The 144,179-nt window shown below is 32.4% G+C and overlaps 1 protein-coding gene and 1 long non-coding RNA gene across 23 annotated transcripts; both read right to left on the reverse strand.

The window, feature by feature from the left end:
• Positions 1-16,823: 16,823 nt before the first annotated feature.
• LOC143258709 (uncharacterized) lies at positions 16,824-56,657 on the reverse strand. Of its 6 annotated transcripts, none has more exons than XM_076518182.1 (5): positions 55,968-56,657; positions 42,230-42,453; positions 37,672-37,846; positions 36,924-37,100; positions 16,824-31,430 (listed from the first exon to the last, which is right to left on the reverse strand). In XM_076518182.1, exon 5 carries the CDS (start codon positions 22,233-22,235, stop codon positions 21,264-21,266), a length of 972 nt encoding a protein of 323 aa, XP_076374297.1. In that variant the 5' UTR covers positions 22,236-31,430; positions 36,924-37,100; positions 37,672-37,846; positions 42,230-42,453; positions 55,968-56,657; the 3' UTR covers positions 16,824-21,263. The 6 variants fall into 6 exon arrangements, with proteins under 6 accessions (XP_076374297.1, XP_076374296.1, XP_076374299.1 ...); XM_076518181.1 differs by having other exon boundaries at positions 36,418-37,100; XM_076518184.1 differs by lacking the exon at positions 36,924-37,100 and having other exon boundaries at positions 37,790-37,846.
• Positions 56,658-81,195: 24,538 nt separating this feature from the next.
• On the reverse strand, positions 81,196-117,711 carry LOC143258710 (uncharacterized). Of its 17 annotated transcripts, none has more exons than XR_013032530.1 (6): positions 117,280-117,711; positions 115,161-116,037; positions 106,953-107,028; positions 103,708-103,890; positions 96,283-96,512; positions 88,935-94,651 (listed from the first exon to the last, which is right to left on the reverse strand). It is a non-coding gene; the product is annotated as an uncharacterized LOC143258710 (long non-coding RNA). The 17 variants fall into 17 exon arrangements; XR_013032529.1 differs by lacking the exon at positions 117,280-117,711 and adding an exon at positions 116,994-117,190; XR_013032521.1 differs by lacking the exons at positions 115,161-116,037; positions 117,280-117,711 and adding an exon at positions 107,450-115,145 and having other exon boundaries at positions 88,935-92,065; positions 92,553-94,651.
• Positions 117,712-144,179: the final 26,468 nt, after the last annotated feature.

Raw genomic sequence — 144,179 nt, forward strand, 5'->3', positions numbered from 1 at the left:
TTGGCAGTAACCCCTGTCTGCTTTACATACATTAGTTCATGAGTGCATGGTCAGAGATTAACATATTTATGAATCAAAAGACCACAAGATATACCTATGACCACTCACACAAAACAACCCATCTCAACAGTGGATGAAATATAACATTGTAATGTATTTTGAAAAATAAAGAACATGTTGATGATGTCAATCAAACAACACCTAGTACTATCTGGAATTTTACATCAGGTCTGCAGTAGCAAAAACATTCATGTCACAGTTATCTAGCACAGTATATGACCTCAGGTCATACAGTGCAGATTTAAGATTATGTATACCTCGTCGGGCAACAAGTGCCACAGAACAGGATTTAAGTATGTGATGAAGACCCCTGCAAAAACAGGTACATCACTAATGATGACTCCCAAGGGAAGTTGGAAATGTGCAACCAGGGACATGGTAAGGTGATAGATCTGATGGAAAGAAAACATGAAAAAGGTCAAAATCATCAGAAGAAAAATGCCAAGTAAATTCAACCAGGAAGGGCAATGAGAAAAATGACAGAGGTAAGGATTTCATGGAAAATCAGAAACCAAGGAAGGGAGTAGTATGTGTCGTATACCACTGGAGGTCCCCAACTAGGCAAAATAGATGGGCAGGATCAGAGCATCTGTAAAGGTGGGAAATGGAGGGGAAGGAAAGTACCCTCTTTAGCAGCTGAAGTCATGGGCATAAAAAAATAATCTGGAAAGAGGAGAATATAAGAACTAATAAAATAAAAAATATGGCAAACATCAATTGTGAACAAATCAGAACAGCAGCATTCACATTCCATCTGGAGAAGGAACTTCAAAGAAAGGTAATATAATGGCCACTGAAACAGAAGTTCCAGTAAAGGATGAGTAAGAGCATGGAGGACAACACAGGTCCTAATTAGAAAGGAAAGCAGGGCAGGGAGAACAGGAAAAGTGAAAAAACAACAACAAATGAACATAGATAAGGCTAGCAACTGGAAAACACAAGCAAAGTTAGTAAAATGAAAAGTGGCAGATAGTACTGCTTTGAATCCCACAACAGAAGAAACTGAAAAGCTCCATTGAAAAAAACCAAGGCAAAAACAATGATATGTGAGGAACCATATGATGGGAAGGATAATAATCTCTTAGAACAATAAAAAAATGGTATGTATGTGTACCATGTATGTTGGTAAACTTTTACAGAAGAAAGATGAACAGGACAGGAAACAAAGGAAGCTACACAGAAAAGTCCAGCCCTTCAGGTAAGGGACCAAACAAAGTTACACACAAAGATGGAATGCAAGTACAGATGAATGATTCATGCCAGAGTGTCAGAGATAAAGAAAGAGAAAGAGAGGTGATACCAAAAACTGGTGGAGCATTGGAAACATGTGAGCCAAGCAATATGCAGTGGTATTAAGTATGGCACGAACAAATTACAGTAGACAAATAGGAGAATATGCTTATAAGTACCAACCTGACAAATCTCAGTTGTGAGCACTGACTGTTCCTGTCAAAGGATGTGAAACATGAGAACAAAATCAAAGAATTGGTGTATTGAGATGAGTGGTAAAAGTATCCAAATCTTGGACACCACACATGAAGAATCTTGTTATGACAGGATAACTGATCTGTGGCCAGATTCAGGGTGGCTTCTAAATTATGACATGCAAACAAAATGATGTGATGGCAGTGTGCCCAACACAGAAGATCCAATGTTGAAAACAGAGGTCTATCAACTAAGTGCCCTTTGCCAAGTGATGTACAAGACTCCTGTAAAAAAATCATTATGGACCAGCATCAACCACTCCAAAGAGCAAGCAGGGAGTAAAAGAAGAATGATGAACAGCAAGAATTTTCAAGGAAATTCCATCACCCCAACTGGAAAGACAAGCATCCATAAAAGTTAACATTCTGGACAAGGAGGAGAAACATCAACAGTTGTATTGTTCCAATCCAACCACCAGTTGAAGATGGTCTGTAAGGAAGGGTCATCTAAGGAATCCTGAATATGTCTCTATTGGTCTATCAAAACCCACTGATGATAACATACGAGAGCATGACCAATAGGAATGAGACACTTCAAGAAAAGTCCACGTCCCCAAAAGAGAGAGAACCTCTCACACAGTAGGAGGAAGAAAGGAACAGATGCTGCATATGAGACATTCCACAGCTCATAACTGAAGTGGAACAGATAGAACTCGATGAAGGAGGGAGTTGAAAAATACCCTGAGATGAACCACAAAATTGTGTGGGTGTGAGGAAAGACTGCTCCGCTTTGACATGTCACTAGAGAAGAAATTGAGGATGTGTGACTGAATCATCTTATGAAGAGGGAAGAAGCAGACAAATGTCCTTATAACAATGTATATGATATCCCTTAAATGAATCAGTCAGGTAAAAAATGGGATCTCAAGAAGGAGAAAAGGAAATAGGATTGTGAGACAATGAAGGTGATGAAAGAAAGAAAAGGACCAGACATACTGAAATGACTTTCAGAACTCATGGAATGTATGCCAAGAATCTCTAAACATTTACAGATTGAAGGAGTCTGGTCCCCACCAGCATTGACCCAAAAAGAATGATCAGAGGAAGACAAATAAGAGAAAGTAATAATCAGTGACAACAATAAATCCCACTTGTGGAGAAAAATATACATGTAAAAATGGCTGGTTTGTGTTGAGAAAATGACATTCCAGTTAATACCACATTTATTCAAAAACCAGGTCTATACTATGTAGAAACTACACTGACAAACACCACACAAACATTATTTATAAAATACAATGTGATAACTGCCACGACTTCTATATTGGAGAAACAAGTAGAAAAGTGGAATCCAGATTCAAAGAACACAAAAAGTCACCTTCACACGTTTTTGAACACTGCAAGTCAAATAAACACAACATAACCATAGAAAACACTCAAATACTAAATAAAGAAACATAAATGCAAAATTAAAGCCTTACTTATACAACAACTCAAGCCAAAAATAAACCACTTCAAAGGAACACCTTTATACCTATATTAATAAATATATTCACACATATAAGCATGCCCTCTACATTCCTACACTGTTACACAACCCACTTCAAACTTGTGGTCAGCTATCGGTCAGTTACCTCTTTCTTTCTTTGTGAACCTGATGATGACTGAAGAAGGTCGAAATGTTGTTCGCTCCTCTACATAAAAAATTTTCTCAACCCCAACCAGCCGATTTTACATAAATAAGGGAAAGAGTAATCAAAGTATTAAGGTCTGATCTCCAGCAAGGGAAGTTGAAATGATGATAATAAAAAACATGATCGTCCACAGTATGTGGAGTATGAGGCATACTAAATGCAAATACTCTCCAAAAAGGCTTACAGAAGCCCCAGTATCTGAAGAGTAAATCATGAAATAACGACTAGACCCTGAGAAGGGCAGGATAGAACATAAGAAATTGGAGATAAGGACAGAACATAATATACCTGAATAATCAAATTCACTAAAGGTGAAATAGTTCTAGACAAGTCTCTATAATAAGACTTTCAATTAAGAAGTGATTAGCAGCTGCAAGGTACTACTTGTGATATTGTGGTTCTATTCTTATAAGAACCAAACAGTGGTAAAGGGAACATTAGTTATTGTCATTAAAATGTCAAAAGTGGATAGTAAAGCTGTTTGAGAAAAATAAAAGTAGATTATGAAGAAATTTTTGTTTCATTAATACACAAGTATAGGCCATCAAAAATCCAAATAAAAAACTTGGCTGTTTTGAGCTCATCTGAATAAGAAACCTGGTATAGAAGAGGCTAAGCTGAACTTCTGAACAATAGGATTATACTTGATCTCACACATTAAACTTTTCTGGTTATATCACTTATTCAACTATCTTTCTGCATTAATATTTATCTGGCTGTTCATGTGACTCTGTTATGGAGGGAGAAAACTTTTCTGAGATCATTCTTTATAGTAATATATGAGTATGACGAACAGCAATAAGTTTCAAGGAGAGGAAACTTGGAAAGACCATCACCTCTATATTTCCTGAATTTTGACACCCCCCATAAGCAGAAAGACAAGCATCCATAAAAGGTGACATTCTGGACAAAGTGGAGGAACACTGACACTAGTATTATTTCAATCCAACCACCAGTTGAAGTCAGTCTGTAAAGAAGGGGGAAGGGTAAGAAAAATATCAAATGAATATTACAAAGACAAACAGCTGCTGGTCTTGCTGATGAGGAGTCAATGGATAAAGATTAATTACTAAATGATTTGTGAGAAATTGAGACTCAATGATGTGACAAATTTGTTAGCAGTGGAGTCTTCAGAGATAATTTAATTCTAGTTCCTGAAAGACTTGTCAACAATATCTGTTACTCTCATAAGCCATTCCTACTCATAAGCACATCCAGAAACAACAATCTTGATGCTAAAGACACTCATCAAGTTAGAGACATTAGAGGCCAAAGAACATAAGAAAGGATTAATGAAGTGTCTTACCAAAAGACTTTCTGCTGTATTTACTCTGAATAGGGCCATTTTATCCCAAAGCTGAAGAAAACCTTCTCAGAACTAAACACCATTTGTACATATAAGTACAGGCAACTATAACATCAACCACACAGTCTTTAGTGACAAAACTGTTAACAAAGGCTGATGTCAGCATTTGGATTGTAAAATCACGAAGACTACCCTACCATCATAAAAACAATATTGGTTGAAACTGCAACAACCTAAAGAATTGGAGCTTCAACAATGGCACCAAGAACAATCCCTCAACAACATTCAATTCACCAGTTACCTATCCTAAATGTTAGACAGACCCTCTAAAAACATGAAGAGGCCCAGAAGATGAAGTATAGAGACCTGTTATAAACAACCAAAGTTGTAGAAAAAGGTTAAAAATTCATGTCTGAGATTACACAAACCCAAACACTCTTATAAATGTCAAGAAAACCATACAGTAAACCACTGTCATCAGACATAAGTTGACCACTGCCCTGAAGGTTTTACTGTTGGGACTTCAGTACAGTAGAATGATTCACCCACAGATTTGTATCCTGTAATCTTCTTTATTTCATTAAATTCAATACATGGTAACTTAATAGTTATCCTTTGTTATCTACAAATAAAAGTGAATACATACAAGCCATCTAAATGTAATAATCATAACTCGCCAGGAAGACTAACAGGTAAGTACAAAAACCACTGTCAGTCACCTGAAGCTGGCCTTTCCAGTTTTGGTTCAGTTATTTGACGTTATGGCCGTTTTAAAAAGGAAAGTAACAAAGAGGTTTTAAAAGATGTGTAGCAAAATTATAATAATAACTCGCCAAGATGACTAACTGGAAGTTCAAATGGATAATTCAAACAGCAGAGTCAGTCACCTGAAGTCGGCCTTTCCAGTTTCTAATTCCAAATCAAACTAGATGAACCCTGATTTTTAAAAGGGAGCCACATTAAAAAGGTGTAATGGATAAATTAAAAAACTAAAAACATTGCCAAGGTGGACAATGTCACCATCACCAATAACACTGTCTAATGTTATGAACAAACCTTGGGACAGAACATGTTTAAAATGGTGCTGTTGTTGATAGTCATAACAACAACAAGAAAGTAAAATGAGGCTTACAGTGATCTGAGTGTTACATAAACTACACATTGGTGCATCAGTTTCAGATAAAAGAAAACAATGAGTTAAAAAACTGTGACAAATGCATAGTCTAGTTAGAACAACTTCCTCTCTCCAATCCTTACAAAAACAAGACGGCCAAAGTCCAATGTAGGGTTTTATTTGGAAAAGCTTGTTTTCTCATTGCTCACTCCAAGTCAACTGCCATCTGGCACAGAGCCGAGCCTTATACAGGACCATAGTCCATATATGGGACAGGCACAGTGGTGATAGTGCCAGAGCAGATAGACTTAGCTGCAGTGTCGACGAGCTTGTTCCCATGAATACCAACATGGCTCGGTATCCAGAAAAACTGGATAGAAGTAGAGGATAAAGAGAAATGGGCCAGTCACTTTTTATTATATAGGGGAGCACAGGGTGTGAACCAACGTGAAGCGATTCCAGAGCCAGTAGAGAACCAAGTGAGTCAGTAAAAATAGTGCAATTTGAGTACTGTTTAGCTTGTATGTGGATCCAGGACAAGAGAAATGGCATACAGTTCAACAGTGAACACAGAAGCTGTAGAGGGAATTCTGCACACAACCACCAAAGCACAACAAACCATGGCAGAGTCCACATAGTCACTTTATTTCAAACCATCTGTATAAATAAGAATGGAAAGATGGTTTGAAAGATGTTCAGCAAATAGCAGACAGTATTTCCAATCAGGAGTGTGTACTTTTCTCAGATGACTTAAAGAAAGGTCACATTTGGGGGCTGTAATAAGCCATGGTGGGATGGGCTGACCAGTAAATTCTGCAAAGTTATCCAAGGACAGACCCAATTCATCCAATTGCACCTGGATATGAAAGCCAAAAGGAGCAATGGCAGACCATCTATTCTGAAAAAGTATGGCCCACCGAGGAAGGAAAACACAACCCCAGGTGGGATGCTTTGGTAAGGAATGAAGTTTCGAAGCATATAATAAAGATAGTTGCAAATGGTGGAGGTGCAAAGAAGGTTCATGAGACTCTATGTATAACCCCTGAACTGAGGAAGTGTGGAAAGCCTCAGTGCAGAGCTGAAGTCCTTGATGATGAATAGGGTCTAGCATCTTTAAGGCCGATGGTTTGGCAGAGTCATAGACCAGTGATCCATAGTTGAGTTTCGATCGAATAAGAGCACGATATATCTTTAGCACAGAATATTGATCTGCTCCCCAAGCGGTGGAAAAGAGGACACGAAAGATATTCAGTGCTCTTTACCCATAATTGCTTGATGTGTGATATAAAGGTCAGCTTATAGTCAAAGATAAGAACTTTATCTCAGGGACCACAGACAGCACAACTTCACCGACATGGAGTTCAGGATCAGAGTGAATACATTGTTGGCAGAAAAGTGCATGCAAATGGTTTTGGAGAAGTTAAAGCCGTTTGCTGTGGTCCACTTCAGTAAATGATTGAGGACAGTCTGTAGCAGCTGCTCAATATACCTCATGTTCGATGAATGACATGAGATGTGAAAATTGACATGGAGCCTGTTTGCAACAGTGAGAGGGAGTTGTTCAGTGATGGCATTAATTTTTATACTGAAAAGTGTGACACTGAGAACACAGCCCTGAGGGACTCTAAGTTCCTGTAGAAAAGAATGGGAAAGTGTCAAACCCACATAAACTTGGAATCTCCTATCCATTAAAAGTTTTTTAATAAAAATGGGCAAATGGCCACATAACCCATATATATGGAGGTCTCTCAAAATGCCATACCTCCATGTTGTATCATAAGCCTTCTCAATATCAAAGAATATTGATACAAGATCCTGTCATTCAAGAAAGGCTTCTCTGATTGTTGATGTTTCAAGTCGAAATAGGTGGTCCATGGTGGAGCACTGTCATCGGAACCTACAATGGGAGATTAAAAACAATCAGAAGAATAGCAAGATAAGCAGAAAATAGATGGCACAGCCCGATGAAGGGCCAGTTTGAGTTCCACCAGTGTAAAGGGACGATTATAGTCATAGAGATAATCAGCTTGAAAGGAAGGAGGTGATTGCTCTGTCTGAGTCTTGATGACTAAGAAGGTGGTGGAAGAAACAGAAATGCTAGATACCCGGCAAAAGCTTTCACCTGGAGTATCAGCAATGCTCCGGGTATGAACTACTTCCTGGCCATCAGAGAGAAAGATCGAGAGGAGGACAGAATTATATTGCCCACTGACCTTTTGAATCTTGTCCCATATGACTTTGGAACTGGTAGTAGAAGATATGATGGTTGTGAACTTAATTCAAGATTCCTTCTGTCTTTGACGTCTTATACACCGAACATGTGCATGGGCCCACTGGAAAGCAATGCAGTTCGAGAAAGTGGGATGCCTATGAAAAGTATTCCAGGCACATTTTTGAGCTTTCCGAGCCATGTGACAGGCAGGATTCCACCACGGACAAGGATATAATGGAAAATGTGTCGAGGTTTTAGGAATACATTGAACAGCTGCTTGTATAATACACTCAGTTACTGCTGCCATGCAGTCGTCTACTGATGGCTTACAGATGATGGCAGGATCAAGTTCTGCAAGAGCAGTGAAAGAGAGCACGCAGGTCAGGTGGCATCAGCCACGGCCAGTCTCTCTCAAGATTATAGGAAAATGATCACTGCCTCTTGGATTTTTTTGTCAACCGTACATGAAAAATGGGATATTGAACGGGAGCAAATTGAGAGATCAATAGCAGTAAAGGACTGACTAAGTGCATGGAAATAAGTAGAAGAACCTGTATTGAAAAGAGAAAGGTTATGATAAGAGAGCATCCACTCTACAAAGTGACCCCTCCTATCAATATCAGCACTTCCCCAGAGGGGTTGCTATTCATTAAAGTCTTCGAGGATGAAAAAGGGAGAAGGCAACTGTTCAATGAGAGCATCAAGGTCTGATTGATCATATGTCTCTCCAAGCAACAGGTAGAGAGAACAAACAGTGGTGATATGATTGGTGGAGGGTAATCACATGATCAGTAAATCTTCTGAAACAGTACAATGAAGTACAAAAGAGTGGTGTACTATCAAAAGAAAAATCTTGGAAATACTTATAAAGGACAGTCCATGACTGAGATAACTTTGATGAGAAAAGCAGAATGTCTTGGAAGTTCTTGAATTTAACTGCTTCTCTAACATTGCTATAAATAGATTAAAAGAATTCTGTTAGCTATTTGAAGCTAAACAACATGATTTTAAACAATGAAACAGAAAATAAATATCTACTTACAGATGCAGAAACAAATGAACAATGAATAAAATCTTGTAAAGAAAAGCTGTTTTTTATATTGGTCACAAATAATCTAATACCAATGACAGGGAGAGTAACTGACATTTTTGAAAGAAATATTCATTTGGGAAGCCATTTCATGCAAGTTTTACTTTCTTTCTATATCTCAGTAAAGCTGGAAGACTGGCAGACCTAAATTTATACTCTGATATCAATATCTGTAGTATGCATTTAACTTTGTTTTAATACTCTTAAAATCATATGAGAACAGAATGGAAATCTAAAACAGGCAGTTCATAGGCATAACAAGTGAAAAAGAGAAGTAAAGATTGAATATTTATTTACATATTTCCTTTAGAAATTAAGAAATTACAACTTCAACAATATAAAAATTAAAATTATAAACTATACTTTGAGGCCAAGCTTACTGTTTATTTGTTTTTAAATTTTGAGCAAAGCTACACAAGGGCTATCTGCACTATCCATCTCTAATTTAGCAGTATAAGACTAGAGAAAAAGCAGCTAGTTATCATCATCCATTGCCAACTATTGGGCTACTCTTTTATCAATGAATAGTGGAATTGACACTCACATTATAATACCCCCACAGCTGAAAGGACGAGCATGTTTGGCGTGACACGGAGTAAAACCCACAACCTTCAGATTACAAGTCAAGTGCCTTAACCACTTGGCCATGCCAGACCCATGCTTACTGACATACACTGAATAATAAAGTTGATTAATTAAATTTTGAATGTAACTGTAAAATGCTATGATATATGTGCATTAACAAAAATTATTTTTCACTTTAATATTGTAATTGATCTCTTCCTTGAACTCAGTCAAAATCTCAAATTTTAGATTTCCATCTACATTACATTCTGTGATGTTCCTCTTGTTATTTTAGTTAGTAGCCTTATCTGAATGGGAAACAGTTTTTCTGGAAGTGACACAAGACCATAAAAATAATCAAGTAGAATGCTTGTTACAAAACAAAAAAAGGGCAATAAAACTTATTCAACTTGTACATAAAATCTTCTCCATGATTTTGAATTGTACAACACTTAGTCATCACCAAATTATGGGCTCAAGTCAAAACATCTAACAAAACACTTTTATAGAATAAATTGTTTTGACTATCTATTAAAGGTTTTATAAATAACTAAAATCAATTCATATTACACACAGACACAAACATATATATATGTATATACACACATACACATCCAAAATCATGCACTAAAGAAGTCATATAAATGAAAAAGTACACATACATTGTAAAGTATAATATTTTTAGTTAATGTGAGTATTTTATTTAGTTCTTCATTTGAAGCTTATAGATGTTTTTTTATGTAACTTTGAGGTAACATAATAAGGTATTGAGGGTGCATCAAAAAATAAATGTCTTTTTTGAGTTAGAAAACATGAAATGTCAGATGGAGAAGTAAGACAGTCAGTCACAGCATAACCTTCACAGGTTCTTGTTCTAAACACTAATATAACATTTTATGAGCTGCTGACAGTGATAGAACATATAAGTAAAACTGGAAAACACAAAAATCTGTATCAAAGTACAAAGCAAAGGATAGCAATAATGAAAAACAAGAAATATGGTCTGCATACAAGTTTTCAAGTAATTGTTCAACCTAGAGCCTCAGCCCCTGATAAACGATGACTTGAAATGCTCATTTAGCCAAACCTGTTGAAACAAATTTTTCAAGAGTACAAAATGGTAATGTGATGAGAGTTCTATGTTATATATTATCTAGTGTGAGAGAGAATAAATGATGCATTACAAAGTTTTTTAAATCCATAGGTGTATCAAGGTGCTGTTTGAAGGAAGAATGATGTACTGAGTGAAGAAACAGTAGAAGTACAGGGTTGGGAATGGTAGATGGCTAATACTGTACACCAAGATAAAATTATTAACTTAGTGACTTGAATAATATCAGTATTTGAAGAAAACAGATCAGTTATTATAAAAAACTGGAACATTTGAGAAATTATGTTTCCTTTAAATTAATTTATCAACACTAAAAAACACTGTACATACATAATGGTTTCTGTGAAATAATACACATTTCTCTTGACCCATGATAATTAATGTCTAAAGAAATTTTATAACTTGCAACTTTCATAAACTAGAAAAATCTCCATCTTTTCCTCAACTGGTGGAAAGACAGATATTAATATCTTTTGGAAATCTATTTTCTTCAAGTGTGGTTCCAGTACAGAAATTATATATAAAATTATTCTCAACATGTATTATTCTAAATCAACTGATTTTTTAAAATAATAAATCATTTAAACTTCTCCAAACATATGGTTAGCTACAGGAAATGTCCAGCTGCTAAGTTGATTATTTTTCTTTGTACTTAAAACTGGTTCAAGCAAAACTTTGATTTTAAAATTCTACATTGTTTTCACAATACAGAAATTAAAAAAAACAATGTGTAAGATTAATTGTTACACCTTCAGTGTATAGCTTAAGAAATAATATAAAAAGTAGTTACCATAATTCAAGGTACAAAATCTAAAATATTTATATATAACATCAATTATCTTATTTCACAAAACAGGTTCTAAGGAACAATAATAGTTAATTACTTTTTCAAGTCCAAAATCTAAGTAACACTATAATAATTAAAGTTGTGTAAAAATTTATTATGGTTCATTTTTTGCAATTTTTCAATCCCACATAGAAAATGCCAAGACATATGATTTGTTGTTTCATTCTCTCATCCGATGAACAGGACAAAATCTGCGTTGGTGTCGAAAGAGACTAGATTTGAATTTAAAAGTTGCATGGCAAACATTACACTTTAATTTCTGTCCATGAATCTGCAAGTGCTGTTTCAAGTTCTGCTTGGCTTTAAAAGATTTGCCACAGAAGGGACAAATTGACTGAGTCAAAATATTGCCTTTTCCTACTGAGAATGTTAATCCTCTTCTAATCTCTTGCTGGTGCATGAAGACAACTGGTGGAAACAATCCATGTCCTAAAACATGAGTATGTCAATTATACATATCAAAATCAACCAGCAAGTACCTCATATTTATACTGATATTAGCATATTAAATTTAACGGGTGTGAAATAAGCTATAAATTAATATAAGAAAATTACACATACATTTATTTAGAACAATCACATAAACTAATAAAAACTTATGCTGTATAACTACTTAACTACTTCAATACAAATTTTTGTGGAAAAATAAACAAAATTTTTATAGCTAATGTAATTTTTCTTACATATTAAATAGACTCAAAATAACTAGTCAGACTAAACAAATTAAACTCACTTTTTACAAGATCTTAGTGAGCTACAAATGAAATTATTACTGTTTTATACTTTTATAAAAATAAATGTAATTATAATTTAGTTGCATATACTTTTATACTAAAACTTTTTTGAACCTAAAAATGGTTTTCCTCGGTGTAAAGGCTCAATGAAGATGTTAGTGCACAAAAATCAATAGTTTTTAGTATCAAACGAGAACCAAATTAAATGAAGTTACAAACAATTAAATCAAGAAATAATGGAAGATACTTAATACTTTATTTAAGCATTAATTTATACATGGAAAATTCAAGGAAAAATATAAACGTATATCCTAATTGACAATTTTAAATCAGTTTTAAAAAAAAATTATGTGGCAAAACACAAACATAAAAATAAACAACCCCAAAACAAGATAATAAATTCTTAAGTATATATTAAAAAAACTGTACAATGACTTGTTGTTTCCTGAAATAAAACACATGTGCAGATGTTATAAAGTAACACAAATTGATGCAAAGTTTCATAGGAAAATTACATAAATTTCTAAAACTTCAGTGAAATTCAAATATAAATTGTTCTAATTTTCAATTCACTTGATAACTGAAAGCAAACATTTTTCAACAGTAGAATGTTTACTGAGAAAATATTTTTATCTGGATTCTAGGCATGCTCAATGAGATAATATTTTTGACTTGCTCATTATTTCATTCTACCATAATGTTTTATATCTAAACTAAAGATTAATAAAGAAGAAAGTAAATAATTAAAAAAAATAAGAGTAAAATATTTTTTTGCTATCACATTTCATCTATATTACCATTCATACTGATCACTTAACTATGATATAATATTTTAAACCATAATTATGATGTTGTTCACATGACCAGTGTTGTTACTTGAACTTGAAAATAACATTCTTCAAAGTATGGTATGGGTAAAACTTAAGTTGTCTCTTCAGTGTACAAAGCTTACTAACATTTATTTTAGGTACTCTTTTCTCAACAAGTATGATATTTACAAATTATTTTTACATGATAGTAAAGGTTTCTTTTATACACAAATGTGCTGTGGCAATAAGGACATTCATGAACAATATCATTGTGGCATTACTTGTGCTGCATTAAAAATTTCTTGCTTTTGAAGATTTTAGGGCACATATCACAACAGAAAACATTCCTCTGATTTGATTTTGTTGGCTCAGTTGATAAGGGTAAAATCCATTCTCCTAATAGCTCTAGTCAAAATATTAAAACAATCAGCAAAGTCACAAGTCAATAAAAATATAATATCTTCTAGCCTGAATCAAAATATTAAACCTTTAATACATACTTAGGTCTAATATAAAAAAAACAGAAACTTTTCAATAATGCTATAATCGTCATGAGTTTTTTGACAAGTAGTGCCCCTAAAAAACTAACATGTTTACTAATAAGCCATCTGTTATTCTTTTAAAGCAAACATACCATTTCTTAGATTAAGACATTAATCATAAAATTGGATGTAATTGTAATTTTATTAAACATTTGTATACTACATGAAAATGATATTGGTAGAATAGTTCTTAATTCAAACAAGTAATGTATTAACTTTTATTTACTCTTATGTAGACAAAATATTTATGCATAATCTGTTCTTATTTCATAAAATTAAAGGTACTGTGTCTATTACAACTTGCTTCTTGTTCTACATGAACAAATGTATTGTTTTATTTATACATTAATCTTTAACTTGTACAAATAACTGCACATGGTTTTACTCCTAGTTTTACAGTAGTCATTGTATTATGTAAGTATGTACACTTATTCTGATTCTTATTTTACTTATCTAATACTAGTGATGTTTGTAGATCAATGTCTCTCATTTATTCATTTTATTAAATAGGGAAAAGTAACTCCTGCAGAGACAAAACAATGAATAACAAAATTTGCAACACTTTAAACAAGAGAAGAACAAACCAACCAGAACATTCATGAATTATCTTAGTCCAATTTTAGCAACTTCTAAGTGGAACCTTCAAACATGTGTACTGCTTATACTTACCCATTAAAATAACTTTTCCTATCCTTAGTAAGGCAATAAAATATTTCTGCCATATTGAATACAACTACACAATGAATAAACTACTTCAATTATTTTTGCTTAACATTAATAACAGAAAGAATTTTTTTTTAAATTCACAGTAGTTTAATTTGATGAAGCAAATAAGGAGATATGAACAAGATGATAGCAAGCCTTCCATAAAAAATTGGAGGATATTGAACCTACATGGTACCTTACCATTCCCAGCAGGAACATTATTCCTTTCTTCATTAAAACTACTATGTCAGACAACACTGGTGAAGAAAAAAATAAATTTATGATAATTTGGAAATTAAAATGGCATATTTTAATTTGAACTCAAATCACATCTTTTTTTAATTTGATAATTTACTATAATTCTCTTCATTTCATCTCATTTTTATTATGAAACCATATTACAACATTCACATCCTGTCTGAAGATGTCTCAGAAAATTATGTTTGTACTTTAATTTCATGCTGCAGTGAGGACTGATGTTCATCTGCTTATGTTGTTACAAGTAGCACTTTGTGTTGAACAACTTGCCACAGATGAGACAAGGGTAAGTGAGATGATCTTCAAAAGTTTATCTTGTTAAGGCAGTTGAAAACACTTCTGAAGGTAAGTTCTGCCAAGTTCCTAAACCTGGAGATAAAACAGTAAAGATAATTAAGTTCCATAATTATTCTGAGTCCAAAATTCCAGTTGTTTTTAAACATATTACAATTATTCATTGTATAAATTTCCCACTTTTAACACTAGTGTTCATAAAGATTTTATGAAAACACATACAATTGTGTACATCACTATGTGTAACAGTCTTTTTTGTGGAATAAAACAAAGTCATGTATATCTAAAAGAATGAAGTCATTCATCAATTAGTACATAAAGTTTGATGTGACTGTGGTAAACAACTTATGCCACCCTCAACAAATGTGATAAAGATATTACTTTACTCCTGGTTTAGGCTATTATAGATTTCATTTCAGAATTATGTAAAAACAGATATCTTCTGTCTACCACAGGTCACTGCTAAGAAATCCTTTTAACCAACACTAGCACTGATTAGCTAGATTGAAGCCATGGCTACAAAACAATTGAAATATTATTTGTGTGAAGTATATAAAAATCAATGCTATGGCATGAAAATCTTTAGCACACAAAACAAAAAGCTTGTTATTTATTGAAGCAAAAGTACAACCCAAAATGCTAGTTTATAGACTCTGAAACTTTAAATCTATAACTAACTAATTAAGTGTAATGTGGAAAGAAACATTTGTGATGAAACTCGACTTCCATCATACCTGTCATGCTTAATAAACTTTAAGGTCACAGATTTCACACAACATGAGCTTCAATACTTCTCAGAATTTTAGCTGCCATAGATCTAATCTCACTAATTCTGATATTAAACTAAGGCCTCCTGGTTAGCAAATTCTGACAGAAAACAGGCATGAAATGTTATTTGTATACACTTCTAATTTAAAATGTACTTTACTGGGCTGACTATAAGGTGACCTCAAATATAATGCAAACCCCATATTCAGAAACCATGAGAAAGAAAAGAAGTGTCATAATATCCTTTTAAAGGTTCACCAAATCAATACTTTAACTGAACAGCCTGATATTATTTAGACCGACTGAGCATCCTTAGTTTGAAATTTTATGTATTTTTCTTGAGTAACACACAAATACTGTTTCAGATAAACTAATCTAAAGTGTTATTTTCACTTATTTCTATCTAAATTTGAATATTTGCTTGATGTTTCTACCAATAAAAACATCTTAAAATAAATAAGTTTCAAATTTAAACTGCTTCTGAAAAACTCTTCTATAACCTGACCATTTCTATAGTAATGTTCTAGTGACTAAAAACTTTCTTAAATTAAGAGTAATTAGCATAAAGTGGCTCACAAGAGTTTCTACATACCCTTATCTGTTTGTTGATACACAATTAAGATTACATTTCTTCAAAGAAACAAATAGTGAACTAAATAATGATTTATTTGAAGTAGTTCATAAGACTGTTCTAAGTTTTCTAATTTTTTTTAGGTCCATGATACTGTTAATATAAAACAGTTTTCTGTCTAAGATTCTTTAGTATAAACATTGACAAGGTTTATGAAGACCTCACAGAAGCAAAAGAATGAACTTATATGCACTTAACATACAATCTCCTTATTAAATTGGACAAACACTCCTTCCATGAAACAAATACAGCTAAGGCTTTGAAAATTAATCAAATCACTAATTATGCTGAGATTCTAATACAGGTATATATTTAAAAATTTGATGGATTAATACTTAAGCTATATATAATTCTACAATAAGTATAACTGTGGTTATAGTGTATTGGCTGATGTAGTAGTTTTCTTATAGATCAGAGTAAAAATTTTAGGTTCAACATTATTAATTAGCTTCCTAGGATCAATATGAAGCTGTTTAAGTCCTTCTCTTTCAGTGTTAGATCCTTAGGAAATTGTAGTTGCTTACAAACAGAGCATCTTTTTTGCATGAAAGTAAACCTCAGCATAAAACTTCATATATTATATATGTACAAATATAATTCAAACATTCCTCACAAAATTGATATCTAAATTACAATTAATGAGCTAACACCAGGAGAGAGTAAAAAAAGAACTTCAATTTATTGTCAAATCTTAAGTTGACTTTTATCCTGTGAATCAAGTACAAAAACAAATAAAGAAATAAGAGTTTGCATTAAACAACTGTGATTCAGAATAACAACTTATATAAAAATCAATAAAGTTTCACAAAAAACCCATTAGAACAAACTCAAACATTAATGGATGGATGGAACATAAATATTATGGTCAAACTATCACAACAGCTAAATGAAACTAAGACTTGTTTTCTGTGAATAATATATTTTATTGATACTCACATATGACCTGTTTATATTAAAATAAGCCGCATGTGTTTGTGTGTTTTCTTATAGCAAAGCCACATCAAGCTATCTGCTGAGCCCACCGAGGGGAATCGAACCTCTGATTTTGTGCTGTAAATCCGTAGACATACCTCTGTACTGCCAGTGAGGCTTATTATTAAAATAAGCTTCTTTTCTAAGTTTTTTACATACCTTCATTATTACCTACACATTCTAAAGTTTATTTCTTACAATTTCACATCTTTACTTCAATCTTTGTTCAAATGTTGTCTAAGTTTGTACTTTAAAAGAAAGGTACTTTTTGCAGATGAGTGGACAAATGTTGCCACAAGTAGTGTCTTCCCTTGAACATTTTACCACAAATGGTACATGGATATTTAAGAGGGCTACAGAATGAGTGTCTCATAAAATTAGTCAGGAATCGTTTTGATGGAACATGTAAATACTGAGAAAGTCCTAAGACAAAATAAAGGTCTTATAATCAAATTTTTCAAAATAAACTAATCAGTACCAAGTCCTTGTTAACAGTGGAACCATGTAAATTTTAATAATGTATGCATTTAAACCACAAAAGACCAAGACCCCACTAAGAGTGGAACAATATAAATGTTAGCAATATATACATTTAGCTCTTAAAAAGAGAGACTTAATTGCAATTTTCTTTTTATCACAACATTTTAATAATTTGTTAATATATAATAAAACTATTTGTCCTTTCAGTGCATCATAGGTCTAATAACACAATTTTGTAGTAAGTTTCTTGCTAATAAAATGCAAGCACAGAAGCTGTTTGGTTGATTATTCAGAGTACTAGAATGAGGAATAATTTTATGTCTATATCTTCTTTGTACAAAAATAGCTTACTCTTTCAATATGCATACTGCTAGTCATCATAAATGGTGTATATACACATATGACAGTAATGTGGATACTAATCACATACTATTAACAACAATATTTAACATTATTAGAAGTCTAAGTCAAGGAAATAAGTTTAATCCATACAATTTAATATTAAAATGACTACCATTGATAATTCTTAACTATTGATATTTTTATTAAAATAACACTTTTTGGATTGACAGAACACATAAGGATTTAAATAATAACTTAGTCATCACCAAAGATATGTGAAAATAAACCATTTCATAACAATCACGTAAGTTGATTAATTGATTGATTGATTTAGTGTTTTATGGCACAAAGCAGCGAGGCTATCTGCGCCAGACATTCGGTAAAAATGTAAAAAAAAATAAATAAATGTAGTAATAGACATAAATGGAAATGAAGGTAAAACAAAAAAGTATAAAACCAATGTTGACACCTAGTCTACAATGTTGAGATAGAAGGCAGAGTATAAGAAGTTGTAAGGTATTTACTCTAGCAAAAAGGTAATGATCATAACCCGCCAGGAAGACTAACAGGTAAGTTCAAGAACCACCGTCAGTCACCTGAAGTTGGTCTTTCCAGTCCTGGTTCTGGGTTATGTGTCATAGCAACCAGTATCAAAATGTAAAAGAATAAAAGTTTTAAAAGATACATAGCAAAATTGTAATAATGAGTAGCCAAATGTCCAGTAAAAAGATAAAAGTCAAGTAAATGGAGTAAAATTTGTAAAAGTAATTGAAGAAAAAAGCAAAACGGCAATTAAAACAGAAAATGGCGTAAAAACCAATGTTGACATCCAGTCAACAAAGTTGTAAAGAACTACCTGTAGCAGAATGGTAATGATCATAACCCGCCAGGAAGACTAACAGGTAAGTATAAAAACCACCGTCAGTCACCTGAAGTTGGTCTTTCCAGTCCTGGTTCCGGGTTATGAGTCAATATGGCCAGTACTAAAAAGTTTAGTAGTAAAAGTGTGAAATGATATGCAGCAAAAGTATAATAACAACTCGCCAGGACGACTAACGAGTAGTTCAAACGGATAATTCAAACAGTGGGGTTAGTCACCTGAAGTTGGCCTTTCCAGTCCTGGTGTCAAGTTATTTAATGTTCTGGCCATTGTCCAATGTCAAATTGAAGGAGAGAGATTAAAACTGTAAAAAAGGAACCACAATTAAAAAGGTGTAATGAATAAATATGCAACACTTAAATGAGATTAAAAAGATTAATGGCCATTAAAAAATTAAAAACATTATCAAGGTGGACAGTGTCACTATCACCAATAACACTGTCCAATGTTACAGATAGACCCTGGGAAAAAATATGTTTAAAATATTGCCGTTGTTGAGAATTGTAACGATGGCAAGAAAGTAAAACGTGGCTGATAGTGATTTGAGTGTTACACAAACTACACATTGGTGCATCAGTTCCAGATAAAAGAAAATGATGAGTTAAAAAACTGTGACCAATGCGTAGCCTAGTGAGAACAACTTCCTCCTTCCGAACTTTACGGAAGCTAGATGGCCAGAGTCCAATTTTGGGTTTGATTTGAAAAAGTTTGTTGTCACATTGCTCACTCCAAATGGACTGCCAGCTGGCACGGAGCCGAGCCTTTAAGACAACACCATAGTCCATGTACGGAATAGGCATAGGAGTGATGGTGCTGAAGCAGACATATTTAGCTGCCATGTCTGCAAGCTCGTTCCCGCGAATACCAACATGGCCTGGTATCCAGAAAAACTGGATTGAAGTAGCTGCTAATGAGAAATGGGCCAGTCGGTTTCGAATATCAGCGAAAATAGGATGTGAGCTAACGTGTAGCGATTCCAAAGCAAGTATAGAAATAAATGAATCAGTATAAATAGTGCAGTTGGAGTACTGCTCAGCTGCAATATGATCCAGGGCAAGAGATATGGCATACAGTTCAGCAGTGAACACAGAAGCTGTAGAAGGGATTCTGCGTGCAACTACTGACCCATAGCAAACCATAGCAGAGCCCACTGAATTACCTGATTTGGAACCATCTGTATAAATGGGAACTGAATGATTGTTTGAAAGATATTCATTGAATAAAAGATGGAACTTTCAATCTGGAGTATCTGCCTTTTTTAGGTGACTGAAAGAAAGGTCACAGTTGGGGGCTGTAATAAGCCATGGTGGGATGGGCCAACTTGTGGAATCTGCAATGTTATCCAAGGACAGACCCAATTCATTCAATTGCACCCGGATGCGAAGGCCAAACGGAGCAATGACAGATTGTCTGTTCTGAAAAAGTACTGCCCACCGAGGAAGGAAAACACATTTCCAGGTGGGATGCTTTGGTAAGGAATGAAGTTTCAAAGTATATTGTAAAGATAATTGCAAACGGCGAAGGTGTAGAGAAGGTTCATGAGATTCAATGTATATACTTTGAACTGGAGAGGTACGGAAAGACCCAGTGCAGAGTCGAAGTCCTTGGTGATGAATGGGGTCCAGCATCTTTAAGGCCGAGGGTCTGGCAGAGCCATAGACCATTGTTCCATAATCGAGTTTCGATCTAATAAGAGCACAATATACCTTTAACATCGAACATCGATCTGCTCCCCAACTGGTAGAAGAGAAAACACGGAGGATGTTCAGTGCTCTCGTGCATTTGACCCAAAGCTGCTTTATGTGTGGTATAAAGGTCAGTTTACGATCAAAGATAAGCCCCAAGAACTTGGTCTCCGGGACCACTGGCAGCAAAACTTCACCAATATGAAGTTCAGGATCAGGGTGAATACCCCATCAATGGCAAAAGTGCATGCATACAGTTTTGGAGAGAGAGAAATTAAAGCCGTTCGCCAGAGTCCACTTCCGTACACAATTGAGGGCGGTTTGTAGTTGCTGCTCAATATATCTCATGTTTGACGACTGACATGAGATGTGAAAGTCTTCGACATACAGCCCATTCGCAACAGTGAGAGGGAGTTGTTCAGTGATGGCATTTATCTTTATACTGAAGAGTGTAACACTCAATACACAGCCCTGAGGGACTCCAAGTTCCTGTACAAAAGAACGGGAAAGTGTCGAACCCACACGAACTTGGAATCTCCTGTCCATTAAAAATTTTTTAATAAACATGGGTAGATGGCCACGTAACCCATATGTATGGAGGCCTCGCAAAACGCCATACCTCCATGTTGTGTCGTAAGCCTTCTCTATGTCAAGGAATATTGATATAAGATGTTAGCGGTTGAGAAAGGCTTCTCTGATAGATGTTTCAAGAAGAATTAGGTGGTCTGTGGTGGAGTGCTGTCATCGGAACCCACACTGGGTGGGCGAGAGGAGGTTGTTTGATTCAAGGAACCAAACAAGACGAGCATTAACCATCCTTTCTAATGTCTTACAGAGACAGCTCGTCAAAGCAATTGGACAGTAGTTTGAAGGAATCTTGGGATCTTTCCCTGACTTAGAGAAAGGTAAAATAATAGCCTGGCGCCAGGCATCAGGAAAAACATTCTCCTGCCAGATCTGGTTGAAAACAATCAGAAGGACATCAAGAGAAGCAGGAGATAGATGGTGCAGCATGTCATAATGATTATCATCAGGTCCAACAGACGTACTGGCAGACCGATGAAGGGCCATTTTTAGTTCCACTAGGGTAAAGGGACAATTATAGTCAAAGAAACAGTCAGTTCTAAAGGAAAGAGGTGATCGCTCTGCCCGAGTCTTGATGGCCAGGAAGGTGGAGGAACAAGCAGAAGTGCTAGATACCCGGCAAAAGCTTTCACCTAGAGTGTTAGCGATGTTCCGAACATCAGTCACCTCCTGACCATTAGAGAGTAAGATCGAGAGGGGGACAGAATTGTAGTGCCCATTAACCTTTCGAATCCTGTCCCATATGATCTTGGAACTGGTGGTAGAAGGTATGCTGGTTGTGAACTTAATCCAAGATTCCTTCTGGCTTTGACGTCTTACCCACCTAGCATGTGCACGGACCCGTTGGAAAGCAACCGGGTTTGAAAGTGTGGGATATCTACGAAAAGTATCCCAGGCCCGCTTTTGAGCCTTCCGTGCTAAGTGGCAAGCAGGATTCCACCACGGACGAGGATATCGTGGAAAACGTGTCGAGGTTTTAGGAATACACTGAGCAGCTGCATGTGTAATACAGTCAGTTACTGCTGCTACATAGTCGTCTATTGATGGCTGATTTACGATGGCAGGATCACGTTCTGCGAGAGCAGTGAAAGTGGACCAGTCCACCGGGGCACGTGGGTAGGGTGGCATTGACCACGGCCAGTCTCTCTCAAAAGGATCGGAAAACGATCACCGCCTAGTGGATTACTGTCAACCCTCCATGAAAAATGGGAGAATAATGAAGGGGAGCAAACTGAGAGATCAATAGCAGTAAAGGATTGACTAGGTGCATGAAAGTAAGTGGAAGAACCAGTATTGAAAAGAGAATAATAGCACTTCCCCAGAGGGGATGATGTCCATTAAAATCCCCTAGGATTAGAAATGGAGATGGCAATTGCTCAACGAGAGCATCAAGATCTGATGGGTACAGAGAACAAACAGTGATGGTATGACCCAAGGAAACACGGATGGCTACAGCCTCCAAGGGTGTGTTGAGTGACAAAGACAGGGTGGGCACGTGTTGATCAACCAACAGTGCCACCCCTCCAAGTACTCGACCATCACACAACCTGTCATTTCTGTACAGAGAAAACTGCCGAATGGAGACAGTATCAGCAGTTTTGAGAAATGTTTCTTGTAAAGAAAGACAAACAGGATGGTAGGAAGCAATCAGCGTTTTGATATCATCCAGATTAGAACGTAAACCTTGACAGTAACATTGTATCAAGGTGGCCATTTTTAAGAACGGGTAGGTGAAGTGGCTGGAGAACCCTTCGGTTTGCGACCACGTCTTTTTTATTTACTGTCAAGATGTCTTTGAGTGGCTGAATCTCTGACATTGGAAACATCGAAGAGGGTTTGGTATGTATGGCCGAACCCTGCAAATGAGATAACCTGCCTTGATGGTGGCAAGTGCACGTGGTGAAGTATATATTAAAATGAGGGTATATGTTGGCAGTGTAACTCCATCTTTGCGAGTGGAGATGCGCCTCACTGCAGAAACTCCTTGAGTGGAGAGACCAGCGAGAATCTCTGACTCGGGAACGTTCTTCAAATCCCTTTCAACAATAACTACTCGTGAAGAATTCAAGGTAGCATGGGGTGTAACCTCAATAGGTATATCCCCAATTGCCTTTGAATTCAAGAGGAGTTCACTGTGTTGGGATGTGGATGTTTCAACCAATATGTCACCAGATCGAAGTTTCTTTACTGACTTTGGAGAGCCAGCAAGTCCCTCTAGTCTCTTTTGAATAAAAAAAGGAGACATTTGCCCTAAAGGTTTTTCGGAAAGAGAATGTAATATAAGAAAATGAGGTACGTGTGTTAATGATGTTGAAGATTGCTGTTCTGAGTATTCAAGACGTGGTCGCTTACCCATTGACTGTTTTTTTACAATTTTATTTAAATTTTTTGGAGGATCCATAGGAAAAAGAAAAAATTTTGGTACCCAATGACCCCACCCATCATGGAGCCCTACAAGGGGACGCACTACAAAGTCATGCAAGGACAATGCAGCAACGCCAGGGTTTCGTGAGCACTATACCCAAACACCAGCATCAGGCACAATGTCCACAACACCCGTTGAGAACTTCCAACACTGGTACTTGGTTGACTCTAGCCCAAGTGGACCAGCTGATTGACCCAAGGGGGCCACCCAAAGGCCGCCCGTCTACAGGAATTCGAGGCCAAAGTGGTGTGTTAGGGTTGGAGCCCTGAACCACCAGGATCCTCTCCTCCCCTTCACGGGTTGCCACGCACGGCAACCACGTGGGTGGATGTTTAGATCCCAGAGAAGGTAACCAGATAGAACAGAACCTTCCCTGGGAGGTCCCCTCACCACGTACAGGAATCCACACCGAGGGGTTCACGTAAGTAATCTAAAAAAATACAAAATTTGGTAGAATAAAAATGTACATTGAATTTGATTCACAATACTGAGAAGATTGACACTATCCTTTACATGACAGAAAGACTATGAAAAATCAATTTTAAGTTACAAATACAATTAAACAAATCATGAAAAATGATGATTTGGTGGGTTTTTTATTTAAAAAAATGTGACACTGTAAAAACTAAAGTGTGAGTGATTGTTGTTCACAAAACAAATAATGTTATGTCCTGTCAACAATAAAAAACTGCTAGTTTGTACAACAGTTGGAAAACATTATTATTTATAACACTAAGCATTACAGTAATGTACAGTTCTCCACATATTTGATAAATAAACATGGCTACTTTATATTAAAAGTATGTTAGTTTGATTTCTGGATTTAAGAAAAACTTCACAACAACCACCTGGGCAAGCCATTCCTAATTTTAACATGAAGAAAAAGAGCAGTGGTTTACAACTGCTGACTTGACAAGATAGTTGAAACAAAAATGTGTCATATAACATACCTACTAAAGTATATTGGTTCAGAATGTGATTTAAAAGTGTTTTAAAAGTTAATATTGTATGGAATGGCCACTGAAACTCTAAATTAGTGCTTAATTGAAAAAAGTTTAAGTGGTAAAACTAACCAATGCCACCCACCTCCAACACAAGCTACTCTTAAACAATTAAAATGAAATGCAATATTTTTTTACAGTTCACTTTCCACTATAATGATATCAAAACACATTCTTTTAAATTCAACAATAAATACATGATCAAATAAAATATACTGTGCAATGAGACCTCAAACACAGAATAACTTTTATGAGATAATTCAGAAATTACAGATATGGTAATTTTAAAATGCATTACATGTTCTTAAAATATGAAAGAAATTATATTTATATGCTCATGAAATGTATATAACTTTACACGTTAATAATTTATGGATCAGAAATCAATGTTATACTTGATTGAAAATTTGAGTCAATTATGAATTACTTTAATTTGAAATTAGCAAACTGTAAGTCAAGTAACAGCAACATTGTAAGTCAATTAGCATTGTGATAGTCCCTTAAATTTGCTCTTTACTACTTCATGTAACCTGTGTATCAGACAATTAGGTTTTGGTAAACTGAAATTTTAGAGTACCCACTTCTTTAGAATTTTAAAGAAGGCCCTTGAATCTGTACATTTTATTACAACCTTATACTTTGTACTGAATGCATACAGGTATTAGGATACATGTACTTCAACCTGACTGTTCTGCTTTGAAAGCTTTTTAACAACCAGGTTTATCTACAATGTTTTAAATATTGAATCACAAAAGGAAAATAATTCTGCATACACCACATAATAGTTTAACTGAATTCATAGAATCAAAGTGTTATGTTGATAATCCAAAAGTAATCTATACTGACAAGAAGAAGAAAAAAAAATTTTCAAAGTGTAAATTCTTCGTATCCTGTTATGTGCTACTAATTAAGCCATAATTTTTTTACATGTTTTTCAAACATAATGACCACTCAAAAACGCTGATCATATTTAAGTAAAGATGGTAAGTAGAAACTCTGCATATGTGACCTTATAATAAAACATTTGTATCAAAGTTCAGAATTTTATTTGTATACACAAAATATTATTACTGTCTTGATAAGTTTATTGATGATACTAACAAAAAAGTAATGACTGGTCAAAGACAGTTCTGTGCAAACAGTTTTTTAAATACAGTTAACACTCCTACGAAAAGTGGGGCCTAATAGGCCCCAGAGCAACTTGAAAGGTTATTAATATTAGGCTAATAATTTTGTATTTAAATGAAATTGCTATTTAAATCCATTAATGAATGGATTAACGAGATTCCCACTGTCCCTATCTACTATCTAGTGAAACCACAGCCAGGGGAACGGGCTTGGAGAAATCAGGACTAGAAACGTCTTTTCGTAGGAGTGTTAAATTATATAAGACATTTATCTATTTAATTAATCAATCATTTAATTTTAGACCTAAAAAAATGATTTTCTGTGACAGACATTTATGTACTTGCAAATTGTAATTAATGTTTTGGTCAACAAATTATTTGTTTGAGATAATGTCATTTTTTTTTCAACTCTAAAATTGTGAATTTTGGCAAACAGGAATGTGAATCACTGTCTTCAGTAGTAAAGTAAATTACATCTTGTGGTTCATGTTTATTTGCTATCAGTATTCACAATTTTAGTGATGAGAGAAACCCTGTATTACAATTTGTACTCACTGAGTAAATTTAACTTACTTAGAATAATTTACTGACAACTCAAAGTTACTTCTGATATTGCATCCAATCATTATGATATGTGAACTTTTAATAATTTTCTTTTGTTTAATAATTCAGTAGTATGAACATAATTGCACTCATTTTGGCAGTGTGAATATTTTAGAAATTTCTTTTGGATTAAAAACTAAAACCATTAATATTAGTAAAAATGAACTAATAGCACAGACCCCAATAATTGAACTTTTACAATACAAAAGCTATGATGTCCTTGACAAACAATAAAAAAGGGGGCAACAGTAGTAATGTGCAAATTTAATAGGAAAATACGGAAAATAATTTTTTTTAAATAAATCTGTAAACTGTACAATTGAAGTAAGTTATAAAACAATTAATTATGTTATTTAAAGCTTAGAGATTACTAAATGGAAAACTTCAGGATATTGATGGTTAAAAGTGTGCTTGTTGCAACTTTTTAAGTCACATTCAAAATTTAATTAAACTATTTTATCATCAATATATCTTCAATGAACTTAGCCTCAACATCTAGTTAGTAAACTAAATCTTAATACATTTCAATTTCTTCATTTTAAAATGAAATATTTAAATAAATTCTCAGTCTTTACTTCTATGTATCACACATGTTCACTCAGAAGTGCTCACTTAAACATTTTTTCCACCTCTAAATTTAAATACAAATTACTAACTTAAATAACAAATAGTGCTAAGACATAATACAGCCCTAATCATCTAGTTATAGAAATATAAACCAGGTGGTCAAACATACAAGCCACACCCTCCTATCACATACAATATTTAAAAAAATGTTAGTAACTGTCTTTGACATTTGCTGTTACATTACTTATAGCCAACAAAAAGATATTTCAATTTAATGAATTACTTTATGCTTTGAGAGTTATTACTTTCTGTTCAAAGTTGTGTATTTGAAATAAATAAAACTTCAGTAAAGAACTAATATCAATTCTTGCAAAAATCAGGATGAACTTCAAGTATTCAACTGCTAAAGAAGCACAAGGACCATTATGTGTTATGTTTCTTGTTTTTAATGTATAAATATTTATTGTTATAAAAGTAACTAAAATGTAAATATTATAATTTTATTAAAGTTAGATAAAAACATGAATAAAAATTTAAATAAAAACTTTCTCAGCAAAGAATGCATGAATGCTGCACGTTACTCAATTCAATATTTTGTTTTATTAAAACTTGAGTTGTTTGCCTGCCAAGTGTTTACAGCATTGTTATGCACATTTAATAATAAGATGTATCAAATATAAATAAAACAACTAAACAGAAATAGTCTGAGACTATTTAGGATAAGTAATTTTCTAATACAATCTGCAATCAGATCTAGCAAGTATAAAACAGTAATTTAGGCTTATTTCTTTTTTTTTTTGCAGTGGTTAAAAGGCTTGTAATATGGTTTTTGATTGTTTATTATTAAGTGCAAAGCTACACAATGGACCATCTGTGTTGTGCCAACCACGGTTTCTATCCTTCAGGTTTACTGCTTAGACACTAGAGTCTGGTAAAACAGACAGAAACCATACAATGTCAGGATAGAGAAAATAACAAATAAAATACAGTCTTAGTAAAAAAACTTATGATATTCATTTAAGAAGTTTTACAAGTTCTGTAAATGAAATCAGAAAACTATAAGATGAAAAAAGCATTTTTCATCTTAACATCAAAGTCACAGCAAAATGTTTAGTAAAAATACTTAATTAAAAAATCTGGATTTATATGTAAAAAAAACAAAAAACTTGTAATGTTTATTAAAAGCATGTTAAGTATCGTAAAGATATACTTATTGTATTTTTTAATGGTTACATGATACGAAAAGGCCAGTCAAAATGACTGAGCCCTTGTATACAGTATTACCACAAGTTTCTGCACTTCACATCGAAGCTCCAATATAGAAAGTCTTTAGTAATGTTGTTACAGTATCTATCAACAGGCTCAGGGAAAATAAACTTTGGTTATCACAGAATACAAAAAGATGACATGACTTTAACAGTGTTAATGGTTCTGCCTAAACATCTTAATTAATAAGTTGTCAAAAATTGAAGAGAGAACCACATTCCAATAACATACTTTGCTATCATTCAACTAATTAGAAAAGCTAAAAATTTTTCCAAGTTTATTTCTTTATAAAATCAATTCATTTTATCATATCAGAGAGGAACCTCTGCTTCCAATATATAAATGGTATTTTTATCAGATGGCTACACATAAAAACAAGCTAAAAGATATTTCAGTACACTAATTTATATCCAACTTTTTTATTCAGTTTATTTGAAAAGATAAACATGGGTGGAAAGCTTATTTATTCTCTTCAGACTTAATAAGCAATGAACACATAAGTACATCAATTGTAGTTGTCCAGATTTCATATAAAGTCCTCCTTGTTTCACAAAATTTGGAGCAGTAAGAATGTAAAATATATACATGTATAAAATATCAAGGACTACAAAAACAACAACAGAAGAAAATATGTGTTTTGGAAAAAACAGTGAAGCCAAATGAATACATCTGATATGCACCAAAACTTAAAAAAGAAATTTATACTCTACCATCAAAGAGACAGTACAGTCAAGCCCATCACCAACTGCAAAATATATCATATAAAAGTTATATGTCTAACAGTTTAAATATTGTCACCTCTCTGTCAGTAGTTGTATTATGAAGTCAATAATTTCCACTGAGCGTGATGGTTAGTGTGAGTGTCATAAAAAGCTTTAGGATGAAATAATTCTCATAATTCTTCTTTTGATTAAAATACTGCATGATCATAGTTAACAATAAGTTACCTCATCTGTCAGTCACAAATGAAATAAAATCTTATTTGACACAGTATCAAATATCACAATCCGCACATTAATATATTCTACATCTTAACCTGATTGGAATATTTCATTAAAATATTATTCTTATTAACTGTTTGATTTAAATTTACACAAGGACAAACTATACTAACCATCTACAGTTTTGAATTGACAGACTAAAATAAAGGTTATAAGTAAACAGTAACAAGTAACAACTACTGGGCTGTAAATCATGGACTTTCAGGTTGTCTGACATGCTTACCACTAAAACAGAATAAGGTTCAACTGAAAAGAGCACATAGTTAAAAACATAAATAACCAAGGTAAACATAAAAAAAATTAAATCAGTTCATTAGTAACTCGAAATATTTGTTGCTGTAACTGTTCTTCCTTTTCCAGAGATTGGAGAATCATCTACACAAATTTTATTTGTTTTTAGTTTAAAATGTTTTAATTTTTATTCATAATCAGTAAAAAGAATTTCTTCTATGTTTAACTTCATTTTGATGTAACCAGTATATAGAGTGATCAAATGGACATGAAAATACATGTAGCAGTGGAAAAGGAATGAATATAAAGCTTTGTCATTCAGAAAGTTGTAATACATGGTATGGATAAAAATTACAAAAACGACCTACACATCAGAGAAGAAACACATAAAACAACTGTCGTTTTTACTTGAGAGAATATTAAAATGTTACAATAGTAAGATTTCTAATAAATAAAAAAACAGAAAACAGTTGGTTTTGAAATTTACTTTCAACATTTATCAAAATCATTTTGAAAAACCATCAAATTCATATAAAATATCCTATGATATTTTAAATTTCATATTCTTTAGAAAAGTAATTTTTTTCTAAAATGAGTATACTTACACCTGAGGCATCTCAGACAAACATCTTCTGGAAATGAAGTAGAAATGCTGACAAAGATCTTTCACTGCTTTAAAAATCTCCGAGTAAACTTACATGGAGATACATTTTACTGGTTTCTTTCATCTAACATTAATAAGAAGACCTAATGGAATTTTTAATCTTTTGCACAGAAACAAGTTCTGATTTCACACAGTTGTCATTTTTAATCATATCAAAATAATACTGCAACTCTCAAAAAGAGTCATGATTTTATCTTTTCTTTTTGTTTCTTTTTTGTAATAACTTTAACATAAAAATAACAGCTGCAAGTACTTTTAAGTTACACTATGTAGAATTAATGTGTCATCAAAAATTGCATGAGAATAATGAAAGAAACTTTATACTTAACAATCCATGGTTCAATGACTAGAACCTACATGCATAGTAATGATACACGATATACCTATCTTGATGTTAACAGCAAAAAGAGAAGACAAATTCTACTATTACATTTAGGATATTCAACTGTACTTTTAAAACACATACGAGGTACTTTAACAGCTACCATTAACACTCCTACGAAAACACGTTTCTAGTCCTGATTTCTCCAAGCCCGTTCCCCTGGCTGTGGTTTCGCTAGATAGTAGATAGGGACAGTGGGAATCTCATTAGTCCATTCATTAATGGATTTAAATAGCAATTTCATTTAAATACAAAATTATTAGCCTAATATTAATAACCTTTCAAGTTGCTCTGGGGCCTATTAGGCCCCACTTTTTGTAGGAGTGTTAACCCTTCTATTATGTTCAGAATTTAGGTACGTCTGTTATATTTCATGCCATATTGAACCAATGCAATTTCAAACAAATTGAAATAGCCCTGAATTAAAAAAATATTTTTCGTTGAATAGTTTTTCACTCCTATATTGAATTAATTTAAGCTGTCATTATAATAAACTCAAAACAAGTTCAAAAATAATTTTACAATAAAATACCTATTAAATTAATTTGTCACAAAAAGTTGAAATCAACTCTGTTTTCAAGAAAATAACCTTACTCACATTACCACATACTTCATTTTTTTATATCTTTCTTATGTTCAACAAAAATAATTGTAATCAGAATATACACAAACGAAAATATTTGTAACAGTGATAAATTTGGATGAATAAAAAAAACAAACCAAGATATCATTAGTGAATCAACTTTCCACAAAAATGTAAACACATGTCTACATATACAATGTCATAGGCAATTTTTTATTCAAGTTAACAAAGAACACTTAACAGTATACAATAAAACATTCATAGCCCTAATTTTTTCAAACCTAAAGGGCAAACTGTACGTAAGTGAACTGACAAATTGTGTTTCCATTTAAAAGTAGAAAAGCACTGTGGACATTGGAAAGTCTCTTGGGAATGGCATTTGATGTGTTGATTAAGATACTTTTTAGTCCTGAACGACTTTGAGCAAAAACTGCATGGGAATTCAATATGAAGACTTCTTGTGTTTGGGGAATCTGTAAAACAGTAAAACTATTTAAGATATCAAAAATTACTTTAAAAACTGCTGAAAAACATATTAAAGTGAAGGCCTCATTGTAGATCAAGTGACAAGTTATTCAATTATCAACTTATAATAAATATGACAAAATTAACTCCACTAAAGCCATTTGGTCCACAAGGTTATAACATAAATGTGTCAGTTCACATTATACACAACTATTTTTACTCAGACTTGATGCATTTCTAGTTTTTAATAAATACCAGGTATTACTACAAATAATTCATTTAAATTGATATAACAAGAAATTCAGTTCAACATTTCACTTTCAGAAAGTGAGATTTCAACATTTAGTAAGTTGAGTTTTGAATTCCACACAAGAGCCATCTGCACTAGCTACCTCTAATTTGGCAGTAGTAGACTAGAGAAAAGGCAGTTAGTCAACACCATCAACTGAAGAGTGGGAGTGATTGCACATTATAATGTCCCTACAGTTGAAAAGACAAACACGTGGAATGAGAGAGATTCTAACTTACAACCCTCATATCGTGAATCAAGAAATTTAACCACCATGCCATGTGAGGCCTTAATCTAGTAGGGCCTTTCATTATAACAGTACAAAAAGTAGTTACTTGGTTAGTTGTATTACACTATATAACAAAATTTTTACTTTTTCTTGTTCCTGGGCAGAAAGTGTTATTTCCCAACTGCTTATGCCTAAAGTAAATGGAAAAAGACCTATTTTTCTCTTCAAACTTTGCTTTTGTGACCTACATAATGAAATTTTCATATTTACCCATTTTCCAGAACATTCCAAGAAGATTCAATGCTGAGTAGCTGATAGAACATTTTCTCGAACTTATAAGAATTTTAAAGAACTTTCTAAAATGTTGTAGAAGAGGAAGTAGTTGTTGAAGATCCAGATTACAATTTCAGAGGTGCAGCTGGTGAAAGAAACCCATACTACCCCAACCAAAGAGACCTAAATGACTTCATCAGAAACCTTGGTCTAACAAAGTTGAATGCCAAGCTTTTGACACCTAGGCTCAAGTAGTGGGATTTGTTAGATAAAAGTGTGCAAGTTGCAAATCAGAGAAAGCATCACCGACATTTTTCAAGCTTCTTCACTTGTCAAGATGGACTCTGCTTCTGCCACAATGTATCCATTGCAACTGGAATTGCCTGTAACCCGAATGAGTGGCGTCTCTTCACTGATAGCTCATCCAGAAGCCTCAAAGGTGTGCTGCTCCATAATGGGAATAAGTATCCTTCTCTTCCTCTGACTCATTTGCTGCACCTCAAAGAGGAATACAACAGTGTCAAGACCTTGCTAGAAACCTTGAAGTATGATGAGTATGGCTGGGATGTTATCAGAGACTTCAAAATGATGGCATTCCTGATGGGTCTCCAAGGAGGCTTTACCAGGTTTCCCTGTTATCTTTGCCTTTGGGACAGCAGGGAAACTGCAGCTCACTACAACAGGAAGCATTGACCACAACAGACGTAGTTCTCTGTGGGGAAGCAGTGTCAAGTGTGAGCCACTAGTGGACCTCCAGAATGTGTTGATCCTACCCTTGCACATAAAACTGGATCTTATAAAACAATCTGTCACAGCTCTTGATAAGGAGTCTGCAGCCTTCAAGTACCTTTGAGACTTCTTCCCTAAGCTGTCTGAGGCAAAGGTCAAAGCTGGTATCTTCACTGGACAAATAAAGACGATCCTGGAATGGACAGGAAGGATAAAAAGCTTGAGGGAGTTTTGTCACAGTGGTTCGGGGCTTCTTGGGCAATCAGAAGGCCGAAAATTATGTAGAAATGGTTGAGGCTCTGGAGAAGAACTACAGCAAAATGGGTTGCAGGATCTCCCTGAAAGTCCATATCCTTGACACTCATCTTAATAAATTCAAGAACATTGGGACATATTCAGAAGAACAAGGTGAGTGCTTCCACCAAGATACACTGGACTTTGAATGCCGCTACCAAGGAGTGTATAATGCAAACATGACGGGAGACTGTATTTGGGGGCTGATATGTGAAAGTGATTTACATTACAGTTACAAATCTCGAAAAATTTCTCACTTTCAAACATTTTGGTATAACTTTAGTATAAATAAATGTAAATCTTGATTCATATGTTGTTTTATTCAGACCTTATGTAAATGAAAATGTGCACATTTGCCCATTTTTACATAGGAAATAGGTTAATTTCTGAATTTCATTATCCAGGTCACAAATGCAAAGTTTGAAGGGAACAATATCCATTTTCTGTACTTTTACAACATAAGCAATTAAGAAATAATATATACTACCCAGGAACAAAATTTGTTACATAGTGTTATTCATACATGATTAATGAGTTCCAAACCTTAATCTCCTACACTTAAAAAGTTATACCTTGAGCAACTACTAAATATATGTACATACAGCATAAGATCCTATTCCCAAAGATTTGTTTTATCACATCTTTTCCCTGAAGCTGTCAGTTTAAAGGAGAGTGTATACATTCTACACGTCTATTCTACTACTTTCTGATTTTTGACAGAACAGACTAATAAATAAACAGAAACTTACAACTTTTCAACAAAATCACCATTATAATTATTGAAAAAAAATAATTTTCCTATTTTTACTTACACTAAAAATATAGGAAAAAGTTTTTTCTTCAACTAAGATGATTTTGAAATACAGTCACACTTATATATAACATATTTTTTCATATTATTATTACTTGACCTTGTGTTATATTACATCTACGTAAAATGCAATTCTAAAAGTGAACATGTAAAATCCTACAAAATAACAAAAACTCACTTAAGGTGTTTTATCAATACATATATGGCACATTGCAGGATTACTAGTACAACTATATTTCTTAAAAAGCACCAGTTTTTAGCCACAATTTTGGCTGTAAACTAATTATAAACATTATTTTGTAATAATAACTAAAAATAAAGTACTGTGGACCTGATTATTTTCTAATAGTAATCCTTATGCTCTTAAACCACAATATTTTATTGGTTGGCATGCATGCACTGAAAGTACATATTAACCTTCCACAAGACGTAGAATATCATTAAGTTAGTAACTTGTAGGTCTTACTTTATAAACCTAATCAATTTCAGTTTAGAATCTTTAACTTCTCTACAATTCAAGACAAAAATTTATTGCAAAGTTGTGTTTTTGAGAAAACTTTGATACAAAACCATGGTGCAAATTTATGAGCTATACATGCAGTGATAAGTAATAAAATATTCCCTTTAATTCCTTGTGTCAAACTATCTAAAATTATTGGATAAAAATATGTTACTCACTTCATGTTATTTAAAAATATAAACCAATAAGATAATCCATACAAAAAGCAACAGTATCCAAAAAATTAAAACAATGCAAAAATATCAACAATCTTACTTTTATTAAAAGTCAAAAAATGTCACATCAAAAATGAGAAGTTTGGTTCAAAATGTTTTTATATATGGTATCATGTCCTTTTGCTTTTTTGTTTAAACTGTGATTACAATTAAAAGTAAATATTGTTATAGAGAAATTGCAACAGTTTCACAAAATCATAGAGAATTAAAAAGAATTAACTTCTGTTATGGAAGATGTTGTTGATACTCAAAAAATTAATTAGCAACACAGAAGAACATATAATTACTAATTAGCAATCAAAGTCAAATCAAGCATTCTCAATGTTTCCAAATATGTATGCATTGTTTTTACCAAAACCTAATTTCACAACATTTATCATAAAATATTAGCCTCATTAATTGATGTGACTGTTGCTAACATTGGTGGCCATATCTAAAATCACCAAGGACGGTATTATGGTACTACGCAACAATGACTGTAACAAATATTAATGACAAAATTTTAACAAATAAAATTTATTATGTAAATAAAATATATATATATAGTCAATACTGTAAAAATGCTAAAATGTTATTTTAGTTTAATCAGAGTAGTGTGAACTGCAAAAGAAACCAACATTTTTATTCAAGATTTGAACTTTAGGTGTATTCATGATTAAACTAAATATGTAGTTTTAGAATATCAGTGGTATTAGTTAAATCTTAATAATTTAGATACATATTTCATTGTTGCTACTTTAAAAATACTTTTCTACTGATGTGTACTTAAACTAATTTATATCATACACTGAGTATTTACTGAAGCAAACGGTTGAGTGCACCTGTATGTAATTCCTGCTTCTGATACAATGTGAATTGTTTTTTGTTTTATGGTAAGAAATGAATACATGAATTCAAATGAGAAATATCTCACAAACAATATTAGTACAATGTAATGATAAAAATAATCATTCTAAATGGTTTGTGTTTGAAATAATAAGGTTAATGCAAAGACACATGTACACAAGTTTAATAAAGTTCCCAATACTCTTTCTCCACAACACTTTTAAACATGTTTCATGGTTCTTTATGAACTAATAATCAGAAACCTGTGTGTGTTACAAGTCAAAGTTCTATTTTTTGTCAACAGAAAATTTTCTTTTCAACTTTTGTGAACATAAACTCTTGTTATAGTTTTTTTCCCCCAAAAAATAATGGTTAAGCTGTTATTTTTGCACTTAGAACATGATCTGGGACTAATTGTAAAACAGTAAATCATTAAATCAAATACATTTTACAACTCTTCATATTTTTTTTCTAAATAATAGATCATAAATATGTCAAAGTATTAAGAACTCATTAATTTATACAGTAATAGTGTACCTTCTATTTGTCTGAAATTTTCCTTCTTATCATTAAAAAATATTAAAATTATAACATTAATTAGACTTAGTAGACTTGAGGACTTAACACAGACAACAACTTGAACATCAGCAGCCTGTAAAACAACCACCCTCAACAAATTGTACAAGCAATATGATGGCATCATGACTTTACTGACAACAACACCTCAACCAACACTGTCTGAGCTTTATAAGACACTACATAAATACCTACAATGACTCAAAGAAGGAGTCAGTATAAAAGTTAATATACCATCTCCTTTTCTTTTAACAGACAGATGCATTCCAGTTAAAGTTCTCACACCCACTTGTCTACTCTGCCTAAAGCTCCAGGAAAAGAACATTAATATCACTTTTTTTTAATTGTATAAAACACTAAATAAGTGAAACATTGAGATTTATATACACATAACATAGACTAAAAACATTATAAATAAATGATCATTGCAACCCAGCTATCCAACCATCCCTAAATGTTAATATTTAGTACATTCTAGAATTAGAGGTTTAACCTACTGTTACAAAATGAAAGTAAATTATCACATTAACATATTCTATCCTGAGGAACATTTCAGCCAGGAACACAACTTAGTCTTTTAGTCCTTGTAAGACTCTCATTAAATGAAAAATTTAAAGATAGTTATACTTTATGACTTTGTGCAAAAAAACATTTCATTTATAAGCAAAATTATTTTGGCATCACTTAAAGAAAAGTTTTATGTGTACATTTCTTAAAAAATGACTCTATCTCGAGCATACATTTCGATTCAAGTGGTAAGTTAAGTCTTTTTTTCCATCAAAATGTTGTTGAACAATGTGGACACTGAAAATTGTTTTCAGTATGAATTTTCATGTGCTGATTTAAATGTTTTCTTGCTTTGAAAATCTTTCCACATATTTTACACTAGGTCTCTTTCCACCATGCACCTAGATGCCCTGAAATAATATAAAAAATGTAGATACATAATATTTTATGTCTTATAGATTAATCCAGAAGCTTACATTTATGAGTATCATTACTAGTAAATCTTTAGGATACACACTACAATCATAAAAACGAGATATGTATTTTTAAATTATATAATCCAAGTTCTTTACTCCAATTTGCAACTAACATATTGGATACAGTTTCAATACATAAAATATACAGATAAAGTGTAAAGGTAAAGTTAGAAAGAAAAGTGCAAGTCTGGTAGAAAACCTGAAATTAATTGTATTTATCATTCATTTTTATAAATTGTATGTATTCTAAAAAAACAAACAAACAAAAACACACAGCCAGGGTGTTTGAGTTTCTGTACAGCAGTGACAATTCCATTTTTAGAGAAATCCATCAAAATAAATGTAAAAAAATAGTTCCTTGCAAATGATTCAGTAATTAATGCTTTACTAAAAGCATACCAACATACATGCTGTTGAGAATCTTGAATATATGAATGAGATTGTACACATATGCCAAAACTAACAACAAACAAACTGTAAATGATATCTGTAATTTTTTTTCCACCTAAACATTGTTAAACACTTTGGACACTGGAATGTCTTGACTTGATGGCTCTGCTTATGTTGAGCAAGATTCTTTCGAGCTTTGAAAGTTTTTCCACAGATACCACAGCAATGATTACCTTCAAAGCCTTGTCTGTTGTAACTATTTCCAGATAGCACAGAAGTACAATACATCACTGTAAAGGAAATTATCATTAATTATTTCTTTTGTCATTAGTTTGGTTTAAAAAATTATTTAAATTTTTAAAAATGTGAAAATATTAAAGACTAAAAATTACTTTTTCAGATAATACCGTACCATGTAATAGTGTAACTGAGTCCAATAAATCAAAATCTTTCTGTAAGTTATCACATTAACAGTGTACACAATAATCAAATAAATGATAATTGACTTAAGAGCAGAAATTACACCTTCTAAGTATGATTTTTGGTAAAAGAAAACCAGCCATGAAAAGGAAGTAGACCAAAATAATAGAACAAATAAATATTTATGAAGTCAACTGTGGACAATAAGTGATTAAAACAGATGTATAGCTACCATTGGTGGTATTTTTATAATAATGAGTTCAGATTAATTTGGCACTCTTTCTTAAAACAACTACTTAAAAGAGAGCCATAACATGATCCACAAGAAGTTCCTAATCTGATGTACCATATTTATCAAACATTCTTTACCATGCTATTTTAAAATCTCCAACTAACAAATTGTATTGACTGATAAAATAAAATTGGATACAGCTGATCATGTATAGCAGGTACAGCAAAGATCATACTTCCTCTTCTTACAATTGAAGAATTATATAATAACACATATTTATCACTTATAACACCTTGCTGAACACACTTTTAAAAGTGATATTTTTCTTTCCAAGTAATTAAACAATCACAATTTTATCTGTTCAGAATTACAAGAATACTGTATAATACCTATATGACACATTTATATACAATGTAATATAACAGACACTTTTACAAATACATATAAACAATATTTTTATATTAATTCTAGCCTTTACGATAAACATGAGTTAATAAAAGATAAAAATAAAGCAGAAAAACATTTGAATACAGTCTATCTGTATAATAAAAGGTCCATTAAACTAAAATTATTAAAAATCACAAGAACAATGTATCTTTATGTCTTGTCCCATAAATCAAATATGTATATTCTGACTCTAAGTGTAATGGCACTTCAAATGTTGTTTCAGTGAAGTCTTTCCTGTAGAAGTAGTTTGATACATCATACATATATAAATATCATCATTTTCCTCTGATAACAGTATCCTTGTTGAATTTCTAATGAATGGATTAAAACATTGTATCCTCTTTGTACACATATCTTTTGTTGAAATGATGAAGTATACACAAGGTTAGTGCTAATAAACCGTGTACCACTTAATGCAATATAACTGTGTGTGAATCTGAGCATTTTCTAAGAAAGTGAAGCAAATACATATAACCTTTTCTAATGTGTATTATTGTAAAGTAAAAAATGAGTTAATAAACCAAAATGATAGGTGTCACAACAATTTTTACACAAGACTAAACTAAAAAAACAAACAAAAATCAAAAGCATACAGGAAATATAGAATTTAAAATTGATACCTAGCATCTGAATACTAAAAAAATATTTGTCAATGAAACTATAATATAAGAATTGAAGTCACAAAACATAAAATCTATAAAAACCCTTCTTTCCATCATATATCCCAAAAACAGAGACATAACTTACATTTCTAAAGCACAAGAATGCCAATGGTAAAATTAATGTGATAATTATGTCAAGATTATATTTAACTGGTAGATTATTTCCATCTTTACTGTTAATATGTCTTCAAATTTTGAGGAAAAGATAAACTGGGGAGTAGTTTTATTGTAGATATACCATATATGCTTGAATATAATGCATTTAACCTGAAAGGTTGAAGAAAATTTGATTTTTTACACATCAGTTGTACACAAAGTTGTAGAATAATTTTTAAATACAATCAAACACTACTGATTTATTAAACATATTAGAAATATTTGATGTACAAATTCCAATTAAAATATATTAAATATAAAAGTCAAATATAAAATACAAGTCAAAAATATGAACGAAAAGCGACTGTTATGAAAGAAAAGTAAGATAAAAATATACCAAAATTATCTAAAGATATCTAATTAAAGTAAAATCAGCCATTAAAGCAATGAAACAAAAATTCATTTAATGCTTAACTTGTGTGCAAACCACTGAATTGGAACAAACTAATATATAAAAGTGTAAGTGTAAACATTTGAATTATTATAGTAGTGATTATTACTTTTACTCATTAAAAGAAAAACAACAAAACTGGAAATAACTGAAAACTGAAGGAAAAAAAGCAACAAAAATACTGAATATAAAATTAGTCTACATGTTGAAACAGAAGTAAGAAACTCATCACATTTACCACAAAAATGATACAAACAAGTTACCGTATTTTCTGGTTAATAAGCCAAATCGCCGAATAAGTCGAGGCCAATTTTCAGCTCTGAAAATGAGGGTTTTTGCTTATTACCGCCCAATAAGCCGAAGCCATTTTTAAGAAGTGACAAGTTTCTTCAAAATGATTTCTTAGTCTCGTTTCAGCGTCAGCATGCAAGTTGTGTGTGATCATTGGCGTTCTTTAGTAAAGCAGAACGTGTCGTACTGAGACAGAGATGGAATCAATATGTCATTCGTTATTGGCTCCACTCACTGTAATTAGGTAACCAATGAAATTCCAGAAACAACGTTTCACTGTAGTCTTAACGTGCTTTGCTGATGGGACAAAATTACCGCCTATGGTAATTTTCAAAAGAAAAACATTTCCTAAGAAGAAGAAATTTCCGAAAGGAGTGATAGGCCAATAAGCCGACCCCCCAAAAATCAGGTCCAAAATTTAGGGCCAGAAATTCGGCTTATTAGGCAGAAAATACGGTAATTTAATTTGCAAGAATTAAACAGCAATTTTGTATAAGTTGCTAAAGCATAATAAAATTATTTCATCAGCAATTTGAATTATAATTTTTTGTTAATTTCAAAATTTCAAATAAATGAAACTGAATCTGTGATAAATTTACAAAATATATTCAATAAACATATCATATGTATAAAACAACTAGCTATTAAAGACCTAAACAATTCTCAGTTGCTGTTGTTGAACACAAGTCTTTCACAGACATTTACAAATGAAACCATGTAGTCAGATAATAGGTTGACAGTTGGAGAAAAAACAAATTACATAAAATATATAACCTTTAAAGCTGAAAATGTGTATTCAATAGCATAACATGTAATATTTACGACATACCAGGAAGTTTTTTATCTGTAATCTGTAACTTTTTTCCTCATTTATTCACATACCATGGGCAGATGAGCTTAAGCCAAACAAAAGCTGAAACTTTGGACTATCTTTTTTTATACAATCATAAATTAAGTTTGGTAAATTTTTAAGTTTTATTATAACAAATTTTAAAATTGTAGTATGAAAATAAATAAAAACAAAATAGAAACTTTATGTGGAAGAAATGAATTATAATTTTTATCCAATTAACGGCAAATAATTAAATATATAAAGACACCTACAAACAATATCATAACATGCCATATTTCTGAAAAGCTTTAAGCATAATATTCTTTCAATTGTATAATGTTTTGTAATACAAGTTAAAAGGTGTACAATATTTCATGAAATAGTAAATGATAGGCACTTAAATAATACAAAAATTCTCTTATTCACAATTTTTAAAACTTAAATCTTATCACAAAAACTACACAACTAGACAAGGAGCTCAAATACATTGCTCAGAATGAAGAATGGAACTGAATTAGTGCAATTCATATAAAACTAGTATGAATAGGATCAGCATTTAGATTAACTTGGAGAATTAATTTATTCTGGACAATTAAAGTGAAAATAAAAGTAGTATACACAGAGTCATGTTTCAGGACACTGACTGATTTTATCACACCTTGATACAACATATTGACTATAAAGTAACTTTTCTGATAATATCACTGAAGAATTTATTACTGATTTATTACTTTTTAAGCAGGTTTTAAAAAAGAAATATAACAAATTACTATTTGCAACATACTTTTCTTCAGATACTTGCACAAAGCTTGACAAGGGTTATCTGTACTAGCTGTCCTGATTTTTAAAAGATTAGACTAGAGCAAAGGAAGTTAGTCAAAAAGACCCACAACCAGCTCTTAGGTTACTCTAATTAAATAATAGGATTTGAACATCACTTCCATAACATATCCATGTCCCACAAGTACAGTGCACAACAAAGCACAAATCATGTACCTTCATATTCACAGTCTGGAATATTAAACACTAGGCCACATCTTGCCTTCTAGCAACAGTGCCTAAGTTTTTTAAACGTTATGTTTTTACTGTACCATTATATTTTACTTTTTAGTTTATAAGCATTTCTTTACTATATATATAAGTCCACTACATGCTATCATATTACTCACATATTTACAGTAATTTTGCACAATATTTACCAAAATACAAAGCACAGTATAATTATACAAATCTTTCACATACAGTATCCTGCCATGTTCTTTTGAAATGACGAGCACGGTGAAGCTTAAGATGGTCTTTTCTAAAGAAAGACTTTCCACATATGTCACAAACATATCCAGCTTGGTGAGGAAAATGTCGTTCCATGTGTCGTTTTAAAGAGTCTCCCCTGGAAAATGTTCTTTGACATACTGTACAAGTGTGTGTCTGGCTAATTTTCTTATATTTAGCAATTCTTGGTAATATTTCTATGAAAAGATAACATTCATTTATCAGAATACATATCAACATTACTTTAAAAAATTATAAACATTAATAAATCAATCTTGAATTAGCTTAGATACTATTTCACCCAAAAAAGTATTAAAAATCCACAAATATTTATAAAGCAAGTAAAACTTTGTGAATTGAACAACATTACATAAATCTTCACCTTACAATATCTTTACCAAGGTTCAAAATACATAAGAGTTAATTTGTATATAAATACACTGTTCCTTCTAATAATTCTGAAAAAGTAAAAAGTTTCTTTAAAGTTTCTAAAACACTGAATGTTCTGTTATTAGGTCCAATGATGACCTTCAGGAAAATATGTGGTACAAGGTCAGGATTTATTTTTGCTTTAACAAATATGAATAACTTGTAAAAAATTTTGTAAAATAAAATAAAAAATAGGGTTTTATTTTTAACTTTCACTCAACAGAAGAAAATATTGTAAAAAAATAAATTTTTTGAGAAATGTCTGTAAATGACAGTGACATTGTTTTGATGTATTAATAAATAAGAATTAATCTGTCCACAGTAATTTATTTTCTTTTTGTAGCACAAGTGTTTAAATTATTTTTTATACAAATATTTGGCATGTAATAAAGTGCCAAAATTTATTAAAACTCACTCTTCAACAGAAATGGAAATGTTAAATTTTAGGGCACAAAATTTATTACTCCAATTGTTAATGTGTCCACATACTTTACATGCACACAAACATCAAAGAAATAGTGTATTATAAATCTACCCTCTATGATCTTTTGTGTAAGTTCTTAAGATTTTTTAAAGATCTAGTATGAAGACTTGTGCTGACTCACACTACACGTCTAAAAATGAAAAGAAAATATTAGCTAAACATAAAATAAATTTCAAAATGAACACAAATAAATTTTGTATAAAACAAATCTTGGAATATATAATTCATTTAAACAAATATCATGGAAAATTATATTTTGAGGAGTCAAAAGACAAATTAACTTCAATATATTATAACAAGTGACTAGTTGTTTTTGTTGTTAAATTTCTATTACTACAGTATTGCATTTTTGAAACCACCATTAATAAGATCTAAATAATAGATATTTTGGTCCTACTGTCTTTATTAAATAATACTACTAAGATCCTTTTAATTTTAAACTTAACACTATTCTAGTGTAAGTCCACCACATATATGAATCTAATGATAACTAGCTAATACTTTGTGATGTTGAGAAAACCCACTTGTAGAGAAAAATATATATGTAAAAACAGCTCCTTTGGGTTGAGAAAATATTTTACATAGAGGAGCGAACAACGTTTTGACCTTCTTCCAAGATCAAAATGCTGCTCGCTCCTCTACGTAAAATATTTTCTCAACCCAAACGAGCCGTTTTTACATGTATATTTTACCCAATACTTTAATCATACTATCTTAAAATATTTATCTGAGTATAATTTTCACTAACCAACATTTTGGCTAATTTCCTTTATAAAAGACATTACTTTTTGTACTTAAGCTAATAAACCAAATTTTAGCTTGCTATCTTCACTTGGAACTACTTTTTAACCTTCAACAAATCTTTTTACCTGTAATACTAAATGAAAATCTGTAGGATATTATTAGACAGTTTTAGGAGACTTAACAAAAGAAAAATGTAAACATAAAATCAAAATATATTACTCTTTTAATAAGGATTTATGTTTATAATTTCACTGAAAAGTAAAATCAAACTACTAAAAGTTTTATTCCTCATCAATATATACAAAAAACATGGATACATTATTGGAATAAAACACTTGGAATATCTGAAACAGCCATTTTTATCCAACAGCAGATCAAATGCACACTTTTTCATAAATATATAAACTATTCACAATTTTGCAAACTTTATGCATCACTTTTGATCCTCTAATCTCTCTTAACTATATTAAATGGTTCTCTAATCTTCTGTATTCAGACTTATATACTATTCTCATCTTCTATATGTTTTGTATTATGGTTCTATCACAATGTGCTACATTTAGAATTATAGCAGTTTCTTTACAGTATTCCTGATGTTTTCAGCCTACCTTTACTCAATTTTAAACTTGTAATCCATACAAATGCATGACCTTCCATACTATATTCAAATCAAAAGAAAATATTCATTGTCATATACTATGAAAAGCTTGGACAACATTCTTATTTCCTGTAAACATCTATAATATGTATGTTCTGTGTTACAAATGTACTAATAATTCTGTAAATCTTCCATGCTACAGCTACCTGTGCAACTAGCAGTTTTGTAAGTTCTCTGTACTCTACTCCTGGTACCATAAATATTATATATTACACAGCTATACAAGACATTCTATAAAAGTGTGCTAAATTGAATGTTTCAGAAACAATCCTTCTTGTACTTACATTGCTTAAATCTGTATTGCTGTATGCTCTGTTCTTTAATAAGCTTGTGCTACATATATGTTCTAGGATTGTAAACCTTTAAGTCACATAATTCCACTAACTTTTTATTATGTATTCAGTTCTAAACACCCATTTTTATTTAGTAATAACAAGTTACTGTGTATTTAAGAGATCTGTAATTTTATTAATCTTCATTCTGATTATGTAAGTTCACTGGATTGGTTTTAAGTTCAGTACAGCTTTTGTTCCACATTCAGAGATCTACAAAAATGAACTATTTTACGTTCCATCAACTTTTAGCATGTTAAGAGCACAATAACAACTTGAAACCATTCGTTAAAATATAACAGCACAAATATGTGGATCTTTCACTAATCACACATACTCTTTAAAAAGTAAACCTGTCCAACAATCAGAATAAATCCTTTCAGAAAGTTAGCTCATACTTAAATTTCAACATATCTACTTTCTTTGCTATTTAAAATTTTTTTAATAGATTACTATACTCAAATAGTACTTTAAATACATATCCAAATGTATGTGAAAAAAGATTAAAAGCAAACTTAAAGGAAAGCAGAACAACCTAAATATGAATAAAGTACATAGAATCCTGAACACAAATATATGATGATACAATCTTTTAAAAATACATTTTATGAAATTTTATTGCAGAATATAAATATACATGTATAAGTCATCTTCACATTCAAGCTGCATACCTTGAAGTAATGAGCAAACTAAAATAATCATAAAATTTTACTAATATACATCAGTTGCAACTGTTTATTTATCAAGTGCTTGTTTGTGTACAGTGAGCAAATGAAATAGTAATGCATCTCTGTAATTATATTTCTTGTGGCAGAAACTACAAGAATGAAACTTTGCTTGTTCAGTCCATAAATCTTTACACTGACTGCTACTAGTGCCTAATGGCATACTGTCTAGAATTGATCTTGCAATGTGTATGTCACCTTGAGACTTTCTCGTATTCATAAGTAGCAGAAATCGTTGTAGAGCACTAGTTGCCCAAAGTTCTGAAAATAACAACAATGCTTTAGGTAAAAACAAGTACAAAATGTTAAACTAATTGGAAACACCACATTTTACACAGTTGTTTGTTTTATCAGAAATGCACCTGTAAATCAAAGGATAAAATTCAACTTTTTCCCAAGGAATAAAAGTAAAATTATATTAAATCTTTTATGCTATTTTTCAATTTACACTTGAAAAGTTTCAGAATATAATTAATAGTAGTAAAAGCAACACTAAAGTACCCACCACACTTTACTGAGCTTTGACATGCATGTTCAGCAGAATATAAATGCTTCTAAAAAAAATAAAGGTGTTGAAAATCCTAGCTGTAAATAAATAAAGTTAAAACTTTTTCTTTTGAACACTATTGTTTGTTCACGACCTGTTCCAACAACAATACAAAACAAAGTATTTTCAGTTTAAATCAAAAGCACAATCAACAATTCTTAGTGTGAAAAAGATATGTTTATTAAAAACAACTGGTACAATTTATATTCACAGTGTATCTACAAAAACAAATGTAAATACTATGTCAAGTTTTCTAACAGAACCACAAAACAAGATATAAAATACATGCTTTGCATAATATATCATGGTACAAAACAAAATTAACAGCTGCAACTATTATACAATTATACTATTCCTATTATACAAGGTTCATAAATTTTGCATTGAAAATTATTATGTGTGTTACATCATAAAACATATCAACATACATTTGTCTGACCCAGTATTAAATCTCAGGATGGATTATCGCCCTCAAAAATGTTACATGTAACACAAATTGTGAAAGACAAATTAGCCATTCAAGATCAGTACAGTTTCCAAGACAAAAGTATTAACAAAATACTAATGATTAATAATTCTCATGAAAATATATGAGCTTTAAAATTGCTAAGAACTTCAGATGACAAAAATGTAAGTAACTTTATAAAAGTTTTAACATATAAAAGCCAGTCAAATATACTTTAATTTCATCAAACACATATGTACATATATATATATATGTTAAAGTGTTTAAAAAATATGTTTGCTGCTGTATCTTTACATACAATTACTAAATGTTCTCCTTGGTTTCTGTGAAAGGCTTTTTATAGAATTAAACAGGTGCTATGAGCATTTTAAATGCCCAAGAAAAGACTAAGTATGACAGATCATTCCAAAATTTATTTAAATTAATCAAAGTATATTTTTAAAAAAATCTTAAATGTCTGATATATTCCAAAGGTTGTTGTTGTTTTTTAAATTTGTGGAAAGCTACTCAAAAGCTATCTGTGCTAGTTGTCCCTAATTTAGCAGTGTAAGACTAGAGGGAAGGCAGTTAGTCATCACCACCCAACCACTAACTATTGGACTACTCTTTTACCAAAGAATAGCAGGATTAATCATCACATTATAATGCCCCAATGGCTGAAAGGGTGAGCATGTTTGGTGCAACAGGGATTCAAACCCATAACCCTCACATTATGAGTCCAACACCTTAACCCACCTGGCCATGCCAGGCCATATTCCAAAGGAAATTCAGCTGTTGCTTATTTGCAACATAAGGAAAAAATACAAAATATGCAAGAGATTTACAAACTTTAGAACACGAAATTTATATAACATTATTAATATCTGTCAATACTGTAAAACACAACAGAAATAGTTAATTACACATATAAAACACAAATAAACAATCCAACAGAAATTAATCTAAGTAGAAAATGAACTATGATTAAGGTAGATTTTTTTCTGAATATTTAAAAAAACTTCAGTATCTAAATGTTACTTCAAACCATTCTGATTTTTATGAGAAAGGATTGGTAATCTTTCACTAAATAAATCTTTCTTATGTTTGAGGTAAGGAGTATTACATATAGTGAAAAGAGCTAATAAATCATGTTGATGCATTAAAACATTTATGAAATAACCAAAAAAACTTTAACCACATTTTGATGCAATTTTCAAAAACACAATGGTATTTATGTAGAGACCTAAACAAAACCAGAAGCAGGTGCTATCACAATGACTTAAGAAGTAACAACAAAGTAGAGAGAAAAATATGTTAGAATTAAAGCATCTCCATGTTTTAATCTTACAACAAAGAATGATATTTCAGGCTTTCAGAAATCTCTGTTTCTACTCTAAAAATAAATATGTTGTTCTCATATAACATTACTACCATATCTTGCAAAATATAAAAATAACTTGTCTCATGGGCAAACTAATACTTTGTGCACATTTCTAAAAATGTAGATTTCCCAAAAGTTCCTGTAATCAAAACACATAACCAAGAGTGTTGGGTACAAAGAACAAACAAAAAAAAACAAAGCCATCCTTTTAAAGGGCATTACAGAGTTTTGAATCATACATCATATAAATTATTTCAATAAAAAATGCACAGTCCTCAGAGCCATTTGTTCACCTAGTTGTAGTATTTTCAAGACACTAAAAGAGACTCCTTTCCACACCAGCAGGAGGATGTATATACAATGGAGACTTTCAAGCCCACAGATGAAAGGTGTATATTTTTATCTGTTGTACAAGAATCTTCTTCATTAAAATAGTAGCTGTTTCAAAGTCAAGCAAGCAATGCCTTTAAAATAGTTCCAAAGACAAGTAAGTGGTATAAATAATGCAATCCCAAAGTCTAATAAGAAGTATATCTAACATAGTTCCAAAGTCAATTAAGTGGCACATCTAATAGAGACAAAGACAGAGTTTGGAACAAGACAGCTTATGTACAAAAACAAAATATTTGTAGCAAGTAGTAAACATGGAAAAAAGGACATAAAACACATAAGATGACAATAAAACCTTTATAAGAAACATTATCAAGAGCAACAGACAGAGATATGTCCTTTTGAGAACAAGCAAGAAATCTCTAGACTGTTTATAAATAATTATGTAATGAAAACAGTCAAAAAAATAAAAAATACTACATACAATCTATCGAAAGTATCAAAGAAAAAACTCAACTAAAACTTTTAAAATAAAATATAAAAATCCAACACAGATATTAATGTGGTTCAATTGCATCTCGTATGTAAATCATGCTATAATTCTCCACCAATAGGAGTGCAACACACCCTCTTCACACATGTAACTCCTCAAATTATACTTCAAATAATACCTATTAGAAATATATTTTCAGTATAAGAATACTACAATTTGTGATAAGTTAACTTACCTTCTCTTACAGACATAGCTAGAATTCCACAATGAATAGGTGTATGGACCAGTGCAAACGAAGGAAAGAAGCACTTTTTGAAATAATTCAAAGAGCACCTGAAAAGTGGAGATCCTAGCAGTAGAGGATCCTACATGGGAGACTGTGCCATATCTGTATCTGGAATACATGGGAAGGAAATGAGAAGAACAGATTTGAAAGAGTAAGAACAATACTTGGATAGGGATCTGAACCACATGCTATTAGAATCTCAACCCCTAAAAAGACAGTAATGTGTGTCTGAGTAGAAGGATGCTCCCCAAGGTGTAGAGTGGTTAAGGCGCTACGGACTGTGCACAACAAGTCAACTGCATCCAAAACTCTGTCATCACGAAACAACATCCATGTGGGCATTATAGTAAGAAATATACTATTGACAAGTCAACTACAATCCAAAACCTAGCCACCAGGAATCAACATCCATGTGGAAGTAGAGGAAAAAAGATCATACAGTCCTCACCTCAAGTTCAGCAGACCAGAAGGAGCTGTCATGCCCACTGAACTACGAATATAGTACATGTAAGCAAAATGATGGTAAATTACCAATCCAAGAATTGAACATTTGGACAACTGGAATAATTAAAATATCCCCATACTGTGCAACATCAAAGCATGTATGGGACATAGAAGGCAATCAGGATACAACTGGGAATAAAGGTGAGAGATGGAAGAAAATGAAAACCTCATCAAGATTTCATGGTTCATGAAAGAGACTGCATTGGTATCAGACTCAAGGGAATAAATGCTTCCACAGAAGCCACATCTTCCTGATTTGGTAGAATTTCACTAGCAGTAAGATAGTTAACAGTAACAACATAGGTAACTGAAAATTCCATCAAAAGCAGTCAAAAATTAAAAATATGGGCCAAGTGAAGTTGGGTGCTGAAAAAACAATCTCAAGAGACAAGAATGTCAGGCAGGTAATGGGAGAGACTTCTCTAACTGGAAAGTTCAACTATATGAGCTGCATGAGTACAAAGTAGATGAATATGTTGTGACAACTCCAGTACAGAATGGGCTAAGAGATGCCAATCAACCAAGTTGTGGTATAGCACCACCCTCCATCACGCTGAGATCAGGTAAAACTGACCACCTGACAAAAGACTGATTGATCTGTAACAAGGTCAAAGAGTCAGGCACAAAACTGATACCCAACCTCGTAGTGAACAAACTTAAGGGAGCATTTTGAGGGATAAAAATTAGGAACGTTGGTAAAAAATTTGGAAATGGCTATCTTGAGCATCCTCTCCTTGAGAATTGACTGACCAAAGTGTGATAAACAACAATATAGTAAAATGAGAAAGAACCAAGAATGAACTGAGGTAGGACAGATTGATTGCAAATCTCCAGTCATTAGCAAGCAAGAATACACAACTAATGGAGAAACCCTTAGAGGTAGAACAAGCAAAGGACAGGAAGGTATCAGAATGAAACATGGATAAAGAATGTCATGGTTCAGAATGAGACAAACAAACAATAAAACATATATGTAAAAACGGCTGGTCTGGATTGAGAAAATTTTTATGTAGAGGAGCAAACAACGTTTTGACCTTCTTCGACCTGATGATGACTTTTTACTGAAACCAGCCTTTTCCACTTCTTCTTTATCTCTGTATTTTAACTTCTTTTTTTTTAAAGGATTTGTCTATTTTTTATTGGGAAATGAGAAATTTACAATGAATTAACCAATGAATGGATAATCAACCAATGCATCTATAGTGTGCAATGCAATTTTAGGGGAAGAGTCAAAGTGTGCATATTACAACTCCATATAGAGTTACAAACAAAACTTAATTAAGTTACTTTATCAATGTATGTCAATAAACTTAGCTTTGAACATAATTTACAGTACAAATTTAATAATATAAAAAAAATTTAATTTCTTAATTTAAAAGGAAACATTGAAAACAAATTGTGCAATATTCATTTTAGTGTGCCCTGTACATGTTGCTCCTATCACCTGTACAATAGCCTTCTGAGTCTAATATAATACATATGCTTGTTGTTTAAAGTTTGCCAGACATGATGTAATTTTTACAACATTCAACCTTATTAATTTAATAAGATATAAAGTAGAAAGTCCACTTCTCTTGCTAATTCCTCTTATTATGATCACTTTTTAGCAAATGTCAATAATCCTCTCTGATGTTTGCTTCTGGGTTATTTGTAACAAGTACAAAAAGTACATTATAACTTCCTGAATTCCTCATAAAGGTATATCTTATTTTGACATTATATGAGCTAACTGTGGATCAAATTCCTTCTCACTGTAATAAACAGGCTAGTGAAAGAAAATGTTTCAAAAAGGAAGTAAAAAATAGACTGCCTATGAGTTTTAATATTACATTTATTTAGTGTACACATTTGCTTAAAACATTATACCTACAAAGATTAGAATCTTTGACACAATGTTGTTTGAATTGATAAGCAACCACACATCAAGACCACTACTTTGAAAATGTCTTCCAAATTCAAGGCATGTGTAATGTTTTTCTGGGAGTATTCAGATGGAAAGCACAAAATATCTTTCAAATGATGACCCAACCAACATTAAATTACAATTATGCACAGTTCATCTATAGCAAGCACTTGTGAGGTATATGGGTTGTTTAAAGCATCATGAATAATGTGGTTTTTATTTTTGAATTGCATTACTTAAAAACATACTAGGCTTTTTTTTCTCAATGTAAGCTATTTAATATTATGGTTTTAAAAAGATAAGCAAAATATAGGCTCAAATACTGATAGAACTGAGACCATGTTCCTAAATACTGGTATAGGACAGGCACCATTAGCACATATAACTTGCAGCCAATGATCACTAATATTTGGCATCTACATACAACAATATAATTCACAAATGACTGTATATTGCTGCATATGTTGCATCTCTAGTCTAGGCTATTTAAAATTAAAATATCAGTATCACAGCAGTCAAAAGAGTCATAGGAAATTAGCTGTGACCTTGTCTGTATTTACAAATAACAATCGTATGTGTGGCTACAGTCGTGACAAATTTTAACAGAATCTGAGTGCAAAAATATTTATTCTTTCTAAGAATAAAAAAACAGGAGTGAGATCAAAACAGAAGACATGATGACAGACTTAATGGAAGATCCAACAAACTCTCACAAACCTACTTTATAGGATAGTGCAATACATATAGACACATGTGAGAGTATTCAATCAAGACTTGTGGATTGATTAGGAAATCCTACAGCAGTGGTACAGAGAGATAAATAACATTCCTGAACTTTGTAAAAGATATATCTATCAATTTTTTCTTTTCAATTTCACCAACTCTTCCTTACTAAGCTACAAAAAAAACTAATGTTGTTATTACCAGTATACACGTGCATATCCTCACTTACAATATTACTAAATAATTTCAATCCTCTCCATAAAATTTTAGAACCCCAAGTAAATGGAAATGCCCAGTAATTTTAAACATTGGTAAGTACATGTAATCAATTTACTGACTTGTCGATTATCAACATAATAATCTGTGAAATAACAAAATGCAAAGTGCTAAACTACAACACAAATAATATTAATCTACAGTGATCTCATCAAATTCTTAACATCTTTCTATAAGACAACCACCCAACCAGCAATTGGTTCATTAATTAAATTACTTCTAGCCCTAACAGTTGTAATTCTCTAAAAAAGTCTTTTATGTATTAACTTAAAGCTTTCTGAAAAATCCAATTAAACTGAATTCACTATATTACCTGTGTCAAGATTAAATGTAACATTTTCAAAAATATTTGCCAAATTCATAAAATATGATTTTTCCTTTCAATATCCATGCTGACTTTCTGTGAAAATAAAAAAAACATACCTATATATTCATGTTGAATTTGTTTAATTAACTCCTTCTCAATGGATCACAGATCAAAAGCCATGCCATGTTTGTTGACTTGAATGCAAAAGTTTACTGAATTACTATTTTAGGAATTTATGTCAATAACTTTACAGTCGAATTGTAAATTATAATTCAAAAATATTACATATGAGTTAATTTCTTAATTAAAAAGTTAATATTAAAAGAATATACCTAAATACTGATTTGAGTGAGTCACTTGATACGTTGGATGCAACACTGTTTAAAATAAGATGTTTGTGATGTCAAAATACTAAATATATAGATTTGTACAAATTAAGAACTCAAATTTTAACAACATAAAGCTAGAATACAAAATAAAAACCTTGTACCTTTTTATTTTGCTGAGATATGGCTTATGTACAGAGCCAAACATTGGTCCCATTCACTTCTTTCAATTTTTATGTTAGAAACTCACAAGATGAATACTTAAATTATTAGTGACAAATTGAATGATACTGCCAATGCATGCTGTAATACTTTCACATTGACTTCATGTAACAGTAGTACCCTATTAGTTTTAGATATAATTAATGTATATAAATGTGCAGGGTGACCTGTAAGTCCCTACCCATCCATATATCTTATGTATCCAGTGTATCTGTGTGCTGTCCCTCATTCTTGCTGAATAATATTATGTGACGCCATGTCCTGTGAGACATTTTCAAGTGTAAATGGGCTTACATCAGCCATATTTCTCTGAAAAAAAAAAGAAACAAATTTATAGTACATGCGTAATTGTATATAACATAATAACATATGGATGGGTAGGGACTTAAGGGCCACCCTGTACATGCATTGATGGTTTGTGATTCTGTGCTGGGGATAGGAAACAAATAAATTGTTGTTTTTGTTACTGTGATAAACTCTGATAAATACTCACTTTGAAACTGGTAAAGATAATCAATATTCACTTTTAAAACAAGTGTATATGATTGTTATGTGTAATCAAGTCTGTGTAATCATCCTTCAATGACTTAAGCCTAACAATCATCTTCAAAGAAGCAGGAACAACTCATTAACATAAACAAGGTGCCTCATTATCTGGTTAAAGTCACTTTTGTTTTGATTCTAATCTAAATAAGCATGAGGTGGCCAGACTAATCAGACACAATTTAACAAGTCATATGCTTGACAGTTCATCCACAAACATTCAATTCAATTGGATAGCATGCTCTCATTTCATTGACAGTTGTATGACTAAGGTCTCTGTCCAGACATGAAACCACACAACATATATGAGTTCAACTACAGTTTACATGGACCATACCAATTTCTAATGTATACTATGTACATATATCAAACACCTGCCTCAAAATATAAATGTTTGATATCAGCTATTACCTTAATCTAAGTAAAAGCATTACAACACTAAAATTAATGCCCTTTTAAACTCTTTTTACATACATGAACCAAAATTTCCATTTGTGATTATATCCATGTGATTCGAATTTTGCCTATAAACTTGAATGTTCCTGTATGAAGTACTTGGGGTTCTAGATAATCAATAATCTTGAGTAATATATATCTTATAAAATAAAATACACTTAAACTTCACAAGAGAAAGACAGAAAATTTTACAGATAAATATCTCTTTAACAGTCATAAAATAGTTTTAACTGGCAATAACTTCCAAGTTGAAGGAGAATTCCACACTTGTGCTAACAGAGAAAGAAAATTTACCATAACTCTTATTTTGCAATGTAATATTTCTAGAAAATTATTTACAAACTCATATTTGAAGACTTAACCTTATCAAATACAGTTTTAGGTTTTCTCACTGAAGATTTCTTCTGAAAATATAATTTTGAACATTAATGTTTGCTCCATCAACTGGCATCAATCATCAGAGTTTATTCTCTAAAAACAAACTGGCCATTAGCAATATCTCATTTGTTTTCTGTGATATATGTTGAGTAATCTGCAATTTTAGAGTTTATATTTCAATGTCATAATCAAAATCTTAATTCTGATTAACTTTCACATGCTTAACTGGATTGTAAAATAAATTTCTTTAATTCTAAATCTTTTTTTGAAATGTTACTTATCTAAATGTAACTTGTAAGAGACTTTAATATGATTTATAAGATAATTTATGTAATTTACTAAGCATTTTATATAAGTTTGCTTGATTATTTAAAATTTTTCCACATACTTTTTCACTTTTATTTTCATATAAGAAAAAACTTTGAAAGAATTGTTGTGTTAGTTACAATGGTAACTATGTTGCATTATACAAAAATTACACTTAACATCTATTGCATTCTGCAGATAGCTATAGAAACAATGTTTGTTAACACTATGCATGCAGGTATCAGTATTAAAAAAGTATATGTTGATTAAATCAGTCAGTTCCATTGACACTGGCTGTAGAGGCCAAAGCATGAAAACAAGTATATACGATGTTTAATTTTCTGTTGAAATAAAATCTTACCAATGAGAAAAAGAAATGATGAATCTTATCTCCTTATAAACATAAGTGAAGAAGGCTTATTTGAATTTCTACCATTTTTACTCATACATGTGCCAACATGGAACTTTAAATGACAACATAATGCTGCAATATGCATGATTTTTGCACTAGTATTGAATACAACAGATAATATTCATTTCTAAAATATAACTGTCAGAAATTTTTTTTGAAAAAGAGTATTTATGACTTAGAAAATTCTGCCATAATATGAACAACTTCTATTGTATTTTTTAAACAAGTTATTACAATTTAACAAAGCATCTGTATGTGTGAAATTCTAATGTCTCAATTCTGCTGGAGTTCTTCTACTAGTACTGTATCATCAATAACAGTTTATTACTATAGTATATTTCAGCTTGGCAATAGATTACTAATCATACTACGACAGTTCTATAATGGTAAACAACGTACAAAGTACTGTTAAATTGTAAAATATAACAAATTACCATCAGAGTCACAGTTTATTGTGTTAGTATCTTAAGAATCACATGAGTAGTTCATGGTAAAACTTACCTACTTAAGCACTTCGTACGTAAATTCACTTGTTCAGATTTTCATCAGCAAAGACATTAATTTTTATTTCGTTATATTTTACATTTCCACGAGTTCAAGAATTTATAACATCAATTTCGCTACGGAAGATGCACCTATGATAACACGTTGAACTATAAAAGTTGAAACAACGTTTCAAATTTCAGTTTTAAAAGTAAAAACAAAATATATTGCAAGTTGAAACCAATTTCAAAAATCGTGTCAGAACGAGCAACGGGTTGCAAAATGTTGAAAATAATATATGCAAACTTTAAATATTTAAAACTTGTAGTTGTACTGCTATTGAAAACATAACTCTAAATCTCTAATATGCTATTTGTCTTTCTCCAGATAAAATACATGATGAAACAATCACCATTTTTCTTTAAACACTAAGACATTCAGTGATAGTTCAGCAACAGAAAGGATGCTTGGCAATAGCATATGTGTAGAGATGGCTAAAGCGAACAATGGGAAATTTATATTTCAATGAATTTACGAAATGTAAAGTATTCAGTTGAATAGCCTAATTTCACAAGAATAAATTTAAAAAAAGATCTTTGAAACATATTTCCGAATTAAGTACCAAATATTCTCCTCCATTAACTTAAAAAGATAAATTAAATTACAAATATATTATTGTAATCGCCACCCAGTGGCTCAGCGGTATGTCTGCGGACTTACAACGCTAAAAACCGGGTTTCGATACCCGTGGTGAGCAGAGCACAGATAACCCATTGTGTAGCTTTGTGCTTAATTTAAAAACAAAAAACAACAACATTATTGTAATATGCGAGAATATCATTCTGTCGAAAATTGCAAGTTGCATTTTTAACGTTGTAATTCTTTGCCTAAACTGTCCTCATTTTTCTTTGAGTGCTCAGTGAACCAATGACAGTTCAAAAAGGGAAAAGAATTTTGGCCGCAGTAACTGTGTGGAGATGGCTAAAACTAACAGTGGAGAAATATATTACATATTTCAATAAATTGACAAAATATTAAGTATTTGATTGAGTAGATGCCTGATATGGCCAAGCGTGTTAAGCCGTGCGACTCGTAATCTGAGGGTCGCGGGTTCGCATCCCCATCGCGCCAAATATGCTTGCCCTTTCAGCCGTGGGGGCGTTATAATGTTATGGTCAACCCCACTATTCGTTGGTAAAAGAGTAGCCCAAGCGTTGGCGGTGGGTGGTGATGACTAGCTGCCTTCCCTCTAGTCTTACACTGCTGAATTAGGGACGGCTAGCACAGATAGCCCTCGAGTAGCCTTGTGCAAAATTCAAAAACAAACAAACAATCGATTGAGTAGTTCAAGTGCACAAGAATAAATATATAAAGATCTGCGAAACATATTTCCGAATTAAGTACCAAATATTCTCCTCCATTAACTTAAAAAGATAAATTAAATTATAAATATATTATATGTAATATGCGAGAATATCATTCTGTCGAAAATTGCAAGCTGCATTTTTAATATTGTAATTTTTTGCCTAAACTGTCCTCATTTTCCTTTGAGTGCTCAGTGAATCAATGATAGTTCAGAAACAAAAAAGATTCTGGGCCACAATAACTGTGTGGAGATGGCTAAAACTAACAGTGGATAAATATATTAAATATTTCAATAAATTGACAAAATATTAAGTATTCTATTGAGTAGTTCAAGTGCACAAGAATAAATATATAAAGTTCTTCGAAAATGTATCTCAGGACGGCTGGTAGGGGTATTAACGCTTTTATCAAAATACAGCAGCGAACAACATTTCGACCTTCTTAGTCGTCTTCGAGTTTAATTTAAGTATATTTCTCGTCATCAGGAAAGATCTTCGAAACATATTTTCGAATTAAGCATTAAATATTCTCCTCGATCAACTTAAAAGATGAATCAAATTGCAAATATTTTATGTATGATATGCAGGCATATAATTCTGTCGTAACTTGTAACTTACATTTTCAACGTTGTAATTTATTAACGAGAGGGCCTAGAAAGTACTTAGGATGTGACGCCAACTATTTTGTCGTATATTCGAACTAAGGTGATAAAGACGACAGGAAAGGTTGTTAAGTTAGTTAAGGTGTGAGTTGAGAGGTAATCGAGAATATGGTAGGTAGTATTATGTCAAAATAGGAAAAGAACCAGTCATTGTGTTAGCTGTTTCATTACTTTATACAAATAAGTTTGTTTTATGTTAGGTGATATCATTTGTAAGATACCTTGCAGCAACCTACAACAGTGTAAAAGTGTTCAGATTTGTACAAATGTTGAAGGTGTATATAAGGTGATTAGTTATTGTTATGTGTACCAGATGTTATATTATTTTTACCAGGTAATTTTAAAGAGCCTGCTAACAAAAGAAATACACTTCTACAATATGGTTTCCACCAACTTTCATCAATGTATGATTTTTCTTTAATTTTTGTTAGTCTGTTTCTATGAAGTTTGGCAGAAAAATCACCAAGTTGTTTTGCTCTAGTTGTCTTTGTGTATTTAGTGTCAAAATGTTGCTTCAGTTTCATGACATGCATGGGAACACATTTTTTGACAGCAATGTTCTTCACTGGCTGAGAAAACTAGAAATAGATGTTTGGAATTTCTCAGTAATACTGATCTCTATGCTAGTATAAGATGTAGCTGTTAATAGCTGATGAGTCAACCAAGAAATTTACAAACTGATTGAACATTTTAGTACGTGAAACAATAATGATGGAGAAGTGTTGAATAAAACAAACACAATATTTATTATGATACAAAAAAGAAATAAAGTTTACATGTTTGTGCAAATAAGACCACACTTGGTTATCTATAAAACTGGTGTTTAGTCCCACGGCTTTCAATTCCTCAGGATTTATCTGTGCAGAACTAAAACACAGTTATCTCAAATAGTCTTTACTTCAAGATCTCCCAGTATAACTGAACTAAGAAAGTGCAGTTGAATTCAGCAGGAACTCAGTTTATTTGTCCAACTAACAGTTTTACCTCATGAACTTTGTTCTCCCATAATATTTGTTCACTGGAATAAAAATCATACATTTGCCAGCAAAGAAAATTAAAGTTGTTGACCCATTCAACACAGATGCACTACACTACTACCTCAGACAGAATAGATATTACCTACACAGAACAAAGAAACAATGCAAGTAGAACATGGAAACTTCAGTGGTTTCCTGGACAGCATGTTTTTGATATAACTACAGAGGAACTAATTAAGCATAGAAGCTAAAAATTTCTGTAGAACTAAAGCAGATAGAAAAAAAATGTGATTTGCCTGTATGTATTACAATATTCCTCTTTTTATCTATTTCAGGCTTGCCCTCAAGCTGAAAATTCAAATTTAAAAGAATTACATTTAATATCATGTCATGACAAGGGATCATTTAACTTCTGTTCATTTCTGAGAGTACTACATACCCCATGGATGACACAACCCTTTAACAAAGAAGTACAACACATTCTCAGTAAGCAAAATGCTTGAACAATTATTTAATGATAACACACATGATATATAATTGAAGATTTTTCTTTCAAAGGTCAGTATATTAATGTTACAATATAAACATGGCAAAAACACCATTTACAAATGGTAGATTATATTCAATAACATGGAAATAGTGAGAATCAATTTGTTATTAAGTGGTAAATGAAGAGTATATTTTTATCCCTGCAACTGACATTACTTAGTAAATAAAGCTTCAAGCTAAAATTGAAATAGATTTCCTTCTACAAGTTTGACACGTTTAACTTTCTTGGAAACATGGATGATCTACTGCCATTAATTATGAAACTGGTGCTGGAGAACATGGCCTCAGCTGGAACAGAATATACACTCCATGACAAAATTCACCTAGCAACAACTGTAAATGGTGAACTGTTATATTCTTCCAATACAGCAAGTTGTTTTGGAGAAAGATTTATAATAAGAGTGCTTGAAGTGGGGGTGTGCTTGTACATAATATAGTGATAATGCTGTTAATTGTTTGGAATTATTAATCAAAATGCACAAGAAATGATGGTATGCATACTTCCACCTTACTTTCCACTTCAAGCACTGAGCATAAGTCAAGTAAGGCTGTATTTTAAAAGTGAAGATCCCTGGATAGTTCCTGCAAACTTAAAGTTAGCTTTATTTTCTGATTAATGTATATAGCAGAGAGAGAAATATCTCTCTTTCATACAGTGTGTATATTTCTTTTTTTTTTTTTTCGACTGCTAATAATTTTCTTTTCTTAGAATACCACACTGGAAGCTATCATAGCTGCTACATGGGGCTGTAGTGCATGCGATTCTGCAATTGTCAGTTATCATGTTTGTTTTCTCTTTTAAGAAACTGGTAGCACAGCCCTTTGTACTACCAGGTTATCCCATAAGTAATGTCCAAATATTTAATACAGAAGGTACATCATCATTTCTGTCTTTGCAAGAAGCTTAAATGACTAAAATATGTAGTAGGACGCATATAAAAATGTTCACACAGCTAAAAGAAACTAACCCAACTCCACTTTTTCAGATCATTAATCAAATAAACCATTATGAAGACGGATGTGTCTGAGGAGCACATTAGGCATATAATGCTTTATGAGTTTGAAAAAGGCAATAGTGCAGCAGAAACTACATGAAACATTCAAGGTGTTTATGGTCACTCAATGAAAGAAAATGTTGAAGGTGGTTTCAGAAGTTCAGGTGATTACAGCGTGATGTGCCACGTTCAGGTCGCCCTGTTGAGTTTAATGATAACTTGGTGCTGGCTGCACTTAATGAAGATTGTGCTGTAACAGTTGAAGAACTAGCACAGAAGCTTAATTCAGTCCATTCAAAAATTCACCGTCATTTGCAACAGCTTGGAAAGGTGTCAAAACTTGGAAAATAGGTCCCCCAAGATTTGACAGAAGCCAACCTTTGAGCCGGAATGGACATTTGCACTCTCGTGAATGTAACTCACCTTTTTTGGACAGGTTAATGACTGGAGATAAAAAATGGATATATTATAAAAATGTTACATGGTGCAGAGAATGACTCAGTACAGCCCAAAATGGACCTTCACCCTAGGAAAGTCTTGTTAAGTGTTTGGTGGGATATTGTTGGTGTGATTCACTTTGAGTTGCTGCCACGCAATGTAACGATTACATCAGACTTTTATTGTCAACAGTTAGAACACTTGAATGTTGCACTGAAAGAAAAGAGGCCTGTTTTGATCAATCATAAAGGTATTGTGTTACACTAGGATAGTGCACGACCCTCTACAGCAAGGATCACATCTGCAAAGACTGGAAAAACTTCCACATCCTCCTTATTCTCCAGACCTTGCCCCACCTGATTATTAGCTATTTCGAAGCTTCTAGAACTATCTTGATGGAAAAAAGCTTGGAATGCATAAAGATGTTAAAACTACCCTCTCTACATTCTTTTCCTCCAAACCCCAAAAACTTTATAAAAAGTGTCATTCAGAAGCTTGTGAATTCTTGGCAGGAAGTAATTAATAATAATGGAACAAAGTTATTGATTAAATAACATTGAAAGTGTTTGAAATCCTTTCTCTTTTTCTGAACCTGAAATCGGGCATTACTTAAGGAATGACCTGATACATCAGAAAGTGAAGCTATTTGCACTTAATCATTAAAAAAATCAGTTGTCAAGCTTATGAAGAATATTTTGTTTCAGAGCTTTAATGCTCTGATCATTATTTGTATACACGTCAAGTGTTTTAATGCTTGATCTTATGAATGCAATGTATGAAAATGTTGCAGCTTCATTGCTTATAAGATCACTACAGTGTTGAAAATGTTTTAGAAATTTGCATATTTGTGTCATTCATTCCAGTTCAAGAGTATAGATGCATATATTACCAGACTCAGTTCGTTTCATGACACTGTTTTCCTCTTTTTTTGAGAGGTGGTATACCTTGTGGCATTGCATAAACAGTTTCAGCAAGTAGGTATTTCCTACTGCAAACAGCATCGTTTTGCGATCTGTGGTATGTCTGTTTAGTGGGGTTCAGATTTTGCTCAACATACTCTTCCACCTCTAAAGGAAAATCAGCATCAAGATTCAGAGCTTCGTATACATTTTCAACTTTATCCAGGTATTTAGTCATTAGGTTCTCCTCTTCTCTCTCTATTGCATATTTTGAAAGTTGAACAAACACTACACTGTCGTTTCAATTCTAAACTTCTTCCTGCAACAAATGTTCCTTATAATGAAGAGCTTGAACACTTTCCTTGTACCTTTTCACAAGTCCCTTCAGGTCAGATACTTTGGACAAACCATCAGTTACAAGTGACAACTCAAATGTATATGCGTTTCAGTTGTTCACAACAACTTCATCATTAGTGGCACAAAATTGCTTGCCCTCAGTGTTGGTGAACAATACTTCTAATTCACAAATGATCAACTATACCTTCAGTCTTGGGGGGATGATTTTACTGACAGTGCAACAACATGAGTGTACTAATCACGATTAATATAACAAACACTGAAATTTAAATAATGTGTACCTGTATATTTGTCACTCCATCATACGTCAATATTTTACTTGTTCCAGTTCATGAATGACAGCCAATTTTATCTTCTGATATACTTTGTGTAGTGTGTTATACCAAAGGACACATTCTGAAGGAGTGTGTGCATTTTTCGTATAGCAAAGCCACATCAGGCTATCTGCTGAGTCCACCGAGAGGAATCGAACCCCTGATTTTAGCATTGTACTCCGAAGACTTGCCGCTGTCCCAGCAAGGGTCCGTTCTGAAGGAAGCTGCAAGGTTTAAAAATTATTTGCAAAGAAGTAACTTGATCCTGATATTTCTCTTTTTGTCCTGAAGAGGTTGTGAACAGCAAACCAAATCAAGAAATCTTTAAACAACTTCTCTGTGGTTTAACTTGAAACATATCTAGGCCTTGGTTTACTGATCAGTTATGAGTTGCTGAGAAAAATAACAGAAAAAAGTAAAATAATCCTAAATGAAAACTACAGTTATATACATTTAGGTATTAGTTACGTTACTGTTTGTTTAGGTAGGCTGCATGTAGCAGCAATAACTTGGGGGTCACACTGAAATGTGAATTGCAGATTTGTTCGTTTTTATGTGCTTGTTTACAAATGTGTGTAACTATATGTATAAATATGATATTCCTTACTCAAAAAAGTGCATTATCACGTGATGAGTTATCACAGGTTATTTAGAATAAAAACTTAAAAGTGAAAGAACATTAAAAACAGTGTTTGCACTGATACTATTAAAATAAGATTCGAGCATTCAAACACATAATTATCATTTGTCGACTAACATCTTTATTATCGGTGGTTCATTGTTTTTATGCACTCCTGATGTTCAACCACGGTTATTTTCTTTTATATATGTGGCATATATGTTACAATTGCCGTGATATATGCCAATATTTGCCTGAGGAGATTGACCTACACATACTACAGAATGAACGAAATCTTGGCAGGGATTTAGTTTAGAGAGAGAAAAGCTTGAGGAATTACCTCCCCAGCAGGGGTGTTCAGGAACGTTGTAGTTCTTCTTCGTCCCCGCTCGTGGAAGATTATTTATCTGTAGGTGAGAGTTTTCTTGTATTTTAATTTGGTTTAATGAGGCAATGAAGTGAGGTGGGGCAGTATGAGAATGTTGGGTGAGAATGCTAAGCGAGACAAAGGCGGCAAAAAACAAGTTGACAAGTCCGGAGCCCGCCTACAGAAAAGAAGTAAGCTGCAGGCCAACCAACCCCGCGATAAACAGGGAAACGTCCTGTGATCACGGCCACGGAGTGGCTTGGATCTATAAATCTAAGTGCCTCAGAATTTGTTGTGGGGAAAACGGGAGTGCCCCGAGAAAACCCACTTTCACAGGACAGGCACCGAATATTCTACCTGTCCTGACAACGAGCGAAACCTTGGCAGGGGTCATACTACAGCTCGACCTAATATATTTATATTAAATATATGCTAACTAAAGTTACCAAAAACTGTACAGAACTCTTAATATTAGGTATAAATCTAGATTAAGAGATTAAGCATACCACTAGTAAATATGCAAATAAAAACAACAGACATTAGACCTATATCTACTTGCACTAAACTGAGGCATGTTTGAAATGATCATTACGTTATTCACATTTTTCAAATGGTCATTCATGGCAGTTGTCATAGCAAATACCGTTGAATATCACTTGTGTAAAATGATATATTGCTGTGACTATCATCTTCATTGCACTGCTTACCCATTTAGAAGCATGGATCACAGTAAAGGTTGTATTCAAAGACAAATAATGAGTATTCATGCACACGTAACTGTAATTACTTGTGATATTAATAGGTCTCATCAGCACAAATCTAGTTGCAATATGCGCTTTTACTGACACATTGCTCATGTATTCAGATAGTAAAGTTGTCCGAAATCGCCCTAACACTGCTTTGTAAATGTTGCTGAAACCAGACGTTAGGCTTGTCTAACCAATTAAGTTTATTACACTGACTTTCTAGTAGTTTAATTAACAGTGAGTTCTTTTGCATACTAACTCGTGTTCTCTTGAAAGCGCAATATGTGATTTTTTTAGTTTTAAATCTGCATGATAAGCCTCGTACTTTCGGCAAAAACTGTGATGTTCTCTTTCTATTGTTTGACAATAAGCAGGCCAAGTACGAATCAGGTGATCCATTGGCAGTGCAAATTGTCATAACAGATGGTGTGGATTTTAAACATGTCAGTACTAGTGTTTCATGATTATTTATATTATTTTGTGCCATCAGTTTCATCGAATAATAATGCACTTTAATACTTTGTAATACATATCTATTCACTGAATTGTAACAAAAACAATTTGTTTTTGTTAGCTGTCCCTAGACAAAGATTTTTCTTGTTGATTTCCACTCAGTTCGACTTTCATAAATTTTGGATAAAGGTTCCAAATTAACAAGTCTATTCACTCGTATGCATAACAAAGTAAAACTGCACAAAAAATGCAAGAAATAAATAAAATGCAGAGCTATCCTGCCAATTTTAAAAGTGGGCATTTCAACAAAATTAATCACAAAGCAAAAGATAAAAAAGGCTACCTTTAACAACGATAACGCCTGCCATCCCTAAAAGGGGGGGGGGAGAACCAAACAAAATGCTAAATATCTGAAACATAAAACGTGTTACACTTTAAAACAACCCGGCATGGCCAGGATGGTTAAGGCACTCGACTCTTAATCCCCGTCACACCAAACATGCTCGCCCTTTCCGCCGTGGGGGCGTTATAATGTCACAGTCAATCCAACTATTTGTTGGTAAAAGAGTAGCCCAAGAATCGGCGGTGGGTGGTGATGACTAACTGCATTCCCTCTTGTCTTACACTCCTAAATTAGGGAAGACTAGTGCTGATAGCCCTCGTGTAGTTTTGCGCGAAATTCAAAACCAAACCATTTTAAAACTAAAATAAATATTTATTATGTAAAAAAAATGAAATAAAAAGTAGGACTTTACATAGCAAAATAAATCCTTAAACTTTAAATTACCTCATTATTTTAAGGTCAAAATGCAAAGAAAATTATCTTAAAATAACAAACAAAAACTAACCACTTCCTGCACACTCTCATTCCAGTGTGAGAGGAGGAAATGACGCATTCCATGTATTATTTTTAAAATAAAACAGAAAACAAAACACATTGTATATACTGTTGTTACGTTTTTCTTTTCTGGGTCGGTTCGTATAAATTATATCATGAAAATAATACAAATTTAGTCCGTGAGGAGATAAATAAATTCATTTCTGGAAACTTAAACGTTTGTGCACTGTTGTTAATCGTTGTAGGCCTATGACTTGTTTGTTTGTTTTTGGAATTTCGCACAAAGCTACTCGAGGGCTATCTGTGCTAGCCGTCCCTAATTTAGCAGTGTAAGACTAGAGGGAAGGCAGCTAGTCATCACCACCCACCGCCAACTCTTTTACCAACGAATAGTGGGATTGACCGTCACTTTATACGCCCCCACGGCTGGGAGGGCGAGCATGTTTAGCAGGCGCGAAACCGCGACCCTCGGATTACGAGTCGCACGCCTTACGCGCTTGACCATGCCAGGCCTAGGCCTATGACAGAAATAAGATTGAATAATTTAATTTAATTTCACGAATTAACCGCGATAACTAACACATTGACTTGTCCATTAACGACATAGAAACATACTGATTTAACTCTTCCTCGGATAAAATCATGTATGTCATCAAGAGCATTCCTTAATATTCTATGCATAGTTGGTGTCAAAATGCACAAGCCATAACCATTCTTTTACCATACATTGCTGATTTAGCATCAGTTCGTGGCAGGGGAGAATAAATACCACGAATAACATCCAGAAATACTAGAAAGAAACTGCAAAGATAAATTTTGGAGATCCTAAAAGTTATAAAAATGTAACATGCGAACTATACTACGAACAAAAGTATTTTTGTTCTTGACATGAACATTACCTAGCACTCCGACTTGTCAGAACACGAGTCAAATTTTGTTATAAATTCAGACATATTTTGAGTATAAATATCTTTGAGTTTTTTTAGCAAATTCACGCAAAACTACGAGGGCGATCTTTGTTAGCTGTCCCTAATTTAGTAGTTAGACTAGAGGGAATGCAGCTGGTCATCACCAGCCGCTGCCAACTCTTGGGCCACTCCTTTACCAAAAAATAGTGAAATTGACCATTACATTATAATGCCATAACGACTGAAATGGCGAGCATATTTGGTGGAATGGGGATTCGAATCTGTGATCCTCAGAAAATCTTTGGAACTCATCGGTTTTTTTGTATAGCAGACTCAAATGTTATTAAAACTTTGCCAATTTCATGTATATTTTTGTAGCAAATTGAATCCAATAAGGGGACAGTCCCCTGAACAAAGTCTCAACCTTTGTGAGACTCTCCTGAACTCTGTGGAAGAGAGAACAAAAGATTCAGTGGTACTTTTAATTCTTTTCCAAACAACAATAGTGATTGATAGTTTATTGCAGTTAGTTTCATATACTGCTGTATGATAAATCATAAGTAAGATTGAAATATCTTGGTTATGCATCTCTGGTGTTTATCTACATACATTTCTATTTGATTTAAGAGTGTGCAATTAAAGCTCTCTGTATCATCAGAAATTGAATGGCTGTTAATCTTTTTTTTCTAAATACCAAGAATCTGACATATTTGTGCAACAAGTCTTATTTAAAGTTCTGTCCCTGATCAAAGTGAAATTTCATGAACATGCTAAATATTGAAACAAATTAGTCAACTAGTTTCTTTGCAAGAGATTTTGCTTCTTGATTAGCAGTAGTATATTCTTCTAGCTATTTTATGAAATAGTTAATCACAACCATGACGTATTTATTTCCAGTTATTCTGCATCAGAGAACAAACACACCAAGAATAACTCTCTCCAGTGGTGCCTCAACATAAAACTGCTGTATTTGAGCATTCAGTTTTGTAAATGAACCTTAAGAACTATAGCACAGTTTATATGTTCAACATCTTTTTTCTACAGTTCTCTTCATCCAGTCAAAGCATTTCATTACTCATTCTACTGTCTTCTTAACACTCATTCACTCGGCTGTTCAAAGGTTGTGATGATTATGAAGATTAATACAGAGTGGGGCATTACCAACTTTAATCATTGTTTCTGCCCACTGGCATCTCCCCATTTCTGACATAAAAAATCTTCTTTTAAACACAGTGAATCCAACTTTGTCTAATATCTCATTATTTTAAGGATGTTTGCCATAAAGATCTTCATGTACTATTACTGAGCCACTAAATAATTGGTTTCAAACTAATAGCTTTTACCAGAACAGGTTCCAGTTGAATGTTGGACTGCATCAGTCTCTCGTCATTACTGAATGGTGTCACATTTTGGACTACACTTTGATGTACCTTAGATTTGTCAACTTTTCTATACTGTACTTCTCTCTTCTCAAGATGTGAACACTTTTATAAACACATGGTTTTTGTGATGATGCATCAACATTTCAATGGTTCTGTCTCTGGTATTGTATGATGTTAAGATGTACTCCTTCAGGTTTTTGAACCATCTTGCCATTTGGTCTTCTTAATTATGAAATTTCACCAGCTGTATGATCTGTCTGGAATATAAAGATTTGTCCTTATAAATGCTGATAGAAGTGACTCAGGACTCACACACCTAGTAGCTCTTTATGAATTGTACAATACCTTCCTTCCACAGCATTCATTGGCATATTATAGTAGGCAAACATGTTTTTTTTTTATGTTTTACTTGTATCAAACTCCCTCACTGCAAAATTACTGACTTCTGCATCTAACATTAATGAATATTCCCATATGTGAACACTGGAACAATTCAATCCCTTCTTTAGTTGTATGAATGTTTGATCATAATCAGTGCAATAAAACTTATTTGGCTTCTCATATAATTTATGTATGGGATGGACCATGTCAGAGAAAGTTTCCACAACCTGATGTTATAGAGCATAGTCCAAGAAATTCTCTAACTTCATGTAGTTTCATTATTGTTTGTCAGTTCTAAACAGAGAACTTTTCTTAGCTCTTCATAAGCATTATCAATGGCTTTTCCATGTCCAGTCATGTTGTCAAAGTAGATGAATATGACATTCAAAGTTAGTCCAAACAGAGTACACTTCATTAGTTGCTGCAAGCAGGAACATTAAATGCTTCAAATGGTAAAATAACAAGTTGTCACAACTCATTCCCTTTAGTAAAGGGTGTACTCTCTTTAATGCTGTGTCAAGTTTCACTTGTAATATTTATTCTTAAAATCTAATGCTGAAAGCCATTTTTACCCCAATAGAGCAATCAAGGTAGAGTCAGTTCTTTGCAATGAGTAAACACCTTTCATCCTAGTTTTATTCACGTTCCAGTAATGCATACAGAACCTTGTGGATCAACCATTTTATTTGTAAGTACAATAGGTGATGCTCAAGTACTATCTCTTTGAAAGCTTCAATCTGTCTGGTAAGTGGAAGTCGTCTGTGAACTGATGTTTTGGGGCTGCATTTCCAGTATCAGTTTCGTGAGATATGTTAGCCTAAATCTTGAAGTTCACTGGAGAATACACCTTTATATTCTGTATGCAAGTGATGCAACCTCTGGTACTTGACAACTGTAAGACATCCATAGCTCTAGTCACACAACTCTTGTAAGTGAGGTAATAAGCTCACCTCATGTAAGAGTTTGGCATCAGACTTCTTGTATGTATTTTCCTTCAAAGGTGAATAATTCTGATGTTCTTTGATATGGAATTACTGCTTATTTAGCCTCACATCTTTCAATGTACTATAAATATTAGACTTAAATTTTGTGTTGTGTTGATGGACTTAATAATAATATCATGATTTTTTTTTTTATCTATAAAAATTATTTCAATCATTAATCTGTAAAGTTTTACTGAACTGTTAGTTTTATTTTATACCAATCATTAAATGTAAATTTATTTTTAACAAGTCACGGTATAAATATTTTACCCCTTGGTGGTATAATGATTGTTTTTGTTGTCATGGGAAGTATAATCCTTTTTATTGTAATTGCCAGGTTTATTGAGAAAGCGTAGGGCTTTCTTAATCAAAGATTGTGAGGTAGTCTAACTTCACATCTATATCTCCGCATGAACTCAGTTGCCGATATGCACTCTTCCTCAATGTCAATTACCCATACAATATGAGGTGTAGAGAAACCACCTACAGTGAAGGCAACTTCTAACTTTTCACTTGTTGGTTGCACCACTCCTCATACCAAAGGTAATTTTTAACCTTTCAATGCCAACTCAGGTTGAACTGTTAAACTTCCTATCAATATACTCTTACACATGTAGCCAAGTTTCTTTAAAAGGTGAACTTCTTATTTCATTTGAGGCATATTGGGTGTTTTCAGTGAAACTTTGCTCCACAAGCCCAGTTATTTCCTCTTTCCCAATATATTGTTAGTCTTGTATGGTCCCTTTGATCTGGTTAAGTTCAAAAGTGATATTTAAGGTATTATCTCAATGTCTTAATAGCTGCCAATGATTTTCTTTCATTTTCAGCTGTAATGGCCAGGTTTCCCATTTATATAGTAATTTCCTTTTTCTAGTACTATTTTCAAGTTACTAAGCTATTGCCACTTTTACCTTACAGTCCTCTTGAACAGATTAGCATGGAAAGTCTTGGTCTTTCATCTTATAATCCATTTTGTTGACCACTTACAAGAGTATATTGTTTGTACAATTCTTAAGTAGCTATCTCACCTGTATCAGTATGCAAGTGTTTACTTCTGGATGTGTTGCAATGGATCTAACCTCAGCATTATTACTAGCACTAACTACTTCGACTGTGTTTAATATGTCAAAGACAATCCAGCATGTAACTGTCAAATCAAAAGTCAACAACTGCTTCTAGTGTTTCAAAGGCTCTCTTCTCTTCAGATTCTGTCTCCATCAGGATCTGCCAATAACCTTAACTATAGCTGATCTTGGAAAACAATTAGGTCTGTCTAGTTTAACCATGATAACCAATTAATTTCCCACAGGTTTGGAGCCAAATTCTGTCATGAGTTTCAGCTCTGAAAATCTATGTAGAAGCAGTTTGAGCCATTTTTCCTCTTCATGATTACCACTAATTAACAGCAGGCTCGATTCAAAGGCTGAATGGTTCCAGATTCTACTTTTATCTGAACTTCTTGTTTGAATGGGTCTCTTATCACTAAGGCCATCTGGTATGGCTTCACCTTTAATGAATCCTTGGTTGTGGTCTTGTGTTGCACAAGATCTTTCTTGTATGGTCTATCTATGAAGATATCTGCATACTGGCAGAGTAGTTTTTGTAGTTATTTCTTCTGCAGGCAAGTCAATTCTTCACTAATGTTGACATCCTTGTACATCTTGTCCCCATCTAGTGGTCTACTAGGTATTTATCTTCTGTAATAAAGTTACTGTATTCTAGTTCTGCATGTGTGACAGCCACACCTACAATGTTCATCTGTTCCTCAATAGCTGCATCAATTATGTCTTCCTCCTCCTCAAAGTACATCTTCAATAGATTTGCATGAAAGTCTTGGTCTTTCCATCTACTTTTGCCTTATAATCCATTCTGTTGACCACTTCATGTAGTTTCCATTGCAGGGTGAATTTTTTGTTGTATGTGAGCAGCAAAACCAAGACCGTTTGATCATGCCCTCTTGTCATTGAAGTACTTCTGACTGCCTTGGGCTGCATACAAAATTTATTATGTGAGATAACAGATCTCCTCCAGTTAGTTTCTAAAGCATAATATATATTGGTATGTGTCCCTCACTTCTGACTCTTCTTCTGTTCACAGTTCATTTATTATTTGTATTGTCCTTGTACTGTTTTTCTGTACAGTAACTCAGGGTGAAAATCCTGTACTTCTCAGTTAGCAACTAATATTTCCTGCAGGGGCCTGTTTTAGTCATGTCTCTCTCCTGATACATGTTTAAGCATAATATTTAAGACTGTTGTAGGAGATATAGATGCTGTCTAGTGATGAGTCTGCACATCTCTTGCCCCAGCTCTCTGATGTTCCTCTTTTAATCAAGATTTCTTTTGGAAAGCATACTCTAAAGAACGTTTTCAGGAGGGCTTCTGTTACTACCTTTAGCAATCTTGGGGCTTCTGGGTAATATGTTGCATAGTCTACTACCATAAGAAAAAAACCAGTTGTTCTTGCTAGATACAGGTGCTGATGGTAGTCACGCCCACAGCTACTTTTGCCGAACAGCTCTTCTATGAGAGACATTTCACTCAGTAGGACATTCCGTTTAGGTATTGTCCTTTGGTAGGTGTCATATGGCTTGCAGAATCTGGTAACATTGTCTGTTTGCCATTTTCTTTACTCCTAGGTGTTATTCAACAATCAACTTGTAAGCCAACTTCATTGCTTGAGCCCACTATACTACTGGTACTATTATCTGTTTAACTTCCCCAGTAGAACTGCCTCGATAAATCCAGTGCAGCTCTCCTTCTGGTCCTCTATGTTGTAAGTCCCTGTTTCTGTAATTAAGGGTCTTTCTTTTTTCTTACAAGACTTGCAAAGACTTGTATCTTGTTTGTTCTTCTTCTATTGAGCTCTTTTGTTGACTGCAGATGGCTTATCAGTTTCCTATCTGTCTCATTTCTCCAAACTTCTACTGCCTAGTATATTGCAAATTACCAAGTGATAGGCATTCCTTCACATACATGGCCTCAAGATCTCCCACACAGTATGGAGTATCTATCTCTATTCTTCCCATATGAAACTTTCTCATTATCCCATAAATCAGCACACACACAGAGGTACCTTGCCTTTAAGAAACTAGACTGGTTCTCACTGCTGTATCCAGTGATTCATGATCCCTTTCACCATATTGTCCCAAACATAGCCTTCACCTACTAACATGTTGTCATTTCTTGCACCTCTTGATGTTTTTCCATACCCCAGTCATCAATGGCACTGTTGATCCTTTTTGCTAACTTAAGTTGACCACATATGATGTGTTTCCTTTTTGTCATGAATCCAACAAGTTATCTCCATTATGTTTCTTCTGAGAGTTGCATCAGTTGTGACATTCAATATTTTATTGTTTCTTCAATTGCTTGCTGGTGACAGGTTTGCATTTCTTTGTAATGTGACCCATTTATAACAAGCATATCTTCTGCCATTTGTCTATTGAAATCTTGTTACCTTTGGTGGCATCTTACTTCTGAAAAGATTTCTCCTTTTGGTGGTTATTTTTGGGTTTGCCATTTATACTTCTTCAATGGGCTTCAATATACTGTTCTGCCAGTTGACCAACTTGTCCACATCTTTTGGTGTATTATCTTTCAGGAACAGAGACATGTGAAAGGAGCATGTGATTGTAAACTGTTCACATTTCTATAGATCTGCAAGTCCCTCATAACTATCTTTTTACTTTGTCATATCATCCCTCCTTGTTAAGTATCTGTGTAGATGTGCCACAATGTGAAATGCAGTTTCTCCAGTATCAGGTAAGTTCATAGTATTTCAGCAATGATACTTGTATCTTGTCATAGTCATGACATCTTCTGATGCCATGCCAGCATAAAGTAGTAGGCCTTTTCCAATCAGACATACTTAAACAGAAACAGTAGCATATACTTAACAATGTGTCATGGATAAACTGCAGTCTGCAGTGCAGGTGGATAAGATGTCGTGACAAATAGCAATTTTGATGCTCAGGAATAGAGGCCTAACATTTCTTTGAATGTAGGGTCCTTGGATGAACAAAATACCTTACATTCCTAATGTCTACGATGTCTCAGCCACTATTAGAAAAGAGTTATTTCTTAGTCTCAAGTTTCTGCTGGTAAGATTAACTATCTTTTCCTTGATATTTGAGGGTGCAGCTAAATAACACTTAACTACCTTCTAGCAGGTTAATGGTTGAAATATTTGGACTCAAAGAGATACAGTATGACATCTGATGTTAACTGGAGATTGTCTAGTGCTTAACTTGAGCAATTTAATTGACTATAACTCAGTTGTGGCTGAACTGTGCTAACATTGTGACCTAACAGAGAACTGGGTTATCCTCTGGACTGAGTTTGAAGCTTAAAAAAAATCCCTCATAGAGAACATACCTACTTATGCAAATGAATTGTGCCACTACATGAGAAGTCATCTCTCTTTATGGTGCATGTATGTTGCATGCACATCTTTGCATACATGTTCATTGATGAAACTGCCAAGCAAAATGATACATCACCCAAGTACCCTGACACAGCTATAATGGATACTAGTGAATGGGCATAACTCTCAGAGCCTACCATGATGGTTGTGCTGCAGAAAATACCACTGATGTCTCTTACCCAGATATTGCTTTCCTTTGAAAATGGGCTAGTAATTAACCTTTGAATAAAATGCCCAGATGTCAGTTTTGAATATCTGCTTGCTGATGTAGAAGGATTGTTGGCAAACCATGGCTCTTGTACATATGCTCTTGTAAAGGTGGAATCACTGTTGCTTCAACTGGAGTATTCTTAGCTCAATGGCTTTCTTTCTTTCAGGAAATAATTTCTGTTGTACTATGTTTCATAATGTTAAAATAGTTCTTCATTCAAATAACTTCAAATTGAACTAAACTTAGTAAGGATGCATGATTTACCTTGTGACCTTTGTTCTGTCATAGCACTGGTCACCAGTTACACTTGGAGAATGTTAATCCAGCCATCATTAGCTATAGACCTAATCCTTTCAACCTGGATGTTATGTTATTGCAATATTCTCTCTGGTAGAATAAACAATTAAACAAGGTAATCTCCCTCACTTTCTGGACCAAGTTTTTAAGCTGAAACTGCATACCAACCAACTACACAAAAAGTTTCAAAATTTCTATATAGCTAAAGATACAAAACATGGTTGCATTTCATACATCCTGTACAGAGTTGCATGTAGAGTCAAATCTGTCATGCACAAAACAGTTACAGAACTGTATTGCTAAGTTACAAGGACATCAAGTAGAAAAAAGTGTCAGAAAAAGTTCCTAACCTACATGTTAAACTTTTTAAGGATTATGTCAGGCTATGAGGAACAAAGAATTATTTAAACTAGGCCTCTCATTTCACAAATGAAATGTTTCATGATGATAATTGGGACTATAATGCATTAGACGACACACACAATGGAGAGGGAATGAAGCAACACTAACTTCATGAGGAAAACTGGCTGAAAATACAGTCATCATTAAAATTTAAATATTATTCTTTGGTAACACTGCAAATATTTTGCTTTGAAAAAGGTTCATGTGTCTGATATAGCAGCCATAGAAGATGCCCAGCATTTTTTTAGGAAAATGTTACTTGGAGGGTTTTAAAAACCTCTAATGGGACATGTACCTGAGCACCAAAAGATGTTTTACTGCTGAAAACAATTTATGACAGAAAGAATTATGGTTAAATGCTTATTGCGAGCCAGAAAAAGAGTATTAGACCTGAATCACATTTACATGGCGTTCTTTCATTATCGATGCATTGAATTTCATGAGTGTCAGATATGCATTGATGGTATTGTGTATTTAATGCACAAATGCAACTGTAACACCTAGAATGCACTGAATATGGCCTGTGACAACAATTCTATTTGTAATTAAGCTGAACCCAACATTATGTGCTACTCAAGTTTCATAAAGTTAACATTTTCCTAAACTGAAAATGAATTTCTGATACCTACCTACCTCCCTCTCAGAAAAATCTTTCTCAATTAGTAATGATCTCTATTGGCACAATTTTTTAAACTCACCACTAGCCTTGTAACTCCCGCTTCTTTCTCCATATCTACCCATAAATGGTTATGTTGCAATCCTCTAAAAGCAGGAGTGTGACACTACCCCTACTATAACTAGCACCCTCTCTAATAATGCACCTGTTAATCACTTCTAGATTAGTCAGGGAGCACAGGTTGCAAATGTGATTGGAGGTATACAATGAAAATACATTTTCAGTTCCAAAAAAATGTTAACTTGTGTAACAATATATTACCTTCAGAGAAAAATCACAAGGTGTCATAAGGAATTAAAAATAACACCCTAGTAGAAGACTGCACCACTTCTAAGACAGGTGTATCCATCTCCATTTACTAAACACAATCAACACCTTATTTCCAGAAAACATCATCCAATAGATGGAAGTAAGTTAGTTGGTTGGTTGGTTGATTTAGTGTTTTATGGTACAAAGCATCTAGGCTATCTGTGCCAAACTTCCAGTAAAAAGTTAAAAGTAAATTTAGTAAAATTCATAAAAGGAAATTAAGGTTAAACAAAACAAAGTTTTAAAAAAAACACATAAATAGCATAAAACCAATGTTTACATCTAGTCTACAACGTCAAGAGAAAAATTACAGTAATTCAAGTTGTAAACGATTTTCTGTAGCGTAACTGTAATTATCATAACTCGCCAGGAAGACTAACAGGTAAATACAAAAACCGTCAGTCACCTGAAGATGGCCTTTCCAGTCTGGTTCCGAGTTATTTGATGTTATGGCCATTTTCAAAAAGGAAAGTAATAAAAAGGTTTTAAAAGATATGTAGCAAAATTATAATAATAACTCACCAGGATGACTAACGAGTAGTTCAAACAGTAGTGTCAGTCACCTGAAGTTGGCCTTTCCAGTCCTGGTTTCGAGTTATTTAATGTTACGGCCAGTTTCTAATTCCAAATTGAACTAGATAAACTGTGATTTTTAAAAGGGAGCCACATTAAAAAGGTGTAATATATATATTAAAAAACTTAATGGCATTAAAAAGATTGGTGGCCTTTAAAAAACTAAAAACATTTCCAAGGTGGACAGTGTCACCATCACCAATAACACTGTCTAATGTTATGGACAAACCCTGGAACAAAACATGTTTAAAATGGTGCTGTCGTTGAGAGTTGTAATGATGACAAGAAATTAAAATGTGGCTTATGATCTGAGTGTTACACAAACTACACACTGGTGCATCAGTTCCAGGTAAAAGAAAATGATGAGTTAAAAAACTGTGACCAATGTGTAGACTAGTTAGAACAACTTCCTCTTTCTGATCCTTACAGAAGCAAGACGGCGAAACTCCAATATAGGGTTTCATTTAGAAAAGCTTGTTTTCGCGTTGCTCATTCCAAGTCAACTGCCAGCTGGCACAGAGCCAAGCCTTGAATACAGGACCATAGTATGGAACAAGCACAGTAGTGAAAATGCCAGAGCAAACAGACTTAGCTACAGTGTCAGCAAGCTTGTTCCCATAAATACCAACATGGCCCGGTATCTAGAAAAACTGGATAGAAGTAGATGTTAAAGAGAAATGGGCCAGTCAGTTTTGAATATTAACAAGAACAGGGTGTGAGTCAACATAAGCAATTCCAGGGCCAGTAGAAAAACAAGTGCATCAGTAAAAATAGTGTAGTTTGAGTACTGCTCAGCTTCTATGTGATCCAAGGCAAGAGAAATGGCATACAGTTCAGCAGTGAACACAGAAGCTGGAAAAGGGATTTTGCACACAACCAACAAACCATGACAGAGCCCACACAGTCACCTGATTTCAAACCATCTGTATAAATAGGAACAAAAGGATGGTTTGTAAGATATTCAGCAAATAGCAGACAGTATTTCCAATCAAGAGTGTCTACTTTTCTCAGATGACTTAAAGATAGGTCACACTTGGGGACTGTAAGAATCCATGGTGGGATGGGCTGACCAGTGGATACAGCAATGTTATCCAAGGACAGACCCAATTCATCCAACTGAAAAAGTATAGCCCACCAAGGAAGGAAAACACAACCCCAGGTAGGATGCTTTGGTAAACAACGAAGTTTTGAGGCATATTGTAAAGACAATTGCAAACAGCAGAGGTGCAAAGAAGGTTCCGTAGCTGCCGCTCAATATAGCTCATGTTCAATGACTGACATAAGATGTAAAAGTCATTGACATAGAGCCCGTTTGCAACAGTGAGGGGGAATTGTTCAATGGTGGCATTAATTTTTATACTGAAAAGTGTGACACTCAGAACAAGCCCTGAGGAACTCCAAGTTCATGTAAAAAAGAATGGGAAAGTGTCGAACTCAAACGAACTTGGAATCTCCTGTCCATTAAAAAATTTTAATCAAAACAGGCAAATAACCACGTAACCCATATATATGGAGGACTTGCAAAATGCCATACCTCCATGTTGTGTCATAAGCCTTCTCAATGTCATAGAATACTGATACAAGATCTTGTCGTTTGAGGAAGGCTTTTCTGATTGATGCTTCAAGTCAATTCAGGTGGTCCATGTTGGAGTGCCGTTGTTGGAACCCACACTGGGTGGGCAGGAGGAGGTTGTTTGATTCAAGGAACCAAACAAAATGAGCATTAACCATCCTCTCTAAGGTCTTACAGAGACAGCTCATCAAAGCAATTGGACAGTAGTTTGAAGGAATCTTGGGATCCTTCCAAGGCTTAGAGAAAGGTAAGACAATAGCCTGGTGCCAGGCATAAAAAAAAACATTCTCTTGCCAGATCCAGTTAAAAACAATCAGAAGAATAGCAAGAGAAGCAGGAGGTAGATGGCACAGCATGTCACATGACCTATATCATAGGTCCAACCAATGTACTGCCAGACCAATGAAGGGCCAGTTTGAGTTCCACCAGTGTAGTCATAGAGACAATCAGCTCAAAAGGAAAAAGGTGACTGCTCTGCCTGAGTCTTGATGGCTAGAAAGGTGGAATAAGAAGCAGAAGTTCTAGATACCTGGCAAAAGCTTTCACCTAGGGTATCAGCAATGCTCCAGATATCAGCTACTTCCTGGCCATCAGAGAGGGGACAGAATTACATTGCCCACTGACCTTTTGAATCTTGTCCCATATGATTTTGGAACTGGTGGTAGAAGATATGCCAGTTGTGAACTTAATCCAAGATTCCTTCTGGCTTTGATGTCTTACCCACGTAGCATGTGCACGGGCCCGCTGGAAAGCGATGAGGTTCGAGAGTGTGGGCTATCTACAGAAAGTATCCCAGGCCCATTTTTGAGACTTCTCTGCCATGTGGCAGGCAGGATTCCATCATGGACGAGGATTTAGTGGAAAATGTGTCGAGGTTTTAGGAATACATTGAACAGCTGCTTGTATATTACAGTCAGTTACTGCTGCCACACAGTCATCTATTGATGGCAGGATCAAGTTCTGCAAAAGCAGTGAAAGAGGGCCAGTTTGCCTGATGCAGCTTCCACCGTGACATGAGGGTTGGGTAGCATTGACCACAGCCAGTCTCTCTCAAATTACAGGAGAATGATATTGCCTCTTGGGTAATTGTCAACCCTCCAATAAAAAATGGGAGAATAGTAAAGGGGAGCAAACTGAGAGACCAATAGCAGTAAAGGACTGACTAGGTGCATGAAAATGAGTAGAAGAACCAGTACTGAAAAGTGAAAGGTTGTAATCAGAGAGCATATACACTACAGAGTAACCCCTCCTATCAATATCAGCACTTTCCTAGAGGGGATGATGTCCAGGACGAAAAAGGGAGACAGCAACTGTTAAAAGACAGCATCAAAGTCTGATTGATCATAGGTCTTTCCAGGCAACAGGTAGTGAGAACAAATAGTTATGGTATAACCCAAGGAAACTTGGATGGCTACAGCCTCCAAGGGCGTGTCAAGTGGCAAAGACAGGGTGGGTACATGCTGATCAACCAACAGTGCCACCCCTCCGAGCACTCATCCATCACACAGCCTGTCATTTCTGGACAAAGAAAACTGCTGAAAGGGACTGTATTGGCAGGTTTCAGCAATGTTTTCTGTAAGGAAAGACATACAGGATGATAGGAAGCAATCAGTGTTTTGATGTCATCCAGATTAGAACGAAAACCTCGACAGTTCCATTTTATCAGGGTGGCCATTTTTATTTATGTGTAGGCGAATTGGGTGGAGAACCCTTCTGTTTATGACCACGTCTTTTTTCCTTATTCAATGGAGGTCTATTGACCTCCATGGATCTTGCCCTGGGTCAATTGGGCAGGTCTTTGCTGTTGGAAGGGGATTCCAGTGACTGAGGACATGAACGAATGATTGTTTTGCATCTTGGAGTGGGAAAAGAAGATGTATCCGAGGAAATGCTTGTACCCGGAACCAAAGGATGTGCATCTTGGGGTTTGGTGGAATGTATGTAAGGGACAGAGATGGGTGTTGAAGTTGATTCATCAACTTTTTTAACCATGGAGATCAAAAGACTTTTCATTTGTTTAGTGAACAATTCTTTTGGAGGCACAGAGAGATCTGTCTGCACTCCCACTATAGTTGTGGAATGAAGTGCAGCTGCATACGTATGAGATGAGGTGGACAGTCAATAAAAAGAGGAGGAGGCCCAGGTAAATGTTTTGATGTGACATGCGACTCACAAGCATATTCAGATGGGGAAAAAGGTTGTCCAAATTCTCATCCTTCCTGTTAAAACACCAGGTGCTGGTATGACAGAATACACTTCAGGTAGTTGGGAATGTTGCATCAAATTAGAAAATTGTCCATGGATGAGGGTAGTCATGTCACTGGTCTATAACTATGAAGCTGACCTTTAACACGTGGTTGGTAAATCTGTAGGTGCAGTAACAACAGTGGTAATTGTAACTACCCTGAAACTGTAAGCATGTACTTATAAAGTATAAACTCTAACAGTATCAAGAAAAAAAACATACATTAAATAACAATATAACGAAAATTGTGTGCAAAAACAAACACATCTAAACAATAAGACTGCCAATCAAAAATTGATTAACAGGTGTGTTATCAGAGATGAATCTAGTTATAAGAGGGGTAGTGTTGTACTTTTTTTGATGAAGGGTTGTTGCATGATCAGTTGTATGTAGTTATAAAGTTATTGGCAAGCAAAAAATTTACACTAACAGAGGGTTTTTTGTTTGTTTGAAATTGAGCACAAAGCTATACAGTGGGTTGTGCTCTGCTCACTATGGGTATCAAAAACTAGTGAGTCCACAGACTTAGAGCTAGGCCATTTGGGGGGGGGGCAATAGATGGCAGTACTTACTGGAAAAGCCTTTTGTAAAAGGAGGTAAGATATCGTATTGCAAAAAAAAAAAAAAAAAAAAATAAATAGAACTTTATATAAGTAGATGTTTTCACCTTATTCATACACTTCTACTGAGGTCACAAATGAGCTGCCAAAATCATAATGAACAATTCTAAGGCAAGATTACTAAATCAATGCATCAACAAGTGAACAAGAAAAATGCTCTTCTTTGCTGCTGGAACATGCTCTGAAGAGTTGTGATTACATTTCATGCAATTTGGTAAAGGGAAGGCTTCTACTCTGAAATACCTTATGCAGCATGATGATATTGGACTAGAACATTTTTAGTAAAGCCAATCTTTTACAAACTAAGTTACTGGATAATGGCTTGTGCTTCTCTGCCTACTTTTATAGTTCCAATAAATAACAGCACAAGGAATGAGCTTGGACACAAATTGCACACTACAGAAAATAGATTCTTATTCAGAACCACCATTAGAACATATACCAAACAAAAAACACTGTATGTTCCTAGCACTATAACCAAGCATAAGATTTAACAACTCCTGGCAACTCAACTACTCATTAATTTTGTCTAAAAGTATTTCATCAGTGACAAAGATTGTTGCGTAAGTCCATGAATCAAATTAAAATAATTTTTTTCTTAAAGTTATAAACATATGACCTAAAAGTATTCAAGCGTGTAATGAGAAAGAAACAGAATGAAAAATACAAGCACAAAGTATACAGGATTCTAATGACTAGATTTATTAAAAAAGGAATATGAAACCTTGCATTTTATTATGCATATCATAACAAAAACTTTTCATCAAAATAAATGGCTCTTGGCTCTTATACAAACACTTTTATTCAGATTTGCTTTTAGATAAAACCTTTCTTTCTTCTTTACATTTTAAAGAGAGAAGGTAATCATTAACATTGTTTTAACACTACAAAATTTGGTTGTTAACCCTAAGTCCAGAAATTGAACAAAGACCCTTAATAGTTCAACATTCTAAGCCTTTAATATTTAGTTTATACTTTTCTCCAATGAATTTTTCTGTAAATTCTCCTTATTTCATACTAATTGTGAAAGTAAACAAGTCATGAAGCAAGATCTTCACCAATAAAAAGATAGAATAAAAAAAACAAAACATTTATATAAAGGTTCAAACGTTTTTTTCACAGCTATGATGTTATTTATCTTTCTCAATCTTCGGTAACACTAGTGCAGGCCTCCCAGTGAGTCACTATAAAAATAAGTTTCCTCTTTCTAAAAATAAGGAGTAAAATTGGGGCTTGAGAAATCAAAATATATATAGTTTAATATAAGCAATTTATATTTTACATTTAATAAATGTGAATTTCATATACCCATCTGTAAAATATGCATTCCTTTGTGGTGACAAATAATTTATAACGAATGTTCTGACACCATGTATAATGAAATTTGGTTTACTCTTTCACATAAAACTTGCTGCAAAATTTTTATATTTCCATAGATCTGTATTAAATAATTATGACAATATCAGTTTTGAAAAGCCTGTAGCAAAGTGTTTAAAAATACAGGTTTACCTTCAAATTTATAAGTTTTTTTGCCTCTTTTGAGCAAAAATAAAGGAATTTACTGATTCTAAATGTTTCATCAGGAGGCCTGCTTGTAATGCATTATCTTTTTGCTACAAGCTCCATAGCATGTTGTTCTGAGATAAATATTTTGGCACTCACAATGGATGTTGCACTGTCCAGTGTGAAGTTTCATTGGGGTGAGTTTCCTACACAAAAATATAAAAAACAAAAAAATACATTAAATCTCCAAGGTTGTATTTGTTACATACCATAGAAATGTGACAGAAAAATCAAGCAATAAAGATCTCAACACCAAATTGTAATTATTACAGTAGGGCAGGAGTTATTTGTTAAGGTACAGCATAATACAACATTGTCTAAACAAGTCTTACAGTAGAAGCAATGATCTCATATTGAATCAGCTTTCAAGTTAAAAGACCAAAAAAAAAATGTTGAATTCAAATTCCTTAATTGAATTGTTACCCAAAGCATAAGAAATTTTTAAAGTAATTTGTTTCAACTAAATTTTATTATTTTATTTCTTAATTTAAACTATATATACATAAGTATGTACAATTATTTTGCAAGACTTAATTAAAGGTTGAAGTAATTTTGTATTGAAACTTTGCACTTCCTATCTGGTCATTTCAGAATCTATAATGTTTGCTTCACAACTCATGAAAGTGATGAACAAATACAAACAAATTAATATGTGAACAATAATTTACAACAGTTTAGTCTAATTGTCATTTTTTCTTACATATGTATAAAAACATTCTTAAACATTACAAATGCTACCTGAAGTATAAATAATAATCTTAATCCAAACTGAAACAGTGCTTGTTTTCTGATAGATATGCACATGTTCTTTAACACTAGTGTGTGGTAATGATCCTTTTGCTAAAAAGTATATTTTTCCATAAAATCTTTACTATATATAAAAATTGTTTCGTGATAAATTAAGTTATCATTACTTCTTCCTTCAGATTCAGGCATCTATTACCACATTATTATACACAACTTCTATTAATAATAACTTACAGGTTTCATAATGATATTTTATGCAATCATCTTGTCTTAGTTCACACTACAGCATACACTGTAATAGTTCACTGGCTTTTGTATATTAATAATAATAACTGTTATGTTGTTAACTATAAATCTCTGTTATTGATATATGCTGGCCTTGTGGGAAGATATAAAATACAAAATATTCACGGCAATTTCTTTGCCTTGATTTTGTTTGTCGATTGCTATCCATTGCAAAATGATACTAAAACACCTGTGAATTTATTATTTTACTAAATGCGTAGAGAATCAAACAATTTAATAACAGATAGACACAGTTTGTAAGTAATTTGTTAAAATTGGTTACTGATGCAATGGGTGCAACACATAAGCTTACAACTGCTTATCATCCACAGGTCAATTGCTCTGAAAGGGTTAATTGTAACTTGAAAAAAAATGCTATCTTTTGTTCAATCCAAACACAGTAATGGTGATAAGTATTTACCACAATTAACTCCTTATGTGAGTAATAGTGAATCTCCTGTTTTATCACTTTATGGGAGAGATCTGAAGTTTCATTTTGCTTTTTGGTGCCATGATCTTGCTGAGGAACAAACTGATACTTCATGTATGATTCAATTATATAAAAATTCACTGTAAGTGACTTTGAGACAATCCTTTATCTTGCAACATCTGGATAAAACACATGCACAACAAGAAACATGACAATTGTTGCCATCCACTAACTTTTGGAGTTTCAGATGCGGCAAGTTTCACTAATTTTGTATCTCATGGAGACACTGATTTCACTGACAAGGAATACAAAATCAAGAAATAAGGTAAAGGAGCAAGATGAGCTGAAGAGAGATGATCAGAGTTTCAGGGCATGGTCATTTACTAATAAGTTGAGTTTTTTAAATTTTAATTTTTTTGAGAATTTAGGAAATCTATAATAAAAGGAAACTAACCCCACTCTCTATGGAGTCTTACAAGATGACACATTACAATGTCAAACAATGACACTGCAGCAACATCAGATATTTGAGAGCACTACACCCACACACCAGCATCAAACACACTGTCTACAATATCTGTTGAGAATGCCCAACACACTGGTACTTAGTTGACCCTAGCCCACCAAAACCATCTGACTGACCCTTGAGGAATTCAAGCCCAAGGAAATTTCTTGTACTACCATGAACAGCACTCAACAACCAGGATCCTTTCCCCTCCTTCATAAGCCACCACTCATGTCAAATATGTAGGTGAATCTTCACATCGCAGAGAAGGAAAACCTTTAAATATAGAACCTTCCCTGAGAGATCCCCTTACCATGTACATGAATCCACCTTGAGGGGTTTATTTATTGATAAGAGTCAACTAAATTCACATTTAGACCTGTAAACTCTTATGAATTTCCCAGTCACTTCAACTGAAGGTGAAAGTGTTTTCAATATGATGAAACTAGTGAAAACAAAACTTCAACCAAACTACTTTATAATTATATAAACTGTGAACTGGACGTAATTGTTACTGTTGGAACAATTGATATTTTAAATAGATTGGTGCAAGCTTAGAATAAGCTATATTTAAAAGAGTTCAAAAACTATTTTAATTTGCAAACATCAAAGTTTGTTTTGTGATCATGATTTACATTGTTTCTCATCACATGATGCAGTTTGTTTCATACAAAAGCTTGCAGGCTTTGACTTTTTTTTAACCAATATATTATTGTCCTTCCTATGGAAAAATTTCTGTTTTAATTCAGTTAAATTTGTTGTTCACACCTTTCCAATCATAAAGCAGTTGCTAAAGAAATTATTATACCCACACATCACTGTCTTTATCTACTGGATAAACACCAGCAAAACATGAATCAAAATGAACTTTCAGTTTGTATTTCTTAAAATTTATACTAAAATACTATGTATTCCTTTTGAAGCCTTAATAATAAAGATTTGTTTCATCATTCTCAAAAGCACCATGTCTACATGTTTTGAAAAAACAAACAAGGGAACATTATCCTAAACATCATACATTTTTCCAATGCAGTAAAACTGAAAATTTTTTAAAACATCTGTTATTATATGAGTATTTCGTAAAATATTAATTTCGTTATTCACTCACAGTTTCACCAGCAGATAACTTGAGGAATTAAGACTTCATAAGGAAGTATTATCAATGAAACATCATACGCTTGTTTCAAAAATGTACCACTGCACAAACCTCCATATGTCTTTTAAGATTATCTCGCCGACTATATGTTCTTGAGCACACATCACACCGATACCTTTCTCTGGTTATAAGATGTCGTTTCATATGGCGAAGCAAACTGCTTCTACTGTAAAAACTATGACTACAGTAATGACATTGCTCTCCCGCATACCAAATACTTTTACTCCACCTACTTCGTCTCAACCATCCCTGGACAAATTTCTGGGGAGGAAGGCAATCTGTAAGATCAAAGTAAACTGAACTTTTAAAGAGTTTCAAGATTTGTAAAAGTATATAAGTTAAATTTTAGAAGAATTTAATTTTTTTTTAATAACATATTCATGAAATTTTGTAAGCATTAAAATGGACTTTCAAGGAAGACATCTGTTAATCTTTAAAACACATTTAAATATTTTCCATTGTAGTTATATTAACTTTATGAATAACTTGGAAATTAGAAAAATCCACATTTTAAAAATTTAAGAATGGCTAATTACTAAACCTTAAACATAAAATTACCAAATCCATTAGAATTCAAGCAAAATACATTTGTGTCTCTTAAGCTGTTCAGTGTTCTGGCAAAAAGCAAATACTTCCTTTTTTTTTTGTATTTGATTCTCAGTGCAACCATACAAGTTGATATAAAAGTGTACTACTATTTGTACAAAGCTAACCTTGAATATTATTGAAACATACTATCCACTGATTAAACGGGTTAGGTTTTGAACTACTTTGATAAATATAATATACATTTAACTATACATTTGGATAAATTCACCACTGAAACAGAATGCACATAAATACTTAAAATACATGTAATACGTTTTTTACAAAAATTTTAACCAAGTAGCATTATACATGGTAAAGCTGCTTCATAACATGATTACTAATGTGGTTTAGTATATGTACTTGCAAAGATGAAACCCTTCGTCACTCTTGTTTGAAGGAAGTGATAACAAAATAATAAATTTTATGATAGTCGAACACTCCACTGACTTTTGAAAACATTTTGTTACCTATAAATAGATTCAGTGATGTGTAAAACTATCAAAAGGAAATTTTTATCAATTAAATAATTACAAATTGAAATTGACTAAAATACAAGCTATTTTATTGAAATGTCTCTTGCAAAGATACTATATTATAATTGACTTAGTCCTGTAGACCTAAATATGGGTATGTATTTGAAATAGTTGTTTCCCTGAAACTGGGTTGAAGGCTGCCTGGAGAGGTTAAGTGTTTTACCCACTCACACCATGTTGTCTGTCAATCAGTAGAAACTAATATGACATCTCGTAACAGAAGATTAATTGTGCAACTTGTACTGTTGTGATATCAGTAAAATATGTGCATTCCATGAATCATAAGAAGAATCATGTATTCCATAAGCTATAATACTCCAATGGTGGTCTACAAGCTTGTTTTTAAAATGTTTTGTTGCCAATAAGCCTACTTATATACTACTGTCATGACACTTGGTGTTGGCAAAACTAACTATTCTCTTTTAAATTCTGTAAAAACTGATCAAATGAAGTGAGCTGTACTCTTTTACTATAGTGGAGAAATATCTAGAAATGGTTAAATAAAAAGTAAAAAAAAAAAATTCTGTGAATACAGATTTTTAGAGGTTGACAAATTAAAACAAGCAATTATACAGGTGTTAAAAGTTAAACTAATCAAAAACAGATTTTAGATTGTCAAAGATTGTATGCCAAATAACATCACAGTTTACAGCTGAATATAAAATTTCTAATATTCCAATGACACAATGAATCATACTCTGTGAAGCAAATTTTGCTCCTCACTGCTCATAGATTTTTGGTATATTTGGTTTTAATATTTTGCCAGTTTTTGGAAATTAAACCTCAAGTTTTATACTTATGAATGCTACCTAAAGAAAAAAATCTTCCTGGATGAATATTTAACTGAATACATAAGCAGTAATTTTGCACAAAATAACAGCAATGAGTACACAAAAATACTGTCAAAGGATAATATTAATAATCTTCTCATGTTCACTCTTATGTTAATCAGGCATCTGATAAGACTATGTAACAAAATTTTTACTTTTTCTTGTCCCTGAGCAGAAAGTGGTATTTCCCAACTGCTTATGCCTAAAGTAAATGGAAAAGACCTATTTTTCTCTTCAAACTTTGCTTTTGTAACCTAGGAGTGTATAACGAAAACATAATGGGAGACTATATTTTGGGGCTGATATGTGAAAGCAATTTACATAACAGTCTCAGATCTCGAAAAAACTACTCACTTCTAAACATTTTTGTTAATTTTTGTCTAATTTTAGTATAAATACACGTAAATCTTGATTCATATGTTGTTGTATTCAGACCTTATGTAAATGAAAATGTGCAAATTTGCCCGTTTTTACATAGAAAATAGATTAATTTCTAAATTTCATTATCCAGGTCACAAAAGCAAAGTTTGAAGGGAATAATGGCCATATCCTGTACTTTTAAAATATAAGCAGTTAACAAGTAACACATACTATCCAGGAACAAAATTTGTGTTACATAGTGTAATCAGCTATGTGATATGAAATGCAAATAACTGGCCATTCAGTACATACTTTATAATCTCACACACAATGTTTGCTCAATATTTTGAAGTTATTCATAACTTACACTGCAAATGAACACTTTAAGATGTTTCACTTTTGCAGAGAACCACTGAACATACAGAAGTTATTCTGTTTCAGCAACCTGCTACAAACTTGTCACAATGGCCTCCAGCAAAATCACTAATACACCAACAATTCAACTCAAACACCTGGACCAGGCAGACTACCACCTACATATATTCCTATTTCTATTTTGCATTTATAACTGGACAATCAAATTTTATTCACTGTATCTGCAATGAAGCTTAAAAAAATAATTAAAACTTCCTTCTCAAAATGTTGGAACAAGACTACTTTAGTCATTTTTATTTTGCTTATTCATTCTTCATTGGAATGGTCTATTTTGTCACTTTACAAAATAAGACATTTACCACTAATAACACAGAAACGCTTAGATCATAATTTTTATTTGCCAAACACAGTATGTTAATTATAGAAGTATAAATTTACACTTCCAAATCCTCAGCTAATAATTTCATCCACAACGTCAGAAACTGAATGTGCTTAACAACCACAGATAAAAATTAACAAGGCCTGAGGTAGATCAACAATGACTTTAACCAGTGAGGACTCTCTAAACGACATAATAATTTAGCCCAAAAGAGTGCTATTAATGAGAATACCCAACTGATAACCTAAGATAAGATTGATAACTTTTTTGGGGCTTGCCTCTTACTCATAATTAAGACCAATTATTATTATTATTAATCATAAATTTTATTAAAGAACTTCAGTAACTTTTCTGGTAGAAGTTATTACATAATTTAGCTGTGAAATGTGTCATTTTATCTATGGTTTAGGTTTCACACTGCTATAATAAAACTGTACTTAAGATCTTAAGTTATGTGATTTCTCTACATAAGATACTTTGGGATAAAATTTTAGAAAACAACAACATGACATGAAGTCAGTAAGTTCACATGGTATCTTTGACAAGAAAATAAGATCACTGTATAAAAAACTTATACTGTAACATATAACAGTATGATATGCAAATCTTCTGAAGCAGTACAGAGCAATTTCAAGTGATTAAAATAGTTAAAGAAAAAAACAACAGACCCAAAATCTCAAACACTTTTTAATTCTTTAAGCTTTATAAAGCCAAGGTATACATATAAAAAGCACAAGGACCTAAGAAAAGACTAAACCCAATCTCTCTCATTCAACAGATTTAAGTTATTATAATATATACAATATGAACATTTAATTTTTAAACTTATAATTAATCAGATAAATGATTTATGCAAAAATGAGAACCTATGGCTGAAAAACTATTTCTCAGAATATCATTAATAAATCATTCATAAGGTTTTGTACTAATATATTTATTGCTTTTGCTTCACTTTCTTTTTGTATACTGTTGTACACAACAGCATTTCATTTTAAGTCAGACACAGAATTTCTGCATGAATGCTAAAATATATTGTCATTTTTGTAATATATTTCATTGGTTGATGTAGTTTATTTTGTATTATGTACAGTGTAAAACTTACAGAAAACTGTGCTAAAAAGTAAAACCTCGTAAAAACTACAAAACAAACTCTCTAAAGACACATTACACAGATTGTAAAACTACTTAGAGAAATGAAGGAAAAGTTCATACTTGATAAAAAATTCCATTTGTTGTCTAAAGTGATTTTACAGTTTGTCTCATACTGTCAGCCTATTGTATGAGACATACTTAACTTTATAACTCTAGCTTAACTATACAATTATGTTTCTGTTTTCAGTTGTGATACCCAAGAAGTAATAGTATTTTCAATAATTAACTGAATTAATTATTTTATCCCAATTTGTTAATAAGACTAAAGTGATTATATATTAATAAAGTAAAGGAAAGACCAATCCATTCTGATTTTCAAATTGTTACCTAATAATCTTTATATCAAATAATATCAATAAGTTTGCAATGCAAGTTTATAAAAAATAGCAATATCAAAACAGAATTGAACAAAACACACTAACAACTGTCAATTTATCAGAAGCATATACTTCCAAAACTATTATGATAGACAAAAATGATGTAATATGTTGAAAAATGGAGCATAAAAAAATTTACCTGGTATCAAAGACCATTTAATCAAAGTTAATGAGTTCCAACTGAATTCAAACACTCGGACCAAATAACCTGATATAATGATGCCCAACATAGTCACTCAATAGAAACACCAACTGTCCTAGGTAAATACTTCATGGTTCCTATACAAATTAATGGTACGAGAGGGTAGTCACTCAATACAAACACCAGCTAGCTTGGGCAAATGATACTTCAGGGTTTTTGAGTCAATGGTAAAAAGAGTAGTCACTCAATACCTGATCATATAATCTGATTATCAAGGAAATGTTATCAATGTTTTTTACTTAACAATGTCAACTCTGGTTTGTAAATTTTGTGAGGGAAAAAAATGTAACATGCCATGAATATTCATAAAGCATGGACTTAAATATTTAACACACTTTTTTTTCTCTGCTGTTTAAGAAATTCGTGAGTGGGTGGGAGTGGATGTAAGAAATAAAATCTTAACAGAAAAAAGTATTCAAAGCTTCAAATTATCATGATACACAAATTTATTGCAGGTACCTTGCAATGCTGATGTATTTCAGTGTGTTCACATGTTTTATATAAATAGTGAAAATAAGCAGGTGGTTCCTTATTAAGAACATCTTCTAAGTTACACTCAAACTACTGTAAACAAACTGTCACCTGGTTAACAGCATGCATACTGTTCTTCTTTATGACTTTCACAAAATCTATGAACTAAGAACACTTCTAGATTTAAGGTTCCTCCTCATTTATAACATTTTAATAATGCTGGCAAGTAAAGTTTGTTTAGAAGACTAATAAATATAAATCTGCTTATAAATTCATGCATATACATAGAATGTAATCTTGTAAAGTTCTCTTATAAACACTAATTTTTTTGGGCAAACACATAAAATATAATATGTAAACCACTAATAAAATCAAATTAATACTGAACATACCACAATGAATGACAAAGGAAGGCTTATCTCAATATTTAGCACAATAAAGCAATTTTGTAACACATTAACAAATGTATCTTCTATACATCTGTATATATTTCTTTATAGTTTTGGTACAATTTTATAAAACCTCAATCTTTTCATTCCTGTTACCATTACATACCAATAATACACAGAAGAGTTATTCTTGTGTTCATGATAAGCTTTATACAATTCTGATCATTACTTCAGCATATAAAATTAAATGTTTGCTTTAAAAGAAGCTTAGCCTATGGCTGCTAAGTGAACACAATATCACGTACACTACACAAACATTGGCTAAAAGAGTAAACAAATAAAAGTATAGTTTTACCATACTCATGAAAACAGTATCCACAAAATGCTTTGTTAGTGGTTATCACTTATTCTGAAATTAAATTTGTTAATTTGTAATAAAGTACAAAGTGACTTGTTAATTACCACATATTTCTTCAGAGGATGATGCTTAATAATCTCTATTAAAAACTTTTTAAGTTTCAAAACTTTATATTTCTGGTTGAAAAATACTTCAGATATTCTGGAAAAATATTTTATATTTTTTTGACAACTCACAATAAATCAATTAAAAATAATCATCCACAAAAATTCTTTTTGAGCTATACTATTTTACAAATATAATAATAAAATATTCAATTACCAAAATTTCAACTGTTATTTCCATATGGGCCCTTAATTTTCACTTTTATTTTTATTCATAATGAAATAACTTCAATATAAACAAATTATACAAACATTATGTACAAGAAAACCATATGCAGCCTTCAGGTATTCTATCTTTTCTTTAAGTAATAAACATAAATCCTTGAAGAATAAAACATATAGTGTTCATTTAATTGGAATGGTATTATTATATATTAATCAATATAAACACCAGTTCTCTGTACATGCCATGCAAGATTTGTAATAAGGAATAATTGAGCTATAAAAATGTGTTTCTTTCATATGTGATAAAAGCTGACAGAATCAATTGGAGTTGTTTGTCCAGGAATGACGATGCCTTATATGTTGCTGTAGTTGATCATTTCTAGTGCATGTAAAATTACACATTGAACATGTGAACTTCCAGTCTGAGTAATGAAGTCTCATATGACGACTTTTAGTTCCCTTCGATGAAAATATTTTCCCACAGACAGGACATGTCTGATTACTCAACTCTGCTAAGACATTATCTGAAAGAAACCCAAAGAGAAAAAAAGCATGAGGGTATTGTCTGAATGCACCATTAAATGTTATATTTGGTACAACAGTGAATTTCGACCTATTTTTATGTTACCTTTTGTATGATTGCATCTGCTGAGTATCCACATAACTATTTATTTGTCATAACATAAAAGTGAATGTAGATGTTTTATTTTCATAATTGATTAAATATAGCAGAGGTTGTTTTCAACAAAATGTTAAGATATTTTTAACTACATGTTGAAATTTAATGAAAATCAATATTGTAGCTAATTATACCTAACATATTAATATAAAATTACTGATGTCAAAATTATAAGTTGTTTAGATCTGAAGATGCTTGCTAATAATATAGATCTGGCTCATTTTTAAATAACATGATCAGATACTTTAATGTTTTAAAACTGCAAAAATTACAATATCAAATGCTAAAGAACAAATGAGTCATGATTTTATAGAATTTTAATATATAATTACATTCTCCACAGTTCCAGAACAAGTGCATAAGAAAACACATCATCACTGCAATTTAAAATACAAAAATCAACATTTTGAACATGATTTAAAAGAAATATAAGGGTTCATAATCTGGCAACAGCTACAAGACAATAATTGTTTGTTTACTGACACCCACACACAACTGTCAAAGAGCTATTTGTGCTTGTCACCATCAATTTTTAAACAGACTAGATGAAAGGCAGCAAGTCAAAAACCCTTATCGCCAACTTTTCAGCTACCTTAGCAAAATAGTATGATTTGATCATCACTCTCGTGATGCACCCACAGCCTCAAAACATAAACATGTAAACCACAAACTCTCATATCAACAGTATGACATACTAACTATTACATCACAGTAAAAAATCTTAAACATGGTTATACACTATAAACCCTGCTAGGTTCTGAAGAGATTTTTGTCAGCAATTACAACTTGATTTAATGTCATTTAAATGTGCTAATCCAAGAAAAACATTTATTTCTACACACTTCTTTACTTAAGCTTTGATGAAAACAGTATTTACAACTTAGTTTATAAAAATCACTTTTGTTAGCAATGTCCTGATGTTTATTTATATTAGCTTTATAAACAAACTAATTTGACTAAGAAATCAATTTTTTTCTTTTCTTCTATTTTTATATGTTTACTGTGTGTGGTTTATCTGTTCTGGATTATTTATGACTGTTAAATTGTTTTGTTAGATAAATAAACAATTAGAAAAAATATTTTAACAATTTCAACAAATATGCAAAACATTTAGACCACAAGAATATTATGACTTAAGTTAATAATGGTTATTGTTGTATAATAATTAAATAAATGTCAAGAAAGAGATTTTTTTAAAGAAAGTATTTGCAGCTATGAAAGAAAGAACGGTGCTTTATGCAACTTAATTCACACGAAAACTACCAAAACAATAAAGAATAATAAGGAAATTTTTGTTCATTAATAACTGATTTGATTGCATTCTATGAATGTGATATATATTTTACAATGTGCAAGTTGTTCCAAACTATATACTGTTGAAACAGATAAATACATATCAGATGTCCTAAAAAACAGTTTACTATATACTAGCAAATATTTCACGAATGTGTTATGTAAAATTTAAACTTCTAAAAGAAAAATATTTTCATGTTTTCCCTTTTTCTAGAATGTAGCATAAAACAAAATATTTTTTTGAAAAATATCTTGTAAATTATTGGGTACCCTTTAACTAAAATGAAGTGAGAAGAAGTGGCTGTATAAAGTTAGTATGGAGAGTGAAACTGATACCTCAATTTACCAAAAAGACAAAGCAAGTAAGAGGTATGAAATTATAAATTAAATAAATTGTATTCCTATAATAAAATAAAGTGGAAAACACATTTAATTTAGATTATTTATGTTTAGTTAAAAATGATATTGTTGTATGTTCTAAATAAAATTATAACTTGAACTGGTTGAAGGAATTAATAATGAAGGGGAAAAACAGAACAGTTTTATATTCCAGTGTTCTAGTATATACATAAATACACATGTTGATTAATCAAATCATAACTATTAATGTGCCAATTTAACGAGAGCATTTGTAAGAAAATATTAAAATGTATGATCACTGGTTATTTGAAGTTTTTTCACTCAATCAACAAATAAAGCTATTTGAGTTCTTAATATTTAGAGCAGCAAGAATGAAAACCAAAACTTGTGATAAATGTAGAAATGTTAATTTTTGGTAATATTGCAGTAGCTGAACAATAAGATCTACTTTATATATCAGTTTGTGTTCACAATGAGAAATAATCACATTTCATCATAAACATTCAAAAATATATTATTATATTCTGACAGCTTTCACGTTCATTTTGAGTTTGCTATCACAGCATTCCTGGATTTATCTGCAAGCCATGACGAAGTAACAAGTGACCTCAAAGTTTGTCTCTTCTTGTGGAATTGTAAGAACACAAGTGACACTCCAATTTCTGGTAAGCTTTGTGAAGCCTCATGTGACGGCTTTTGTTTCCTTGAGAGGAAAATGTCTTCCCACACACAAAACATATTCGACAATTTTTTATGTATAATGGGTACTTTTCAAAACCTAAGGGAACACAAGATAAAAAGTTACAATTGACTCATTAGAAAACTATAAAATTATCAAATATCAATTCCTTTATTTCAACTGTAGATTTTGTTCCTATCATATAGAAAAACTATTTATACAATTATCAAAACATAGAAATGACATGACCATAAAATTGATGCTTTCACCCCACCTCCTTTTTTCCAAAGACAAAGAAACAAAATCTCATTACTTCTGTTTAACACAATTACAAAGTATGAAGATGCTTCAAATGTAAAAAAACACAAAAATCATCAAATCACAATTATTTTAAAGAAAACATTAACAATTTAATCATGTACACAGTAAATTTATTTCCCAATGACTTTTAACAAGGTATAAAAAGTGTACACTTCCTTTAATGAGTATTCATATGCTATGAAAATTAAGATTAAAACATACTGTACTACAGTTATGAAACAGAATACACACACACACACATATATATATATATATATATATATATACTGCAACTGATTTGCTTGCCTCCATATAATAAAAACAATCTTCTATTGCTAACCACCTATTGTACAGATTAAATTTTATACATACATAATTCAAAGAATCAAACTGCACAAGAGCTAAAAAAGCTGCATTTAAATGAAGTGTATCAAATGAGCCAATTAAATATTACATATGAATTTATGATTATACTGACAAACAGAAAAAAATATCCATAGGATCTATTAATTCACAATTTACCTTTTAACAAACCTTATGCAACAGCTAAAACTGTTAACATTTAATAAACCAAATGATCTGTTTCTATATGCAAACACTACTTGGTTACACTACAATAATCCTTTTGTAAACAATTGTGCACATTTTCTTACAGCAAAGCCACATCGGGCTATCTCCTGAATCCACCTAGTGGAATCAAACTCCTGATTTAGTGTTGTAAATCTGTAGACTTACAGCTGTACCAGCAGAGGACTTGTGGGCAACTAATGCATCCTTAATTATACAAACTGTATACAGAAAGTCAAGCATGATGTACATGTCTGGTGCTGTTTATTTACCAGAACTTATAGCATGCTACCAATGCCAACTTGGAGTACACTGACTAGAAACCACTTAGCTAATACATTATTAACACAGAACAAATATTTAAATAATTATTCTATTCATTAAAGCATTCTATATTTATAAAAAAAAAGAGAGAATGAATAAGTGATCAAATTCATTAGGAAAATGAAAACTCTAGTTTACATAAACAGAACATGCTTTCATATTAAGCTATAATACCTGCTATTTTTTCTTTTTTCTAACAGAAAGTTGAGTATAACTTTTTCATGGAACCATAAGTATGCCCAAGGTTTAAATAGTGTATGAAGATATAGTAAAAGATACTTAATAAATTATTTATACTAAAAACACCATTATTGTGTAGTTCCTTTTCCATTTTATTTATAATTAGTGATGTACATGTAAGGTTAATACTTTCTTTTAAATAGGTTGTAAGACTAAAACAAGGGTTTTCTAAGTTGTAATAAATCTGCATGTTATAAATGTGTGAAATGATAATATACATTGTGCATATAATATTTCAGCTGAATTTTCACAAATTTTATTTTACAATATTTAGTGATAAGAGGCAAAAATATTTTTGCCTATGTTTTTGGTCCTTGCTTAGTCCACATCAGATCAAAGCTTCTGCTTGAATCTTTTATACTGTGAACAGTTTTCAGATGAATTTTGAGGTGATCTGATCTTCTCCATGACTTAAAACAGAATTCACACTGAAACCTATTGTCTTGAGTATGTTGGTCTCGAACATGACGCCTCATGTTTGAATTAGTTGAAAACTGTTTATGACAGACTGGGCACAGAAACTGCAGTCCTGGTTGGAGGTAAAAAAAGAATGTTTTTGTAGTTTTTCATAAGAAAATTTCTGTAACTTAATCATACAACCAATATTTGATCATACTTGCATAAAATAAATAAATCTTAAGAAATGTAGAGCATTAGCTCTGTGTGAAATAAATGTGAAAGCATTGTGGTTATATACATTAATTGAGAAAAAAAATCTTAATGGTTGAGTGTCAGACTTATCAGTGACAAATGAAATTGAAAGTTTGGAAATGTTTGCATTAAGTTTAAAACAGTGCTTTCATTAAAACTCATTCTCTCCATTATTTATATTCAGATGTTTATTTTTCAGAAGCTTTAAGCAATACTCATTAATTGTATTGTTTGAAATGACGATAGGTGGATACACTGAGGTGACAAAAAATTATGTTAAATATAAAAAAAAACTTTTTTTTGGCACATAAAAAAAAAATTCTTATCAGAAATTTCAGCAGACTTGTTTTGATAAAACAGTAATCACCAACTAGTTGGTTGAAATTTCTTAGATTTTATCTGAGAAAGGAAATAAGAAAATTATGTAAACAAAAACTCAACTATCCTTAACTGTATCAACATTATCAAATTTTAAATTTCCACTTGTTTGAACATTACAAGAGAATAACACGCAACCTACATTAAGTCATCACAAAAAATAAGCCTTTAATAATAAGTAGTAATTTCTATACTATAAACTTCAACCACATTAGAACACTGATGTTGTATACCCTCATTCTGTACTTTAGGTTTCCTGTTCTAATTTGTAAGCACAAACAATAATAAGATAAAACTTCAAGCACATCCAGTGATGTTAAATTATAAAAGTATATGTTACTGACTTCTCTTTTATAGTACAGATAGTTCACATAGTACACAGTTTCAACAACATATACTGTATAATGTGAGAAACATATATTGAGATTTACATATCCTATACAAAAATGTTTAGAAATTAGTTTATCATTCGTACTGTACAAATGGTATACAAACTCTATCTTGGACACTTGATTACATTTACATAAGTACATATAAATGTAATTCAACTGAGTACACAAATATAAATAAAAACAAACGTTAACACTAATACATTTATAATCAACTCAAACAACATATATAAAACATTTTTTACTGAGTTTAAGTTCAGGAACAAAATAATGTAAGAAAAACTTAATAATATTGTCTTGAACATACCAGTCACATCATCAATAGATAACTATGTATGTACACACTGTGAACAGAATTATAAAATAATTTTAAAATATACACATTTTTAAATATTTAATACAACAATGTATATGTTAATCTTACATTATTTTTGTTTATACAAATATACATTGTAACATAAATTAATATTTACTGTTCACTGAACCAAGTTTGCATTCTTTCTTCCACAGTGCTACCAAGAAATGTTATGCAAACTATGTGAATTATATTATTACAAGAAGCAACTTCATGAAATTTTTGTTCATATTTCACATTAATTAAAGCAAAAATCCAAGGAAAAAAACAAGTCAATCTCATACTTTTTTTCATATACACTGTGTTGTTCTCTCATATGCAGTTAATAAAAAAATGCAATGTGAAACTGCACTAAGATAAATGAATTATATGACTGCATTGTGAAACACAATACAGCTGAAAAAAGGGAGGTAGAAAGCTGGAAGCAGATAGTTCTGTTCATTAGTTCAAAATAATCAAAACAGAAAGTCTTAGTTTTGCAATAACATAGACAGCAAAAACACATGGAAGCAACAATTCAGTTTCTTGAATAGCTGGAAATCCAAATTTTGACTAATCAACAGTTTTATGACAGTAATTGACACAGTTACTACTCACAGGTAATTGTTATACTGATAAATCTCCAAATTTTGCCAGTTACAATGCATGAGGTAACACAATATACATACCTATGCTTTTGCAACATCCTTAATTAAAGGAATTTATAAACATGAAACTCCTCATCGCAGCTTTGTTCAATAAACTAGTTACAAAATAAAAGTTGTCAGCATTACTTTAAGCACATATAAACTGGAATCTTATCACAAAATGACTGCCAAGAAATGGTTTATTTGCAAACAAGTTGATACATTACCAAGCACAACAATAATAATAATACACATACAATGCTGAAATTAAGAATTTCAACACACCAGTTTTTCTTTTGATGTAAATTTATTTTGGCATAATATCCCTTCATATCTCACACTTTCTATTTCAGAAAGTTTTTAACAATACTCATGTCTAACTCATTATAGTTTGGCTATTTATTATTATTATACTGGGATACCATTTTGATCCACAAACAATTTTAAATTGTATTTAGCATATCTAAATAAGTCTGCTCATACAGAAATTGGTTAATCTGAATAAAAAACATTTACAGACATAAAACTAGAAAAATAAATAAAACTTCCCTTCAAACAGCAGTAAGCATTTCATATATATCTAATCATACATTTCTTTTATCTTGACATTTATATTTTCTGTATGAACATTTTATTTAAGTTGGTTTTAAGCAAACAAAATAAACAGAGCTTTTTAAGACTTTTTTTTTCATTAGTTAATACTACTATAGTTTATCTTATGATATACTTATTAAACCCATTATTCACTAAAACATTTATTTTAACTGGAGTTTATATTTTAATTATTTTGATATTATATACTTCAAAATCAATACACTACCTCCTGAACGATATGTATTTTAAACTAGTTTTAGATTAATCTGTCACATTTTGATACATCTTCAAAGAACTTATTTTTTGCATTCAAGTCCTCTTCATTGTCTACATTCTATAAATAAGCTACTTCTGCCCCCTAGTCGTTATCATAAATGTATTGTTTAATGCAATGAAAATATAACTTTGAAGAAAGTTTGGATTAATATCTTAATACATTTAAATTGCAAAAAGTTTCCATTTTTCATTTTAAAGTTGGTTTTTCCTAGAAACTCCACTTTTCACAACTTAAGATACTGGATTGTTGAGATCTCTCTCATAAATGGGTAAGGTTAACAAACACTGACCTACAGTAACTTTTCATTTACTGAACAACTTTATCAATACTTTGTTTCACAGTTACATACACAGTTGTCTTTAACACAACCCTACAGAATATTATCTAGAAAACCTTTTAAAAAATATCTTTAAACTGTGATAAATTAATTTTTAAAAATTGCTGATAATTTTGTGGAAAATAATATTTAAGTTCTGGTCATGTAAAGTTATACACGTGACTTGTATTCACTGTTTAGTGCATTTTAACTGAAGAGGACTTTAATCCTAAATAAAATTATGTATGGACATTTGTCTTTCTGATGTTTCACCAGCAATAATATCTATCTCTCCATATAATGTAAGCTCCATTACTTGTACCGTACCTACACAAATATCAACCACATATGATTATGATATTACTAGTTTTTTTTGTCCATATATAGAAATATCATTAAAATATTTGAATATCCCAGTTTTTACCATGCAATCTAAAAATTTCATGTTTTCATGCACTAAACTGCCTATTGGTCCATGACTTTTAGTTATTTGGTTGCTAATGGATCAAATACGAAACAAAAACAAGTAAAAAACTTGAGGGTAAGAGGTAACTTAATCTGAAGTACTTCCACAGACTGATGCTTCTACTTGGATTCCTCAAATGTATGTAAAGATTGTGATTCTACAATTGTAATGTAGAAGTTTTGTCTAAACAAACACTTGCCTAATTTGTCTTAATCTTGTCTTTTTTTGCTACTCCTTTTGAAATTACTCTCTTGCAGTGCTGCTTTCAATGAGAAGACTTATGAGGTATAATTCCAAAGATCTTGTAGGATATGCTGCAAACTTAAGTCACTAGTAACATGCATTACTATAACATCTTTTAAATGTAAAAAGTTCTATAGGTCTTTTTCTTATATGAAAATTTAAAAAAATATCTTGGTAGAAATTCTGAAATATTCACATACTCAAAGGACATAATACTTTCCAAGAATGCAAAGCAAGTAATGAGCTCAGTGACGTGCATTAAACATTATGTCATGGTTTAAAACTGGTGTCTTGAAGAACACTATTCTCACGCCATGTTGGTATATCTAAATGTACGTCAACAAAGTAAACAACAGTTTAATAAATAATTACAGTGAGCTCCAATATTCCAAATCTTGTTTCTTGATATTCACAACAAAAATGAACATATAATAAAAACAATTATAAGTGCTTTCTGATGCTAAGTAGTATAGCACACAGGTATCACACCAAGCATGAAAGTGCACAAACTTCAACGGTTCCATTGATGTTCAAATACATGTCGCAACTACCAAGAAACAATTCATGTTACAAACTTACCACCTATTCTACTACCATATATTACCCATATACAAATAAACAAAAAATAATTGTTCAATGCTACAAGATTTGGTCAAATCAAACTTAGGTAAATAATAAGAAAAAAGGCTGAATTGTTCTGTATTCTCAACAATTGTAAAATAGTTCATAGAGTTGTTCAAGTTATTAATATCTTTAGTACATCAGCAGTCAACTAGTATTTTTCCTTCCTGGAAAATAAACATGTACATGTAGCTGATGACAAATGTAATATATATATAAAATACATGAAATAAAAAGAATCACAGAGATTCATATATTTAAAAAGTATTGCACAAATATAAACAAGAAAAATTTTTTTCCCCAGTTATAGTTTCTAAATGGTTTGAATATTATAAAGGATAAATATGTAGCAAGTAACAGTGACAAATAATGATTGCTACTATGAAACAATGTGGTTTGATAAGGTGACACACCTAGGTCATGATTGAAGTTTTTGAAATATGTTTGAAAAGTATCAGTTAACACATCTATTATTTTAAACTACAAAATGCTGTCACATTTTCTTCAATTAATTTCCATACAATGTTTTACTGAAGTATACAATATGACAGACAATACAATAACTCACACATTTCAGATCACTGTGTTAATTCGGAGTGACTAAGATTAAATAAAGCATTGTGCATAAGCATCACAAATGTTGCCACAGGTTACTAGTAACACTCACCAACTAAAATCTATAATACAACATTATTTCTAATAATAGTAATAACATTTTATTGCTCTCATTTTCATTTGTCTGAAATCTTTTCTCTAACATGCAAAAATAGCTGACACCTTGCCATTGACTGATGTAAAGTGTACAAAACACTAGAAAAACTAATATTTTCAGGAATTCACAGGAACAAGTACAATGACATCTATCAAAACAGAAGCAATGTAATAAGGATACTGATGTGATAATTTTAGAGCACTAATTTCTGACACAATGATTGAGATTGTATGATGTAAAATACTGAGGAAGAGAGAGATTTCCTGAAATAATTCAGGAAGGTTTTCTACATAATTTGATCAAAGAAACCAAACAGATAGGATACCATTTTAGATTTCTTGTTAATCAGTAATGAGGATGTGGACATAGAGTTGAAAATTGTGGGAACATTTACGGAAGAGTGATCATTGATAATTAGTTGAGTTTTTATTACATATTTATACAGAAAAAGCAACTATTAATTCCTAATTTTTGGAAACAACTATGAGGCCAAAGATAAGATTTATTATTAGTGAATCTGAATTATGAGTTAACACTTTGCATCCAAACTTGGTTCTATTTGTGCATATCACAACCTTTTATGGTGTTACATTTAACATGAATTTAAACAACTTTATTATCACTGCAGACCAATAAGGTTATCAAGAAAATAACTTAAACTCAAAGTTTTAACTTAATTTCAAAGAGAAATATATTTAAAAAAAATTCTCAATCTGTTTTTTCCTGTGTCATGTAACATATCTAAGATCCCAATTTTCAAACTTCAATAGGTTTATGCAGTTTCTAACTGATTAGAAAAGTTTAGTTTATGCAATAGTTAAAGCAAAAATCTGACATTTGACCTTGCTACATGCTTGAGGTAACAACAAGTCTGTCAAATCCACTAGACAATGACCCCTTCATTTATCTAACCTTTATGGCAGTCATATTTTGGAGCATACCATTATAATGCTGATAAACTGAGACTTAACAAATGCCACGGAAAAATGTTTTCAATTTTTCTTCAACTGCCAACATGTTTAAATAAGCATTAAGTACTACAAGTCCTTGTTTTTATGTAAAACATTATTATATATAACCAAAAGCAACTAAATTTTTTCAGTTTAGCCTAATAAAACATTAGTAAAATAAAATGTTTGAACTTTTATGGTAATGACCATGTAAGTAACATAACCCAGCTGTTTATATTAGTTTTACAGGAAGTAAGTAGTGGGCTCCTGCTAAGATTCACTGCTTTTAACAGAGGCCACTACTGTTTCTATAGTATAAAATATTGCAATAAAAGTATAAAATTATAAGGAAGCAGATGTTAAAAGATTATCAGTTAAGGTTGTTAGGATGAATATTTTAAAATTTTCTGAAATTCTACAGTCAATGCAGAGGAGGAAATTGTATAATTATTTTTGTTATATCATATTTATAACTTTTTATTCCAACACACATTGATGACCTGTTAATGTTATGGTAGGAGAAAGGAGATATAAAGTTTTGCAAAAAAGGAAACACAAAACTTATTTAATTTGGTATTAGGAATTACATAAATGAAATATGAAAATTGTCAGATGAAAAGAAGTATTTTTATTCTTAACAAGAAAATCACTTTTCACTAAAAATGCTTCAGTAAAACTACCCCATTAAAAACATTTTTTGTACAAAAAAGACATTGAAATCTTACCAGATACTAGAAGTTAAAATTATTATAAACATTATAATAAATAGCTTCAGAAATATGATAAATAGTCCAATTTTAATAAATTTAAATTTTGTGATGAAAGATTTACAGAACTACAGTAAATTTAAGAAATTTGGCTAAAATGGAAACAAAAAACGTAACAAGAAGAATCAAGCAGATTATGTTAAAACTAATAGCAAGGACATTTTTAATTATTTTAAGTCAGGATTAATCAAAGTAGTAGTAACATTTTTGAATGAAAGAAAAATTGTTACCTGTTTCTTGTAAGTGTGGTAAAATCCTTTTATTCAGTCACCATTGAGTTGATTCCCATAAATATTAAACACATGATCCAGATGTGATAAACCAAATATACTACCATACTATATCATTATAAGCAAAGGTTATTTGCTAAATAACTTACCAACTGATCAAACTCAGTCTGTAATACCTTAACACCTTCAGTAGAGCAAGAAATACCATAAGGTTTAACGTCATCAGCATACTTTAACTTATCAATCTGTGGAGTACGATGATTCCATAGCTTTGGACTGTACTTGTAATGGAATAAAAGAAAGAGACCAAGGGCCTCTTAAGCGTTTCAGTGCTGGAAGATTTTAAAGTAGTCTATAATGAAATCAAAGTTTCTCCTAAAATTAAAAAAAAAGTTCAAAAAACAACTAATACTTTACTTTTACCTCATGTTTTTAAGACACTCAAGAAATATTAAAGACCAGTACAATAAGTAACCAATCTTTTTAGATAAAATAGTAAATCAAAATATAAAAAGTTACTTTCACCATTTTTAAACCTGATGAAAATCAATTCACACTCACTTCAGTTCTATAAATTTTAAATAGGAATTAGTGGTTAATACTCACAAGTAAAATGCAAATGTCAAAATTTAAATATGTTGTCAGGAATGTAGAATTTTGAAACATCATACATGATAAATGTGAATTTGCTTTATATTAACAAACTACATTTCTTCCTACTTTGACTCTCACACTGACTATTTATAGTAACTGACTTAGAAAAAAAAATGTAAGAATGATAAGAAGTGTCATCATTGGCAGTAAACAATTACTTCAGTCTAGTATGACTCTGAGAGTGATACCCATTACTAGTAACAAAAAGAGCTTTCATATATCGTAATAAAACAAATGTTAAGAGTATTAACATAATAACAAATCATGCAATCAATATATTCTTCCCAGTTTGTATTTTTATATGATGGGCCTCTAACTATTGAGAAATGCACAAGCTGAGGCATCAGATTTCAATTTTTTTTTTCCTTAGCTTTAGTCATTTTTTATAAACATGGTTTTGATTATCCAGTCTGCTCTGTAAACTTTAAAAATTCACATTAATTTGGACATTTCCTACTTAGAAAGTGAATCAAATGAGGACTAAATACCACTAGATACTTGGTATGTTTGTTTTAAAATTTGCAATAATCTCACACTGACCTTCATGATGAGTAAACTGATAATTATATAATTAAAACATGTTTTACTGACAACAATAATAATAATAATGTTTTATTTACAACATATCATGATTGCAGTTATAAATAATTAAGTAGCCAATTAGATTATTTATGTACATTGTTTCAACAAAATAAACAACAATAATATACAATAACGTTTTGAGTTAAGTGATTTGATTATTTTTATTTTCTTTGGTGAACATAATGAAAAACTCATTTAAAAACAAAGCAACAGTTAAACCAAAATATCTCTATAAAAAGGTAAAAATCAGTAAATTTTAAACAAAGAACCAAACACCAACAAGATACCTTTAAGTAATCTTTAATCATAGAACTTCATTATACACATACATACGTACGTGTGTGTGTATATATATATATATATATATATATATGTGCACACAGATCCCTGTGTTTAGGAATTCCTGTAGCTTCCAAACAGATATCATTTAACACACAAACAGTTTCAAAGTTAACAGACTGAAAGAAATATTTAGAGAAACTACAAAACACACATTACTAAACCTATGTATTCACTCTAAAATTATATAAATTAATTCTTCCTTTGTCCAATCATATCTTTTCCTTTTTTTTTTTTTTTAAATAGCTACTTTGACAACATCACTAGGTTTCAACCAAAGCCTTCTTAATACATTTAAGGAAATGCTAGAAAATCAACAAAGTGGATAACATTTTCAAGTATAATAGATTCTTTAAAAATGGTAGAAAATACAATAAAAACAATTAATGGATTGTTTTATTCAAAAGTAAAACTCTACGGTTTTGCATATACAACTTTTTTTTCTTTTTTACTTTTTCATGAAATACACCAAATGAATGTCAGGAAATAATAAAAATATAAATTTTAAAATGTATTTTTGTACTTTTTTGCTCAAAAATTGTTTAAGTATAACAACTTGAAAATTTTCAGCCTCAAAACATTTTATCAAGCAGCATTAATAATATTAGACGTATTTTGCCTTCAAGCAAAACTTTAGAATTATGTTTTCTAAGCTTTCTACATGAAAATGATTCATAGAGGCAATACAATGGCTCTGTTTAATGCTTTAAACCAAATGATTTATTTACTTATGAGTCACCTGTTCTAACGGTACTGTGTACACTTTTCTAGGCAGTCAGTCTACCATTGTTTTACATGTTTAGAAGCCGTTTATGTTAATATTGGGGCTTTAAGTGATGTATCTTTAACTATACATTTACTCACTTCATAATCATCATGAGAGCGAACAATCATAACTCATTTTATTTATTAGGCAAAGAAGTACTTACAAGAAGTAAAAACTTAATTTTTACATTTCTGTTGCCTAAAGTTAAAGCCAGGCTACATAAAAATTACAACAGCATCAATTTATTTGTAAAATAAAACCTTTGATAGTTATAACTTCATCTTACGAAGTTTGAAAACCATTAAGGAATGAGCAAGAATACAACTAAAATTTATTCAAACAACATTGCTATGTTAAGATGTAACAAATTTCAACTCTTAACACATTAGCTATAGTAATGTTTCATTTCTACAGTGATGGTATGATACCTGTTAATTTTTAAAAAGTTGGCTGCAAAAACTACAAAAATTTTGTTACATGAGAAAAAATTATATTTCCTCTATAACAACATAGTATTTTTGGTTTTATCAGTTTTTACCATATAGTTCTAAAAATAACTTTAATAAGTCAAATTTCAAATAATGTTAATATACTCTGTAAATAAATAGCTTAATCAAGTTATAATCCACAATTTCAAAATTTATATTTTTATTTCTAATGATATGAAAATAAAAACAGTTAAAAACAAATATTTAAAATTTTTAATTAAAATTAAAAAGCTATAGTTATTTATAATCATAATTAAACCAGCACTTATAAACAGGATGTGTATTTAAAATTTTGTTTACAAATATGGTTAATGGTTAACTGTAAATGGTTATTTACAGTTATATCAATTGCATTTTCACTTATTTTAAGACATCAACAATACAGCTTTTTCACAAAATTTAAAACTTTTATACGATGAAAATTACATTTTGTTACAAGTTTGTGTTATTAGAGCTGTAGGTATCTTCTAAACAATAATTTTAAAGTCTAAACATGTTGTTTAATGTCTACAAAAGGCCAAGGTATGAGAATTTAGATTTAATTGAAATTTATATTGTTCATTACCTTATAGATAACAATTTATTAGCCGAGTCCTTAAACAAATTTCTGTAAAATCTAGCTGTACTGGATTCAAGAAAACCTAAAAAAAAGAAACCTTTTATAGTAATTAATAACCCAAGAAAATACACATATTGTCATCCATTATTTATTTTTGATATTATATGGTACCATAAATAAGAATGCCCAAGATGTTATTCTATTAATTTTGAAATTTAAAGCATACAATTATTAAATCTTAAAAAACACAAGTGGAGTCATGCCACCTATATTCACACCTGCTTTTAAAAAAAACTAAAGAATATAGTTTTTAATTTGTAACAAAAAAATGAATTAAGACATTTGGACCCATCCGTAGATTCACACCTACTAACACAATAATGAAGAGTTATGCAATTATAAATTAGTTACATAACACAATGAAAAAAAACAATACATTAATATTATATTTAACACTAAAATAGTTGGATTTGGTGATGAATGTTACCAGCCAGTTGCCTTACCTCTTGTTAACATTTCAAAATCACTGACAGTGGCAGATAACCTTAGTAACTTTGCAGTAACAAAGATACAATAAGCAAGTTTAATGGTAACAGGAACAAAAGTCAAGACCTTCATTATGCAACTTTGTGTTTACAGACATATTGGCCATATTTTGATAACTTGGATAGCTGGAATAACCATAAACTACAATTTTAATTAGTTGCTTATTTTTGTGATGATTAACTTAATTGTAATTTTTATCAATTCAATACTGAGATAATTGCAAGAAGTAACTACCAGGATCACTAATGTTTAATAACTATGACAATTAACTGGTATCAAATCTCACTTGTCAAGTTATATCAATAAACTTGCCATTAAAACATAGTTCATTGTTAAAATTTGAATACAAGTTTTAATTTCTTAATTTTATAGGAATGCACACAAGTAAATTACCAAGCTTCACTTTATATACTACATGACACTCCAAAATGAACATTTCTTCATTTTCTGCTAACTCTGTTTGGTCTTGTAAGTTTTTGTGGAGTTTTTCACTAATATATATTCCCAAAGTAGATGTCAATTCGTAGAAAGTAAGCTTTGTTTTATGGAAATATTTATTGCTTAATAAAGTAAATGTCATGTGCCACATCTTCCACAGAGTATCATGCTTTCAAAACTTAAGAATTTTTTTTTCTTATGTTTATTACTGTATTATTTGCAATCAACAGAAAGAAAGGATTTCACTTAAAAGACAGTTACACATGGACTAAATGACTTATTCTAACTGGATTTGAACATGTAGGTGTTATTATTTGTTACATTCAAACACCTATGGGAATTTTTAGTCATTTCTAACTAAGTTACAAAGCCAGATATATTACACAAGTTTTAGGGCATTCTAGTCTGTATGCATAGATATATTTCTTATTCTAAATTGAGTTGTTGGATTAAAAGAAAAATTAGATCACATTATCTATGAATAACGACTACATTTTAACATCATGAATTGTACAAGTGCAAAACCTTGAAGACTACAAGATTTCTGAAGTACTAATTTGTAATTCCTTGTATATATTTTCTATTTATTGTTACAAAATTAACAAAAAGTAGAAACTTATTACAATTTCTTTTAAATGAAGTGAATAAACAAAATACTTGTGATCAATGATACAAGACTAAGCATGTTTGTGTAATTCAACGTGAACATGCTGATAATTCAGTCTGTAATTCACCCAGAGTTGACCATCATAATAAATTACCAAAGCTTATCAATAAGTAAAAAAAACAACTAAATAGAAAATTGATAGTTCATGCTGGAAAATAAATATTGTGTAATTGTTATAATCCACACACTTTTAGGAATGAAAAAAGTAAATTTATTAATGTTTTTGTAGTAGTTAAAAGGTTGGTCAAATCAACCAAGTCACTACAGAGTTAGAATAGAGAAAATAACAGATAAAATATACAGTTTACAGGGTGCCCTTTAATTTTGATATGAGGGGACATAGATCCAATAAACTATGGAATCTAGAACAAAAAATGAAAACAAAGTATTTTGTTTGAAAGTAAGAAATTTTATAACATTTGAAATAAATAAAGTTACATTTCCTACAATTTCATGAAATAATTTATATTGGTTTAATTTAATAAATAATTAACTTTTAATTTTGTATAATTTTTCGTGAAAATGTTAGAAAGAAAAAAGCAATTTTTTCAAAGTGGCAAAATTGAACATACAGAATTTTACATTTAATCTCTTTCATGTTAATACATCCAGTTTATCCACTCTGTATTGCAATAAACAACAGGAAAGATGATACACTAAACAATAATTCATAGGTCAGTTTTGTTTTGTTTTTCATCTTATGTTTGGTTGAGCTGTTGTTAAATACAAAGCTACACAATGGGCTATTTGTGCATTACCCACCACAAGTATCAAAAACAAGCATTTAGCATTATAAGCCTGCAGACTTACTGCTCAGCTGCTGATGGGCTGCATCTTACAAACTGAACTTTTTAAAGATAACCTGCACCTGTGTATAATACTATTGTGTCACACCTATAAAATAAAATTTTATGTAAATATTATGACAAATATGCATTACAGATTTAAATTTATAGAAATTTTGCAAATGACTATGTTTTCAGTGCATTTTTTTTTACTATACAAATCCCAGAATTTCTTTTTTCACCGTTAAACAAAGTCTACATCATAAAATTCTACTTTTGTTTTGAACTTTACAGATGGAAAGTGACAGGTTTATTTTTAAGGAGGATAAGGGGAATTTTCAAGCATTTTTTTTATCATTTGAACAAGAAGTTTTTTTTACAATAATTTCACACCCCAACTTGAGTAGCACCTTATCTAAGCACAAGAAATCCACATCATTTCCATCCTCCATATTACAACATCCTAACAAAAAAAAAGTTAATAAATTAGTAAGACAAGAAATCTTTATGGCTAATCCATGTTGTTTTTCATTTCTAATATTAGCAGTACAAGTTTTTCTCAAAATAAATATGAAATTTCAAACTACTTTGTGTTGAAGTCACACCATAAATGAATTCATTTACCATCATCCAACAAATGGTCTAACAAGATTCCCATATATTTTTTAATTATGTTATTTAATTCATATTATAAAACTAAACTTTCTAATGAATATTATTATAAGTGAAAATTCCTTTAGTATATGTTACACCTACATATATAAGCAAAAATCTTAGAACATTCAATAGTGGGGCTTAAACTCAAAACCTTTGGATAAGAGGCCCAATACTCTATCAAACTGAGTTATCTATGAATACAAGCTACAATGGCTTCTAACACTCATAAGGCTTTTTTAACTACAAGTTATATTCTGGTGATTTTGTTGGGTGATTATAAATTACACATCAAATACTTCACCTTGCAGCATAAAATAATATGAAGTTCTGATGGAGTATTTTTTTAATCTATTTATAACCTAGTTAGAAACACAGCTAAATAGTAGTAGTTTTACCCACATGAAATAAAAACTAATTACATTTTGGAACACCACCCGTGTTATATATAAACAAGTCTACAGTGTTTCAAAAACAGAGTCCAGACAGTAGGTAGTAAATTTCTTTTTTCTGATATATATTTTATATGTATTGTTATAAAATTCACTTAAATGTAAAAAAAATTATAAACTTATTAGGTAAGATAAGCAAACTTAATGAAAGGAGAAAAACTATTTGTAACACTTACTAACTTAGCATTATTCAATTTGTTTACACAAATCTATTGGCTATGTAAATGTTTGAGTACTCAGTGCATGTGTAACTACAGATTTAAAGCAATATCATTAAATTAGCACACATCTGAAAAGTATTAGCTTTAGCTGTAAAAACAAATAGCTTATAATTATCTGTTACAATATACAGTGATTCTAAATGTAAAAAAATTAGATGTTGTCAACTTTTCACTTTATCCTACATTGTTGATTTCATTACAGTTAGTGTTAAGATAAATCAAATGATGAAAAATATAGTTTTGCTAAAAGATATGCTTGACATTTAATGAGAAGGCTAGAAGTTATGCAAATGAAATGTTGAAACTGTAAGATGAAACAGTTTTTATTTTTATCATGAAGATCACATTTCTCTCTGACATATTTACAAAGTAAATTCAGTGACAAACTTTTACTGAAAATACCTTATTAAAAAGTGATTTTTTTGCACCACAGACATGCAATCTTTTCTTAAAACTTGCCAAATTTTGTGAGTATGCACCTAATACATTCAGAGTTACAGAATACATATTTTTGTGATTACAAACAGATTCTGCCCAGATATAATGTTAATGACAGAAACATAATCAGTAAATTAATAAAGTATGTTTATGGTTTTTAAAATTGGATATTTTTGGCTGAGTTAAGAGTATTAAGTTACTACTATAGAATTAATTAGAATGTTACATACAGTTGTCTCCTTAACTAAGAAAGCATATTGGCTTAATCAGAATGGTTCAGGGGAAAACAACCATGATTATTTTGGACATCAAGTGGTTATCTTACAAGGATAACTGGAGTTGGTATTTAATGACCTTGAAACAAAACTAGATTTCCTAAGAAACAAGTTTAATTTACATTTCTCAAAGATGAGAGTTCAAGAACAGGCAGAACTGGTGGCAGTTATATTTCTATACTGAGTATCTGTTTTAGAAATTTACTCCTCTAAGAAAAGGTAGTATCTATGGCAACTGAACCAGTATTATAACATAACAATGTTATGCCTAATAATGATGATGACAAAAACTTTCTCCTTAATGTTTATTTGTAACGTACTTCTCCTGTAGACTTCATACTATATTGAATGAAATATAATAATTATTTTGGGAAAGTTTCTTCAAATCTGTGACATTATTGAAGATAAAACTCCCAATACACTGACATGTGGTCACCTTATCCCAAGATAATCTTGTTTCCTCATATTCCTTCAAGTAGCCCTTCTATGGGTTAAAAAAGTTGCAATAAATCAATATCCTTTCCTAGATACAAAGACTAAAACTAACAGTATTCCAAATGAGGCCTAACCTAACTGGCAATTTGTAAATGTGTATTAAATGCATTATTCAAATTACAATAATCCACATGCAACATCTTGCACTTACTTATGGAACTATAATTAGAGGTGAATTTTTGAAAATACCTCCCCATCCAACCAACTGTTCCAAGTAATCCCTGCAGTACCTCAACAACCTCAAAACAAGCAGAAATACCAAAAATTACTATTTACACTCTCACTAATTAATATTAGAAAAGGAAAATCCTCATCTTTCCATTAATAATAATAAGAGAAGACATTGTGTAAGCTCCAATTAAGAGAATTTCATATTTTTTAAATATATCATTTGGCTTATGAAATGAGTTTCCATTAGAAAACTGGTTGGATGGAAGAAAGCAAAACGTTGTTATAAATTTGTGTTCGGTGAAACTGCAATTAATGTCATAAACGGAATACCTCAGAGCTCAGTGTTAGGTCTTTTGTTCTTATTTGTTTTATATCACTGATATAGATGAAAGAATGGTTAGCAAATTACTTAACTTTATTAATAATAAAGTTTTGGGAGTTGCTGGCTGCAAGTAGAATGTTGCTGCTTTACTAAAGGATTTAAATTATGTATAAAACTAAGTGAAAAAGTTACTATTAATAATAATAAAAGCAAAGTAATGCATATGGGAGATCATAATTTTAATTATGAGTATAATTTTGATGATAATAACCTCAGCAATGCTATGGGAAAAAAAAAAGACTACTAGGTATTTCTTGATCAATCTCTCCAGCCATCCAAACAATATGCTGTCACTATTTGTAAGGAAAACTGAATCTTAAGTTGTACCTACAGAAATTTATACAAATAATACATTTGCATTTGCTAGTATGACTTCTCACAAATTTTTTAATCAAACGCTTCAAATTTCATATAGACTTTTCAATTTACAATTACCCTACCTGTTTTTTCCTTAGTTAAACTTTTAAATTCAACTTGTATGATACTTGACTGTACATTGTTACTGTCATCATTTCACTTTGTTTTTTTTAATTTACTGAGTATTTCATAAAAACAATGCTTGACTTGCATGTAATTTCCTAAAATAAAAAATTAACATTACATTAGCTACAAATTTCATAGGCTCAACATATTTACATCTAAAATACACAAGTATTTCACTCAAAATTATTTGCCTATTTCTTTGTGAACTCACATTCAAATGTTTCTTCCAATTCAGCTACGTTTGCCTTCATTGTAACTTTACAATTACTTTGCTATAACTTAGCTTCAGTTCATTTCATAGACGATTCTAAAACCTTTTTAATTCTAGCTACTTTGTTTCTTTACTACAAGTTATATTTTTTGTTTTTTGCAATTTCCTTGTTTCAACTTAAAAAACTCCATCATACACTGAACGTTCATAATTGTTTTGCACTTTTTCCAATATTATAAGCACTATTACTTTGTTTACTTTACACATTGTGATATAGAATAAGGCCAAGGCTATGGAATGGCGGGCATGTCCATAAACAAATTGAAGCTATGTGCATGTTTGCCATGTCTACAAAGGAATTATGTCTACAGACGTTGTAGACTTAAACGTCACTACCACAACTTTAGGCTCCATACACTATCTTTATAGACATAGATAGAAAATAGCATACATTTATGAACACGTACTGTTTACATACAAGTACATTCAGCAGTCAATGTTTATTTACAGAAAACTAAGAATCAGTTGTTACTTCTACATGATATTATAATAAAGCCAGTTTGAAGACCAAAACTTACTAAATAACTATTTCATTCAATTTTGATGACAACTGCCATAGTTGCAAGATTTGATATAGGCTTACTTTAATTGTAAATATTATTTGTACAATATCATATTCCAGGTGAACCTGACAACTTTATAAAATCCATTTGGAAACCATATATAGAGTCAATAGAAAAACTAACAAATTGAATTAGAAACAACCAGATCATTTTATGAAAATTTATGCATGTGTATTTTAAACAAAATGCATAAAAATATACAAGGTTATAGCTAGCTAGGGTCCCTTTCTACAAGAACATCCTTAGCAAACAAAATCAGCCATCTAATTTAACAACAATATAAACAGCACTTTTTCAAATATATGTGTATTGATTTTCAAGTCTGTGGATACAATGGATGTAAAATATACATGGAAATTAATGGTTTTCTTAAAATCTTGGTCTTTATTTTCTTAATATTTATACATCAGATAACACATAAATTATATATGTTTACATGTACATGATGTTATAAAAACTCATATGTTCAAGAATGACAGAGATGAAATAAGAACCTTATAACCCAAGTGCTCAGATTATAGGGTTTCTATTTCATGTACTTGTTTCAGTAACTGTGCTTCTACTTCAGTGTTATCATGTATATGAACAGCATTTGTAATTAAACATACTATCACCTTTTAATAAATATATTCAGATCTAGTTTAAATTACACATGTATATGATCAAATGGATGTCTTAGAGTTACTTGTATCTGATGTAGTGCATGTTTTAGAGTTGCATCATTATGGACCATATAACTTTTAGAGAACACTTTGTGCTGTACTGGTTTGGAACCACAAGCTGGCATACATTGTACAAAAAAAATACATGAAAGGCATTTAAAATGATGATAAGAAAATCTGCAAATGGGAAGATATTATATAGAAGATTAAGAAAGGAAGTTGGTAGAAATATGCAATACAAATTTGTCGTGGCAGACTGGTCTTTGGAACACAAAAAAACGACTTTACACTTTGCTCGTTAGATGTACCTAATCAGTTACAATGACTCTTCCTATATTCTGGATAGCAAAAATAATCAGACTTAATGCTGTGAATATAACTTTATAAGCAACTAAGAAATTTATGCATAAGTATTGTAATGATTATACCCAGGGTATGAAAGTACAAGAATCAACCACACTCATGTTTTCACACCATCATACAAACCCTCAAGTAATAATACATACTAAATAAAACCATTAATTTTTATAAAAATTTATAAAAAAGACAATCACCCAGCTTCATATTTTGCCAAATGATACCAATGGTTCCAAAATTTGTTGTGATTAAAGTCACTATAAAAATGATTACTAGGTGTCTGAATTTTTACCCATGTTTGGTCATTTTTCTCATATTTATACTTAGTTCTATATGTACTAAAAATTTACCTACACCAACATGATTTGTACTGTACCAAGCTGATAACTGCCACAACCCTTGAGCCTTGAAACAGCAGAGTCCAACAACTTCCATTTTAAATACAGAGTACTGTATATATTGTTCAAACATTTTTTTTCAATTTTTAATTAGGAAATAAAATGTAAAAAGATAAACATATTCTGAAATATAGACTAAAAAAAACTGTAGATTTATGTTTACAACTTTATGTACACAACAAATATCATATGACCAAATCTGAAAAGATACTGTTGTATAAAAAGCATTCAGAGAAAACTATTTTTAATAAAGAAAAAGACTGATACATGTTTCAATTTTAGTAACTGCATTTGTTGTGCTGGTAGTGTGTCTCAACCCAGCAAGTCTCTTCTACAATATACTGTCATTCCATCAGGTATGCTTTAATGTTGCTGGCTTATCAAACAATTACTGATCACTTAAAACCTACATGTGCCTTTAACATATATTGTGACCTCAGACACCTCTGTCACTTCCATCTTTTTCAAACTTCCAGTATATAGCTCCCACAACACTATATTGCAGATTTTTTTAAAGAAAGGGATACAGAGGTAGTGGCTATAAATACTTTCATTAAATAAAGTTATATCTAATCCTACAATGTTTTTTAAAAAACAAATATTTATTAATCTAACATATAACATCTGGAGAGTAAATTAAATAGCATGCATGAAAATGATAAAAACAATTCAAAGAAATAGCATGAAACCATCACAAATGTTTTTCTGGTCACAGTTAGTACTGAACAAAAGTCTAAAGGTTATAAAGAAGCCATATTTGGATTATTGTGTTCAGTCTTGAGTTCCTTGTCTCAGCAAGGACACAGAATTGCTGGAAAGGGTTTAGATGATACCTGAAGTGAAAAGATAACCATATAAGGATAGATTAAAATCTCCAAAACTGTTTTCGATTGAAAACAAACAAACAAAAGAAGTAAAGGTTATCTAATTGAGGTGTTTAAGATATTTAAGGGAATTAGCAATGCTGATGCATCATCTCTTTTGTACTTAATGGTAAGAATATTATTATTATTGGCAAAATTAGCAGACACAAATATTCATTTTGGCACTGTAGAAGTCATTATCATTACAAGGCAGTTTTAATTTCCTAACAGGATAGTTGGTTTTTGAGATGGGTTGCCATGAGATGTGGTAATTAAGAGTTAACTTAAGAAAGTTCAAGGTAAGGCTTAATAAGTGTTTGAATGATAAAGGCTGACTAGATATTTTCTTTTTTATTTCAGTAATTAGTACAGTGGAAAGGATGGTCTAAATGGACCAACACATCTCGCATTGTCCTTAAATCGCATATGCACATATATATTATATGATGGAGAGATCAGCACTTTTAAAGATAATCAGATTATTTCCTCAAAAAGTAAGAGCAATTGTAAACTTCCAATTTATTAGAAAGCGAGAATGCAAGGACAATCTTGAAACTTGTAAGACAAGTTTTGCTTTATTGTCTATTTGTTACACAAATTACAAAATGTCGTTTCTATGCAAGTTTACTTACGAAGCAATGAATTATCTGCATTTTAATGTTTAGCCTTAATCTAAATGCGTGGTTAATGATTCTAAATTTACCAAACTCATTTTTATTAGTAATACTAACTGTTGCTAGTAGTAGTACTAAATAGTAATAGACCAAGTCTACAAGTAGAAAAACCGAACTTAAAGTGTTGTGATAAGTACTAAAATTGTACGATAACTAAAAAAATATATACTGATATCAACCCAAGCCTACATCTGCTAACGAGGTTATGTTTAAAGTTAAGTTATAACTTAATAATATACAAATTCACATTACCTTCCGTAAGTTCTAACTAAACACAGTCAAACATATAACTCAAATCATGATCAAAAATAAAACCCGAAACTGAAAGGTGTTATTCACAGGAAAAATAAATGGTGATAAAGGCGCAGTTACAATTTTTTCGAAACACTTTCCTCTATCACTGTTTTTGAGAATATGAATGAGAACACTATGATATCAGGATATATTTTTAACTTTTAACAATGGTAGTAAATAACAATATTCATAAATTATAACTTTATGAGTACGTATGAATAGGAATCCTTAAAAGGTAACTCACCACCCTCACTTTGTATTATTCAGATACCAGTAGTAATGGTACTCGAGTTGTAAAATTTAAAAATTGAATATAAGTTTCCTACTTTTACCAAGTACAGACAGTTACTATATAAATTTGAAATGCTCTCAACGTATGCTACTTTTAATTTTCCCATTGTTTTGTTTTTAAATTATAATAATTCATAAGAGTAAACCAAATCATGTGAAAATTTTCTTTCAGTGGTGGTGCTGTAAAACTGCTTAGCCAATTTACGTCTAAAGACCAATTGACTTAAATACATAAATTATACTGAAACGTCTAAACATAAATTCGCTGTTATAAAATGTCTTCACAATTAACACATAATAATTTCGAGAATACAATATGTTAAAAATGTAGCTAATTATTTTATATTAACTTAGATATTTGTGGTAAAATTATTTGTTTTAGAGCAAAGTAACATTAGGTTCTTATTGGCTGTGTCTACTATAGGAGAAACAAATGGTAAAGTTATCGCTGCCCTACTGGGTGGTTATATAGTGAAGGCGATAATGAAACATATTGTAATGTAGTTTAGTTACTTTAGAAATTACGATTAATCACATCGGAACACTCATCATTCGGGTTTCATATACATATCTACAATACTAAGTTGAAATTTCTGATTTATATATTGAAAATTAATTCAATATTTTTATGATTTAGATACTTATTTTGTATTGTTTTTCCACATAATATTGTAGTTTGAAATATGAAATTAATCTCGTGTGTGGTGATAACCTGGAAGTTTGTTTGTTTTTTAATTTCGCGCAAAGCCACACGGGTGCTATCTGCGCTAGCCATCTCCAATTTAGCAGTGTAAAACAAGATGGAAGACAGCTAGTCATCATCACCCACCGCCAATTCTTGGACTACTCTTTTACTGAGGAATAATGGGATTGACCGCCCTCTCTGCTAAAAAGGCGGGCATGTTTGTTGTGACTAAGATTCAAACCCACGATTAAACACCTGGCAATGTTGGGCCATAATAACCTGAAAGATAAGGTTAGTAACTGCAATTACTTGAGGAGCGTCAGAAAAAAGTAACATGGAGTTAAATTTAGTTCTATGATCATAAAATAACACAATATAATGTGTAGCAATTACATATAAACAAGAACAATAAAAATAAAACGTAAACGGAACAAACTGCCAGAAGATTGATATTGGAGATACTAGTTTTGGCACCTTAAACAAGAAGACTGAAAAGGACATATGAACATGTTTTAAACAGTTCGTTTCGTTTACATTTTTTTGTTTGTTTTTGTTGTAGTTCTCTGAGTCTTATCGCTCTCTTTGAGAAAGGGACCAGGCGCAATTTAAAAAGAAAATGAAAGTAACATTTGTTTACAATAAACAATCACATATATCTTACTTTAAATTGTAAATGGGTTATTATTTCTTTAAGTGGGGCCTGGCATGGCTAAGCGCGTAAGGCGTGCGACTCGTAATCCGGGGGTCGCGGGTTCACGCCCGCGTCGCGCTAAACATGCTCGCCCTCCCAGCCGTGGGGGCGTATAATGTGACGGTTAATCCCACTATTCGTTGGAAAAAGAGTAGCCCAAGAGTTGGCGGTGGGTGGTGATGACTAGCTGCCTTCCCTCTACTCTTACACTGCTAAATTAGGGACGGCTAGCACAGATAGCCCTCGAGTAGCTTTGTGCGAAATTCCAAATTTCTTTAACTAATAACATCCGTTAGTTCAAAAAATCTCGTTAACAACGAGAATATCCATCTGATGAAACAAGGCATTTAAACATTTATAATTAAGAATGTAAAATAATTATATTTAATTAATTCTGAGGAATTTTCAGGTGAACTGATTTCCTTACAAATAAACACCAGATAGATGGTCTCGCTAATAAATGTATGGCTCAGCGGTATGTCTGCGGACTTACAACGCTAAAATCCGGGTTTCGATACCCGTGGTGGGCAGAGCACAGATAACCCATTGTGTAGCTTTGTACTTAATTCAAAACAACAACAACTTTCTAGTGCGTGAAAAACAATAAGACTGGACAAAGTTGGTAAAAATGAAAAGTATTCATTATTTAAAAAAGAAACTGTAATATATAATCAAGAAACACGTTTTCTTTGGTTGTTTGACAATGTCAACATTTGACCTTTGTCCTCTCATGGAATTGATCGGATATTCCATGTTGACAACGTCAAGTCGAACAGCAAAACACAGTACAGTTTTAATTCCTCTAACTCGGATGCTATAATTTATTGCATTATATTCTCTAGCAGAACAGATATTACCTGCTATAGAACGTGTGTGTGTATTTTCTTATAGCGTTATTTTAGCGTTGTAAATATGTAGACTTACCGCTGCCCCAGTGGAAAATATTTACTGTAGAAAACAAGAAAATAAATTAACTAAAATAAGACAATCTCAACAGCTTTCTGGACTTCCTGTTTATTGCATTATATTCTCTAGCAGAACAGATATTACCTGCTATATAGAATGTTTGTGTGTATTTTCTTATAGCGTTATTTTAGCGTTGTAAATATGTCGACTTACCGCTGCCCCAGTGGAAAACATTTACTGTAGAAAACAAGAAAATAAATTAACTAAAATAAGACAATCTCAACAGCTTTCTGGACTTCCTGTTCATGATAAAACTATATGCAAACCAATTTAAAAAAAAGAGAACAAATTTTAAACTTATGTATCACTAAAGCAGTGAAAAATATATCATTTTCTCCTCTTTTTTGCTTCAGGCTTATTTTTAAGCTTACAATTAAATTTCAATTGAAAACTAATAACATATACAATCACAACATGATGAAGGCTACTTTGATCATAACTGTTACATGAACGTCATAAACACTGTGACACAGAACTATAATTCTCGAAGTTTTTATGTGGGGTTAGGTTCTGTACATTTGGTTCTGTGGTTTATTGTCGATAAATTAGAATAATAAAAAGAAATCACACAATTCATTTGTTTTAAAATAATATATTTGAAATAAGTGAAACGTATGTACAAAAATACTTTACACTATAGAATATCACAATTGTAGTTAAATTAAAACATTAAATAAACGTCGCCTTTTTGTCATAGTTCACACAGGCGGGTTCAATTACTTTAGAACGCCCTTTAATAAGACAAATTATTATCCTTCTTTCGGCCGGCGTAACAAGGTGGTTAAAGCACTCAACTCGTAATCTGAGGGTCGTGGGTCCGAATCCCCGTCACATCAAACATGTTTACTTTCATTATCTTAACGTTTGATGACTTAACTTCTTTTTTGTTTTAAAAATGTATTTGTTTTTCGTCAAAAGGCCGGTTCAGTTACTTTTGAACCTACAGTTACGACAGAAAGTGTTTGTACCCCTGCGTCCCGAGTAGTTTTTTGCTCATAACTTAAAAAGTTTCACTATTAGGCTAACAGACGTGTGTTTTATTATAAATATTATACCAACACATATCTACATAATTTTTATGAAAATTAAACGACAAATAAAATGTTTATAAACAAATAACCAAAAATAGGAGGAGCAGAAAGTGTTCATACATTTTAGAACGTGTGAAAAAACTGATATTCCCGTAAAAATTTTGTTTAGTTTTGCGAATAAACTACATTATACCATTCTAGAAGTAGACACTGGGTTCATAATTATTGGAATTTAGCCAGCAAAAAAATTACTTCCGGCAATTTAGCGCCGTCTCCGTCATTATCTGCTTGGTCATCATGGCGAACAGGAAACAACTATCCAGTGATTTAAAAAAACCAAATTATTGTAAAATACAAGTCTCGTGTGTCTCTTTCCGGTATTGCTACGCAACTTAATGTGCGGAAATCTACCGTTCAAAACATATTTGCCAAGTTTAAGCTTACAGGATCAACTGCTAACCTCTCTCGTTCCGGACGCCCCACCAAAATTCCAAAGAGAACCAAGAGGAAGGTTCTCAGAGAAGTTAGTAGGAACCCTCGTTTAACACGTAATGACATACAGAAACTGGGGTTGAAGTAAGCACCTCTACAGTTACGAACATGTTACGCTCTTCTGGGTTCAAAGCATGCCGTCCTCGCAGAACTTCATATTTAAAGCCTGTTTTTTTTTTAAACATATTTAAAGCTCCATCATGCTATGGGGTTCCTTCAGTTCTTTTGGTGCAGGCAGCCTTCACCGCGTCAACGGAATCATGAGAAAAGAAGAGTACGCTGATATATTAAGAACTTATATCAAGAATGATGCTCGGAACTTGCGGCTTGGGCGTCGTTGGATCTTCCAGCACGACAATGACCCTAAGCACACATCGAAATATGTGCAATCCTTGTTGCAGAGGAACCATATAAGCGTTCTGGAGTGGCCATCGCAGTCATCTGATCTTAACCCAATTGAAAACGTTTGGCATGAGTTGAAGACCAGGGTTCATCAGCGTCATTCGAAAAACTTACAAGATTTGGAGGCCTTCTGCAAAGGAGAATGGAAGAAAATACAGTTGAGTACTGTCAAACGATCATGGAGGGCTATAAGAAGAAATTGCGTCAAGTAATTCACTTGAAAGGCTACACAACTGAACATTAAAGTAGACGCACGAACACTTTCTGCCCCTCCTGTGTTTGGTTATTTGTTTATAAACAGTTTATTTTTCGTTCAATTTACATAAAACATTATGCAAATGTGTGTTAGTATAATATTTACGATATACTGTACTTTCATTATCCTAATCATGATACTTTTTAAGTTATGAGGAAAAACCTACTCACAACGCAGGGGTACGAACACTTTCTGTCGTAACTTTAACTGGCAAGACAAATCATTTTTCATATTTATGTTATTACAATACAGCTGTGAAGCACACTATTGAAGTCACGTTAAAGCTAATCACTTACACGCCGGACAACTCCACGTTTTCTTTCACCAACTAACTTTTCTCTAGCTTCACTACACTTTTTCAGACTATCTTAACTTATTTTTCCTAACTTCTTGGCCCGGCATGGCCAAGCGTGTTAAGGCGTGCGACTCGTAATCTGAGGGTCGCGGGTTCGCATCCGCGTCGCGCCAAACATGCTCGCCCTTTCAGCCGTGGGGGCGTTATAATGTGACGATCAGTCCCACTATTCGTTGGTAAAAGAGTAGCCCAAGAGTTGGCGGTGGGTGGTGATGACTAGCTGCCTTCCCTCTAATCTTATATTGCTAAATTAGGGACGGTTAGTACAGATAGCGCTCGAGTAGCTTTGTGCGAAATTCCAAAACAAAACATAACCTAACTTCTTCAGAAATCGCCCGTCATGGCTAAACTGCCAATCGCTCAGTCTATATCTGTTTAATTATCTCTCAGTTAAATCACTTTCCTCATTTCCTCTCTGTATCTGATATTATTTGTAACATGCAACAAAAAATCTAGAAATATTTAGCTCTCTAGTATTAACAATTTTACACATAGCTAGAAAAACTTTTATAATCGTGTAAGATGATGTCAAAAATATTGGTAAAGCCTACTTAAATATTTAAACTGTATAAACAAGTACGACTCTTACCGATCTGAGTAACGATATTTGATGTAACTATCTCTTTTAAAATAATCAACTTTTAATACTCTTGTTATAAAAACCATGTAATTATTAGACATTAGATCGCTAAATTAACTAAACAATAACACTTACACTAAACAATTTTCTATATCCGACAATAATGAACTGCAACATATGATAAAACATTTTAATGTTGATTTAAAGTTACAACGCATATTAGTATAATCTCTTAATTAGCAATTTTTAATCTAAAAACAACTGGGTCCGGCATGGCCAAGCGTGTTAAGGTGTGCGACTCGTAATTTGAGGGTCGTGGGTTTGCATCCCCATCGCGCCAAACATACTAGCCCTTTCAGTCGTAGAGGCGTTATAATGTGACGGTCAACCCCACTATTCGTTGGTAAAAGAGTAGCTCAAGAGTTGGCGGTGGGTGGTGATGACTAGCTGCCTTCCCTCTAGTCTTACACTGCTAAATTAGAAACGGCTGGCACAGATAGCCCTCGAGTAGCTTTGCGCGAAATTTAAAGCACACCAAACCATAACTGGACATTCTTTAACAACATACAAAGGCTGTTACCAAAAAGATACTGTCCGACTGCAAAAAATAGAGCTAACTAAACTGTTACCTAATAAATGCAAACAAACACAACTACACATTTTTGCCAAACTTTGTACAATGATATTGAATGAGATGTTAATGAAAGAAGGTAAACACATAAGATACAATATCACGTCATATTTCTCATTCCTCATATGTTTCATGCTCGTATTTAGACTAACAATTTAATTTAACTTTAAAACCAATAAATTTTAAACTCATGACATAATCAAGAAGCATGTTAACGTTTTGTCCAGAAGTTTGAAGGCATACAGAACTGGATTATCTGGGCTCCGAATCAAGCACTGAATTGCCTATTTTTGAGCTCAACCATTGCAGACAATATTGGTCTCGAATACTTCAAGAACCATTCGAGGCCTTTATTTTTGCTCCTTTGAATACTTAGAGCACAGTCTATTTTATCTCGTTCATAGAGACCTGTTGATTGTTAGAAAATGCTGAGATAGTGACAATGTTGTAGGCGAAGACTGATAGACGTGTTCAGTTTTCAAACACTCATAAATAATTGCTCCCTTGTCCAAAGTGACAGGGAGACAGTTTCTTGTGAAAACCTTTCATACAATCCTGTACAACCTCAAGTTTAATCAGTGTTACTAGTCACTCAAAGAACTATACCAGTCAACTATGGTGTCATATGTATTCTCTCGTGGGAAAGAAATATTGCTCTATTATGAAGCATAATTTATAAAAACGTCAAATCCTATTTTCCACTGAAACTCCGTACTGCACCAACTATCAACGTAATGTTCTTTGTTTTGAAGTTAAAGTGACTGTCAGTGATATGTGTGAGGGTAATGTCTGCATCATGATAAGAACGACACGGTTGCTATTAATATATAATGCTATCATTTGCTGTACTTTCTCGGAATGGAACATCAATTCAAAGTCTTTTTTTTTGTGAACTACAGAATACAATTCTGTTTAAAAAAGGCAACAGTGTAGCAGAAACTACACGAAATATTCAAGGTGTTTACGGTGCAGAAGCTCTCAATGAAAGAAAATGTCGAAGATGGTTTCAGAAGTTCAAATCAGGTGACTACAGCTTAAGTGATGAACCACGTTCAAGTCGTCCTGTTGAGTTTAGTGATGTCTTCGTGCTGGCTGGCTGCACTTGATGAAAACACTGCTGTAATAGCTAAAGAACTAACACAGAAGCTTAATTCAATCCATTCAACAGTTGACCGTCATCTGCAACAGCTTGGAAAGGTGTCAAAACTTGAAAAATGGGTCCACCATGATTTGACACAAGCCAACCTTAGAGCCAGAATGGACATTTGCATTTCTCTGCTCTCTCGTGAACGTAACTCACCTTTTCTGGACAGGTTAGTGACTGAAGTTGAAAAATGGATATATTATAAAAAATGTTAAGTGCCGCAGACAATGGCTCAGTACAAGTAAACTGGCTAAAGTACAGCCCAAAATGGACCTTCACCCTAGGAAAGTCTTGTTAAGTGTTTGGTGGGATATTGTTGGTGTGATTCACTTTGAGTTGCTGCCATTCAATGTAACGATTACATCAGACTTTTATTGTCAACAGTTAGAGCGCTTGAATGTTGTACTGAAAGAAAAGAAACCTGCTTTGATCAATCGTAAAGGTATTGTGCTACATCTACAGCAAGGATTACATCTGCAAAGATTGGAGAGCTAGATTGGGAAAACTTCCACATCCTCCTTATTCTCCAGACCTTGCCCCATCTGATTATCATCTATTTCGAAGCTTGCAGAACTATCTTGATGGAAAAGAACTTGGAACACGTGAAGGTGTCAAAACTACCCTCTCCACATTCTTTTCTTCTAACCTCTCCTGAGAATTTTATAGAAGTGGCATTCAGAAACTTGCGAATCGTTGGCAGGAAGTAATTAATAATAATGGAACAAATATTATTCATTAAATAACATTGAAAGCGTTTGAAATGCTTTCTCTTTTTCTAAACCTAAAATCGGACATTACTTGAAAGATGACCTGATATCTCACTGAAGATATATTTTAAACTAGCTATGGAATAGTGAAATTTATTATAATTGTTTCAGTCATAGCAATGTGATACCATTTTTATTTTAGCTTTCTCTATCCTTTTCACAGGAAATAGCACCTCTGTTTGATAAAATTTATGTTCAATAAGCCTAGTGACATTTACAAGGCAACAAAATAGATCTTTTTCCTAAAGGCTCTTAAACTGGTTTGTTACTTGTACTTTGCTTAATGTCTTGTTATTATTGAGTTATTGAAGCAATGATGGTATTTAGATTTTCTCTATACTTCTGGGAATGCCATTCTACATAGTAATTTTAGTTGACTTTTTAAAATTTGCACGTATTATACAATTACGTGGATTTCTTAAATTTACTTCAAACTTAGCCAAATTTACACTCTTTAAATGTACAGCCAACCAATATTGTGAACAAACGAGGGGCATTAAGTGATGATTTCAACTGAACAAAGAAACCTTTTGAGCTATGGTGTATTTTCTTAGCTCAGTTCTACTTGGTTCTCATTGTGACTAGTTTGACAAAAACTCTTATTGAGAGGCAGAAAGCTGATGAACTATTTACCGATCCAGTAAAGGCGATTGTTCATTTGTCTAGACAGATACATACACAATTATTTTTATTTGTGTGAATAAAGAGTGTTTTCATTGACCTTCAACCATGTAAAATGTGTTTATTTCTCATGCAACATGCAATTCAGTTAAGTTATGTAACACAGTTACTCTCCTTATTGCCTGATCAAATTTGCTGGTATTAATGGGTCTAATTATATGATACGTTTAGTGAAATCAGTTCTCCTAAAAATACCATAAAGTGCATTTTTATTTATGTTCATGGTCCGGTATGGCTAGGTGGTTAAGGTACTCGACACGTAACTGTCACACCAAACATGTTCGCCCTTTTAGCCGTGGGGCGTTATAATGTACACGGTCAATACCATTATTCGTTGGTAAAAGAGTAGCGCATGAATTGGCGGAAGTGGTGATGACTAGCTGCCTTCCCTCCAGTCTTACACTGCTAAATTAGGAACGGTTAGCGCAGATATCCCTCGAGTAGCTTTGGGCGAAAATTCAAAACAAATCATTTATGTTCTATGTTAAAGGACATTTCGTTTATTCGTAGATATAAGATATTTTCATGTGTGTTTCTTTAATTAAGAGTTTTTATGTAACATCATGAATAATACATTTAAAATTTATCTAAAAAGTTCATAAATCATGGATTATTTTATTATTGAAGTTAAAAAGCTTTCAGTGCCTATATTTTCATCAAAGAGATATGCTTTATGATTTCAGTTGTTTTTGTTTGTTTGTTGCTTGTTTTTTTTAATTTTGCACAAATTAGAGATACCAAGATAACCGGCAAAAAGCAAGTAATGCAGTGGCAAATTATTCAGAAAATTTAAGTATAGTCACCGGCTTGGAGTAATCACAATGGAAAACTTGCCTCAAATAATTTTGTTCTGCCTCTGGCAGAGCTGAGAGAAGCTGTCATCACATGTTAATAAAGTTATAATAACGAGTGTTTCAGTTGCTGGTAGACAGTTAAGTGAAAAAAACATCAGTAGATGTCATGAATCTTTAGCTCAGTTTGAGAGATTTTGCCCACAAAGCTAAAATCGTTTCTTTGAATCTCAAATTGTACTGTCCTGTTTAATGATTTTTGTTAAATTTATTCACTGGATTATTTTCATTTTCAATCAGCATTAAAAAGTTTTATATTGTATTTAGCATAAATAAAATTATCTGCTAGAATTTGTCATTTTTACGCTTTTATTCTGATAAACCCACATTGCACAAGGTTTACATCACTGCCCAATGCAGCTAGTAATACTGTCAATGCCTGTTAGCACAAGTACCTTTGTTACCTTTGTAGTCATCAGTATTTTCATTATGCAAGTAATGTTATTTCTGGCTTCGATATCTAGCAAGAACTCTCAAACGTGCTGTGGGTATGCAAGCAGTCTAGTGTTAACTGAAACATTTTATTACAGTCTTTGGTATATTTCAAATGTGAATTTGCTTTATCGGGATCAGATAAAGATGTGGCAGTCATGGAAGAATAAGCTATTAAGTGACAGCATGATGCAAGTTCAGCAAACTTATGCATCCCTTGCTCGTTTATAGACTGAGGCTAGTCTTGCACCACTGTTATCTTTGCAAGGTATGCCGAAACTCCATCCATATCATTAATGCAACCAAGTAACCGAACATGCAAAAACAAAGGTTCACACTTTTCTGATTTAAACTTCAAGCTTTGCTGCCTTATGCACTTAGCTACTGTCCCAGGTTTCCGACAGCAGATTCATATGTGCAATCAAACATCGAAACACCATCAATATGAATCTAGTCTCTTTTCCATCGCAGCCCTCTAAGTGTAAGATCCATTGGCCTCTGGAAAGTGACAGACTTTTAAAATTGCATGATATGGATCTTGCATAGACCATTCTGAGTCCTGCAGCTCAAAGACTGCTCTCGTCATCCAGCTTAAACTGCTAGTCTCAAGAAGCTAGACCTAAAGTGTTGAATCCACCTTTTAGTATCAAGAAGCCAAATCTAAAGTGTTTAATCCACTTTCTAATGCATCCAAACAACAATCTGTGAGAGCAGAAAGACATGAATGCAAAATATCATGATTATTCATCTGAAATGTATAAAAATATTTGTATGTTCTCATTCCTTTTAGCAATAACTTCTGGAAATGACCAGTTAATGTCTAAAGGCTATATTCAGCACTAGATATTTGCCTTGTCTTTAACTATTTCATCAGACATGCATTGTGTATATCTATGTGATAGACCACTGTCTAATTCAAACAGACATCTGGACTCACAAACACATCATTATATTCTGCCAACAATTCACACAGCTTCATTTGATTTGATTTAAGCAATGATAAAGCTGCAACACCAGATGTACTTTTAGATGTATATTTAATCTCAGAAGTGGAACAATAGAAATATATCTAGTATTATTACTAGTTTCATTTACTTTTATATCACTTGCTGCATTAATGGCTTTTCTAGCATGAAGTTGAAAGTTTATAACTATAGAACAGTGTTTGAATTACATTGCTTCTGTTTATTAATTATTCTTTTTGTGTAAAAATTTTGTGAATCTAAAATTATTGGAATTAAGATACATCAATAATTATTCAAATTTGAGATTTATCTCACACTATCTTATATAATCCTATGTAGCAGCTCTCCACTTGGGTATAATCCATACAGAAGGGGCCAATGGCAAGAAAACCTTAATAAGCAAGTATAATATCTATGGAGTGGTCAGTGTGATATGAAACCAGGAATGTGCAAGCTTTAAACTATTCACATCCTTTTCATAATGATGTTAGAATATGCAGAATACATGCACAAAATATTTTGAAAAATTTAGCTAAATATCTTGAATAAAAATATGCTCATTTTAGTTATAAAAGGGTAAATTATAGCACTACTTGTAGTATGCAAGACATGTTTAATATTTCCATATTTTTGGTTCTGTCAGTTGAACATTTCGTGTGTTTAAATTAATTTTTGTTTAGATACCTAGTATGGTGGGTTGTTCACCTAAAACGTCGCATGAACTTTCTTGTGAAAAATGTAACTGTATAGTAGAGCACATAGTATACAATGGGATAGTGATGGGTTTTTTTTTGAATTGTTAGATTAGAAGATAAATTAACGATTTGTCTACTGTATATGCTATTGAAATGACTAGCTGTGAATGATTAGTACATAGACACTGAGAGGGACGGAACTATGAAATGTTGTACATAGAGTTGTGTTTTTCCTATCAGGGATAACCTTTCTAAAGTAATAAATGTTCGGTAACCGGTGAAACACTGTCTAATATTTACGCGCATAGGTAAGATTTAGGATCAAAATGTAGAAAAGAGCAATGAATAATCACTTTTAAAACAACCTTTACATATTTAATAGACAAATAAAGAGACTAAATTCTTTTGTTAGACGCTGGCACATCCATTCCTTTAGCATATTATCATAACACTTGTTGATGAATGAACTCATGTGCATCAACTGATGCAGACCCCAATTAATTTATGTAATTTTGCAAACATTGTGAAATATCTGCTCTTAAGGATTACAGTACATTGGCCGATTGCCGGGGCGCCAGTGCATTAGATCTGTGACGTTTCATAACGTCATAAAGTTTTTTGTGACAAGAAATGGCGTCGAAACGTTAAAATCCTGATCTTTATTGCAAATCTACATGCATACAGAATAAAAATCTCGCGAAGTTGGGTGTTGCACATCATGTAATAAAAGAAGTTTATCCAGAGGCATATAAGCAAGAATTCCATTATTGTACGATCTTTTCCACAGAAAATACTATTACTTCCTGAAAAACAGTCATAGAGCTTTGTTTATTTGCTGTGAGCGCTATCAGTTGTTTCAGTCAAGATGAATTAAAACTTGACAAGCATGTGCTTGATACTTTGTATTATTTGTACCTCTAACCCATCTGACCGGGAATCATAAAGCAAAGTGTGCGGTTTCAACTCATTTTACAGTTTATTCATAGAGTCTTCACCAGTATTTGCAGTTCCTTTGTTAGACTCTCTTTGCATAGAGCATCTGATAGGGCTTCACCTTGACAATATCCCTTGTCTTCATCTTGGGTTTGTGTTTCTCGTTGTGTGCTTTGCCAAGTCTATCTATGAAGTCGTCTGTATATTTGCACAATCCCTCCTGTAGGTATTTCTTCACTTATGCTAATGTCTTGATTTGTTTCATCTCCAACCAATGATTTTAGCTCTATAAAGTCTTATACAACAAATGCACTGTCATCGGATTCTGCTTCTAGGACAGCTACACCTTCCACATCCATCTCTACCTCAATAGCTGGACCCATTAGGTCTCCTTCATTCTCGAAGTACCTCTTCAACAGACTGGCGTGGTAGATTTTAGTAACTTTATCTACTTTATTTTCATAGCACATTCTGTGAACCACTTCAAAAGGCCCTTTTCAGTGTGCATGGTGAGTTTGTTGTTTTCTGTACTCAGGAGAACTAAGACCTTCTGTTCGACCTTAAGGTATAAATCCTTAATCTTCTTGTCATAGAAGCGTTTCCGCCTGCCTTGAGCTGGGTACAGGCTCTCTTAAGCGAGTTTACAGGTTTTCTACAGTTGGTTTCTGAAGCCCAATATATACTGGTACGTGTTCCTTACTTCTGGGCCTCCTCCTCCTTTTGGTTATACCCTTTCAATACTGGTAACTGGTACCAATCTTTCATATAGAAACTTGAAGTATGAAAATTCCGTACTTGCTTGTGAGACTTCTCGATAAGCAAATGATACTACCTGCAAGTAACTGTCTCAGTCACATGATCCTTCTTAGCACATGTTTTCAGGATGCCCTTTAATACTTCATCAAAGCCCATTAAATGTAGGGTTTTATGAAGTGGTAAAGAAATGCTTGCAACTGATGAGTCCGCACACCTCTGGCATTACTTCTGAAGTAAACGGGGTTCCTTTGTCTTTCAGCACTATTTTCAGAAATCCAACTCTGCAAAACATTTTTGCTACACTCTCTTCGATATCTTTGATGCTGCTATGGTTTTTTAAGAACATGTTACATTGTAGACATACCAAGTGTCCTTGTGAAAAACAGATGCTAGTGGTCTGACCAAGTCCACATCTACTCTGCTAAAATGCTCTTCTGTAAAAGGCATTTCATCCAGTGGCACCTTCCCTCTACGTATTGTTCTTTGGCAGATGTCACATGGCCTGCAGAATCTCGTCACATCTCTGATGACCTCTCAGCCAATGGACGTGGCGGGTAATTCTGTTTGTCATCTTCTTTGCTCCTAGAGAGGACTCTCATGAACTAATCTTGAGCCAACTTCATTACTGGAGTCTGTGAGCAAACTAGAATAGAAGATATTTTATATAATTGCTCCAATAATTAAACAAAATTGAGAAAAATAGTAAAGAAATTTTTGGTCTTCACGCTATATAAGGAAAATGGCTTACGAAAAATCGCCTAGTTTTTGCTTAAAACAAGTTAACGAAATAACCAGAGAAAAGCGAATGAGCTACAGTGAAAGGTGTGAAAAAGTTGAAATTAACTGCAATGGTTGGAACTCTTGAAGCAGTATCCATTACAGATAGTGGTGTAGCCATACAAGCTAGAAGGCTACCAGTTTACTGCTCTCAACAGGCAACCAGTTACTTGAGTGTTTTGGGGTTTGTTTGTGGGAAGTACGATAAGTTGCAGAAATTAACAAGTGAAGTGGTTAATAAATAAATTATAATTTATTTCGGACGAGTCTCCGAATTATTGTGTTACGCATTTTAAATATTACGATTTCAAATAAACAGAAATTTAAATTTGATTTTAAAAGTTAATTAAATGTTGATATGTATCACAATTATGATATTTCACAAAAAGATTGATATACTTTTATTTCTTAACACAGATATATTTTAATATACAAGCAACAATACAGTTTATAATAACGGTTATTACAAATAGCTATTACAAAAATTGTACACACTCACAAACAGTATTCAGTCTTCTATCTGGCCTGGAACTAAATATGTTATCGACGATCCAGGTCTATGACGAACAAATTAATGCTAATTTATATGCAAACTTACAAGCAATATTAATTCCTCTATCTAATCTGGAACTGAATATTTTATTGACTGTCCAGGTCCACGAAGAGCGAATTATTTCTAGAGTTGATATTGTTACACTTCCCTTGAGCTAGCTAGTTGTCTATTTCTGGTTGGATTGATACCGCTAACAAGCTTATGTTTTACCGAGGAAGATATCCAGTGCCCTCACACAAATACTAACATACGAAGTTAATTCTCTGAAGTTGCATGCTCGTCCTCCCAGCCGTGGGGGCGTATAATGTGACGGTCAATCCCACTGTTCGTTGGTAAAAGAGTAGCCCAAGAGTTGGCGGTGGGTGGTGATGACTAGCTGCCTTCCCTCTAGTCTTACACTGCAAAATTAGGGACGGCTAGCACAGATAGCCCTCGAGTAGCTTTGTGCGAAATTCCAAAAACAAACAAACAAACTCTGAAGTTAAATGGTTCGTAATGTTCGAAATCTATAAACGTCCTTGGTAAAATATTTTTAGTTTTCAGATTAATAAGCGTTTATTACAATCATGGCTTCACGAAGTTTATAACATACTTAGTGTAAATGATCAACAATATTCTGTCTCTCAGCGTCTTGCGAGAGCTTTTATACTCATTAGGTGAGATTCTCTAAAACTCAGTTGGCCCAACAACATTGGTAATCACTAGTATTTTACAAACATCGTACATTGTTGATTCTTACGCTTGAGAATCTTCTACAGATTTAGCGAACGGGCGGGACTTTCGCAATACACATTTAATAATATACGTCGCACGCATTTCTAAATATATATTAAAAATGGAACAAACTTAAATATTAAAATAAATGTATAAAAATAAAACTGTTACAAGTGTGAGAATTACTATGCACACAACTTGGAAACTCATAAATGTACTGAGAAATTATCATTTAAAAACTCATCTTGGAAGCTAAAAATCATTTGTTCTCCCCAGGACAAAAGTTCAGTTCAGTTCTTTGGGACGAAAAGCATCTAACAAGAGAAAGATTTTGAAGGTATCCATATTCAAAGAAGTCAGTCGCTACTCCAATTTTGATATAAGTTACAAATGCTATTTCTCTCAGTCGATCAATGTAACCAAGAAACTAAATGTATAATTTCACTAGTAACCTGACTATGTCCAAGCATACCTCTAAAAATAAAGTGATTAAGAGTTTTTAAAATAATAAAGAAACTATTGGAAATTATTGAGAAATTTACCGGGTTAAGTCAACAACTAATTAAATGTTATAACTGCCTTTTATGAAAGTATTGTAAAAGACTGGTGTTTTGTGTAATCTCCATCTTTGAGTCATTCTTTATTCTAACTGTAAAGTTCTCGAGTTAGCGACGGTATCCTTTATTTAAATAAATAAGTGTTACTGGGGAAAGTCTAAGCTCCCACTATTGGAGCAACATGACAGGAATTTTTGGAGCAACCAACGACAGGCTGTTTAGAGTAAAGAAAGGGGTAAAATTAAGTAAGTAAGCAATAGTGTAAGTAAATAGGTTGTAAGTAATAAGTATGACATTACAGAAGAAGGTGGTGCGTACCCTAGAATCAATAGAAGGGATGAATAATTACAAATCTGCAGTAGAGCAACCTGCATTCACAAGTCCATGTGGTGCCACACATTTAACGAATGCTATACTATTGTATCACAGTAGGTTTGGCGAGGATGTTGATGGGTTTACTGATTCTTCAAATGAATCTGCCAAATTATTGGTTTGATTTTATGATTGATGCTCAGAAAACAGATATTTTGATATTAAGAACCATAGGAAAAGCAAGACTCTATATTAGGACTTAGAGTGAATTGTGTGAAACCATAGACTTTTCAGTATTCTCCATTTTCAGTTTGGCTTCTCTGAACTTCCGGCGAAAGCCTTCTTTAATAAGTTCTTAAAGTTTCAACAAGGCCACTTTTAACTTGTGATAGACTATGGCATATTCTGGTGTCATGTTTGCATATACTTGTAGGCTTTCACCTGTAGGAACTGGGCTAAGACGGATTGCCATGTGACCTTTGTTCCACTTTTGACTTTGGGCGAATCTTTCATATATCTCCGGAAAAGCATCCATACCATCTTTCTGCTCATAAAATAAGGGTAGTTTATATTGGCTAGCCTTGACCCCATTGTCATTTCTGGGTCCTTCCCCGTCACACCAAACATGCTCGCCCTTTCAGACGTGGGGTCAATATAATGTGACGGTCAATTCCACTATTCGTTGGAAAAAGAACAAACAAACAAACAAACTTATTTCCCTGCTACTGAACTATGTTTAACTTTACAGCTTTCTTTTCCTCAGGATTAACCTCCATAGAACTAAAATGCAATGCTCTCGAAATATGTCTTCATTTAATAATCTCCTTGTCAAACCATCCAAAAAATACACTTTGAATTCAACAGGTAAACTTGCTTTTTTTTTTTGTTCAGTCAAGATCTTCACCTCCTTACCTTTATTTTCTCATATCATTGGTTGTGCGTTACGCTCGTATATTACACTGCGACTCCTTTCACCGCTGGTGCTGTATGTTATTGAAACATCCTGTTGGGTAGAATAGATATTACTTTCCATTGCGAACAAAGAAAGAAAGTAACAAGAAAGAGTAATCTCAACGCTTATCAGACCATATGTTGGCAACAAAAATCTAAATGATATATAACTCAATCTATGGTGAATTTAGTTTTTAATATGGTCCTCGTCCTATTTGGTTGTTTTTGAATTTCGCATAAAGCTACACGAGGGCTATCTGTGCTAGCCGTCCCTAATTTAGTAGTGTAAGACTAGAGGGAAGGCAGCTAGTCATCACCACTCACCGCCAACTCTTAGGCTACTCTTTTACCAATGCATAGTGGGATTGACCGTCATATTATAACGCCCCCACGGCTGAAAGGGCGAGCATGTTTGGCGCGACCGGGACTCGAACCCGCAACCCTCAGATTACAAGCCAAACGCCTTAACTTACCTGGCCATTCTGGGCCTTCCTCGTCCTGAGTAGACGTAGTTTCTTCATCTGCTGCCTTGTTCTAGTAACGAGTTATGATTAATCTTGGAACTAAAAGTTTTCTAAAGATATTCGGTTTATAATGTATAAATATAGCTGTTGTGTTTTTGTATAGGGTGTTTCTTTTGTAAATTTAAGCTTCAATTTTTTTTGTTTTCCGTGTTAGAAGTTGTCTTTACGTCGTGACATTTCCGGAACTTTTGTTTCGGTGATATTTCAAACTATTTTTATGATAATAGTGTATATGAATACTGGTTAAAGTTAAAATAGTACTATTGATATTAAACTTATTGGTTTATAAAGTTCACTTATGTACGTATTTTTCGATTTTAATTTTTAATTTCTGATTTTAAATGTAATAAAATGATTGTTTTATTCTTTTACATAGAAAGTGTGATCTGTATTATATATATATATTTTGTAATTGTTATAGGCTGCAGCACCTTATAAAATAAAAACACGCCTATGTAACTTAGACGCAACTAAGATGATAGAAATAATTTAAGGATATAATGCTGTTTTAAATTTCATAATTTATGGTTATAAATGTTGACCTGTCGAATAATAGCTGATGCAAAGTTTTAATTATAGCGAAATTTGACCTATGAATTGTGGGTTTGTGAGACGGTAAACGAACTGTAAGGTTGTGCATACCAACGAGTAAGTACTAAAGTAGGCCTAAATAAAGCTACAAATAGCTAGTACTAATAATTACCTTATACATAATAACTTAAGCCATTTTTTCAAATGTTAACCGCTTTAAGTTCGGCATACTAGAATGTCTTTTCCTCAAAAAATACAATAACAAAAATTCAATAATAGACGTGTTAGTCTGACTTAACCATCCCTAATTTCTTAATGAAGAAGCAATTGAAACAAAAAAAGTAAAAGAAAATATAAAGACCTTTAGTTTTACGTTTAAGTTAATACTAGATACAGTAAATATCACGGTCAGTGTCAGTAGGCATACCATTTCAAACCTAATAACACAATATCAGTGAATGTGTCACTGTTATTTCTGAAATAATTTCATTAATAATATGCCTATTTTATTGTGTCAGAGTAGTAGTTTTGCCAGATTTTTTCATAATTTATCATCTAATTTCACAGAGTAAGCTACTGTATCTTGAAAATTATCAAAGAGTGTGTAATGTTTTAAAACAGAATTTTTCTATTTCATATTTAACACACAGTAAGGGACCATTTACTTTTTTCGAGGGTATCGTTGAACACCTACAATACAGAAAATTCAAATCCATCATTTATTTATCAGTAAACTACCATTTCTTTGTGTAAACTTTTATATAGTATTGACTTCTGCAGTTTCCAAAGACAACCCATACCACAAGTGGATTATCCTGTTGGCATTATAAGTCTCACCTAGCCTGTCCTTTCCAAAGGACATTTAAGGACAAGAAAGGGCCTACTGGATCATTGAGGCTGTTCACTTCACAAAACATAAGAAAACAAACCCAAAGCCAGAGGTTGTCATGTATATCTTGTCAAGCCTCTCCTTAAATTAACTTCATTCACCAAATCTGAAGGCATGCCATTTCAAAAGCTAACCACTCTGTTGGAAAATTAAAACTTATCTCAGTATTACTACCATTCTGGAAAAATGTATATTTGTATTCCTATATATTAAAATTTTTACCATTGAGTGAAAAAATATAATGCATCAACACTAGCAATTTCCCCAACAATCTTAAATGCTTCAGTCAGATTTTCTGTAACTTGTGTTTTAGAGATCTTAACCTATTCACATATAACTTTTCTATACCCCATATCATCAGAGTAGATCTTCTTTGAACTGTTTCCAATTTTGTTATTTCTTAAGGTAAAGAGTCCAAGATTGAATACCCCCATATGATGTTTAACTAGTGACTTGTACAAATTATAACTTGTTTAAACTTACTTTCAGTTCTATAACCACAGTATCATTACAAGTGCACTATCCCACCAGACTTGACTGATACATAATTTTAATAGAGCTCGTACATCTTGGTTGTGAGTATATTGAAACAGTTTGTACATGGAAAACCTTATGACTGTCAATTTTATTAATTGTGGATATGACCTGTGATTTTTTATGTTTGCAGGCTGCTTGGATGTAATTACTGATTAAATCTATAGCTGTTTATTGGGACCTCTCATCAATAAACCAATAGAAATGCGTAGCATAAAAGCTAAAGTTAACTGAACAGTTGTTACTGCCATAAATTACTTCCTGTAAGGATTGATGGTAATATTTATTTATTAGTCATGACTTACTAAAACATTCAAAACCTGTAGTGATTTCTATCTTTATAGTGTAAAGTGATCATTGTTTTAAAATAACTGTTAAGTTCATTAGCATTTTAATAATTTTACTTTAAGATTATGGGCTCAAATTTTGTTCTGCTCTCTAAGTGTTGCTTAAAATTTTTGTTAAATGTACACCAGTTTTTTATACCTCATCTATTTTTGTTATTTCAGAACATGTACTGATCATGTGACTACCCTCCAACAGTCATACTGTGCCATCTATAGTAGTGCATCTAGCTCTCTCTACGATTCTCTGGCAATCATAATTTTTTTCATTTGGCATTCTAATGTGAAGATGTGTTTTTAACTCAATATCTATGTGACTACAATATTTTGTTTCTGTTTGATGACAAATTTATATCAGTTTCAACTTCAAGTTTGACTTATGTTTGATTTCCATTGTTTCTGCTCACTTGTTTTCAAAATATTTTTCCAAATTCTAATTTGTTCATACAGATTTGAGATTTAAAATGGTGGATGATGAGATTTCTATATTAGTGAATAATGGTCTTCATAAGTGCTCAGGTTACAGGGTTGATGGTGTCTGCTGGAGAAATGCAGACCAACAATTTTTTCCTTTTACATTATAATTTTTTTGAGAGGAAGGACATTATTACTGAATGGAAATTTCTTTTTAATACATTTTCTACCTGTTACTCCATCTCCATATAATCTCCATGTGTTCTTTTTCTTAGTAGTTATGTGGTAAACTTTCAAACATGTAATCCTCACTTTCTGTAGGTATACCCATGTTTGGTGAGCTTATGGGGGTTGACCTGTTTTCTTCACATGATAATAAAGGTTTTCATGTCTTCTCTGCTCAGTACTTGGTATACCAGATTTTTATCATTATTTTACCATCTCAGTTACTTTAATTTAAATATTCATTTGGAGTTTATTATTTTTATTTAATTTTTGGTATGTATGTGGAATATGCTCATCAGTTATTGTTTGGGTAATTCGAACTTTGGTCAGTTCTGTTGGTGTATTGGTTTCTTATTTATTCTTCTTTTTACTGTTTATATGTTCCTTTTTTATTTATTACTAGTCACATCTAATTGGAGATTAGTTTTGAGTTTAATTTTGTTATATTTAACATGGTGCCTTTTCATTCTCATGTTTTTCAGGGTAGGTTTTACTTCAGTGTCCTTTGTCTTGTTGATCCTTTGAGTGGACTTACAAGTTCGATATTTACATGTCTTTTATCTTTAATTTCCTTTAGTGATTTTGTACTTTAGGTGTTGCTTACTATACTCTTCAAAAAAAGAAATGCAAAAGACAAAATTTGAGACAAATTGTTAACAAGTTTATTCCGGGTAGTTCTGTATGACATGTGTGAAACTTTGCACATTCACTGCTGAACATCCAAAGTCTGCAAAGGCGAAGTCCACGCTCACGAGTTGAAGTTTAACGTCACTCAACGTCAATAACGAGTATGCCCCTCGTGAGCATCAATAACTGCTTGGCATCTCCTGCCCATGGAAGCGATGAGATGACGAATCACATCCTGTGGAATGGCTGTCCACTCAGCCTGCAAGGCTGCTGCAAGCTGAGGTAGAGTCTGCGGTTGAGGTTGTCGCCATCGCAAACGTCGGTCCAACTTGTCCCAAAGTTGTTTGATGGGGCTTAAATCTGGTGATCTGGAGGGCCAGGGAAGAACGTTGATGTTGTGGTGTCTCAAGAAGACAGTGGTGAGTCGGGCTGTGTGAGGACGGGCGTTGTCATGTTGAAAAAACGTTGTTGATGTTCACCATGATGGGTTGCACATGAGGCCTAAGAATCTCGTAGACGGTTGCGTACGGTCTGATCGGAAATCCTATGCAGCCCTGGTACGGTTGAGGCAGTAGACGTTGCAGTGGTGGTCCTATCCCAAAGGTGACGTAACCGGATGTAGCGATCTTGTGCGGGCGTGGTCACACGAGGTCTGCCAAATCGTGGACTGTCACGAGTTGATCCATGTTGTTGGTGATGATTCCATAGCCTTGTGATGGTGCTTGGGTGGACATTCACAGCTCTGGCAACATCTGATTAAGATTCGCATGCTTCCAAGCGACCAATGGCGTTGTGCTTCAGTCAGTCTTGGCGTAACTGTATTGCGTGTTGGTGGCTTAACACTGAGCTATGGAAACCGAGAACCCGTCACTTTTATAGGGATTTTGCAGACGTTGCACTTGCAGAACATGCAGATCTCTCAAACAAATTTATTGGACATGAATGCGTTTTGGCGAAAAATCCGATGTTTTCCTCCGTTTTCAAAGTGCACAACTTTTATTGTCAGTTTGGTCTAACAATCAGTGCCTTAACACGTGTAACATCACATACTCTGAGCTTGTGACGTTAATATATATATTTCTCCTTAAAATAACAAAAATATCCCTTTTGCGTTTCTTTTTTTGAAGAGTATATTTTATGTTTTAGGTCTAATACATAGTTTTGCAAGTTATTTTTTTGTGTACTTTATAGACTACAATTTCCTAGGTTTTGTTAATTCATTAGTAATGAGTACTTTCTTTACATATGTTTAGTTGGTGTGTCTTTTTGGCTATATTTGATGATAGTTCAATGGCTTCTGTGGGTTCCTTTTGAAAGCTTCTGCCTTCACATCTGTTCCCATCCATCTCACAAATATTCTTCCCTCCTTTTCCAGTCATCCTTCCTAGTCTCTTCATGACCTGCTACACAAAGAAGCTGTGAAACAGGTGATACCCACTTAAGTGGCGTCTTACTCCTAATTATTGTCCCTCAAAACACAGGAGATAGAAAACCAGTTATAGAGGAGTTGTCCTAGTTGAACACTTATCTAGATCCACTTTGCTTTACTATGGAGTCCCATCCCTAAGTTTGGGGGGTTTGGACCAGGATTCTGGATGACCAAATTGTCATGATGAATGCCAATTTTCATATTTCAACAGCACCAATGTCATGTTGATTCCTTCGGCTCTAAACTGCTGTTTAGTCTTTCTTTTTTAGAATTGGTATGTTTTGTTGAATTGTATGCTATATTGCTCATCATTTTCACTTACTGGTTCTTTGTACTCTTCTTTTCATAAACAACTGGATCCTGTTTGCTTCTTACCTTGCCCCATCAGCCAGTCACACCTTTTTACTTCTTTGGAAAGCTAATTGGGTAAAGTTTTCTCATCAAGTTAATGAAGTCTTGTATTACCCCATAAAGTATCTTATTAACTTGAATTTCTTTTCAATTCCTCTTTCATTTCAGCTTTGGGATATGGAGGAGACAAATATGAAGGCCCTACCTTTTCCTCCTTTCTCTGTGTGAGAAGTTCTGTATCTTTTTGGGTTAAGGAGTTGATTTGTTTTGAATGCAATATTTTAAAATGAATGGATTGTGTGCTGTCTGTTTATTGTTCAGATTTATTGCTGATAGGTTACGCATCACAGACACCTACTGTAAAAGAATCTGGTTCCTACATACATAAAAATGTGGCAGTTACATATCAGGATATTTTCTGAAATGGTTTGAAACTGATGAGGTATATAAGACCAGTATGCTATTAGTAATACTTAGAGGACAGTCCTGGATCAAGATAGTTTTATGTGAGAATGTAAGTATATTTTCAGTTTAAGAAAGTGTTAACTTTCACATTCATTTTTGTGATAGGACCACTAATAGCTTAACTTTTAGTCTTTTTGTATTAGTCGGTTCCCCTTATACATGTGTGCATGTTTCTAATAGCTCTTACATTTCTATACCTTAAATTTGTGAATATTGAACACATCTACAAAATTAATTAATGCTGTCCAGTGTGTATCATAGGCATTGAAACTAATAATGATTTGCCTAAGATTTTAAATATTTAAGTATTTTCTTTTAGTCATGTCAGTATACACAATAATTATCATTACAGTACGTGTAGTAAGGCACATATATATAATTTCTTTTACAAAGTAATTGCTAACATAAGCACTTCCTTTGAATTGAAAAATATACGTTCCAATCTATCCAGTGAGGTAAAACTTAAAATACTACTAAATGGTAAATCCATTAGTTCATGTTTTTAGGCATCTTAGTAATTAGCCTGTAGTGATATGGATCATAGGGTCCAAAGTTTGAGATGTGATGATGCTGAATATGATCCATTGTGGGCAATATTGTAAAACTGGCAACCAGTCCTCTCATTTGGTTCAAAGAGCTGAACAAATTCTTTATGGCAAGGGAAGGCTGTTATCTGTGAGGTGTGAATATGATACTGTTCAGGTTGGAAATTCCAATATTTCAAAAGCTTTTCCAAAAATTTAATACCAGAAGATCTATATAAAAATATATATTGAAAGCGTAATAAGAATAAATATACTTCTTTCTACTTTTTGCCTGTTGCAGTCATTTGAATGTATATGTCATTGATGCTTCCTGCACTTTCCCTCATCTCACTTATTTGCTCCCCTGTGTGGACTAGGCTTTTTTTCCCAGGACTTTAACTGCTCATGAAGGGCATTGTTCATTCACTTCTATCTCTCATCTCTATTCTCATTCAGACCTTGGTCATCATCTATGTCTAGTTTTGGCTGTTCTGTGTTACCTAACATGAATGTCTGGGTTTTAGGGTTCTAGTCACCATTTTGTAATGTTGAGAAACCCATTTGAAGTAAAAATATATCTCAAGATTGCTGGTAGGGGTAAAGCCAACCTGAAATACTAATCATTTGTTTCTACTTTGGGGGATCCCCTTGTCACCCAAGAATATGTCACCTCTTATCTATGCTAGATGGGTCTGCCAACTCATATGGCAGATGTATTCTTTCCTGGGTATCAAGGTTACATGCTTCATTTTCCATCACATTAAATTCATCATCTGTCTCACTTTCTTGCAATTCATTTTTGCCAACCCTTAGATGAGATCCTATAGGCTGACATGCGGACAAATTTTTACACACTCATCTCCTGGTATTTTCATCACTGGCTGTTTCATTTCCTGCATGATTTTGACTTCCTCTGTTCACTATTCTTCAATTCACATGCCATCATTTAGAAGGATAAATAAATTTTCTCTTTCATCATCATCTTCATTCTTATAGGATGAAACAGCCAACACGAAGGAAGTGACTATCCACCTTGGCTCACTATTGCTGGTTTTTAAAAATAGGGTTTTGCAGTCATCCATTGCACTGTTTACAGTAAAAGACCAACATTGGGGATCCAAGCACTTCTTAGTCTCCCTTGTGTGAACTCTCTCCTTCCACTTTCTTCAGTTCTTATCTGTTTGGGTGGTGGACCTAGGAGAATTTCCCACTGACTGCATTGAAAAATACTGTTTGGAGTAAGGCAGTGGTGGAAATGTCTTTGTAGCATGGGTTACTTCTCAAACCATAGTATGCCCTTTTCATACAGTAGAAGAGGTTCATCATCCCATTTTTATTTGTCCAGTTAAGTAGAGGTGACACACAAAGAGATTGGATCATGGCATAACCATACTATACTTCTTGGATCACTGACCAGTTGCGTGACTGGTCATGAAAAAATTCCTTCCATCCCTACAACACTTGGAACTTTTTTGTCTTCCCCTCTTCCTTTTGGATGAAGGTTATACTATAGTTAAGGTATGATTAGGTCTGTTATGGATATTTGTGCCTCTATGGAGCCCCTGCTATTTTGTGTCACATTTCATAAGGTTTCCTTTGGTACACTTTCTAAAGAAGGGGTTAAATACTGGTCCCTCTATGATTTCATTGTCAGATTTTAGCTGTTCTGTTTGAAGAGGTAAGGTGTCTCAAAATACATTTTCCTACCTAAATATGTTTTTGTGATATATACTTCTACACATGCAATTTTTTTGTCATCTAAGAATTAAGTTATTTTGAGTATACGTGCTTATAGGGAGTTAAAGTGCAAGGAGGTTATTTCACCTTCCTGTTGGTGGAAGGTTGTTATTACATCATGATCTAATCAGGCACTAGTGCAGTTCTTGTTGGGTGCAATTTTTAGGTGGCAGTAAGTTTAAAGTTAGCATGGATGTTTTTTAGGCAGATGTAGAAGGGATCAAGTTACTCTATGTGAAGAGATGAGATTCTATAGGAAGTACACTCTTAGGTAAGAAAACTTTTAATTTGAATAGAAAAGATATTTACAAGCTTGTATTTCATTTTGCTCGTTTTATTGCATTACTATTCAAAATAAAATTTATTTAGGGTTTTGTTTTGTTATGCTTATATCACTAACACATTTTAATATCTTTATAAAGAACTTTATAAAACATTTTGTAAGAAAAATGATTTTCTTAGTGACCTTTGCATATTGCATATTTGAAGTTTTAAGCATTAAGCCAGTGCTTTTCAAATTATGTGCTGCATCATATAAAGTTTGATATACCTTCATTGAAATTGAAATATGAAAATTATTTGATCTGAGCTATTGCTGTAAAATGTTTTACAACAGTGATATGGTCTAAAGAATCTTTTCAAAGTGTGAGAACTCAAGTAAGTTATATTACTCTAAATATCAATTATACTTGTGTATAAATATAGTAACCTTAATATAGAAGAAATTATACCTTTAAAAACTTTGAGTAATTTTTATTGTAAAAATTAAACCAGATAAAGGTAACAATATTCTGTTACTTAATATATCTGTGTACAATGTAAAGTTTGAAAATGTTTTTAGTGATAAAGGTGATATCTCAAATGAAAATAGAAAGATTAACTTACAGGAGTATTTTTAAATTAAAAATATACAATTCCTAGTCTCAAGGATAATATTCTATAGTAATACCATCTGGTGTTCCTCCTGTATTTTATGTGGTATTATTAAAGAGTATCATGAAAGTTTTTTCAAATATTGGTACTTATAATCATGAACTTGCTTGTTTTTTGGTGAAATATTTTAATCCATTTATATGCAATAG

The sequence above is a fragment of the Tachypleus tridentatus genome, chromosome 8 (assembly GCF_004210375.1).
Source record: "Tachypleus tridentatus isolate NWPU-2018 chromosome 8, ASM421037v1, whole genome shotgun sequence".
NCBI classification, from domain to species: Eukaryota; Metazoa; Arthropoda; class Merostomata; order Xiphosura; family Limulidae; genus Tachypleus; species Tachypleus tridentatus.

Coding starts and splice junctions, on each gene's coding strand:
- LOC143258709 (XM_076518186.1), bottom strand. CDS start 22,235: ATGCCACCCTACCCACGTGCCCCGGTGGACTGGTCCACTTTCACTGCT.